The 107,507-nt window shown below is 38.0% G+C and overlaps 17 protein-coding genes across 34 annotated transcripts; 7 read left to right on the top strand and 10 right to left on the bottom strand.

Annotated features, from left to right (window-relative positions):
* Nucleotides 1-5,480: 5,480 nt before the first annotated feature.
* LOC117629559 (trihelix transcription factor GT-3b-like) lies at nucleotides 5,481-7,153 on the bottom strand. Its single transcript, XM_034362081.1, has 2 exons — nucleotides 6,464-7,153; nucleotides 5,481-6,231 (listed from the first exon to the last, which is right to left on the bottom strand). The coding sequence occupies exons 1-2, from the start codon at nucleotides 6,839-6,841 to the stop codon at nucleotides 5,683-5,685; spliced, it is 927 nt and encodes a 308-aa protein (XP_034217972.1). The 5' UTR covers nucleotides 6,842-7,153; the 3' UTR covers nucleotides 5,481-5,682.
* Nucleotides 7,154-12,587: 5,434 nt separating this feature from the next.
* LOC117630778 (calcium-dependent protein kinase 13) lies at nucleotides 12,588-18,232 on the top strand. 2 transcript variants are annotated; one of them, XM_034363554.1, is made up of 7 exons: nucleotides 12,588-13,835; nucleotides 15,272-15,415; nucleotides 15,526-15,678; nucleotides 16,099-16,214; nucleotides 16,306-16,473; nucleotides 17,308-17,538; nucleotides 17,623-18,232. In XM_034363554.1, exons 1-7 carry the CDS (start codon nucleotides 13,214-13,216, stop codon nucleotides 17,770-17,772), a joined length of 1,584 nt encoding a protein of 527 aa, XP_034219445.1. In that variant the 5' UTR covers nucleotides 12,588-13,213; the 3' UTR covers nucleotides 17,773-18,232. The 2 variants fall into 2 exon arrangements, with proteins under 2 accessions (XP_034219445.1, XP_034219446.1); XM_034363555.1 differs by lacking the exons at nucleotides 15,272-15,415; nucleotides 15,526-15,678 and having other exon boundaries at nucleotides 12,623-13,835.
* A 9,055-nt stretch (nucleotides 18,233-27,287) lies between these two features.
* Nucleotides 27,288-29,586, top strand: LOC117633239 (probable 2-oxoglutarate-dependent dioxygenase JRG21). Its single transcript, XM_034366958.1, has 2 exons — nucleotides 27,288-27,913; nucleotides 28,876-29,586. The coding sequence occupies exons 1-2, from the start codon at nucleotides 27,405-27,407 to the stop codon at nucleotides 29,456-29,458; spliced, it is 1,092 nt and encodes a 363-aa protein (XP_034222849.1). The 5' UTR covers nucleotides 27,288-27,404; the 3' UTR covers nucleotides 29,459-29,586.
* Nucleotides 29,587-34,449: 4,863 nt separating this feature from the next.
* LOC117632956 (myb family transcription factor PHL7-like) lies at nucleotides 34,450-35,835 on the bottom strand. The gene is made up of 6 exons (XM_034366604.1): nucleotides 35,727-35,835; nucleotides 35,533-35,609; nucleotides 35,376-35,415; nucleotides 35,208-35,265; nucleotides 35,012-35,084; nucleotides 34,450-34,912 (listed from the first exon to the last, which is right to left on the bottom strand). The coding sequence occupies exons 1-6, from the start codon at nucleotides 35,833-35,835 to the stop codon at nucleotides 34,499-34,501; spliced, it is 771 nt and encodes a 256-aa protein (XP_034222495.1). The 3' UTR covers nucleotides 34,450-34,498.
* Nucleotides 35,836-36,804: 969 nt separating this feature from the next.
* Nucleotides 36,805-39,362, bottom strand: LOC117631219 (PHD finger protein ALFIN-LIKE 1-like). The gene is made up of 5 exons (XM_034364248.1): nucleotides 39,005-39,362; nucleotides 38,869-38,901; nucleotides 38,308-38,530; nucleotides 37,519-37,639; nucleotides 36,805-37,335 (listed from the first exon to the last, which is right to left on the bottom strand). Exons 1-5 carry the CDS (start codon nucleotides 39,093-39,095, stop codon nucleotides 37,081-37,083), a joined length of 723 nt encoding a protein of 240 aa, XP_034220139.1. The 5' UTR covers nucleotides 39,096-39,362; the 3' UTR covers nucleotides 36,805-37,080.
* Nucleotides 39,363-40,278: 916 nt separating this feature from the next.
* On the bottom strand, nucleotides 40,279-44,981 carry LOC117631874 (dnaJ homolog subfamily B member 1-like). 2 transcript variants are annotated; one of them, XM_034365198.1, is made up of 3 exons: nucleotides 44,642-44,961; nucleotides 44,115-44,545; nucleotides 40,279-40,988 (listed from the first exon to the last, which is right to left on the bottom strand). In XM_034365198.1, exons 1-3 carry the CDS (start codon nucleotides 44,747-44,749, stop codon nucleotides 40,547-40,549), a joined length of 981 nt encoding a protein of 326 aa, XP_034221089.1. In that variant the 5' UTR covers nucleotides 44,750-44,961; the 3' UTR covers nucleotides 40,279-40,546. The 2 variants fall into 2 exon arrangements, with proteins under 2 accessions (XP_034221089.1, XP_034221088.1); XM_034365197.1 differs by lacking the exon at nucleotides 40,279-40,988 and adding an exon at nucleotides 43,247-43,955 and having other exon boundaries at nucleotides 44,642-44,981.
* A 709-nt stretch (nucleotides 44,982-45,690) lies between these two features.
* On the bottom strand, nucleotides 45,691-49,060 carry LOC117631872 (dnaJ homolog subfamily B member 13-like). The gene is made up of 3 exons (XM_034365196.1): nucleotides 48,744-49,060; nucleotides 48,218-48,654; nucleotides 45,691-46,435 (listed from the first exon to the last, which is right to left on the bottom strand). The coding sequence occupies exons 1-3, from the start codon at nucleotides 48,906-48,908 to the stop codon at nucleotides 45,994-45,996; spliced, it is 1,044 nt and encodes a 347-aa protein (XP_034221087.1). The 5' UTR covers nucleotides 48,909-49,060; the 3' UTR covers nucleotides 45,691-45,993.
* A 692-nt stretch (nucleotides 49,061-49,752) lies between these two features.
* LOC117633198 (carboxy-terminal domain RNA polymerase II polypeptide A small phosphatase 1-like) lies at nucleotides 49,753-52,404 on the top strand. Of its 3 annotated transcripts, none has more exons than XM_034366909.1 (7): nucleotides 49,753-50,160; nucleotides 50,638-50,766; nucleotides 50,862-50,982; nucleotides 51,074-51,155; nucleotides 51,320-51,473; nucleotides 51,577-51,627; nucleotides 52,054-52,404. In XM_034366909.1, exons 1-7 carry the CDS (start codon nucleotides 49,888-49,890, stop codon nucleotides 52,150-52,152), a joined length of 909 nt encoding a protein of 302 aa, XP_034222800.1. In that variant the 5' UTR covers nucleotides 49,753-49,887; the 3' UTR covers nucleotides 52,153-52,404. The 3 variants fall into 3 exon arrangements, 2 of the variants coding, with proteins under 2 accessions (XP_034222800.1, XP_034222801.1); XR_004586580.1 differs by having other exon boundaries at nucleotides 49,757-50,160; nucleotides 51,577-51,802; nucleotides 52,054-52,167; XM_034366910.1 differs by lacking the exon at nucleotides 52,054-52,404 and having other exon boundaries at nucleotides 49,757-50,160; nucleotides 51,577-51,869.
* Nucleotides 52,405-56,733: 4,329 nt separating this feature from the next.
* LOC117633199 lies at nucleotides 56,734-57,511 on the bottom strand. The gene has a single exon (XM_034366911.1). It carries the CDS (start codon nucleotides 57,240-57,242, stop codon nucleotides 56,817-56,819), a length of 426 nt encoding a protein of 141 aa, XP_034222802.1. The 5' UTR covers nucleotides 57,243-57,511; the 3' UTR covers nucleotides 56,734-56,816.
* A 278-nt stretch (nucleotides 57,512-57,789) lies between these two features.
* Nucleotides 57,790-69,310, bottom strand: LOC117631058. Of its 3 annotated transcripts, none has more exons than XM_034363988.1 (27): nucleotides 68,720-69,310; nucleotides 68,442-68,601; nucleotides 68,170-68,262; nucleotides 67,982-68,087; nucleotides 67,730-67,898; nucleotides 66,682-66,856; nucleotides 65,825-65,953; nucleotides 65,125-65,682; nucleotides 64,414-65,025; nucleotides 63,968-64,036; nucleotides 63,346-63,462; nucleotides 63,005-63,250; nucleotides 62,830-62,877; nucleotides 62,606-62,743; nucleotides 62,343-62,507; nucleotides 62,159-62,221; nucleotides 61,948-62,055; nucleotides 61,777-61,860; nucleotides 61,651-61,698; nucleotides 60,871-60,945; nucleotides 60,182-60,277; nucleotides 60,019-60,099; nucleotides 59,866-59,937; nucleotides 58,927-58,971; nucleotides 58,765-58,848; nucleotides 58,406-58,509; nucleotides 57,790-58,300 (listed from the first exon to the last, which is right to left on the bottom strand). In XM_034363988.1, the coding sequence occupies exons 1-27, from the start codon at nucleotides 68,938-68,940 to the stop codon at nucleotides 58,168-58,170; spliced, it is 3,999 nt and encodes a 1,332-aa protein (XP_034219879.1). In that variant the 5' UTR covers nucleotides 68,941-69,310; the 3' UTR covers nucleotides 57,790-58,167. The 3 variants fall into 3 exon arrangements, with proteins under 3 accessions (XP_034219879.1, XP_034219880.1, XP_034219881.1); XM_034363989.1 differs by having other exon boundaries at nucleotides 62,171-62,221; XM_034363990.1 differs by lacking the exon at nucleotides 61,651-61,698.
* Nucleotides 69,311-70,102: 792 nt separating this feature from the next.
* On the bottom strand, nucleotides 70,103-71,534 carry LOC117632058 (pyridoxal 5'-phosphate synthase subunit PDX1.3). The gene has a single exon (XM_034365431.1). It carries the CDS (start codon nucleotides 71,200-71,202, stop codon nucleotides 70,273-70,275), a length of 930 nt encoding a protein of 309 aa, XP_034221322.1. The 5' UTR covers nucleotides 71,203-71,534; the 3' UTR covers nucleotides 70,103-70,272.
* A 1,949-nt stretch (nucleotides 71,535-73,483) lies between these two features.
* On the bottom strand, nucleotides 73,484-77,340 carry LOC117632408 (E3 ubiquitin-protein ligase APD2). 4 transcript variants are annotated; one of them, XM_034365871.1, is made up of 11 exons: nucleotides 77,234-77,340; nucleotides 76,839-77,071; nucleotides 76,636-76,742; nucleotides 76,420-76,545; nucleotides 76,210-76,294; nucleotides 75,645-75,719; nucleotides 75,473-75,555; nucleotides 74,860-75,006; nucleotides 74,682-74,754; nucleotides 74,252-74,600; nucleotides 73,484-73,989 (listed from the first exon to the last, which is right to left on the bottom strand). In XM_034365871.1, the coding sequence occupies exons 3-11, from the start codon at nucleotides 76,735-76,737 to the stop codon at nucleotides 73,914-73,916; spliced, it is 1,116 nt and encodes a 371-aa protein (XP_034221762.1). In that variant the 5' UTR covers nucleotides 76,738-76,742; nucleotides 76,839-77,071; nucleotides 77,234-77,340; the 3' UTR covers nucleotides 73,484-73,913. The 4 variants fall into 4 exon arrangements, with proteins under 4 accessions (XP_034221762.1, XP_034221761.1, XP_034221760.1 ...); XM_034365870.1 differs by having other exon boundaries at nucleotides 76,839-77,074; nucleotides 77,234-77,339; XM_034365869.1 differs by having other exon boundaries at nucleotides 76,839-77,060; nucleotides 77,234-77,326.
* Nucleotides 77,341-81,926: 4,586 nt separating this feature from the next.
* LOC117630879 (LIMR family protein At5g01460) lies at nucleotides 81,927-86,410 on the top strand. The gene is made up of 14 exons (XM_034363717.1): nucleotides 81,927-82,693; nucleotides 82,815-82,900; nucleotides 83,071-83,183; nucleotides 83,282-83,392; nucleotides 83,657-83,755; nucleotides 83,845-83,967; nucleotides 84,272-84,334; nucleotides 84,423-84,487; nucleotides 84,997-85,106; nucleotides 85,196-85,310; nucleotides 85,421-85,486; nucleotides 85,613-85,723; nucleotides 85,809-85,875; nucleotides 85,972-86,410. The coding sequence occupies exons 1-14, from the start codon at nucleotides 82,344-82,346 to the stop codon at nucleotides 86,017-86,019; spliced, it is 1,527 nt and encodes a 508-aa protein (XP_034219608.1). The 5' UTR covers nucleotides 81,927-82,343; the 3' UTR covers nucleotides 86,020-86,410.
* A 67-nt stretch (nucleotides 86,411-86,477) lies between these two features.
* On the bottom strand, nucleotides 86,478-88,563 carry LOC117630880 (GDSL esterase/lipase CPRD49-like). The gene is made up of 6 exons (XM_034363718.1): nucleotides 88,361-88,563; nucleotides 87,773-87,850; nucleotides 87,515-87,655; nucleotides 87,269-87,345; nucleotides 87,002-87,151; nucleotides 86,478-86,871 (listed from the first exon to the last, which is right to left on the bottom strand). The coding sequence occupies exons 1-6, from the start codon at nucleotides 88,469-88,471 to the stop codon at nucleotides 86,646-86,648; spliced, it is 783 nt and encodes a 260-aa protein (XP_034219609.1). The 5' UTR covers nucleotides 88,472-88,563; the 3' UTR covers nucleotides 86,478-86,645.
* Nucleotides 88,564-88,971: 408 nt separating this feature from the next.
* Nucleotides 88,972-91,355, top strand: LOC117631622 (protein N-terminal and lysine N-methyltransferase EFM7). Of its 2 annotated transcripts, none has more exons than XM_034364881.1 (7): nucleotides 88,972-89,111; nucleotides 89,233-89,294; nucleotides 89,770-89,903; nucleotides 90,327-90,472; nucleotides 90,626-90,697; nucleotides 90,815-90,922; nucleotides 91,003-91,355. In XM_034364881.1, the coding sequence occupies exons 1-7, from the start codon at nucleotides 89,048-89,050 to the stop codon at nucleotides 91,191-91,193; spliced, it is 777 nt and encodes a 258-aa protein (XP_034220772.1). In that variant the 5' UTR covers nucleotides 88,972-89,047; the 3' UTR covers nucleotides 91,194-91,355. The 2 variants fall into 2 exon arrangements, with proteins under 2 accessions (XP_034220772.1, XP_034220773.1); XM_034364882.1 differs by having other exon boundaries at nucleotides 89,005-89,108.
* A 106-nt stretch (nucleotides 91,356-91,461) lies between these two features.
* On the top strand, nucleotides 91,462-96,439 carry LOC117631621 (vacuolar cation/proton exchanger 1-like). Of its 8 annotated transcripts, XM_034364875.1 has the most exons (14): nucleotides 91,462-91,606; nucleotides 91,692-92,053; nucleotides 92,245-92,647; nucleotides 92,766-92,833; nucleotides 92,911-92,939; nucleotides 93,037-93,233; nucleotides 93,356-93,565; nucleotides 93,922-94,056; nucleotides 94,138-94,254; nucleotides 94,375-94,428; nucleotides 94,549-94,665; nucleotides 94,785-94,875; nucleotides 94,977-95,039; nucleotides 96,284-96,439. In XM_034364875.1, exons 3-13 carry the CDS (start codon nucleotides 92,390-92,392, stop codon nucleotides 95,003-95,005), a joined length of 1,305 nt encoding a protein of 434 aa, XP_034220766.1. In that variant the 5' UTR covers nucleotides 91,462-91,606; nucleotides 91,692-92,053; nucleotides 92,245-92,389; the 3' UTR covers nucleotides 95,006-95,039; nucleotides 96,284-96,439. The 8 variants fall into 8 exon arrangements, with proteins under 8 accessions (XP_034220766.1, XP_034220768.1, XP_034220765.1 ...); XM_034364877.1 differs by lacking the exon at nucleotides 96,284-96,439 and having other exon boundaries at nucleotides 91,743-92,053; nucleotides 94,977-95,347; XM_034364874.1 differs by lacking the exon at nucleotides 96,284-96,439 and having other exon boundaries at nucleotides 92,266-92,647; nucleotides 94,977-95,347.
* A 3,780-nt stretch (nucleotides 96,440-100,219) lies between these two features.
* Nucleotides 100,220-103,712, top strand: LOC117631837 (vacuolar cation/proton exchanger 3-like). Its single transcript, XM_034365156.1, has 12 exons — nucleotides 100,220-100,602; nucleotides 100,877-100,944; nucleotides 101,294-101,322; nucleotides 101,415-101,611; nucleotides 101,740-101,955; nucleotides 102,156-102,284; nucleotides 102,372-102,488; nucleotides 102,582-102,635; nucleotides 102,727-102,843; nucleotides 102,960-103,050; nucleotides 103,135-103,204; nucleotides 103,315-103,712. Exons 1-11 carry the CDS (start codon nucleotides 100,333-100,335, stop codon nucleotides 103,194-103,196), a joined length of 1,350 nt encoding a protein of 449 aa, XP_034221047.1. The 5' UTR covers nucleotides 100,220-100,332; the 3' UTR covers nucleotides 103,197-103,204; nucleotides 103,315-103,712.
* Nucleotides 103,713-107,507: the final 3,795 nt, after the last annotated feature.

The raw sequence follows: 107,507 nt of genomic DNA, 5'->3' as shown, positions 1-107,507 counted from the left end.
ATGAATTCAAGACTGAAATGATGAGAAGGTATGAAATGACTGATCTAGGCCTTTTATATCATTTCCTTGGTATGGCAGTGATTCAAACTGAATCCTGCATTTTCATAAATCAAAAGAAGAATGCTCTGACTTTGCTGGACAAGTTTGGTTTGAAGCAATGTAAGCCAGTCAGTACTCCTCTGGTGGCAACTGAAAAATTGTGCAAAGATGATGGAAGTGATCCTGCAGATGAGAATGAGTACAGACAGATTGTGGGCAGTCTATTGTATTTGACAGCTACAAGACCAGACATAATGTTTGCAGCTAGCCTATTAGCTAGATTCATGCATTGTCCAACAAAGAAACACTATGGAACAGCCAAGAGAGTGCTGAGGTATATTCAAGGCACCATTGATTTTGGTATTGAATATCAGAAAGGAAAAGAAGCCATCCTAATTGGATATTGTGACAGTGATTGGGGAGGAAGCCAAGATGACATGAGAAGCACCTCTGGCTATGCTTTCTCTTTTGGCAGTGGAGTATTTTCTTGGGCATCAGTCAAGCAACATAGTGTTGCTCTCTTCACAGCTGAGGCTGAGTATGTCAGTGCAAGTGAAGCTACTACACAAGCAATATGGTTGAGGTTTGTTCTAGAGGATTTTGGAGAATTGAAAACTGATGCAACTCCATTAATGGTGGACAACACTTCTGCCATTGCAATGACAAGAAATCCTGTTTTCCATCAGAAAACCAAACACATCAACCGCATGTATCATTTCATCCGAGATGCTTTACAAGATGGAGTTGTGGACTTGAGATACTGCAGGTCTGAAGAACAAGTGGCTGACATTTTCACTAAAGCTCTGTCTAAAGATCGGTTTAACTATCTTAGAGGATTGCTTGGTGTTAAACCAGTTAACAATTTAGAAGGGAATGTTGAAATGTAAATTTAGTTACTGGTTTAAGTTTGTTAGTTGACAGGTGTAAGGCTTAAATTTGATTCTAGAGTATAGGTCTCATAGGTCCTAGCTCATGCCAAGTGTGCAGCTCATATTGCTGACACTAAATTGTATGGCTGAGATCATATTCTCTGTTGTACAAAAGGAATGTTCTGTTAGAAATGAAAAGTGTGTGCATGATTACATTCATGGCCTAACAGATTCTCTCCCTCTCCTTTTCTCTCTAAAACCTTTTCTCATATATTTTGTGTGCAAGAACATCTACTATTCTATAGAAACTTCAACATCTACTATTCTATAGAAACTTCAACAGAAACCTCTCCTCCAAAATCCCATGTGAATGGCCACAGGCATTAGCCTGTGGGCGAAACCCATTCTTGAACTCCAAGCAAGGGACACAACTGTACTTGTGCCTCAGCAAATCCCTTCTTCCCAATTCCCCATCATGCAGGAAAAGGCATGGCTCTTCTTTGGCAAGTTTTCACCTTATGTACATACATAAGGAATTGGGGTGTTCTGTTTAACCAACCATGGAGGTGGGTGAAAGAGAGGTCTGTATAATCATCTGATATTGGCACAGCTTCCTCTTTCAGGCTCTGCATTTTGTTCTAATTTTAATTATACAAATTCCCTTCAAGCAACAATGTATTTTTCCATCTAATAGCAGCAAAGCCAACAGATGAACCAGACACAGTTAGATGAAGTGCAAAAGTTCATCTTTTTCCAAGTTGCCCAGAGGTCAATGACAGTGAGGCAATGCCTAAAACAAGCTAATTCTGAGTATTGCCAACTAATCAATCTGGTTTGAGTAGTGAAAGGAGAAGTTCAAAAGTTGTTGATGCGAAAAAGTGGTTTGACACGTGGCTCGCCCAACTTAGTGATATTATGTCTTCGGAAGGGAATTTGCCTTCGGAAGATCAAGTTCCTGCAAAAGGACACGTTCGATGAGACCTTGGGATACCGGTGTGGTACCGGCCGAAGGCTCTCCGATGTTTAAGTAAGTATGGTTTTAGTAAATATTAGATTACAGATCAAGCGGTAGCGTACCGTTGGTTTTTTCTCTCCCTCCCTTTCGAGGATAGGGGTCTTCTTATATAGACATTGGGAGGCGTGCACTATACTCATATTTCCGATGTGGGACTGTAGAAGCGGATTGTGAGCATGACACGTGTCTTGGTGCAAAAATGTCAAGATGTTTGGCTTCGGTAGGACACATGCCGAAGGGTTATTGTGATAAATGTCGATTGTCCACGTGTTTGGCAGTCACAGGTCGTTTATTTCCGGTATAAACAGAAGTTATAGAAATCTACCATTTTCCTTGATCTGCATCCAATCAATCTTTTGAATGGTGCTAATTCTTTTTATTAATTTTTATGATTTTTGATTTGTTTTTAGAGTCTTGAAGCATACAATGGCTAGGCCATAAGGTTTCTATAAACTGAAGTGCTTTTGATCTATTTATAGGTCTTGATTGTCTCCTCAGAGTTTGAAAATTGTGTAAATATTATACAAACATATATATATATATATATAGAGAGAGAGAGAGAGAGAGAGAGAGAGAGAGAGAGAGAGAGACCCTTTCAATCTCCCATTGATATTACAATTGCCCAGAAAAAAAAAAAAAAACAATCTTTCAATTCAGAAGTTACATCTATATATATATCTTTCAATTCTTTAATATTTTCCCACTTATATTTTTTACCCCTAAGTCTATCTCGGAAGATATACAATATATATTTATTATTGGTAATTTCCTTCTCTGACTGAGTTCAAATGCACAAATCACAACACAATCTTGCTGTCTCATTGAATTCTGCAAGGAAGAGAGATTATAGGCCAAGAAACCTTTGCTGTCACTTTTTGTCTTTACTATTGACCTTAAAATCACCATCCTTTTTAGATTGGAGTGTTTTATTTTCACAAACTCAAAGTTGGTATTACATATCCCTTCAAGTTCTAGTGGAGAACATTGCACATTAACAATTCTCATACCTACCTCGTTAAATCAAAGTAACATGTACCAATCTTTCCATTGAGTTTCAAAGCAAATGAACAAATGGTACATTGTTTAATTACATAGTAGTTGAGATTGTTCTGTTGAATAAGAATATGAGAGTTTCTCATGGTCCTTTAATTTATTCAGCTCATAAAGTCAAAGAAATTGACGAATTTGAGTTTATTTGACACAAGCCAAGCCACAGTCTACACACGTGGCAGGTTGTGTGATTATTTATAACTAAACTGAGCCCATCAAGCAAAAGTCTCTGTTCCCATTATCCCTAGACCGAATGACATTGGCATCACCTATAAAATTAGTCAAGATTTGTAGAAAGTCCAATGGGTGATAGAATAATAGTGTTTTCTTTTGAAGGGAAAAAAAAATGATGGCAACCATGTGATTAGGGTCTTGAAAAGAGAGATTATTATAATCCAGCAGCAGAGGTTGTTCAACTGAATTTCTTTATATTGAGTCCGAATAGCAACTGGTCAAACTTGGAAGTTGCAGGCATAATTGCAGACATTCCTTCGCATTGAAACGGGCAAAACACCCGTAAAGACCATATGGGTTCTGGCAAGTTGACGCAATAAGATCAAATTTGATTTTCTAATTGGTAAATTAAGAAAATTCTTATAATTCGTTCATTTCAGTTCATTGTTTACACGTACGAATAAGATATTTATAAAAATATAAATGTGTAACTTAAGAAGTTGTATGTGTGCCATGGCGGAGCTAGATTGGTACATATGTGGGGGAGCCATGGCAACTTCAAGTCTGCACCCAACTCCGCCCCTGTATATGCATAAAAGTTCAAATTTTGTTTATATTTATGTCATTTCTTACGTTGTTTTGTTCACACAAGTTTAACACCTCATTGATTTTTTTCTTTTTAATAAAAAAATAGTTGTTCACACAAGTTTAATGTTACTATGAAATTGAGAAGAAACTTAGGCCCTTATCCGATCCATATTTAGACTGCAGATATCAGCAAGCGAATTATGGTTGGCGGAAAATAGTTTGAGTGTGGACCACCAAATTATTTTGGGACAAAATGCGTCGGTGAGAAATGCCCAAACTTGATTTCAAAATGCCAGCTAGAGACAGAGGCAAAAACACGGTAACGTACGCTTTAAAAATAGCTGGACCTCAACAATATCAATATGAAACTTGTAGACCAAGATTTATTTATTTAGCATTATTCCCTAAACCGTTCAAAAGTCTTCTGACTAACGCTTGCTGCTGCTGCAGCTACCAGATATGGAAGAAGAAGAAGAAGAACCCACAGCTCAGCTTATTATGACACGTCGCTCATGGCTTTTTTATGTTAGCTGTAAAATTTAATTAGTCAAGAATAATAGAGCATGATTTTCATGCGCTGTGTGTGTAAGACGTGAAACAAGCCCTTCTAATATCTGCCGCATTCTAAACAGCATATATTTGTAGCTTCAAAATCATGAAGATTATATATATGTATTTTAATAAACCGATCAATCCGTGCAAAAATGCTAGAATGTCAAAAGAGGAGCGAAGTTTGAGACTCTGAAAACACGGCCACTGTCCTTGGAATCTTGGAAATCACGTGTCCTGAAGAAAAACTAGCTACATATATATAGTTTTTGATAAGAGTAAAATCAACTTTCATCTCATATCACAGTATATACGAAATTATATACGACATCACAATATTTAACTCGCACAATATCACATGAGAGAATATAATAATAATCATTATTAAAACACTTTCAAAATTGAAAGTGGTGTTTGATATCTCTCCGTTTTGGATCGTACAAAATTAGTCCCACACATGAGAAATTTCTAATCTAGTATACTGCGCAAGAGATCATTTAGGTTATCAACAAATCAATACATATATACATAACATGTTAAACGGTCTAAAAATACAGTATTTTCACTTCCGTCTATCATTTCAAACCCTTTTTCAGTTCTCCGCTAAAGTAAAAGGAGCTTAAAAAAGCTATGTCATGTCCCATTACATATATATAGTGAAATCTTCGTAACTCATCCTCAGCAGCTTAGTTCAATACCCCACCTGCAGACATATATGCTACTTCTAGATATATGACAACAACTGGGATGAAGGAAACAAAATATATATATATATATATATATATCTCTCTCTCTCTCAACACAACTTAAAAATTCAAATGCAGTAAAAGTCAGATCTAATTAATGTTATGGGAAAATCCATATGGCGTTTTAGCTTCTTCAGCCACTTATGTACATGCATGTCATGATGTCACCACCTTAAGAACCGCATACCATGCATGTATTCAATCAACTTTTGCTAGCTAGAATACAAATGTCAATGAATTACCTGAATCAAATTTCAACTTGGCGTGCTTGGAGTCTCAAAGCCTGTATTCAGTGTTTCACAACTACTCGTCTTCGATCTTCTTGCATGTGTTTACATATCAAGACTTGTACATGGAAATTTAATAGAACAGTAACCTATTCTACTTAGCTGGCTAAACACGTTATTTAAGAGATTTTTCTTTCTAAATCAATGGAAATGAGATGAGAGATTAATGGAGATATGTAGCCCTTTTTTTCATCACTAAACTAGCAATAAATTAATTAAAAGCGTCTCAGTGGGCAAAACAAGAAAGGAAATGGATCAACATAATGTATAACATCCATTGAACGCCAAACCCATTTCCAAAGAACCAAGAGTGTTTCTAGGTAATTGAGAGCTAACAAACCTCTCAAGCCACCATTCATTGCTTGCTACATGTCTTCTCTTCTAAGCTTGTTTAGCAAAGCGGTGATAAGAGCATCCCTCTTCTCAGCCCTAGCCTCCTCTCTCATCCTCCTTTGCTCTTCTCTCTCTCTCCACCTCCTCTCCATCATTATCCTCTCGTTCTCTAGAGCTTCCATGGTCTGCCTCCACTCCATCTCCTTCAACCGCCTCTCGTTCTCCCTCGCTTGAAACTCCTCCCTCCATTGCATCTCCATTTGCATCTGTTGCTTCATGAACTCCTCCAATATCTCCCTCACATTATTTCCGCTTCCACTCCCACTTGTACTGCTGATGCCAATATTGCTCATCTTCACCTTCTTCTTCTTTTTCCTCACCGTGCTTGCCTTATTCTCGGCCTCGCTGTCCTCATTATCTTCCTCCTCATCCGAAGAAAGCGCTTTCTTCTTCGACCCGCTTGCAGCCCCGCTCTCTTCTGCCCACAGCATTCTCTGCATCCTCGCTGCGAAAATCGCTTGCAGCTCATTGTAAAATGGGAATTGCTGCCTCATAGCTTCCGGCTCCATCGTCTCACATCCCTAAATACATCAACAGAAAGCGAAACATAAAGACACGCACATATATATGTCAGACAGATAATAATGAAGGCAGCAAAATTTTTTTGAAGATTTTGGGTGAAAAGCAAAAGCAAACCCCTGAAAGGCAATCAGTATGTCGTATAAAGGGTGTGTTGATTAGATGGGAGATTAATTCATCAATAATTAAACTTAGGACTTATTTGGGTTTATACTTTACATAACATTTGTGTACCTTGTAACGGGTAACGAGGTTTTTCCACTTGCACTTGCACTGTTCGGCGCTGCGATGGTGGCCCTTTTCCTTCATCTTGGTGGCAATCACTTCCCACAAAAGCTTGTTTCTCTTCGTCTCCATGAAAGTCTGGTCGAGCTCGGCTCTGATCACCAGCAACTCTTTCGTCTCTTGAATGCTCCATTGAGGAAACCTATCGCTCGCGTCCACGTTGACGCTGATAGTACTAGGAAGCGGCTGCTGTAGCTGCTGCTGCTGAAGCTGCTGCTGCTGCTGTTGTTGTTGTTGTTGTTGAAGATGAAGCTGATGAGTTTGATGCTGAAGTGGTTGATGATGTTGCTGTTGTTGTTGGTGATGATGACGATGATGTCCCTCCATGACCAAAACCTCAATCTTAAAAAGGGGTGTTTTCGTGAAGATTAAGTTTGGGTTTCGAAAAGATTTAATATGAAAGAAGAAAAGAAAAGAGAGAGAAGAAGGATAAAGCTTAGATTCTATGAAGGGGGTGGTGTGAATGGCAGGTGTGAATCCTTAAGGAAGAAAAAAAGGGACAGATTTTGATGATCTCTTTCTTCCTCCTCTCTTTCTTTAACTGCTTATGTGTCGATATAAAAAACCAGCAGTTTAATAATTATTCGTTCAGATTTGATGAGAAGTTCCAGAAAATTAAAAACAAAGAGAAAAAGGAAAGAAAGAAAGAAAGAAATAAGGGAAAAGAAAAGCTTTTGTCTCCTGTTTAGCTTCTCATCAGTCTCATCTGTCTACGCGGAAACTCATTTCCCTTTCTCTCCCTCTGTCTTTTTCTTTTTTATTTTATATTTTATTTTATTTTATTTTATTTTGTTTTTGTGTACATACATGATCCCATTTGTTCCCACTGCGTTTGCGTGTCGTCATGCTTACGAGAAAAGTCTATGAGCTGCCTGCTCAGACGTTATTCTCTGCACCCGGTTTTTTTAAATCTTCTGCTCCAAGGGTTTTTATTTAATTGTTTCTTTTAAGTTTTTTTTTATAATAAAAAATTACAAAATTTATGTTTTGTAGGTTTTTTTTTTTACTAATTTTTTTTAATAAAAAATTTATAGTCCTTGCGTTTTGAAGCGTGTGAAAGGGACAACAAAGGCTTCCAGACTCTACGTGGGGCGCAAGGCGGTAAGTCCTCGATTTGCAAGCCTTTTTTTTTTTTTTGCATGAACTTTTAAGCTGTAATTTGTAAAAGATTTATATATATATATATATATATATAAAGATAATGAAAAATGGGAGTTTGTAGCTTAAGTGGTTTCGCGCTATTACTATTATACATGATGTTTTTTGTTTGATTTCCCTTTTCCCCACTATCGTTCGTATAAAAAAATAATAATAAAAAAATATATAATTTTAAAAAAAATCTAAATATAAAAAATTATACATAATTTTAAATTGAGTGACTACGTGAGTTAACTTGAGTTATCCCGTGATTTTGTCCCACGTTGTTTCTTCCGAAAAGATTTTAACAATGCCGTTGTTACTCTATATTGTTTCATGATTTTTTAATACAATATATTTTTTGTAAAAATAAAATAAATTGAGTGACTACTTGAGTTATCTTTCAATACATAACTCGATACATTACATCGAACATTTTCGAGTGTGAATATTGACATTTTGCAATTTTTATTTGATTAGTGTCACAAATCCAGTGTATGTACTATCGAATCAAATTATAATTGTTTGAAGGGGGCACGTTTTTACCAGTTTTTGAAGATATTTCTGCACTCCCGGGAGTCCTCCCTTTATGTGAATTTTATCATAAAATAGGTAAAAGATTTCATCTAGAAATTTCAAACTATATATAATAATTTATCATGAGAAAATGGTTTAAAATTGGGATTTTACTATCATTTGAAAAAGAAAATTTGCCATCTCTAGATACTCTCTCTCTGTGGGCCGTTATTATTTTAATCACCTACGCGTTATTCCGCAGTGTATCATGTGTGGATGCCTACCATATCTTTCCACGTGGCCTGCATGCAGACATGATAAATGGAAACAACATTGGACCCACCAGTCTCATGGTTCACACTGGTGGCTGGTGTGACCCATTCAAGTCCATACCCAAATTATTTGACCCGAGAATGTAAGCTCGTGTAAGATTACCAAAATGGATATGGATACTGGGACTGGGGGATTGGAGGGATGGACCGACTTATGTGGATTTTTGTGGAATTCCATCCATACTTTGAATTTGGGAGGTAAAAGTGGTAAAACGTCGTTTGCCCAACAAGACCGCGTTGTATTCTGCATTGCTATGGTGAGACCAGGCTGAAAGAAAGAAAGCCACCTGTTTTCCTTGGATTTGGAATGATAAAGGTGGCCACCTCACCGCCATGATCTTTCTTTTTTTCCTATAAATTAGGCTTGAACTCGAGGAAAAAAAAAAAAAAAACTCTTAATTATTTGAGCTACAAGTCGTTTGCGGTCGAGAGAGATTTTCATGCAACAGGAAATAACATTATTGTAAGGGTATACATTTACCGTTTGCATCCTATTTTTTATTTCTCCTTATCCCAATATTACTTGTAACAACTTACTCTTAATTTGTAAGTGTTAAAATATGTTTAGGATACCAATATTCTAGCCCTTTGATATTTCCTCATACTTTGGATACTCTCAAATGTAGATTTTGGTGAACACATTTCACCAACTGCAAAATGTATAGTCAAATTACCCAAAAAAATACATAACATATAGTAGGGGGAAAAGGAACGAAAGTGACAATGTATATATTTGTAGTTTTTCTTTTGCCGAACGTCAATATTTGTAGTTGGAAATTGAAATGACTTTGACTAACGCAAAGTGGAGAATAGGTATGAGTTTACTCCTTCAAATTCTTAGGGTTATTATAAAAATTCAACGACTTGGGTTGAAATCATATTCAAATTGATGAACAAGTCAATGGTGTGTGCAAGTACATGTCCATGAACCCCCGTGGTTGATAATCTGAAATGGGGACCTCTCGATCAGAATATTAGATTCGTGTCCTGATCAAAAGCGTTGGTCACGCAGGAAATTAACCTCGGATTATGCATTTGGATTACTGTTTTAACAAATTAAAGTCAAATCCAAAGATGATTGTCTTGACCCGTTTGGAGCTTCTAAATTTTTTTGGTTGGTATTCACACGAAAACCATGAGATCATACGTTTCTTTAAGCAAACCTAATGGTCGTATTAATGGATATTAATAAATTTGGAATACTCTAGGCTCATGATATCTAACACCAATACAACCTCACGTGTGGAATTACCACTTATACAATTATATGAGAATTTGCGTTATGCATCAATTGGCCTTTGCTTATTGAGTGTTGTCATTGATTAGCTTGTTTTAGTTTTATATGAGAATTATATGTGTCATAATATAAGTGATTTGATAACATTACGTGACGGGATGAGTGTCACACTAAAAAATTACTCACTAACACGTTAAGTTAGTTCGGATGTAGCGTTGCATTTACACATTTGTAATATGTGTCACGTGCAGAACATATGCAATAAATAAGAATATGTGAGAGAGAGAGAGAGAGATAGAGAGAGATGAGGAAATTTGACGTCAGCAATGGAGCCCAAGTATGTGATAAGAAATTGGCAAAAATATCTGTGTTGTATCGTTCTGAAAGGCTGAAACCATAGCTGAGCTGTATTAGATGTCTTGGGAGCAAAGCAAGTTAGTTAGCTTGTATTGTAGTACTTTGGCGATGTTGCATCAATTTGAAACAAGACACAAGAGATGACGAAGCAGCCTACGTATGTAAAATATTCCAGAGAAGTTTACATGAAGTTGTTCTTTTAATATCTGATTGCGATACTTTGATCTTAATCAATTCTACTCTTTGACTTTTGCTTCCTCAATGGCTGGTAGTAGGTCTCACATTTTCGGAAATTACGTGATCAACCTCATAAAGTCCACCAGGCTTTCAAGTCAAGCCAAGCCAAAGGAGCTGTAAAGACGCAACACACACACACACACAGAGCTTATTATTATTATCAACATAATCATTATTCTTCTGCAACTTCAATATAAGCAGGCATTCTATATGTACAGCCCGCAAGAGTGTGTTGGCTTTCACATATATATTCAAATCTTTATCCATATCATAAATAGTATATATCTCACTCACACTCTATTTGATTTTCACATTATAAGTCATTGAGTTTTGCTAGAAACAGTTGTTCATGTGTGATAATGCCGGTCTTGAAGCGTTGTGGGATCCACTTGCATCGACCGCATTACTCTCGCAAAGTGAAGTTGTAGAAAAAAAAGTCTTCTTTCTCCTTAAATTTTTTTGTGCCTTTTTCTATTTGGGAAATTTCATTATGTAAACGCGAAGGGTGATGGAGCATGGTGAACTAATCAACTAAAGCACATTACACACTTAAACAACATTGAATTGGGTAGAGAGTAGAGATATATTTGTTATCTCATGCATTTTTTTTCTTCCTTTTTAGTCATGTTTTTTGTGTGTAACTGATAGACAACAAATGAAGCAAGTATCTTGTATACAAGAAAAACTTTAAGTGAAAAGAGATATATAAAAAGTGGTGATATACAAACGAGTATACGTAACGTAGGGTTATACACTTTTTCGTATGAATTTTAGGTGCGTCTCCACTCCCCAACATTCTCTGAACTAATGTTGAGATTTTATATGGACTTTTCCCTCCGTATAAGAACATGTCAACGACATCATATTGTCTAGCTATATGTGTATATGTTTCATTGGAGAGGTTTTTTGGGGCTTGGTTTGCTTTTATAATTGAATGGTACGCATGTGTGACCTTCACTGCTGTTGTTACTAATGAATCAGAGAGAGTTGAAAGAGTTTTTTTTCCCACAAGTCTTGTCGTTTGGTTTTTCGGCTGCATTCTGTACTTGGAGACATTGCAGGTCGCCCTTGTTCCAACTTTACACAAGCAAATATGATGCCATAATTGCTTTTTCCTCGAGAAGTTCTGTTGGTCACAATTGCTTTCGAAATAATTAAGCAGCAACTTAATTGAGATCAAACTTGGAAAGGCAAACCTTGTGTTATACAACAAATTGGACCCAGCAATACATACAAAACCCCACACTAATTCAAAGTTCAAAACCAAGCCATTCATTATTTTCATTATTCATTTACGCCCCCACAAATCAAGTTCTTCATGAGGAAGCAAGCAAAGCAAAATGGAAGCAAAATAAAAAAAAGTTGAAAGCCGGTTGCTAAATGAGACCCACGTACTCAGTCCGAGAGAGAGAGAAAGAGAGAGAGAGAGAACAGACAACAAGGCCCCTCCCCCCACCTTTAATCTCTAATTCTGGGCTAAAAACAGACAACATGCAGCATCTTCTCCTTAATTCTCACCCTCTTTTCTTTTTGTGTTTGGCTTTTTCTCATCGTGCTCCAATTATTCACCTCAATCTTATTTAGGCACTTCAAACTTTGTTAATTCTAATTAAAACCCACCACACTCAATCTCTTTACATTAAAACCCTTGCTCAACATAATATGGATGTAGGTCAATGTTGTTTGTGTCTCTCCTTTGTTACAATCTCTCAATTTGTTTCCATTTTTTGCACGTTACCACTTTTGGCATATTTCCCTTAAAGTTTAATGGCATTGTTTTGGCATCCATAATTGATGATATTAATCAAAGAAATTTTATAGCATTTCATTAGCAAGGCTACCTTTCAAGTTGGTAAATCAGCTGGTTAATGTTTTCCCAATATTTTCAAATCAAAAAATGACTTTCAAATCTCACTTAATCTTTTACGTTATATGAAATTTTTGCGTACAACAAGTGTATATAACGTTTCTCTCGTGACGACTTATCACGTGATTCATATGTAAAACTCAACAAAAAATGTTATATACACATTGTTTGCAAATATCCTCCCTATACCAATCATGAATCAAAATTAGAAACCCAAAGATCACCCATTTTTTTCCTTCTTAAATTTATAATTGGTTAAATTTTTTTATGAAAAAACAGATTTAAGAACTGAGACAGAAATCTAAATTGCCAAATTACTTAAGGCAGAATAGTGAATTCCCGCAAGCTCAGGGGCAGCAAAATAAAGTTGATTATTTAATTAAGCCCTATCATTCTGTCTGTTGTCTAGCCTCTGGCCCCTGGGCCTGGCCTCTGCCTTCTAGCTCTAGGTGTTGGGTTAAATATATCACAAATTAATTAACCCGCAAACCTAAGGCCACCAACAATTTCATTATAAACAAACAAACAAACAAACAACCCCCAACGGCCAACGCCAACCCATCGTCCTCTCTGTTTTCCCCCAACTCACACCGTCCCGTTCCGACCGTTCAAACCCTCCTTCTCGATGACCCGACAAAATTCACAGAACCAAAGAAGAACATAAAATATTCTTCAAATTTTGTAATTTTTTTTCTTTATTTCAAATTAATAATTACGTAAAATAAAAATTAATATAAAAAAAATCTCCAAAACACCATCACTCTCACTCTCTTCTTCACTCTACAACTAAGGTACACCATACACCCTCACTATCTTTTGCAGACCATTTTCTCTCTTTTCCCCTCTTTCTCTCGCATTTGCTTTGATTTCACAGTTCAGACTACTCTGCTGCTGTTCTCTCTCTTTCTCTCTCACAAGGCTTGGGTTTCGGCATTATCATGTGAAACCCTAGCTCGCCTAGCGCTAGTTAGGGTTTTGGCGAGATCCGTGCAGAGCTACCAAGCGCGCGCTTCGCAATGGGCAATTGTTGCAGATCTCCGGCCGCCGTCGCCAGGGAGGACGTGAAATCGAACTTTTCCGGCCACGATCACGGCCGGAGGGACTCCAGCGCCGGGAAGAAGGCTCCGACGACAGTGTTGACCGGCGTGCCCAAGGAGAACATCGAGGAGAAGTACTTGGTGGATCGAGAGCTCGGCCGCGGCGAGTTCGGCGTCACGTACCTCTGTATCGACCGCCACAGTCGTGAGCTCTTGGCCTGCAAGAGCATTTCGAAGCGGAAGCTCAGGACTGCAGTGGACATCGAGGATGTGAGGCGCGAAGTGGCGATTATGAAGCATTTGCCGAAGAATTCGAGCATCGTGAGCTTGAAGGAGGCTTGTGAGGACGAAAATGCCGTGCATTTGGTGATGGAGTTGTGCGAGGGCGGTGAGCTCTTCGATCGGATTGTGGCGAGGGGGCATTATACGGAGCGAGCTGCCGCGGCGGTCACCAGGACCATTGTTGAGGTCGTGCAGCTCTGTCACAAGCATGGAGTGATTCATAGGGACTTGAAGCCCGAGAACTTCTTGTTTGCGAACAAGAAGGAGAATTCGCCTCTAAAGGCCATTGATTTCGGCCTGTCTATATTCTTCAAGCCAGGTATGAATTTGAATTTAGGGTTTCTGATTTTGCAATGCTAATTGAAACTATCTCTACTATATATAGTAACTTAGAAAGTTTTGATTGTGACTACCTTGAAGACATAATTGGCTTACTATATTTGGCTCAAGTATGGATATAATTTTTTTTTAATCTTCAATGAATTCTATATTTTGTTTACCTTAATTGCCTGTAGTTACCCTGTACAGTACTCGCATTTTTGTTGTTTATTCTATTGTCCAATGATGTGCACAAATGGATGCTGATGTGGCTCTTACAGTTAGAAACGCCATATTTCAAGATTGCCATTGTTAAGTTGCAATCAAAGAATTGGATGTGTACCGTAAGAATTCATTTGAGAGGAGGAGGGGGGGAAAGGTGGGGTGATGTATTGGTTGGTTTATGGGAGTAGGAGATGAAGGATGACTGCAGAATTCATGATTAAGAATGAACTTCTAATAATACATGTAATCTTGTTATCCAAGTTCCATATTAGAGAAGTTGCATTGTTGCAATCAATTCTCCCTCTTATATTTTGCACTTCTCTTTGACCGCTCCTACCTTGTAGATTCCCCTTTGTTCAAGTAATGAAAAAGCTTGAAAAAGTTCGTTAAATTAGAGCATCCACAATGATGCTCTCTATTTTTCTTAGCTAAAATTTGGCTAAGAATATAAGAAAGCTATTTTAGGAGCTCTCTAAAAAATTTCAACTCCAACCATACTCCCTAATTTGGAGAGTCATAAATGCTATAACTCTTTTTTGATTGGTCTATCTCTATTAAAAAATAAAATAAAAAATAGTTAGCATTAAATAAAGGTTTGAAATACTCATTAAATAAAGCAGCATTAAATTATAGGCAGCCACTAGGAGTCTTTCCTCTCTCCTCAGATTTGGGAGCTCCTAGAGGACTCCCTATTTTAGGAGGTGGATAGGGAGCGTGGTTGGAGTTGCATTTTTACGATTCCTCCCTAAAATTTGTCTAAGGAGGTGGTTTAGGGAGCCCATTGTGGATGCTCTTAGCTACCAGTGGAATAAAGTAACAGGCTAACAGCTTAACATACCACTAAATTGAGAAAAACATAATGTGATGATACTGATATGTTTTAAGAGATGGATACTCAAGCAACAGAACATGTAGAGTGGTTGAAGAGATAAGTTTTTCCTTTTTCTGATATAAAACAAAGAATTTACTACGTGGAAAGTCTATGAGTTACAACAATAATGTCCAACTATGAACAGGAAGTTGAAAAGAAATAGATTTTTCTTAATATCTATTTTGTGTGCTAAGTCTAGAAACTCTGAACTATTGTTACTGTTATTAAAAACTATAACATTGCAGGCATGAATTTTCAACTGTTTTTCCTAATTATGCTAATATGGGTATATATTCTTGTCATATGTATGTTATCAGATTATTAACTTTTCCACATTCTAGGTGAGAGATTCTCAGAAATTGTTGGAAGTCCATATTACATGGCTCCTGAGGTTCTCAAGCGGAATTATGGGCCAGAAATAGATATATGGAGTGCAGGAGTTATACTCTATATTTTATTGTGTGGGGTTCCCCCTTTTTGGGCGGGTAATTATATCTCCCACTTGCTCCTCCCCCCTTTCTTTCCTCCTCCCCCTGCAGGATGGGAGCTTTCTCTGTTAAGAGGTTTCCATTTACCTTTTTGTACTTCTATGCAGAGTCTGAACAAGGGGTTGCACAGGCAATTCTTCGTGGACTGATAGATTTCAAACGTGATCCATGGCCCAATATTTCGGAGAGTGCCAAGAGTTTAGTTAGGCAAATGTTGGAGCCAGACCCAAAGCTACGATTGACTGCAAAGCAAGTGCTTGGTAATTTGCATCTCTTTGTGATAATTAGATGTGATAGGGATCCATTGCACGTTGAAAATGTGGCAATTGAGCAAGCCCTTATTTATATTAAGAAGAGATTATGCTGAGGTTGCTATCTTGTATATATGATTTGAAATGTATGTCAAATATTGCGTTTCAACAAACTCTAGATAGGGATCTTGGTACATGATAAAGAAATTTTGACATGTTAATAAGGTATGATACACACGTGCAGAAACAATGCATTGGTGTGAGTATCTACATTTCTGATCTTAACGGACATCCTGTGTATGGAAAATCTGTCAGTCTCCAAATATAGGACCACTGCTATATACAGCTTTTGCCGTACGACCATAAAATGTTGTTATATCTTGCTTCATTTATGTTATACCTGATCTGTGGTAATTTCTCTTTTTCCAGAGCATCCTTGGCTCCAAAATGCTAAGAAAGCTCCAAACATTCCCCTTGGAGATGTTGTCAAGTCAAGGCTTAAGCAGTTTTCAATGATGAACAGATTCAAAAGAAAAGCCCTGAGGGTTGGTTGACTGCTCTTACAAACTTTCTTATGTGTTTGCTATTATGTAGTATGTTTCAAGCAAGGACTAATTTAAGTGGGACTTCAAACAGGTTATTGCGGATTTCTTTTCCATTGATGAAGTTGAAGACATTAAGGAGATGTTTAAGAAGATAGACACTGATAATGATGGCATTGTTTCAATTGAAGAGTTAAAATCTGGACTTCGAAATTTTGGATCCCAACTTGCCGAGTCTGAAGTTCAATTGCTTATTGAAGCTGTGAGTATTGCTTCATATTTTGCTTTCAACAGTGCCACTAGCGTGAGATCAACTATGACATAATCTATTACACATCAAACAGTTGAAATTGATATTGGTCTTTTCATGATCCATAATCTTTTGTTAGTTAGATATGGTTCTCGATTGTTTACTTTAATTAGATGCAGACGTGAGAGGGTGTTAAAGGGAATACGCATTGGTTAGATACCGTATTTGATATTTAAGTATCAAATGAGCCTCCTAACCTGATGACTTAAGTTTTATTGGCGTAGATATCGATTTATTACCTAGTTAACACATTCAACCTATACTGTAATACACTTGTAATTCTAAGGACAGTCCTAGGAAACAATTTTTTCTTGTAGTACCTTGGGTGGACTAGCAATACTGTACAGATGCATTCTTAGGAATATGACCAATTCGTCCATAGTTCTGGTGGATTAGAAAGTTATCCTTCATGGAGGTTGGTTCTAGATGCATTCCTAGGTTGTTCGATTGCAAGTAGCATAGGCACCTTTAGAAATGCACTGGTCTTCATGTGGACAACACCTTCTTAGGCACCTTTAACATCAAGACATTCCTTGCATGTACCTAGAATTCTAAACCCAAATTTTTTGACTTTGAACACAAATTTTGTGTTTTGATGGAAAAGGTAATGCAATTGTTGTATGGGTAAAGGTGATGATAAAGCATATCTTGTTGTTGTATTGTGTCTCTATTTCCTGTTTCAGTTGCCCTTGTTCCTGGGTCACTCTTGAAAACTACTGAATGAGATCATTTCCAGTGGTAAATCAGTCTCTTCTGGTTTTAATTTGGCGAGTTTGTTGGTAACAGGTTGATACTAATGGGAAGGGAACCCTGGACTACGGAGAATTTATTGCTGTTTCCCTCCACCTACAGAGAATGGCCAACGATGAACATCTTCACAAGGCATTTTCCTACTTTGACAAAAATAGCAACGGCTACATTGAGCCAGACGAGCTCCGCGATGCACTGATGGAAGATGGGGCAGATGATTGTACAGATGTAGCAAATGACATCTTTCAAGAAGTGGACACAGACAAGGTGAGGACCCAAGGAAGAGTTTCCTATGACCCTAGGCTATGATATTTGAGATGACTAACTGATGTTTTTGTTTTATGGATGTAGGATGGGCTTATCAGCTATGACGAATTTGTCGCCATGATGAAAACTGGGACAGACTGGAGAAAGGCTTCTCGACATTACTCAAGAGGGAGATTCAACAGTCTAAGCATAAAACTGATGAAGGATGGGTCCATAAATTTGGGGAATGAGTGAAACATAGACAAGTTCAGTCATTGGATTATTGATACAAAAGAAGTATCGGGTCATTTCCGGCACATCATCTGCCTGCTTTCTTTTGTGATTATTGTTAGGGTCCCTTGATTTAGGATGGGGCTCCTTTTTGCTTGGGTGCCTGCCATACAAGGATCCTGGAGGGGGCCCGGGAACACTTATTTTGTCACGGCGAGCATTTAATCGTGTAAAACACATGGTACCTCGTAGCTATGGCACAGCGTGTATGATTCTGTCCTATTCTTGTCCACTCCAACCTTCTTCTGTAGCTGTATTTTGCTTGATCATATTGGATTCAACTATGTCGTATTGTGTTATACTTTTCAAAGAAATATGGTCTTTAGTGTGCTTCGATTAAAATGAGTTGTTGTTGGGCTTCTAGGCTTCTAAGGCTTCTAGCCCCGCATTTTCCCCAATACAAAAGAAATGGGTATGTTTACAAGGTGATGGTATTATTCTATACGTATAGTTGTATTTGAATTTGTATACGAGGAAGAAACCCAAAAAAGAACACAAGTGTTCTTCTTGACAGCTCTGTTCCAATAACTCCATGAATTTATCGTCTTATCCGGCGCAGCCAACACTACAGTCAGTCTCTATCAAGATCATGGTGAAGCACAAGATGAAGATGCCAAATAGGCCCATCTCAATCAAATTATAATAATGCACTATTTTTAATCTCCCAAATGGGCCAAACTATGCACTTCAATAAGTTTATTTTCACCATTATCTTCCACAGATAACCCCCAATTTATGGTTGGTTGGCAGCTATTGCTTTGCTGCCTGGTGTGTCCACCTTTTCTCATAAACAATAAAAATAAAAAACAGTGCAACTTGGATAGATTTCCACATTGTGGAAGCTCCACAATCTCACTCCCATTGTCTTTGTTTATGTTTATATCCAGGTGAATTCATTTGAGCCACAATTGATTTTGAAGTTCTAGATGCTGTGCTGATTGATTTGGGCATCTTATAGTTTAAACTCTCTCTTTTTTCTTTTTTAATATTATAATTTATCTATAGAAAGTGTTAATCCCATGCTCATCAATTCATCAGAGGATCTCTCTGAAACCCCCAAAATTTATAAAATAGAACCAAACAACTAGAAGAATACATATCAGTTTAACTAGTTACGCTTCGATTCTTAGAGGCAGACGTAAGTTAGGTCAGATGGATGATGGTGCATTAGGCTTATCTATTAAATTGAAGTACTAGACAATTTGCTTAACAAAAAGAACTGATTATGACCTAGCTACTTTGATCAATTATTGATAAAAGAATGCATAAATATATTTTATTTTATTTTATTTTTTTTAAAAAGGGGCTTCATGAGCTTAATGTTTCTTTATCATAATCTAGGCAGCATGTCAAAAATACTATCACGTTTTAAAATCTTTTTATTATTATTTTTTTTGAGTTCACACCAATTTTTGTTGGAGTAGACAACTCAATCAAAATCTCTTAATTAATCTTGTAATTAAATTGATGCGACGAATAGTCCCTGAAGGGGACACATACACCTCAGTGATGCATCCCCAAACTCCACCACAGGCAGGAAATGGAGAGTTTGAGTCATGACTGTCCTCCTCTTTAAATAAAAAGAAAAGATAGCGATAAGAACAGCATCTTCAAGCATCTTCATGCCTTCTTCCTTCTTCCTTGTGTTTGCTGCAAACTTCAGAAAGATATATAAAACTTTTCTACTTTAATTTGGTCAAATCAATTCCACTGGTGAGCGAAAACTTAGCCAAGCAAAATGAATAAGTTTCTCATTTCCCATGCTTTGCTTTGCATCCTTGAATGGTCAAACTGGAAAAACACTAGTAATAACATGGCCGGGACAAAAGGAAAATGCTCCTTCTTCTTTTACTTTTTGTCTAGTCCACAAAGTGCAGCATCACGTACAGGTAAAATTAGTGGACATGCAACCCCACAATGGTTTTTTTATTTTATTTTTTAAAGTGGTGCATAAACCATGCATTGTCGTCATCATATGAACCATGCATAAGTTAACTTTGTCTATTTCACCTTCTTGTTTCTTGAAAAGATTATGTTAAAATCAATGCATGGAATTAATATATAATTATCATTAAAACAAATTAAGAGCAAATGGATTGATCGATGTTCTGTTTAGACTTTAGAGTGACTGTGGGAGCGATTTTATGTTCTACGAGAATATTCATCTAAGATTCCGTCTTCCTCTCCGCTTCTCTTTCTCTCTGCAAAATCAATTAAATCAAATAACTTCCAATTAGGCCAAATAATTCCCAAATTGATTAGCTTAATTATTTGACCTAGGATAAGTAGATATTTTGCTTCAACAGTGACAATTTTGTGAGTTTGATTTGATCTCTCACAGCATGACATGTGCACACAGGAAACAACTTTCTTTATGTAGTTAAGAAATGTATACTGATGTGATGTGGGATTGTAAAACCTAATAACTAATAAGGATCGGCATTCTGCTCTTGAGGATTGATTCACATTCTATGAGATCAAGTGCGGCACAAAAGATTTCAATCATTCAGTTTGATTCCCATATTCGGGCTAGACAGAAGAGTGGTGAAATATATTACCAAAAAAGAATCTGTATGTGTGGTGGAACTCTTTTTGTTAAACATGTTGCATTGTACTAAACGTCTCCATGTTCTTGTACATTATTTCTACAATTAGAACACATCAACTCGATGCCATCAATTGGCAGTAAAAATATTCACTTCGAAGAGAATTCGGTTTTGAAATCCTCGGATTAGGTTCAACTGAAACCTTTTTGAACCACATAATAAAAAGAGATTATTCGAACTTGGAACCGGGTTAAATCAAGTCGGTGAAAGTTGTCTACTCAAATCTGCATTTTGTCTGTTACTCTTGCATCATTGCAACGGTGATTGACATTTATTAATTGACTAATCACCTACATTTTCAAGGCTCCCAAAGGGGTTGTGGTTTAGGGTGAAACATACACACTGGGACCATTGGCGGATCCATTAAGAGTCCAATGAAGGCACTTGCCCTGTGAAGGTGCCAAATTGTTTTGAAAGTTTGTATTGAATGGGAGCATGTCAGGGCAAGTTGTTTGATCAACTTCCTCAAAGAAGACTAAGGCAGGGCAAAGAGGGTGGCTTGCTCTACTTCTCTCTTCTTCTTCTCTTTTGGGTCAAAGGTAGAAAGGGGAAGGGAAATTTACTTACATATATTGGTACCTAGGGATTTTGAACCTGAGATCACTAGTCTTAGGCCAAACATACTTTTTCACTATGGTATGACCCCATTGGCAGCCTGCTCTACTACTCTACTTATGTTATTCTTCTTTGTGTCGTGCAATAGAGGAACTAGGTAGAATGTGTAAAGTTTGTGTCACTAATTTGTGCATGTATATGTTTTTATGATTATTTTTATATACATCCAAGAGTTGATTGATCTGTTAAGATTTTAGAGGGACGGACCCTTGACCCACCACTAGCAACATCGATATTGTCCCCAACTTAACCACCTGTTTAGCAGGTGTGAGGTTTTATACAAAAGGTCTCGATGTTATAAGGAGTGGAATCATTTATTATATGGGACTTTCTATATTTTGTTAAGTTTCCGATGTGGGACTCGTGTATTCTTCAACACTCCTCCTTACGTGGGACTACTTTTTAGTGGGCCATATGTGCAACCAATTCCATATCGGTCACTTTTAAAAAAAAAAAAAAAAAAATTTTAAATTATTACATTTGGGGTTTGTTTGATTTTGATTCAATTTGGGGTTTTTGTTTGATTTGGTTTAATCGGGCCCAGTCAACCAACCCGCTCTGATACCATGTTAAGATTTCAAAGGGACGGACTCTTGACCCACCACTAGCAACATAAATGTTGAAGAATACCCGAGTCCCACATCGGAAACTTAACAAAATAAAAAGTCTCATATAAGAGCATTTCCAGCAGCTAAGGCTGGACTCGGGCTGGGGGGGGTTTGGGCAAAAAAGTGGTTTCCAGCAACAAAAGCAAGCCCGGGCAAATGGTGGGACCCAGTAGACTGGGCTGGCCCGAGAACTGGCCCGATGGCAAGGTTGATGTGAGCGTGCTGACGTCACGTCGACGTCAGCCCTGCATCCATTTTTTTTTTAAATCGTCCACGTGGTGAGCGCTAGGCTCTCCGATCATATTTTTTCCAGCAATCCAACAGTAGCCAATGTTTGTGCAATAAAAAAATGCCAAAAAAATTACTGATTTTTTTTTTCTCTATACCTTATTTCCATTTTCAACGTTTAAGTAAATGTCTTTGTCCTTTTACTTTCATTTATTTTTATATTACTCCATTTACTTAAGTTTACAATGTAAATAAGAAAGTACCCCCTATTTGGATTCAAATAAAAATACTAGAAAATCAAATTCCCGTCAAATCAAAATATGAAAAATCGATTTTAGTGCAAAATACGATTTAGGCTAAAAATGATGGCTCATTAAGTCAATATATACTTCATATTAAAATTTCATAAAATCAAGTTTTCTTATTTGATGTGTAAGGAATAAAAGCCGCCAAAAATTATCTTGAGAAAATAATTATTCCGAAAAATCATTTTTCATACTTAGTCAATATTGCACCCCTGTTACAAAAATTATGGGTTCGCTAGTGTCTATAAATACCAACCAATACTCTTCACTTTTAACACCAAATCCGCATACTTTTATTTCCCTATAAATACCAACCAATACAACAAATAAAATAAAATACAACAAATAAAATAAAATCTTATCCGAAAATATTATCTAATATGAATAGTATTGACACGTAAAAACCCAAAAATCTTATCCGAAAATATTATCCAAATTAATTGTTTAAGTAAAAAAAGTTGTGAAAAAAACAAAAAAATGAATAGTATTTGTCATGGCAAGCCTAAACCGCTAGAAACATACTTTGCTGAGGGGGGCTAGGGCAGCCACTATTCACGTAAATAGTAGCCGCCCTAGGACTCCTCTTGCCATGGCAAGGGACTAACTGGTGGAAATGCTGTAATAAATAGTTCCACTCCCAATAATATCAAGGTCTTTTATATAAAACTCCACACTTGCTAAACAAATGGTTAAGTTAAAAACAATATCAATATTGCTAATGGTGGGCAAAGAATCCGTACCACTGAAATCTTAACATGATCTTCACTAGTTAGTAACTTGGTAGTAGTGTTTTCTTGCCCCAAGAAAAGAAAATTCATGCATGCGCCAGAGACTGGGACCAGAGACATGAAGCACGAGCATATGGATGGGGCATGGGGCATGGGACTTCACGTGAGAGATTGCCTCCCACCACCATGTGATTGGATAGGATCATTGGAGGTTTGGCACGTGTCCCTTCCAATCCATCTGAATTCACCCCGATACCCTCCAGATATTGCATGCCAATGTATAACCGTTCATTACAAAGATAGATGTATATACGTTCGTCCGATAAAATACAAGAAAAGAAATGTGAAAAGCCAAAAAGGCAATGTTTATTTGGCGTAAAAAAAGCTCAATTTCAGGTGCTAAAAACAAATTGGATGCTGTTTTTAAGTCTAGCCTAGCTAGAAGCTGTGCTCTTTCCCCGACATGTCTTTGAAAAATCTCTTGTGCATGTGAAAATATCTTCCCATCCAACATTTTATATGTAATCTGAACCAAGAAAAAGAAGGCACATTCAAATTTTGACTTGATCAACAACATGTATACATTCTCGTTCATGAATCTTGTATATGTATTTCCGCTAAAATGGTAAGGGGCAAAGTTGTACTTTTAAGCATGTCGTTCTCAGTCAACAGAAGACTATCATCTAATGTATGTTGAAACCAGATGGATTAAGCAAATGACGAAAATTATAGGCATAGCATAATATTCAAAACCCACGACTTTTGATGGAAAGTGATTGACTCTGATATGCAGATTATGATGAATTTCATCACGTGCCCAAAGAAGAATCGCTTCATTATTGGTTTATATACCGCTGATTTATCTTATAATTATGTCTCTTTTTTTTTTTAATTTCAGTTATATATTTAAAACAAGAACCACATAACATGTGTTTGATTTTTTTTCCTTTTTTTTACATTTCTCATTCATAATACAGTTCAAGTTGACTTAAACCCAAATATTAATCAAGTTTAAGTTGTCTAATTTCATTATTATCAACATCTGTCATGATCTTTAACAGCACGTTACGGCAGATCCATGTCCTGCCTTAAGCTCTGCAAGATATATAAGATCAAAGTCACCCTGCTGTATGTGTTTTTTTGGGACCGACTCTTTCAACCTCCTTATAGAATAACCTATCAAAAAGGTTGGCAGCTCAGGGAAAAATATAGGGTTTTTTTATATTTTATTATTATTTTAAACCTACCTACATACCTACCCACCCCAGTTTGATGTCATCTTACAATTTTCCAGAAATGGCGAACCACCAAAACTATAGCTAGCTACGTGTTCATATACTTTGCACTTCAACTACTTAAATAATAAATTATAAAGGCTGAGGAAGATTACAATGGAAATCAACAACTTGAGCTTCAATCGATAGCTACATCAAAAGTCATTAGTAAATTCAAGGAGAACACATGTATGTATTGTCCACATATATATATATATATATAGTTCCTTTTTATTAAGAGATTTCTTACGATTTTTTTTTTCAACAATCCAAATTATTTATTTTTCACATCTTCATTCAAAGATCATTTTTGCAAAACTTCATGCACATTAAAAATTATTAAGGCATCTAATTGAGATCAATAAAATCAATGAATACAGTTCTTCAAGAAAGTACTCAAATTTCAATAATTTAATTGAGTGGTCAAATAATATCGGATTTGTGAAGATAATCTTTAAATGAATATCTACAAAATAGACGGTTTAGATTAGTGAAATACAACGCGTAGTAGACTCTACAAGAGTGTTATTTGAAAGATCATTCAATGGAAACTCTATATATATATATATATATATATATATATATATATATACTTAGAAAATATTAGAACCCCTTCACGTGATAACATAAAAAATTAAAAATGAAAAAAACCAAATTTATAATTTCACACTGCGTGTCCTTGCAAATAAATATAAAACTAGGTTAGGAGAGTAGGAGACTAGGAGTCCCACCACTTTTAAACTGCCAAATCTTTTAAATATGGTTTGGTGAAATAAAACCTACCCATAAACGAAGATTACGAGTTTTTTTAAAGATTATAAAAGCATTTTATGATGAAATTGTCAATGATAAACTTCCAATTATACTCCAACCACCACCCTTCTAGTTTTTTTATTTATTTATTATTTGTTTTTAGTGGCATCTCTATCACACCAAAAAAAAAAAAAAAAAAAAAAGGATCTTCGGGGACATCCGATTCTGGAAGGCCAAGGGGATATGGGCAGAGTGATCTCATCATCTCCATAATGTCACACATTTTCTTTTCGAATTTCCCACGTGATGCAAATGATGTCGGCGAAAACATTATCTTTGGAGACTTGTACTCCTCTCTACATATTCTAATATTAATGTACTGTAAAATTGCGGTCGATACTAGATTGACTTTGATATATTCTCAGAACCCTGGCTAACGTAACGTTGCTTGTGCTGCAGCCGGAATTGCTTTCCTCCACGGAAGCTTAAGGCAAACAAACCCAGTTGTGTAAATTATTCGTGACTCAATTAGCCACAAATGTGTTTTGAAAAAAGAAAACAAAAAAACAAAAAAGATATTCGACACTGACATTGATGATCACATTCACATGCATGACTAATGATTTATAGTGTTGATTTGATTCGTGGATGGATTTTTAATTATTTTGATCCCAATTAAGTTCCAATTTCATGAATAAGACAAAAGGAAAGAGGAAGGAAATGTTATTACTATTTTTTACTTTTTACTTTTCCAGAGCAATGAAGCTTCGATGACATTTCTCGTCTATTTTCTTTTGGTTGAATTGGTAAAGGTAAAAAAAAAATGTGTAAATGATTTGTAACTTACTATGAAATGCAAGTGGAAGACAGTCCACGTGGCCTGGCAAAAATAAGGTAGAGAAGATATAGTAGGGTTACATTGTACATACACTTCAAAAGTTTATACATAGTTTATTTTTGCTCACCATTTTAACTAAAAGTATATTTTTATCATTCTTCTCAACATTTGACACGTGTTCATAGGCATAACCTTAACTATTTACTTTGTATTTGTGGAACCATGGTTATATCCATGTACACATGTCAAATGTTAAAAAGGATTGCGATGATATATATTGAGTTAAAGTGATGAGAAAAATGCTCCCCTAACTAATTGAATGAACTTGGGTAGCTGATGGACTACGATTTGAAAGGCCGCTCAATTACTCGTTCTAATGTAAGATGATAAGAATTTGCTAGTTTTGGTAGGTTTTAAGAGAGGCAATGCACTGAGGTTCCTATTCCAACCATATATGGAGCTCTTAATAAGTGGAGACATTATAGCAACGTGAGAGCAAGCAAAAAGAAAATGGAATTTGGATGACTTGTCTTGTCTTGTCTACTTGTTTTATCGAAACAGTTGTGCAACTGGAGAATTGGTCCACAAATGAATAGCAGAGTGTGTGGAGGATATTCATTTGCTGTCAGCTATACGATCAGCCAGAAGAAAATCGATACAAAGTTGATTTCAAAAAAGAAACAACAAAAAGTAATTAAGAACAGCAATTTTGAAGAAAAATAATAATTTTTTATTTAAATTTGATGATAATTTAATGATATGACAGATAATGCGACGACGTTAGTGTAAGAGATAAATGACAAAAAAAAAATCTCGAGTGTTATGGTTACTTTCATTGTTTAGAAGAAGACTTAAACGACGGATAAGAAAGTATTATGCAAAAGTAATAATACCGATAAGTTTTTTGAGCAAGGAGGAATGAGCTTATGACAGACAACACCTCATGCTCTTATAATTTGGGAATATATATGAATTAAAATTATACGTAATTGTAAAATTTTTGAAAAGGACTGCTCAGCATAAATCAATAAAGTTGAGGGAAATATCACACTGAGAGGTACGAAGACAAAGATAGGTGGATTGATAGAAGCTCAGCCACAAGCCCCTTGTAGTTTTTTTTTTATGTGTATCTTTAATTAGCCATACGATGTACATGATGGACCTGCCGTCTTGCTACTTGTATTATATAATAATAATACAGTTCAACTCCAAATGTATGAAGCATGGACCCAAACTAATATTCATCTACATCAAAATTAAACATTAATAACCCAATTGCTCTGAAGACAGAGATATGTACACACCTCTCTCTATCTTTACGTAAATATTACCTAATCATATCATAATGGAGAAAATTCATAGCGCATCTGAATCTACTTATATTTTACAAGTACCAAATTATTTATGTATTTTTCTTTAAAATATGGTGATGAGAAAATCAAGTTGCTCACGGCGCCGAAACTAGATATAGCTAGCTAGCTCTCAGCCCCCACACCCACACCCCCCTCCACTTCTTTATATAAACCTCCAAACTCCTCCTCTCACTCTCGCATTGCAGCTATTGCACAGATATTGCAGCTACAAATATATCTCATCACTTTAACATATTATTATAAGTTATAACAAAGAAAAAAAAAAACAATGAATTGCTTGCAGTCTTGGCCTGAGCCTATCGTTCGAGTCCAGTCCTTGGCAGAAAGCGGCATAACCGCCATCCCGGACCTCTACATCAAACCCCCCGCCAAACGACCCTCACTTCTTCCCGCAAACTGCAACCAAGCTGAAGTGGAAGTCAACATCCCGGTCATTGACCTCCAGAACCTGCTCAACCAGGAGGAGAGCCTGCGCGAAACGACGCTGCGTTCGATCTCGAGCGCCTGCAGGGAGTGGGGTTTTTTTCAGGTGGTGAACCACGGGGTGAGCGAGGAGCTGATGAAACGGGCGAGGGACACATGGCGCGAGTTTTTCGGGCTGCCGCTGGATGTGAAGCAGGAGTATTCGAACAAGCCGAGTACGTACGAAGGGTACGGGAGTCGGCTGGGGGTTGAGAAGGGGGCTATTTTGGACTGGAGCGACTATTACTTTCTCCATTATATGCCCGCCTCCCTCAGAAACCATAGCAAGTGGCCTGCCCTCCCATCTTCATGCAGGTAAATTTTTATTTATTTATTTATAATTTATTATTATAATAATTTTAAAAGGGAGGCATGTTTTTCATTGAAAACGTGCTTTTATGACCTTTTCGTTGTGTATATTCAACCTTTCATGCGGTGGCTATATATGATTTCTTCATTGTGAAAGAAATGTTGTGTAGATACACATGCAAATGACTCAGTATGAATCTCATTAATTACAATCGAGCTTACTTGAATTAATAACTTACGAAGCTGTGATTTATTGGCTTACAAATTGTGTTTAGCTCTTCTTGCATATATGATACATACATTGCTTTTTGTCTAGACAATCGTCTATTTGTCTTTTGTTTGTCTTTTTGTTAGGGGGCGCAGGAAGACAATGATGAAACTTTGAGCTTGAAAATTGCACTTTAACATCTTGGTACAAAAAGATATGCAAATTGATGAAGTTTAGATACTTTTTTTTTTCTTAAAATAGTAAATCTCATAAGTATTGTTTTCATTTTTTAGAATATCCTCAATATATTCTAATAAAAAGCTTTTTATTTGTGAGTATCAAAGTTAAATAGAATTTAGGGATTTTATGTAAAGTATTCTTTTGTTCCAAACTTGAGATAACGAATGCCACAAAAAAGAAATCTCTTGTTATTTCCAAACCCCTTGACATGGATACTTTGTAGCTTAGTGCTCTGAGTCTTTTATAATGGATCTACCAAGTTAAGTTAATTGCATGCCTAAAAGCACGAAGTGGGCAATTTCCTAAAAAGCAGATCTAGGCCTCCCTTGGCCCTTTCATTTTGTCCTTCACCGGCAAGTCTATCGATGCCCAACACAAGGATTTAGAGCTACAGTAAGCACATGCAAATAGCACTTCAAAAGTGCTTCCAAAATTAGAAGAGTCCCCTTAAAGTAAATATCAACTTTTAATTTGCTGTCTGTTGATGTTTTAATAATATTTTTTGAATTAATTTTTGTAGGAAACTGATTGAAGAATACAGTGAGGCAACTGTAAGACTATGTGGAACACTGATGAAGCTCCTGTCACAAAACCTTGGGCTGGAGGAAGACCAGCTTCTCAACGCATTTGGAGGAGAAGAAAACATTGGGGCATGTTTGAGGGTCAACTTCTACCCAAAATGCCCCCAGCCAGACCTAACCCTTGGCCTCTCAGAACACTCTGACCCAGGTGGCTTGACCCTTCTTTTGCCTGATGAAAATGTGGCTGGGCTTCAAGTGCGCAAAGGGCAGAATTGGGTTACAGTGAAACCAGTTCCAAATGCCTTCATTGTGAACATTGGAGACCAAATGCAGGTGCTGAGCAATGCAATTTACAAGAGCGTGGAGCACAGAGTGATTGTAAATTCAGTCAAAGACAGGGTCTCTTTGGCCTTGTTTTATAACCCAAAGAGTGATTTGTTGATCCAACCTGTCAAGAAGCTTGTCACAAAGGACCGTCCTGCCCTTTATGCACCCATGACATATGATCAGTATCGACTTTTCATTAGGACGAAGGGGCCTTGTGGCAAGGCACAAGTTGAATCGTTAAAATCCTATGAATAATAATATTTAATTTCTCTGTCTTTTTATTAGAATATATATATAATATGATGGTTGTTGTTGCACCAAGAATGATCCTGTAATTTGTTGTAGACTTCCACAATAAAATATATCTACACTATATTATTGCATGCAACAAGTCGAATTTAGTAATTTTTTTTAATATAACTATGATATCGCAACGTGTTACTATTATGATACTCATATGTAATTTACGTGAATAGATTACATAGCGGTATTACAATTGTATATTGTGGAATTATCCCATTTGTTTGATGTCATGTTGGGGTTATTTCCAGTTGAAAATAAGTAAGGTAGTGGTGATCTGATATATGTTGTTGGAAAATTGAGAAGGAAAACAAACTTATGTACCTAACTTGCTCTGCTAGTGCTCTCTTTGCTTGACTTACCGACTCTCAAACACACAAGTGGACCAGCAAGCACCATATATATTCTCAATCAATGTATTCCTAGTGGTCCAATTGTTTAAGTAATAATGTTGTGGAATTACTTTTGGAGAAGAAAATGAGGACCAAAAAATAAGCATAAGTTTCATGTTGTTTCAATTCAGTCGGCCATTCTTCTCAGAAACCCTCAAAATTAAGTGGAGAACAATGGGCTGGAGGAATGTAATCATTTAGATAAGATTGAAATTAGTGTGGTTGTAAATGAATTATAAAAGCAAGCACAACACCTCTCTTTGACAAGGCAGCAAAAATCTTCTTCTCTAATTGTAAAGAAATGCAAAACGTAAGAGAGAGAGAGAGGGCAGAGTCGTCATATTATATATACGGACGCACGTTTGTTTAATGCTTTTAATTGGAAAGTTTGATTTGTACAACTTTTTTGACCTGGTCATCACTAAATAAATACCCCACTTTTTGGTGCACCATCTATCATCTAACGCATGCATGTGTTAGGCAACAAACTTTTACACAATGCCGAACACACTTGTTTGTCCCCATTAAAAACCAATAATTAGGATGTTGTTCTCCATACACTTGTCGATGTATAGAGTAATTTTTTGGTATAACCGTCATATTGTCACGTGATATTATTAATTTTTTTTTATAATATTTATTTTTATTAATATTATACTTTAGTTCCATGCAAAATCAATTCAAACATTTATTAATATTATAATACGTAGATTAATAAAACTATGTATGCCAGTTATATAAAAAATTTCGAACACAAACAACCATCTTTGGGTGGAGGTGGAGCCTTGACTCCCTCTCTACATTCTAGAGTAGGGGGTTTTAATTTTTTTGGGTGGTCAAATTTTAGAAATTTTTTAATCCCTTTTTCTTTCTTTTACAACATGTGTGGAGCCCAAATGGACCGAGGGGATGGGCCACCCTACGTTCAACCCAAAATTAAGCAGTTCAAAGATAGCTCAGCTATTTAGGGCCATAACACCGTAGCTCAAAGCTTGCCCATTTGCCCAAGAACTAGAAGCAATAGTCTTTATGCCTTCGTCCAACTACACATATTCACAATTTATGGACGAGTTGTATTCGTTTATAAATTCATATGGTAAAGTAAAATTATTGAGTCTACTATTGCCCAAGAACAAAAATGTACCAGGCAAATCAATAAGACTAAAGGCTCATTTAGAATCACAGTGATTCTTAATAGGTCAATTGACAGGACCCGACCCAATTTCCGCTTTGGAATCCGGGTCAAATCCTGTGCGTGTCCGACACCTGGCGAATGTCGGGCACGAATGACCTTTTTACCCTTCCCTTTTTCGATTCTTTTAAAATTTTCTTCCGACCTCTGCCGAAAATTCGGCGGAACCTCCCCTGTATTTTGACTATACCCCAAAGTCTTCCACCTGTCAAACAGTCTCAAATAACACACCAACAGCCAGACTAACTCAAACAACAGATCTCAACTTCAGTTCTTCATGTTCAACGAGATATCAGAGCGTTTCTATACAAATTTACAGAACTAAGAAAAGTTACAACGAGATCCTACGCTTCGGTGGTGGGGCGGGAGCTAAGATGATGGCCCGGGTGGTTTCCTTCCTTCTTCTACGGCCTGGGGGCGAAAAACAAGGTTAAAATGGTGAGTGGACAAAAATAATGTTCGTGAAAACAATTTAGAACATAATAACCCCCGTTTGGAAACATAAGGATATAAAAGCTGAGATTTGATCATAATCAAACTCAAGACAATAAGTTTAACATAAATAGGTATAATTATATAAATGCTCACACAACTGAACAAAGATATATGTCGGTATAACACCTGAATGAGTATCGAATGTACGGATATAAATGAATGAAATAATAACTGCATGAAACGCTTAAAAATTCTTTAAAACTGCCACCTAATTGTACCCCTGTAATAGCCGTCAATTCCCTGGCAGGTCTCGGGCGTCACACAGGCTACCCGAGCCGCAAACTGGCGAAATCAGGGGACTATGATCAGCCTGTCCCGCCGGCAGATTCCTCGATGACACCAAGTCAACTCGAGTCGCTCTGGCAGGATGCAGGGGACCGTAGTCAGCCTGATCCGCAATCCTGGCAGGTCTCGGGGACACAGAGTCAGCCGAGCCGCAATCCTGGCAGGTCTCGGGACACCAAGTCTGCCGAGCCGCAAATCCTGGCACTCACGGTCCGAGCGTCCCCGGAACTCGTGAGGCAAAGTCAAGTGCACTGACTAACTGAAATCGGACTGGATGTCCGTAGACATCGGTCAAACTCTAGGTAATCACCAATATATGGTGGGTACATGGTGGTCTAAAATAACTGTCTCTGATAAAATCTGATATCCTCTGTACTCTGGTAAATCTGAGCTAAATTACTATTTCTGGCTCAAAAACCTCAAATCTGTTGCTTGGCTAATTTTTATAAAAATAAATAAAGATATTTTCATAATAAAACTCATACCATAACACTTATTCAAGATCAAATAGAAAATACAATTATAGAATCTTTTTAAGAAAGAAAAGTCCACTCACAGCTGGTCCGAGCTAGCTGGACCCTTCGAAGGTCCCTCCTGTGGGTTAGCTGGACTCCTGGTGCCTGATTATCCAAAAATAATAAATTAATAAATTGCTGGATAAAAAGAATTGAAATTAAACACACTGCCCCGGGCTTCTAGAATTACGTGCTTCTCATCCCAAGTTACTCATATGCCCACATTAGCCCTTTCTGACACTTGGACCAGTTTGGAAGGTCCGACGCTCAACTAAGCGATAGACTGCCAGATCGGCCGACCTGGGACCCGTGGGGTCCACGATGTCCGATGGCCAATCTGAGCTTCTCTGAAGGTTTCTCACAAAGGAGGAACCATGTTCTGCGAATTTGGTCCGGAACGGACTGTCGGATTAGCCAAAATCGCGTTATTGCTTAAAATCCAAACCCTAGCCCCAGGGTTCGCGATTTCGGAGTATCCGGGACTCCGATTCGCAATCCGTCGAATCCTACACGATCCTGGAATCATGTAGTACGACATATCCAAAAATCAGCGCGATCCAACGATTGGACGACACTGCACCCAAGGATCGCGCGATATGGAAAATCCGTTCGGGGCTCAAACGGACTCCGAATCGAGATCCGCGAAATCCTACACGCTCGACACGAGGATCTCAAAACTGTCCAGAGTCGCTCCACCACCCTCTCCCACGCGCCGCCACACGAGCGGGCAGATTCGGGTGTTCAAAGCGATTATGGTTCTTCGAAAAATCTCGGAACCAGGACTCCAAACTCCTATCCTAGGTAAACCACCTCATTTGGAGTCACTTTTGTTCTTGGACATACCCCAAAAAGTGACCGGAAATGGCCGATCACGGCGGCAGAAGTTCGGCCGATTTTCAAATCGAAAATCGAGCAACCTAGAGGTGGAATCGATCAAAACCCACCCAACCATCAGTTAGAGCACGAAAAATAGCTAGAAATCGATACCTCACACGACTGATTTGGTGGCCGGATGAGGGAGAAACTGAGGTTGAAAAATCTGCCAAAACTGCTGCGTTTTCCAGCAGTTTCCGGCGGCTCCACACAGCAGCAGGGCGGCGGACGGGCTGGGGTTGATGGCGGGAGCTGGCCGGTGCTGCTGGGTCCGGTCCGGAGGGTCGGGGTGGCGCGAGGTGGCGTTGGGGTGGCTTGGAAGGTGGCTGCCCGACTGGTTTTCTCAAACTGTCGGGAGAGAGAGAGAGAGAGAGAGAGAGAGAGAGGGAGAAGAAAACAGGTTTTTAAAAAAAAACTGATCTCTCAAATTCCCATTTTGCCCTTGTGAGTAATTTGGCTGTAATTTTTTCGTTACAACTCCAATTCGGGTCTACTCCGTATCTACGGACTCGTTTCGCCGTGCTCTACGCAACGGCGCAAGCGGAATTCCCAAATTCTTTCTTGATTAAAAAGTCAACTTTTTCTCTATTAAATTATGTGAGGGCAAAATTGTCTTTTGTGTTGAATAAAGAAATCTTAATTTTTAGATATTTTGGTTTGGGTTCTTACATCAATAATCACTTTTATGATTTTAAGTGATTTTATGAAAAATCAAACGGGATGTGCTTTTTCCCAGAATCGTTTAAAATCACTTAAAGTGATTATATCGGGAAGTAATTCTTCATAAAAGTGAGTATTGATATGTCCATAATTACTCCCAAATGAACCCTATAATGTTGGCCAATTAGTAGGAAGGTAAACATATAAAAGAAGAACAGATTTTTAATCTCTTTAATATTACAATACCATGGTCAATCAAAACAAGAAGCCAAAAAAATACAATAGCATGTAGTTTTAGATTATTTCAGAAACAAACCCAGCATTATTTGCTCACTAAACCCCAAATGAAATCTTTATTTTACATGTTCTAATTCACCCATTGGCACTAGTGAAAGTGTTGCACAAGATCATTCTAATCATTTTATTAGGAAACATCTATACTAAAAATATGATATGGATATTTTTGATTGCTTCCACAAACTTCCAAGTAAAGCAGAAAAATAAATGGAAGCAGCAAAATCAAAATATCCCATTTGTTGCAGCAAACACACTATATCTATGCATTCATAGAAAGAAAAAGTACTTATAGAAAGCAGGTGGGCACCAAGGGAGATGAGCAGTCTGCAAGGTTCCAAGGAAAGTTGACAGGGTCCTCATGAGGGAGAAGCAAGCTGTGGCTTTGATTATACCACTCTGAATTGAGTGCTATCTCATAGACCTCGTCGTTTTGATGATGTAGCCTAAGCCTCTTCAGAGCTTGGAATTGTTCTGCAGAGGATTGTATTTCAGTCTTAGCAGCCTCTGAGTCAGAACAAAACTCCTTTGCATTTGATTCTGAGTCTTCGCAAAGTGAAGGCAGCGATGTCCGAGGCAACGGTACTTTGCTGGGTTTTGTGATTAAGATCGGACGGTTCTTCTTGTTGTTATGGCGTTCTGCTGAAAATATGTCAAGGAACCTTGCTTGGGCTTCAATTTTATGTTTCAGAATCTTTTGCACCTTAAAATTAATAACCCACACAAAAAAACATATTAGTAATTGAGTGAACCTGTTAATTTTTTGTATTTATATATTTATAGATGATACATATATATATACCTCATTTTGATCACTCAGTCTCCTCTGTACTTGTATCTGCATAACTTTTAAGGCTTCATTGAGCTGAGCACCACTGGAAGGTGTTGAAACAGCAGGGTGGAAATTAAATAGTTAAGCCTGTGATTAATTGGTATAACAAACAGCATATTATTGTTACTTGTAGTTCAAGCTAGTGAGTGGGGACATGATTACTTACGACGTTGCACCGAAATTAGGGAGCATTTCTGAAATGTTTTTCTTCTGAAGTTTGCCTTCTGTCGAAAACGAAACAATACCAGAGAACATTTAAGCAGTAATTAATGAGTATGGTAAAGAAAATGTACCAAAACTTTTAAGGGAAAAAAATAGTATCAAGTAAACTTACTACTGGTCGACTCTGGAATGAACTTTGATATCCTGTACTTCTGAAAATTTAAAAAAAATCAGCGACTTTTCCGAAATTAAGGCTCAAAATTAAAAAGTTTTAGTTTAACCTAGGCAGATTAAGAAGAACATATAAGAGAAAGAGAAGGAGAGAGAACCTGCAAATGGCTTTTGATATGGTAGATGGTCAGTCCAGAAACGCTCATAGCCTTCAAGATGCCCTTTGGTGTTGCCCCTATAAATTAAGCAAACAGATTATATAAACATAAGGCTCTATGACCTAATATGCATGCACATAACATATAATTAAATTGGACCAACTTCAGATTTAGACTTAATTATAGTGACTTACTATCAGGGCCACCAAGCTTAGTGACTGCCTCTACGAACCTATCATGTAGCTCTTGCGTCCAGCGCAGGCGCTCCCTACCCGCAGAGCCATCTGATCGACTCGGAGCCATTTCAAATTCGACCGGTATCAGAGCAGCCCCAAGCATTGCTCAAAGAGATGGAGGAAGATTATAGACAGAGGGAGCAGCACATAAAACAAATGTGGACAAAAACAAACCATAGTTGATCATCGATGTGAACTAAGTGATGTGCTACGTTTGGATGTAATATATGCCTTAGGCTGTCTCTAAATGTCGGATTAAACTAAGAACGAGCAGACTCCAAATCATTTCAAACTTAGTTTTCCCTTTTTTTCCTCAAACCTTTCTTAATTAGTCAAATAATTCAACTTGGTTTCTTGTTTGCAGTGTTGTGTCCGGAAGTAAACGTCTCTTGGTCAAAACTCAAAATATTCACCAGGAAAATAGAAGGCCAACTTGCCCGAAATTGTATCTGCCCTGTTGTCACATTTGTAATTCTTTCTCTTTTTTTTATAAATAAAAAAATACAAAATCAATGTAGCACGAAATGGTTTTATACACATAAGATGAAGTTGTGCAAATGATATGTATCGATGAAGATAAAATTAAGAATAAACATGTCAACATCCCAACAAAGTCAACCCACCAACTGAGAAATCAGATCTGGGAGGGCCGGGGAAGGGCCCATGCATGAGCAATGAATACATTTTTTCTGTTTTTTTTCTTTTTTTTGTGTTCCCAAGTATGAGTAATGGATGTAAACCTAGTAAAACAACACTCAGTTCGACAACGTAATTCATATTTTACGAAACTATGGTATACAAACACAAGTGAATTAATAAATTATGTAACGGTCAGACCGATACCAAAAAAAATAAATAAATAAAATAAAATTGTATCGTGGATGATGCACCAAAATTCCCACATACGCACGAGAAACTGAAAAGATTTTTTCGGATTTGCCAACCCTGGCGTAGACTTCTCTAGACTTGAAATCAATTCAGTATTAAACATACCACTTTGTTTATCAAGATAATTATAATTTTTCAATTTATAGTATACTTGACACGAAACATAACAATAACACTAACAAGAAGCAAATATTCTTCATACATTTGCCGTAAATTAATAACTGGAGGATAATATAAAAGCCGAAGCAACGTTCGACGGGGATGAAGGCAGGCTTCAACCCCTTTGAAAAAGCATCTATTATGAACAAACATCACAACAACAAATGCATTACATTAAATAGTGACATTCCTATACTACTTTTGTCAGCCACTGAGACGACGCGCTATCTGCCTTTGCTACCCCGGAAGGTTTGAGGTTGAGTGATCACTGCTGCCTGCCCCTTTTCAGGCTGCAAGATGGGCATTTGTATTGCTTGATGTTCTCAGCCTTAGCAGGTGTTATCTTCACGCATTTTCCATGGAACCATCTCTCACAGATGTCACAGCCGATCCAAAATTCATCTGCGTTGTAATTCCCGCCGCAGCTCCCACAGAGAGTTTCACTATGTTCATCATCCTCCTCCTCGAAACTCTCGTCTGGAAGCTTAGGATTGCTTTTCACAATTCCATCGCTGGATCTCTACAGAAAAGAGGAACCAGTTAGTGGACACAGAACAAGTTTGTATTCCGACGTCTGCAGTTTGTTTCAATATATATCTCCAAACAAGACGGGAAACAAAGCGCAAAGTTTCTGAACCAACTGAGAACCTTAAAGGGGAACATGAAATCTAAAGGGAAAAAACAAGAAATTGATCCATCTGACCTTTGTGCTGCCTCGAGATTTGCTTCCACTATCCACACTGGGCTTTTCTTTAACGGGTTTCCTTTCCGTCACAACTTCAAAGACAGTAGGCAGATCATTGATCAAACTAAAGAGGCGTTTCCTGTCATTATACAGAACAAGTCCTGATGAATAAAACCACTGAATCTCAAGCAAAGATATACTACAATGCAGTTCCCCTATGTCAAACAATGGTGTCTTGGTGCAAATTGCAGAAAAAGGGACCAAGTGCTCAAAATTCTTCAAAGACTGTAATGGGCATATTTAGGTTCATTTCTAGTTTGATAATAGTAAGCAGGACAATGAAGAATTGACATGTAAACTAATGGATTCCTATCACACGATCTATGATTTCAATCTTTCACTATCATCAAGGGAGATGGCTAGCACTTAAACCAAATTCTCCACTCATGTTGGTATTCTGCATCAGGCATTATATGAAACACAAAACCCAAATCCTGACGGAATACTCTTGCTGATCACGTGTCTCCTACAGTGTCTACTGATAAATCGTATGCTAGTTTGTTACTCTTATGTAATCAGACTGATTGTATAAAAGCATCTGAACAAAGGCTAATATTAGCAATGAATAGAAACAGAGAATTTCCTCGTTCCCAATTACTCTCTTAGTTCTCTCCGTATCTTCAACCTAATCTGAATTCGTTCAATTTCAGTTGAGTATCAGACATCTTAAACCAACAACAGAGAACTAGGGATACTACCACGCTATCTACATCACACATGCAGCAACAACAATAAAACATTGTGTACCTCTCATTGCGGTTAAGGCGTGCTCCAAAATAGAAAGCCACAGAAAGCAGCCAAGAATCACTGTGAACAGCAACCAGAGAAAGCCAGTCCTTGCGGTTCATACCATCTCTTGCAAAATTGATCCCAAGTGCTGGCTCAGGAAGCTCGGGTGGGACTTCTTCCGCCGGAAGTGTCACTTCCCAGGTTTCATTTGGATGCCCATACAGACATAAATTCTCCTTATCTATACCAATGGGAGTTAAAAACAAAAAACATAAGTGGTGCCTTCAAAGAAGTAGAGAAATTGTTTTGAACTTCCACTACAATGAAATTATTTACTACAGTTAAGGTCCAACGCAGTTTCAAACTTTCAATTGTAGCAAGCAATTCATTTGAAGTAAAATTAAGATTTAGCAGAATCAAACAACCGACGATGTATACCTATTTATTTTCCTATTTTCGCATATTCTCAGTGTTTGGGGAAGAGAAGACATATACATAAAATTAACAAAATAAATCAATTAAAAAATTTAGAAAGCAAGCAAAGAAGAAAAGTAAGTCTGATCTACAATTTGACATTACCTGGATCGCAGAGTCCGTAGAATTCATCGACATCTGTGAGAAAACAATTACACCAAAAAAAAAAGTCAGAGATTCTCAGAACCGAAAAGGGGAGAGAGAGAGAGAGAGAGAGAGAGAGAGAGAGAGATTCAAGTACCGTAAGTTAAAGCACGGACAACAGCAGTTCTCCGAGCACTGTAATCTTTGAAGATCTCCTCCACGTTTCGCGGACTCGAGGCCATTTCCATGGGATCTAAAACGACGCGTTTCGGAGGGAATCGGGAATTTAGTGTTAGGGATTGAGTCTGCGGAGCGAGTTCGAATTACAGAAAGCGAAGGGACAGAGCATGAAGACAGATCGAAAGAAGAAGATGCATGTAAACGTGGGAGAAGAGAAAGAGAGAGAAGAAGAAAGACAAACAAGAGAGGAGAGAAGAGAGGGTGTTTAGGTCGTGGATACTTGATAAAGCCACTCCTCCAGTCCCCCAACAACGGTGAGAGAGAATCTAAAATATTACTTCTATTCCAATTTACCGACGGGTCTTATATATATAGAAATTGCCATTCGCACGAAAATATTATATCAATTTCAATTAGATGCCTCTAACTTATTGTTATTTTAGTATTGGCCCCATATTCCTCTGTTTTTTTTTTCTTTTTGTTTGGTTTAAGGTCAATGTTGGAACACTCACAAGTCATTTAGACTCATTTTGTAATTTTTATACAAATTGAAGATCTATGTCCACTTTCTTATCAACATGAGACAATCTTACCGTATAAAAAATAAAAAATAAAAAATAAAAACATGAGACAATCTTATAGTGAACTTCGAATTCAGTACGTTTAAATTCAAAACTAATCTCGTGATTTTGTAACTAAGTCATATTGCAAATTTTTATGATCGTGTTGAATACTAATCAATCTTAAGGCTTCAAGTCAAAATTAGAACTTCATTTTTGGTTTAAGCTCAAAGTTGGAGCACTTGCAATTTAGGCTCATTTTATACAAATTGAAGTGCCACTTTGTCACTAATACAAGTCCTTAAGCTGTACTTCAAATATTGAAAGCTATTTTGCCTTTGGTTGAGCGTTGACTATGTGAAAGATCAAGTCCAATTTTTAATTTGACTATTTGAGACCCTTTTTTTTTGGTCAATTGAATTTCATAGAAACCTCAGAAACAGAGGCAACGAAAAACAAAGGGAAAGTAAACACCATAAACGAAACCGGGGTGAAAACAGGGCCACAGAGAACACAATAAGAACTATCCCTCCTTGGAATGGGATTACAGAATTAGCTGCATATACGCAGAAAACCTTTGCAGCTGATGCCTACATATACAAACATATCAATTTAATTTAATTAGGTTTTTTTTATAACTGGTAACTGAGTTTCATTTTACCATTGGAGGAATCACAATCAACAAGGCCACTGTAACAGTAACTACTTCTAAATAGATTAATCACAACAAAGCATACATAAATAGGATATTTTACAATAATAATTGCTCCCATTCATCACAATTTAATTGGTGGAGAGCAATCTACTAGTACATAAATAACACAACAACACAACACAATACAGCCAAACACTAGCTTGGTGCATGATGAAGGGAATCCTAGAAAGCTAGTGTTTGGCTGCAGAGAAAATGACTGAGAAAAAGAAAAGCAGACAGAAAGGGGAGAACTACCACCAAGCGTTTATGAAGATGTTAATAGCTGTCTGATGCCAGCTTTCTGCTCTGAGGTAAGCTTGGGGATCTTGATGTTAAACTTGAGAATCAAGTTACCCTTTCTGCCTCGTCCCTTCTGGGTAGGCATCCCTTCCCCTTTAACCACTTCTTCATGGGTGATACTGATAACTGAATCGATAGAGACCCTCAGATTTCTCCCATCAAGGGTTGCCAGCTGCGCCGTGTGTCCCGTCAGAGCTTCCGCAAGGGATATGTTCAGAGTGACAGTGAGATCGTCCCCACGCCTCTTGAAAAAATCATGAGGCTTCTCTTCAATGGTAAATATGATGTCGGCTGGTATAACACCTCGCTCCACATCATGACCTTTCTCTAGGAAAGTGATTTTGGTGCCCTGTTTCCAACCAGGCTTGATCTCAATTGTTAGAACTTCCTCCACTGTGCTTTTTCTTCTGCAGTATCAAACAAAAACAAAAAGAAAGTTGTGTAAAATCACTTTTATAATTTTCTAGTCACTTTTAATTTCCACACCAGCCCAGCTGGAAGATAAAGCATATAGCATTTCTAATGATAAGATCATCAAGCTAAGGCCATGTTTGGTATTAAATTATGCTTCCCTGAGGCCAAAAGACAGTTTCAACACCCCAGATGCCTAAATTAAACAAAAATATTCATAAGAAAAAGAAAAGGGCTTACCCACTAGCACCAACAACATCCCTAGAAATCTTCATCTTTTTGGTGGTGCCATTGTACAAGTCCTCCAGAGTGCAGGGCAATGTCTTCTCTATGGCCACAGCTTTCCTAGGCCTATCTCCTCCCCTCTGCACAAAAGTCTTGTCGCCGAAGCCGAACACGCTGTCATAGTCTTGGCTCCGAGACCCGCCAGCCCGTGACGCCCCTACGTTGGAATTCCGTCCGAAAAACGACGAGAATAGATCTTCATGGCTGCGTGATCCGAAAACCCCTGATCCCTCCATGCCTCACTCTCTCTCTCTCTCTCTCTCTCTGTTTTTATCTCTGTTTCTATCTCTCTGTGTGCTTCTAAAGCTCTCCTAAACTCTAAGCTCTGGCAAAACCTTTCTTCAAGTAGCACCTGATTTATAGGGTGAGCTCAATTATTGATGGCACAAAAGCAACAGAGCTCGATCACAATCATAGATGGAATATGCAGGACCACCAAAGGTTCAAAGGGTAATTTTGCAAGACTTCCTAGACAAGGCACACTCGTCTTGCGAGGAAATTAGCTCAAGAGACTGTAGCAGCATTGTGGGTTAGCTTTTGTGAAAAGTTGAAGACTTTTGAGTCAATAATTCTATGAGGGGTTTGTTTGTGTGGTCAATATTTCTATAAGGGCTTAGTCGGTATTTTAGATAGGAGGGTACAAAGCTATCTATCTTTGCGTCCTTTTGGTTCCCTTTGGTGATCAGAAAATAAAGTTTACAACACAAGTTTTTATTAACTCTTCTGAATCTAAACCCCACAAATAACTAGTCAACTACTTACAAAGTGCTCATGATCATCCACATGAAAAAAAGTCTCAATATTGAATTTTTTTTTCTCATAAGGGTAATAATTTTGACACTCTCATTTGTTCGTTTGGGCTTATACCCCCCTTATTTTCAAAGTACAAAAATAATATGGAGAAGTTAAAAGTATAATCACTATCTTTCTCGAATAAACAGGTCGCCTAGGCCCATGCCAATAAGAGATGTTGGAGCGGAAAATTTCGGGTCCAAATCAAAGAACCAAGAAATATGCATATAACATGAGAATGCAAACTTGTACAAGAATATAATAGAGATTAAATTAGAGAATGTAAACTTATACAAAAAACTGGTGATGGGAGAAAAATGACTCATGTGCCAACTATAGGCAAGGCTGATTAGTTCATCAGGTAAACCATCTTACAGCAAGGCTATCATTGCTCGACAAGAAACATCTACATATAAATTCACGCTTGAATTTTGGTTTAAGCTCAATGTCGGAACACTTGCAAATCCTTAGACTCATTTTATGATCTTTTGTTTGAGTTCAGCGTTTACTACTTCAAACATTGAGTCCAATTTTTAATTTGATATCTGTGGAAGTCTAGCAATAAGATGAGCTGCTTTTTTTTTTTTTTTGTTGCTACTGCATCATACTGAGAAAAACTTTGCAGCCTAGACAACTAACTCAAGAACACACAGGAAAGCTTACACAAGCTTGGCAGATGGTGAAGGGAAACCTAGAAAGTTAGTGATTGAGTGCAGAGAAAATGAAAAGCAGAGAGTAAAGTTTGGTGATATGGTAGGGAGAGCTACCACCATACCAGCATTTACGAAAATGTTAACAATTGTTTGATGCTCTGTTTCTCTCCTCTGTTTCTATCTCTTTGCGTGTATAAACTCTCCTAAACTCCGTGCTCAATCAAGGCCTAAACACTTGGAACTAGTCACTTTGACGCATTTTATGATCTTTTGATTCATTATACAAATTCAAGCTCCATTTCCACTTCCTTATTAATACAAGACATTAACGTAAACTTCAAGCCAGAAACATGAAGAATATTGAATCCTACGCTGCCTATTTAGCCTTTGATTCGGCGTTTACTATTTCACAGATCAAGTCCAGTTTTTGATTTGATATCTGGGACCGTTTCTTAATTAGCTAGAGCTTCTTTCTTTTATGTTAACTGAGTTTCCTTTTACCATTTGAGGAATCACAATCAACAAGGCCACTGTAACAGGAAGTGCTCCTAAATAGAGTTAATTACAGAGCATAGATTACACGATATATTACAATAATAATTGCTCCCGTTCATCACAATAATGTGGTGGAGAGAGCAATCTACTTGTACACAGCTAACACAACACACACACAAACCTACACAGTACAATCAGGAAAGCATGGTAGATGGCGAAGGGAAACCTAGAAAGTTATTGCTTGGGTGCAGAGAAAATGAAAAGCAGAAGAAAAACTTCGATGGTACAATCAACATTTACAAAGATGTTAACAATTGTTTGATGCTAGTTTTCTGCTCTGAGGTAAGCTTGGGGATCCTGATGTTAAACTTGAGAATCAAGTTACCCTTTTTGCCTTGTTCCTTCTGGATAGGCATTCCTTCCCCTTTAACCACTTCTTCGTGGGTGGGACCGATGATCGAATCAATGGAGACCCGCAGATTTCTCCCGTCAAGCGTTGTCATCAGCGCTGTGTGTCCTGTCAGAGCGTCCGCAAGAGAAATGTTCTGAGTGACAACGAGATCATCCTCATCCCTCTTGAAAAAACTATGAGGCTTCTCATCAATGATAAAGATGATGTCGGCTGGTATAACACCTCGCTCTACATCATGCCCTTTCTCTGGGAAAGTGATTTTGGTGCCCTTTTTCCAACCAGGCTTGATCTCAATGTTTAGAACTTCCTCCACTGTGCTTCTTCTTCTGTAGGACCAAACAAAACAAAACAAGTCCGAATTCTTTAAAATCCTTTTCAATTTTTCAGTCAATTAGAAGGATACAAAAGGTTAAGTAGATCAATGACAAGATAAACCAAATAGAGGCACATGATCTTGTCTTGTGAGGTATTTGTTCATTTCTTACCCACTAGCACCAACAACATCCTTAGAAATCTTTATCTTTCTGGTGTTGCCCATGTACAACTCCTCCAAGCTGCAAGGCAACGTCCTCTTTATCGCCGCTGCTTTCCTCTGCCGACCATTGCCCTCCGCTGCGGCTATAAGCGACTCGAATATATTTTCGCCATTCATACTCCTGATTTCGGGGCTCCGAGACCGAGAACCACCGACCCGTGACTCGCCCATGTTAACCCTCTGTCCAAAAAAGTCCGAGAACACATCGTCCGGGTCCCGAAACCCGTCATCCCGTGACTGGCCCATGCCGCCGCCTCTCCCTCCAAAAAACTCCGCGAATATATCTTCTGGGCTCCGAGACCCGCCGGGCCTTGACCCTCCACTCAAACCCTCCTCGCCGTACTGATCGTACACTGCTCGCTTTCGAGGATCGCTCAAAACCTGCCCAATATTTGATTAGCAATAAATTTCAGGTGGGAATTTTGAGAAATTTTTGTTCCGAAGTAAAATTAAAAAGATGACATTACAATAACATACGTCGTAGGCTTGGCAGAGTTGGTTGAATTTGGCCTCGGCAGCTTCCTTCAAGTCAACTTCACTGGCGTTTCGTGGTACTTGAAGAATCTTATAGTAATCGGCGCCCATGACTCTCTATCTCCCTGGTAAGAAAAGCCTTGGATTTTCTGTCCCTGTAAACTCCGGTTAGTGGCTGAAGCTTGTTCAAGTAGCCACCATATTTATATGGCGAGCTCAATCATTGATGGGTGGCAGCCAAAAGAAACAGAGCTCTCTCTCAATCACAATCATGGATGGAATATGCAAAGCCAAGGGGTCCAAAAGGGTAATTTTGCAAGACTTCCTAGACAAGGCAGAACAGAAAGCAAAGCACCATTGACCACCACAAGAATTGCTAGCTACATAAAGTAGGTCAAGCGACTGTAGCAGCAAAACTGTTTTGTTCACCAGCTTACACGTGGCTTACCACTTCAGGAAAGTTCGAAACTTTTTGCTGTGAACTTCCTCGAGGGTTTTCCGACCGAACCCAAAAAAATAAATAAATAAAGAAGACTTCCTCGAGGGTTCCGTTTTTATGATGTGAATGATCATGTGAGAGAAAAAGCTATGTCCCTCTCGTTTAATTTTCGTGTTATTAGATTCATGCTAAACTAATAGAGTAGGTAGCATTTTTCTCTTTGATAGTGGCCAAGACTTTCGAAGAAGATAAGTGGAAGACTTTAGTAGTTGGTTCATTCCAATTTTCTTTACCAAATACAAGGAAAAGAGAAGTCAGGCTTCATTTCAGTTTGTTCCTCAGTTGCATTCCTTATACAAATGGGCTGCCTATGCTTGTAGGACTATAACGATAAACGACTCGTCCCGGTTGCTTCTTCTTTTTCTGTTTGGATTAGAATGGAAGGAAAATAAAACCCTAAACTAGCCTAATCCTAACCCATTTCCTCACCTACCCAGCCCAACTTTGACAATGTTACTAGTACAGAAGTAACACAATACAAATATCTACACAGTAGACTCGGAGAGAGTGGTAGATGCAGAAGCAAAGAGGGGAGAAGCAAAGAGGGGAGAAGGAGGGGAAGAGGGGAATTTTAAGGGGGAAATACCCTAAAGAGGTTAACAAATAGTTTACAAATTTCAAGTGTCAATTTCTTGTCTATCCAGCATTTCTACATAAGTTAAGAAAAGATTGGAAAAGAAGAGAAATGGAATGTGGAAATTAACAACCTCCTAGTCAAATGCTGTGATCAAATCCTCAAATTCAACGAGGCGTGAATTTCCAATCCAGAAAACAAAAAGAACAAAAATACTAGCAAACCAAACAAATGCAAGCTTTCACAAGTTTGGTAGATGGTAGGGAGAGCTACCACCAGCCTCTATGAAGATGTTAATAACCGTTTGATGCCAGTTTTCTGCTCTGAGGTAAGCTTGGTAGGGAACTTGATGTTAAACTTGATTCTCAAGTTTCCCTTTTTGGAAGGTTCCTTCGGGATAGGCATCCCCTCCCCTTTGACCACTTCTTCATATGTGGGACTGATAATAGAATTGATGGGAACTGTCAGACTTCTCCCGTCAAGTGTTGTCAGCTGTGCAGTGTGACCTGTCAGAGCTTCCGCAAGAGATATCTTCTGAGTGACAATAAGATCATTCCCATCCCTCTTGAAAAGATTATGAGGCTTCTCATCAATGATAAAGACAAGGTCTGCTGGTATAATTCCTCTCTGTTCATTCCCTTTCTCTGGAAAAGTGATTTTTGTGCCTTTCTTCCAACCTGGCTTGATCTCAATTGTTAGAATTTCCTCCACTGTGGTAGTTCTCCTGTACTCAAAAAAATAAAAATAAAAAGAACAATAAATAGCATATGGATCCAACACAGACATGTCAATTAAATGGATCCAAAAGGTGACAAATCCACCCCTGGAAGATAAACAATAACATTACTAATGACAAGATCATCAAGCTAAAGCTTGAAGAGTTTCTCTCCAACATCAACATGTATTATAGAATGCTAACATACATCCTGCCAACTGGCAAATGAATCTAACCACAACCATATTCTACACATCCATATCCGCCATGGATGGTATCAAGTTACGATACCTCTAAACCCAAAGACATTTCTGCCACCCTAGTGCAACAATTTCATGATTTACCTCAACACTGTCCACAAACCATATGTACATGTGGCCCTCCCAGGCTCTGAACTTTAGATAATCATAATAACTGTAGCACTCCATAGTACAATAATCATTCTGGTATGCCTGGTACTAGAGACAGATAGACTATATAATCGTAGTATAAATACAGGCAACACTTGAATATATAAGCAGTCACAAGAAACATGACTAATAAGTAATAATAAGGATGCACAGAACATGACAACATTTTCATCAATAATAAAGTGGTGGGTTTCAAGAAAGACTTCCAAGTGATAGGTGAAGTATGAGATTATCATCGAGGATATAATGGAGATTAGAGAACATAAATTTCCAAAAAGCTATAAGGGAGAAAAAATGACTCGTGTGCCAAACACACATAGTAAGGATTAAGGCTTAGTTCAGTCAGTTCATCTAAGTTTATTTCTTCATCAGCGCTGGTTATCAGGTAAAACCATCTTACATGGCTATCATTGCTCAACAAGAAAAACCCAACATAAATCTCCCATTTAACTAGCGGAACCTAACACCAATTACCGCAATCTTAACTAGTTATCCTAATGTTTGGGATGAAACCAAGAATCACCTAACTGCACTACTAATAATTTAATTACATTCAGGATGACCGCCAAAGTCTGTGGAAAGACTTAATGTTGGTGGTACTGGAAAGAACCATAATCTAAGATTTAGTGCATTTTGTTACACCATAACTAATACAAGTTAATCAGATAAATCAGAAAAGATGCACAAATTGTGATGTATTCATCTCTTGCAACTGCTAATATATACTGATATTTTACTCAATTTTCAACAAGAACTTTCCTATCCACACAATGATATTTTTCTATCAAATGAGAACTCATGTGGGGAAATAGAAATGGCACTGTAAGTTTAAAACTTAAAACAACTTGAACATCAAAACAACATTAACCAGAGAAGTACTAGCATCAGTAGTCAGAACATCATTCACTTGCGTTTGAAAAGAAAAGAAAAAAAATTGCTTCTATGCACTTCTCTTCTATCTCCTGTCTTGAACAGTATCATGTATAGGCCCTTAAGGGGATTCAGATGCAATACCAAAACAGTAAAGAACAACACAAACTAACAGAGATCCAAAGTCAGGAATTCTAAATACACCTGAACAAAAAAAATGCACTTGAATGATGTGAGAAGATAAAGCTAATTGCACAAACTAACGGAGATCTAAACTCTAGAATTCTAAATACACCTGAGCTGAAAATGCCACCTGAATGATGTTGAGAAGATATAGCTACCAGCTATCATTCAAATTAATAAGAACAGTAGAACTCACACACAATGTTATTGCTAAGACTCGCACATTCAAACCAGGAAAGGAGATAACTTACTAAAAACCTCATTGTGCAACCTCAGCCATGCAATCAACTCACCCAAGAACAAACACACAGAGAGAGTAAAGGCTTACCCACTAGCATCAGGAACATCCCTAGAAATCTTCATCTTTTTGGTGGTGCCCTTGTATAAGTCCTCCAAAGTACAAGGTAATGTCCTCTCTATCGGTGCAGCTTTCCTGGGCACATTCCCTGAGGCCTCTGGTCCACCTCTAAAGTGCGCGAATATGTCTTCCCCAAACATACTCCTCGGGAATGGGTTCCCACCAGCCCGAGACCCGCCTGCCCGTGACCCACCCATATCGGGCATTACCCCGAAACCCGAACACCCGAAAAATTCAGAGAAAATATCATCGGGGCTCCTGGTGTTGAACCGGAACATCGTCGGACCGCCATCTTGGCCTTGGCCTTGCCCGCCCGACCAGGACGAATCAGGAGGCGGCACCCCTCCCTTCAAACCCTCCTCACCATATTGATCGTACACCGCTCGCTTTTGGGGATCACTCAAAACCTATCCAATTTGATTGATTGAAAAAAAAAATTGACAATAAATCTCAGTTGGGAATTTTAACAACAACGAGAATTTAAGAGATTACGTACGTCGTAGGCTTCAGAGATTTGCTTGAATTTGGCCTCGGCGGCTTTCTTGTTGTTAGGGTTTTTGTCAGGGTGCCACTTCATGGCGAGCTTTCGGTACGCTTTCTTCAAGTCATCGTCTTTGGCATTTCGTTCTACCTGAAGAACCTTGTAGTAATCGACGCCCATGCCTCTGTTTCTCTCTGTATCTCTCTTTCTGTGTCTCTCTCTCTCTCTTTCTCTTTCTCTGGTACAAAAAAGCTTAGGATTTCTGTATGTGCGTCCCGAAACGCTGCGTTTTAGCTAAACCTGGGACTTCTTGTTCTGGTCGGAGTGTGGTGGTGACGTGACGTGAGTGACTAGTCATCACAAGCATACAACCGCCGTTTATATAAGTGGGCTGACTAGGCCCGTCCCAATCGCAACCTCTATCTTATTGGACTATATTTTATAATGATAAATCATACGGCCCAAATTTGAGGACCAAATTTTTTTACTTGGATTGGAAGATAAGAATAAAATTGAAATTTGGTCATCATCAAAAGTGTTCAACCACTTGACCTTTTTTTAATAGAAGATAGGTTGCTTGATGAAAATCCAATAATTAATAATAAGAATTGTTAATAATATGATTAACGAATCGTCACGGCACAGTTGTCATAATCAATATTTAAAAATCATCTTTGCATAAATCAATCAAATTGAAGATCTTTTATTTAGTAATATGTTTCAAATATATATACGGTTCATCATAAGAATTTTAATTGTTACTAAAATTTTCAATTTATATGTATAACTAATTGATCTTCAATTTAATAAATTTTTTACATAAATGATCTATAAGCGAACGGTTTCAATTATGAAATGTGTATGACGAAAATTCATTAATTGGAACTGGTTAGAGAAGAATGATTTACTTAAGTATAATGGATAAAGAAATAAAGATAAACGCAGCTGTGCTGTTGTTGTCGAGGTAACAATGAACCAAAAGGCCCACAACCACCACCGTAATTCCACGATATTTACAATTGTTCTGTTTTTTTTCTTTTAAAGAAAACAGTGACAACTTACAGATGCAGAAAAGCACCATTGTTTCTCTAAGCTCGTATCGCATTCATTGACAGAGTTCAGTGACAGAGGCCGTGGTAGTGGATTGGTGTGGGCTGCCATGGCGCCGATTGGCCAGGCTGCCGAAGTGTACGTGCCGAGGAGCATTCAACTATGGCGAGCTTTCATCAACTGGATGGGCTTCTATTTCCAGATCCTTCTTCAGATCCTGAGAGACACGCCTTGCGTTCCTCACCTGCTGTCGTTCATAGGCCCCTCTTCACCTTCTTTCAGACCCTTGCCTGTCGTCGAACTCCCTCTCAACCACTTGTCGTCCCCTGCCCAAGTTGAAAACGGTGTCATAAATGGTCCCCGCCACATTGAAAAGCTCACAGTGAGTATCTTCATCTGTTAGTTTTGTTGGTGTAGTTGCTAATTGTTACTGTTTGAAGTTAGTTTCGTTGCGTTTTTCTTTCTGGGTTAATTCAGCTGAATTGATGGTCGGATGCAGTTAATTATCTGAAATAATAATCTGGGTTATCTGCAAAAATTGGAATTTTCATTTCTTCAAGTGAAGTTGATCATCATGGTTTTGTTAATTTGCGCCTTTAGAAATTAGATTTTAGCGCACGGACATTTATTGCATAATTGATATACCATGAAACTTAGTGACTCCCTTTTTGAGTTAATTGAGCTAAAAATGAAGGAGCTTTTAGCAGTGTCAGTATTTTGTCAACTGGGTATTTGAGCTTTTAAATTTGTTAGCTTTTAGCAGTGTTATTGAAGCTTAATTCCACTTGGTTCAGTAACCTGAGCAGGCTAGTGTTTTTGAGTGATTCGTTTTAAACTTGTTATGGATTTTGTAATGTAGGTAGTTCTTGACTTGGATGAGACTCTAGTATGTGCTTATGAAACATGTACCTTGCCTGCAATTGTTCGAACTCAAGCGACGGAAGCTGGGCTCAAGTGGTTTGAGATAGAATGTGTATCTTCTGACAAGGTATGTAGACCTTTGATTCTCTTTCTCTGCAACTTTATACTCAATTTGATTGTCAAATGATAGTGTGTCTAATATGTTATTTTTTGGGGTTGAAGGAGCCAGATGGGAAACCAAAAGTCAATCATGTGACAGTGTTTGAACGTCCTGGTTTGCGAGAGTTCTTGAAACAGGTTTATGAATTTGCTGATCTTGTACTATTCACTGCTGGTGTTGAAGGTTTGTTGCTTTCCCAGTTCCACAATCTCTTTTTGTTCAATTTCTTTATCTGATTTGCTATTTTCTTTTATTTACTCTGGCCACCATACAGACTATGCTAGACCACTTGTTGACAGAATTGATGTGGAGAATCTATTTAAGCTTCGTCTTTATCGGCCTTCTACTGTTAGCACGTAAGTCAGTGAGCATGCTGGTGCAATTTGATAATAAGTGCCGACATATTGTGGGATATATCAACACACACACTCATACACTTGCACACTGAAGAATTTCTGCCTTTGATTATCAAAGCTCAAGTTGGAACTTGGAATGATCTTTGAAGTTGTGTAAACCACAGGGAATGCCGGGAACATGTGAAAGATCTATCTTGTTTGTCAAAAGATCTCTGTCGAACTGTGATTGTTGACAACAACCCATTCAGTTTTTTGCTGCAACCGCTGAATGGAATTCCATGTGTTCCATTTTCTGCTGGACAACCAAACGATGATCAGGTTATTCATTTATTTACGTTTCAAATAAAGAGTTAATAATGAACTGAAGCATGTTCTAACTGATTCTATCCTCCTTTGCTTTTCATTCATGTGGATTGTGTAGCTTTTGGAGGTCCTGCTTCCTCACCTCAAGCAGCTCTCCCTGCAAAAAGATGTGAGGCCTGTGCTTTATGAGAGATTCCACATGCCTGAATGGTTTCAAATGCATGGATTTCCTGTTTCCGTTTTGACAGCATGATGTTAACTAAGGTCACTTTAGGGATAGGCAGCAATTTGCCTTGGGGCAGCATCTAACCAGATACACGTTTGGTGGAAGCATTTCTCTCGATGTAGGATTAACTCCGATTCTTTTGTAATTAAACTATAGGGTTGAATGAATTTGGAACATTCAGAGAATTTATGTTTTTTATTATGGCAATTCCCAAAGTATACATCAAATAAGAAGAAAGAATATATATGCAAAAGACTTCTTTTCCTCCTCAAGTCTGTTCAACCATTTCACTTCCAGTCAATAGTTGCTTCTCTTCCTCCTCAAGTTTTTCCAACCATTTGAGTCCTAACTCACATAGTCCTTTTGCAGCAATCTGGAACCGTTCTCTCGCCATCTCTACAGGATCTGTTACAAGGCTTTCTCCATTCTTTCTTGCCGTCCTGGCCAAAGAACCCCTCTTTGAAGTGAGCTTGGTCACAGATTCTGGGATTTCAACACCTCTAAGAACAAGAGACCCAAATGCTATAGCTGCACCGGCATGCCCCTTGTCTGATGCCCTATGTAAACACCACAATGCAGAGGCAATATCTTTCTTCACACACTCCCCCGTGAGATACACGGCACCAAGAAGGTAAAGAGTGTTGGCGTGACTTGTGGATATTGACTTACTTTCTTTACACGCCAAGAATTCCTATTATAATTGTAATTAATTTACTTTAATTCCTGATTTCCTACTGTAAATAGATTTAGGAATTTATTATTTACTTGCCCATTCAGGTTTCGTTGTATTATAAAATATAACTTCCTACAAGGAGAAGAAGATACAGAAAATTCCCACAAACAAATATTCTCTCATAGTTTTCATATTTTAGCATGGTATCAGAGCGGCGATCTTGGAATTGCTGACTCTAGTTTCAAACCCCCGCCGCTGCTATGGGGGTTGATGATTTTTTCAACCCTCATGGAGGTAGCACCACCGACTCCTTCTCTCATTCTCCACCAACCATCGTTGAGTTGAGTGCCCAGATGGCTCCGCTCCTACAGATGCAGACTTTGACCCCGAACCCGATCCAGAATCAGGATCCTCTTTTGACGACCCCGACCCCGACCCCGACCCCGACTATGACGACGACGACCCCGACCCCGACTCCGAAGACGACCCCGACCCCCACTCCGATGATGACCCCAACCCCGAATTTGTCTCTGATTCAGACCCTGATCCCGATTTCGACTCCGACTCCGGCCCCGACTCAGGCTCAGATTCCGATCCCAATTCCTACTCAACCTGTATCCTATGCATCTTCCGCTGCACAGATTATGACTTCTAGACTAACGACCCCGACACATGGACCAGATTGTGCATATTGTGGTGATCCGAGACACACTTGTGAGACTTGTTTTAAATCGCATGGCTACCCCAATTGGTGGGCTACTCTTACAGATCGAGGACAATGCAATATGACCAGTAATGGTACTGGTTATGGATTCCATACTTCCGATAAGATTGATTCCAAGAGCTGGATAATTGATTCCGGTGCAACTGATCATATGACGTTTGATCCTGATGATTTTCTGAATACTACACAACCTCGACGAACCTGTATTGCAAATGCCAATGGTGTTACTTATCCTGTGACAGGGGCTGGCACTGTTGCACTCTCATCCTCTCTCACACTGTCTAATACTTTACTTGTTCCATCTTTATCCACTAAATTGTTGTCAGTTAGTCAGCTTACTGAACAATTGAATTGTTGTGTACTCATTTACCCGAGTTTTTGTTTGCTTCAGGATATTCACACTAAGGAGATTCTTGGTCGTGGTACTAAGAGAGGGGGGCTATATTATGTCGATGACTTCAGTCCCGGCATGGCTAACAGCGTGACACATCCCTTTGATAGCAAACAAAAGCAAATCTGGTTGTGGCACCGTCGATTGGGACATCCGTCTTTTAGTTATATGAAGCATCTTATACCAGATTTATTCTCAGGTTTCAAGGACTCCGACTTCACATGTGATACTTGTATTTTGGCCAAGAGTCACCGTGTGCCCTACCCGTTGAGTACGAACAAGTGTACTACTCCATTTACGTTAATTCACTCTGATGTCTGGGGACCTTCTCCTATCACTGCTCCTTCTGGTGTTCGATGGTTTGTCACATTCATCGATGATTGTACACGGATGACATGGCTTTATTTGCTGAAGAATAAAAACGAAGTGTTTTCCTGTTTTCAGTCCTTCCACAAACAGATGAAAACTCAGTTTAATGCTCAAATCCAGATTCTTCGCTCAGACAATGGTGGAGAATTTGTCAATCATGACTTTCAGACTTACTTCCAACAACATGGAATTATCCATGAGACGACTTGTCCTCAGACACCACAACAAAATGGTGTTGCTGAACGAAAGAATCGACATCTTCTTGAAACCGCCCGAGCACTTCTGATTGGCGCTCATGTTCCTCGCCATCACTGGGATGATGCTATTGTCACCGCAGTTCATCTGATCAACCGCATGCCTTCTGGTGTACTGACCTTTAAAACTCCCTTACAGGTGCTTGCACAACACAGACCTCTGCCTTCTGTTTTGGTACTCACACCCCGAATCTTTGGATGTGTGGCTTTCGTTCATCTCCACAAAAATCAACGTAGCAAACTTGATCCATGTGCGCTTCGTTGTGTTTTTGTGGGTTATGCCACTCATCAGAAAGGCTACCGCTGTTATCACCCTCCTACCCAACGAACCTATGTCACTTTGGATGTGACCTTTCTGGAATCTGAGCTGTTCTTCCATGACCCATCATCCAATTCTACACTTCAGGGGAGATACGAAGTGAAGAGCAGAATTGGAGCAACTTGGAAAATAAAGAAATTCTCCTTTGTACAGAAATGATTGATCATTCCGAGTCTGGAGCACGAGATTACTCTCTGTCGAAAAGCGACCAATCGCCCATTCATAGCGATCAATTGCCTGACCCACCTGATCCATGCGAAGATATTTCTGATCCGAGTCTCACACCTACAGACAATACAGAACAACAAGATGAAGACCCCCCTCTAACTCAACAGTACCAACAGACCAATCTCCTGAGAATATCCTTGAGGTAACTACTCCTACTAGACTTGTGCATTTAGATGATAAAACTATTGGATATCAATTACCTTTCAGGCAAAATCGTGGGAAGCCACCAAACCGTTATTCACCTGATATTGGCAAGACATCCAAGTATCCAATTGCAAATCATGTATCCACTGAGAAGCTGTCTGAACCACTCAAGGCTTTTGTGCATCAGTTGTCTGCTATCCATATTCCAACCAAGGTCTCTGAAGCATTGAAAGATCCTAAGTGGGTCCAAGCTATAAAAGAGGAGATGAAAGCCCTTGAGAAAAATCAGACTTGGACATTGGAGACTATACCCCGAGGAAAAAAGACTATCGGATGTAGATGGGTGTTTACTATAAAACACAATGCAGATGGATCTATCGAGCGATACAAGGCAAGACTTGTGGCAAAAGGGTACACACAGACCTATGGTATAGACTATGAAGAAACCTTTGCTCCAGTTGCAAAGTTAAACACCGTCAGAGTCTTATTGTCCCTTGCAGCTAATTTGGATTGGCCACTACACCAGTTTGATGTAAAGAATGCTTTTCTACATGGCGAACTCACGGAGGAGGTGTACATGGACATTCCTCCTGGATATAATACTACTCAGACTGGAACAGTTTGCAGGTTACGAAAAGCATTGTATGGATTGAAACAATCACCACGTGCATGGTTTGGACGGTTCACCATGGCAATGAAGAACAATGGTTTCAAACAATGCAACTCAGATCATACTCTGTTCTTGAAACATCGAAAAGGGAAGGTAACAGCATTAATAATCTATGTTGATGATATGATTATTACTGGGAATGATAAACAGGAAATATCACAGCTACAAGACTATCTGGCTACGGAGTTTGAGATGAAGGATCTAGGTGGACTCAAGTATTTCTTGGGAATTGAGGTGGCTCGATCGCAGCAAGGCATATTTCTCTCTCAAAGGAAATATGTCTTAGACTTGTTGACAGACACAGGAATGCTAGATTGTAAACCTGCGGACACTCCTATTGTTCAGAATCATCATCTTGGAGAATATCCGGATCAAGTTCCAACTAACAAAGAAAGATACCAAAGGTTAGTGGGAAGATTGATCTATTTGTCACATACTCGACCAGACATTGCTTATGCGGTGAGCGTTGTCAGTCAATTTATGCACTCTCCAAGTGAAGACCATATGAATGCAGTTCTTCGGATACTTAGATATTTGAAGTCTGCACCTGGAAAAGGACTTATGTTCTCAAAGCATGGTCATCTAAATATTGATGGTTATTCATATGCAGATTGGGCAGGTAATGTAACAGATAGAAAATCCACATCGGGTTACTTCACATTCGTGGGAGGTAATTTGGTGACATGGAGAAGCAAGAAACAGAATGTAGTAGCTTTATCCAGTGCAGAAGCCGAGTTCAGAGGCATGACTAAAGGGATTTGTGAACTTCTTTGGTTAAGAAAGTTGCTTACTGAACTTGGGTATAAACCTACATCCACAATGAATCTCTTTTGTGACAACAAGGCTGCTATAGCCATTGCACAGAATCCGGTTCAGCATGATCGTACTAAACATGTTGAGGTGGATCGACACTTCATCAAACAAAAGCTTGAGGTTAAAGTGTTTCAGTTTCCTTTTGTGAAATCCGAGGATCAATTGGCGGATATTTTGACAAAGGCGATTTCCAGTAAAGCATTCCACAATTCACTAGATCAGTTGGGCATTGGCGACATCTATGCACCAACGTGAGGGGGAGTGTTGGCGTGACTTGTGGATATTAACTTACTTTCCTTACACACCAAGAATTCCTATTATAATTGTAATTGATTTATTTTAATTCCTGATTTCCTACTGTAAATAGATTTAGGAATTTATTATTTACTTGTCCATTCAAGTTTCGTTGTATTATAAAATATGAACTCCTACAAATAGAAAATGATACAAAAAATTCCCACAAACAAATATTCTCTCATAGTTTCATATTTTAGCAAAGAGCACCTGAGTGCAGCTGGTCCACAGCCTTCTCCAGATAATGGAAAGCTTATTGATCCGATTGGACGTATTCATTTTCGACTCGAAGCTTACAACCTAGTTCATACTGCGCATCCGGATCACCCATATTCGCGGCTTCAATTAACAGAGCAGCTCCTGTGGCTCTGCAAGCCCCCGGGACATGGTATTTCAAATGCAGTTTGGACAACCAAAACCTGGCATGGGTGTTTGAATTGTCAGCGTCCAGAGCCAGCTCAAAGTTTTCCTTTGCTGCCCTTAACAGAGGGATGAGGCGGTGGTCATTAAGCTCGCAGTAATCGACAACTCTGTCCACTTCTTTTAAAGCACTCCACCCTTTGGCTATCAACTCCATGGCCTTCTTGTTCCTGCTGTGCATCTCTCTCCGTTGATTGAATTGAGTGACGCCATTGGGAGGTCTGAAACTGAGCTTCTTCAAGAGCTGCCTCTGCATCATCTCTGTGTGGGCGTGAGAGAGAGCGAGCAGTTAGGGCAAGCATCAAATCAACAAGCGGGGTCTATTCAAGAACAGCCAGATCATAGGATCAAAGTTCACGACTTGCCACAAGAAACCCAGACGAGAATTGGGGATAAAAAATGTTTCCTTGAATAAAAATAAAAATAAAAAACCCAAATTGAAGTTGGAATGTTTGAGAGGAGTGACAGAGGCAGAAACCCTAATTTTTCTAGTTGAGAGAAGACTCCTGATCCAAGTCCCACCCACGATTCTCGAATATGTTGTTGAGAAATAGCTGGGCTTATTCTCTGACGTTCAATAATTTTATTTTCACTTCTCTCAAAAAACAAAAAATTTACTTCCATTTTAATTTTTATTAAGATAAACACTGCAACATAAGCTGCATGGTAGGATCTCCATTTTTGATATTTTTAATTGGAATGAGGTTCAACACAGCTTTGGTTTAAAAGTGATTAAAAGCGTATTGAGAGTTCACATAATTATTAAAACATTAGTCTGCCAAAGATTCAACAAAAAATACATCGAGTGCTGAAACATAATGCATTGAGAGTTCACATAATTATTAAAACATTAGTCTGCCAAAGATTCAACAAAAAATACATCGAGTGCTGAAACATAATTTATTTCAATTACAAAACTTTGATCATATTGTACACAATCGAACCGTTGCCTACTGAATCTCTCTTATTGCTCACTATTCTAAGAACGCGGTAATTCTATTATACATGGCCATCTGCTCAGTTTTACCATTTGATAAGATACATAACACAACCATGACTGCCTTGATGTCGTTCGCGTCAGGGCGAATAGATTTGTAGCACGGTAGTCCGTGTACTTTCGGCTTCCGGTCTGTTCTCTGATGTCAAACATAAAGCAGAAAACAATTCGGAATTGAATTGGAATTTCAACAAGCACTGGATGACTCCTTTGATTTCTCTGCGACTGCCTCCTTATCAGAGTTGCTTGCATCTCCCGCCTGAGACTGACTGGTTTGTGCCTGAGAATCTGAAACAATTCCTAGAACTACCAATATGGACCTGGAAGAAGGAAAAAAAAAAAAAAAAAACCAAGCCCAGCTCTAATATCAGCTGCTGATTCCTCCTCAATTTTAGAGATCTTTACAAGTGAGGGTTTTCATTTACCTTGGAAGTGAAGATCGGATGTCCGGTTGGCTAGCGTGAGCAACCAACGGTGCTTTCAGAGCTGCAGTTCTCTTCAGTGCATTTTCTAGCTGTGCTGGAGGTAGCTGAGTCAACAATACACATATCATCAGAACTCATAAAGAAGTGAACAACAGTTGTTTCAAAGTCCAAATGTACATTCTAAGATAAACAAATACATCACTTATTAAATTAAGAATTTCCTACCTCAAGTAAATGAAATAAACCGGAACACAACATACTCTACTTAGGAATTCCTTTTTATTTTCTCAGTTTAAAAAGAGGTAGAAGGTCAAGGATTTGGTCCAACTTTTATAGGAAAGCAAGGAGTAAATATGCACCTGAAGCAGGACGCCAAATGACTGAGGCTTTGTCAAGAACGCGCACTTCAAGAATCCCACCCACAACTTTGGGTATTTCCATATCTGCAACATGTCATCAATCACATAAATATATTATAAATAATAGATGGCAAGAAAAAAGCTTAGGATACTGGAAGTTACCTGCTTGCTCACAAGTCGAGAGAGGATCTCCATTATAAAATCCACCTATGATATTTATTGATAAAGCAAATTCAACAAGTCAGCGACATGCTAGCCAAAGTTTGAACATGAAAAGTAGGCCGAATTTTTCATTAAATTTTAAGGGTAAGAAATTGAAGATATCAATCACAAGTGGCAACTAAATTGAACAAATGAGGAAATCTAGCAGATTTGCAAGCGGGTTCAACAATCATGGGGCATGTTCAGCCTACAAGCATTGTAGATTTAACAAATCCCTTAATGCAGCTAGTGTCCAGAAATGTCAAAGATATAATCGAAGGTATATTAGTATTTACATGAATGCCATAGACACATCTGCACATGGTCATAATACTCAAACTGAGCCTGATTTGAACAATATAAGTTGACCACGAAAAATTGGTTGTATGTTTGGATCTACTTTGGCTCCTTAACTTTGACAGACTTGGGAGTTGTTACGCTGTGTGATAGAACTACAGAAGTTTAAGTTTGTTAATCCAGAAAGCAAAATAAGCATTATTACTCAAACTTTTTCTTTATTCCTTAAAAAATATTGAGAAGATACTTTTTTTCTGCAAGTTATAATGAGGACCTCACTGTCAGACCAATTAGATTTTATGAGGGGGAGATTAATGAATTCAAAGAACTTTTCAGCAATATATCCTTCACTCTAGGATTGTTTTGTCATGCAGTCTTGCTGTAGGTGTCACGCCTAGGGTTTCTGCAAGTATGATTTCTAGAATCTTACTAGCGCGATGCTAGTAGTTTCTATCAGTGTAATTTTTTCAAGTTGTTCCTTGAGTTTTCCTATGTTTCATTAATTCTCAACAATTTACAGCATACAGCTCATACTAAAAAAAGAGCAAAATCCCACATATTTCCCTTGTCCTGAATCAGTTTAAAGAGTTCTTTGGATCTTACCAGTGCAGGAAAAGCACCTATGGCTTGTAATACTGTACGCATAAACAGTAAAGGAAGGGGAATCTGCTCAACCTGCAAGTATGAAGCTTGTCTTTTAAGTTGTGCTTGAAAGAAGTGGTAACAAAAAGTTAATAAAGTTCCAATGGTACAGACCAATTGATTCAAAACTTTGGCAAGAACTTGTTGGGTGAATATCTGCCTCTGCTCAAAGCAGGCGTTGCATGCATCTGTGACCTGTTCAACAAAAAACATATCCAGCCATTCATTATTGCCACTCAGAGAGGTATCCAATCAATATAAACAAAAGATGACATGCCTTCTTTAGTGGAATTCCATCTCTGTCGGGATCAATTCCATGGATAGCAATCAAGATTTCAGCTGGAGCAAGAAGAGGACCAGAATTGGATGATCCCTGTCCAAGCAATATTTAGGATCAAGCAGAGAATAAGAGATGTACTTTACAAGCATATTAATAGTGAACTACACCAATGAAATCATCTAAAAAGTTATAGAGCTTGACTAAATAAAAGGCATAACATGTGTATTTTATCTAAGATAGGGTGGGCAGTTCTCATGTCCGTAGAGAAACATAGCCGAAAAATATGAAAAAAGGAAGAGAAGAAAAGGCTGTGAACACAGCAAAGAATGATGAATAAAATTTGTAAAATATATGATAGCAATCACATTTATGCAAGAAGGAATTATTAAATGATAAGAAACATACAATACCAAAGGAATTATTAACTGAGAGAAGGGTCTTACAAATAATTTATTGCATCGACAAATAAGCAAATTTACAGACATAGAATGCCTGATTCTAGCAATTTAGAAAGCAAAGCAAGAAGTGGGGCATGGGAAGCAATTGTAAAAGAGATTCAATAATTTCCAGGTCACACTTGTATCAGAAAATGACACAAATAATTGAAAGGCAATGGCAGTATCTTCTCATATTTTCTGTAATGACCATATGAAATAATCCAAGAACTAACAAGGAAACAAAAATACCTGTAGTGTGCGAGTTAGTGCTGCTTGGAACTTATCCAGTTGAAGATTCACAAGTTGGGGAAATATAAGCATAACCTAACAAATACAGGATTATAAAATAATTAGCACCAAAACAAAAACAAAAAGAGCACCAACTGATAATTAACATCAATATAAAGCATTCAAAAGAAAAAAGAATCAAACATAAGTCATTAAGAGCTGGAAAAAGTTCACCCCGAATATACCAAGTACAAGATAGCAAATTGCATTTGAAGTACAAGATTTAATAGTATAGCAGTTATTTGGATTGTGGATGGAAAGAAATAGCATAATCTTCAGTGATGGGGAAGTGGAGTTGCAAAAGGAGAGGATCATATTGTTGGCATCTTTTCAGGCATCAAGGTCAAAGCATTTCAAAGTTATGAATTAATCTGTAACAGTTTTCTTGTAAATTCAGCATTACTTTTGTCATAGATGGACACCTTGTCCATCTCTTCCAGTACATCATTTATCCTTTCCACCAAATTTATATGTTTCTAAGCCTTATCAATGACCCAAGAACAAAAGCAGGATACATGCTAGACTATTTCAGAAGAGCACATATAGTAATGTTGTTGATGGAATAGTTTAAGCAACCCCCAGTCCATCAATATTGAGTACCCAAACATACCTATAGCTCAGTCACACTCAAGTTTTATAGAACAAAGATATGTAACAAGTAACAAAAGGCATGCATGCATGCACGCACACAAACATCACACAGTAGATGCAGTTATGATAAGAAGGTGAAAAGAAAGGAACCTCTTCTTTCGGTAAAAAGGGCAATATTGGAATAAGAATCTCTACATCCTGTAATCATTCATAACCAACCATATATTAGCAAATAGTTTCAATTCTTTGCAACTGTCAGAAAAATGTTAAATGTACCTTCAGTTTTGAATCATATAGCTTCCTAACAGTAAAAACCAGTTCCCGAGAAGGAACTATCCCATCTGTCAGTGTATGCAAAACCTGATGCCATTAAACAAAGGGGGAGATTAAAGATGTTATTTACTATGGGATGGTGTTGACAAAACTGTAATGTTGATAACTGAAAACCTGCATCAGGAGGTTCTCGCTTCCACTTGGAGGATCAGAAATAATTTCAAGAAGATCAGGTGACGATCCCATAGTACGTACTAGTATTGGAATGTGACGATGAACTGCCTGCACTGCATCATACAACTGATAAGAAGAAAAACCTCATGGGGCAGGAATTACAAGTACAACGCTAATTTATACATCAATGCCCAATTCAGAATAACTAAACCTGCTTAACGGCCTTTGATGCACTTCCATAAACAGCAAATATTTGGCGAAAAAGGGAATGCTTCTGCCAATGAGATTTCACAAATCATGTTAATTTCAACAAATAAATAAAAATTACTGAACACAAAGAATAATTATTGAATGGACCTAAGAAGTAATTCAGTTTTTGATAATAAGTTAACGACCTTTGTACATAGAGCAAAATATAATGACAAACACCGCTGGGCCTCAGCAATTGAAAGGGATGGCACACTTTGAGAATTGCATGATTGATGAGTATCGGAGGAGATATCTTTACTGTTACCACTCACAGATGGAGGTTCATTTGAATGCTTTTCCAAATCAGAATCCTGATGGAAAAGCAGTTAGATATTAACTCTCCAATTCAAGTCAATAATACAAAATATATTTGAGTGAAACCCCACATCAGCAATGCAAAGATTATAACCTTCTGTGATTCTGTTTTTGATCCTTCAGCATCTGTTCTTTCCGTTGCATCACCACATTTTACAGAAAGCAACATTTCAATTGCGAAATCTTCTATTCGTTGAGCAATGGATGACAAAGGATAAAGCTTGTTTGCAACCTGTTAGACAAAGCAATCCAAAATGGAAACAAAGTCAGAACCAAACATCTAATTCTTAGCTCTAATAGCACGTTGCGAATAAGTACCAGACGTATAGCCTTCATACGCACTTCCTCCAGATGATAAACTGCACTCTTCCAGAGGAAAAGGAGAACAAAAAAGTCAGATGAATTAAAGATAAAAAGATAAGTTCTTTACAGAGACACAAAATTGTAAGGAATTTCAGAAACAGAGGTGTAATGTAGAATAAAAAGAAGGAACCTGTAAAGCAATTTTTAAGCAGGGATCGCGGAAAGGAGGCCTCAGCAAAATCAGGCTCCACACAGTGCTGAGACCTTGAGTCACTCGATCCCCACCTTGTGTTTCCTTCTCAGTTGTGTCGCTGCTTCCAGGTGAGCACATGCACTCCAATAATTTCAGAACTGAATTTGGTAAATAAGGAACCTCGCCAAGTAATCTGCTTAATGATTTGTCAGATGCTGGAAAAGAATCTCTAAGTGTTTCTGCCTGCAATGATATGAAAGATAATATATATTATTCTTAAGTTCAACATTTGTATTGCAAAAGGAGGAGGGTTAATAATATAGAGATAAAAAGCACACCGCATTCAAAAGGAACGTTTCATATACAGAAGTAGCAGTTGTTGAAGAAAAGAAATCGTGTTCCTCTTCTGCCTCTCCAAACAACCTGTATAGGACACGCAATGTCAACTCATGTCCCTGAGAGATTCCACAATCACTGTCAGCTAGTATTTTATGCTAGAGAATCACAAGAGTACATAATTAAGAGCTATGATCCTTATTATTAACTACTAATGTATGTTAAAAAGTATTTGGATAAATATGTGCGCCGGCAATGAATTGGCTCTCATCCAAGCACATGATACTTTTTGCACCCACATCTTGTAAAATTACCAGGTATGTAGTTCCTAAAATTCTTATCACCCAAACACAAGAAAAACAAAAGAAGGAATAAAGAGACTTATTAACTCCATTACTTAATCAATCGAAAAAATTTCAATCCTGACTAAAACAGATCATCGCAAACCACTGTATTTAATACTCATAGATCACCCATCCATTTTGTTCAAAAGACCAAAACTGAGTTATCATTTTTAATTAACCAAGAGCGCAATCTTGTAGACATCAAATTAACCTAATACAGATTCATTTATAAAAAAAACAATGGAACTGTATCATACAATCATCAAAACCCATCACATACCTCATTATTCGTATAATCTGCCAAGATATGCTTCTGCAGCAGTTTCCATGGGTCTAACTCCAAAGGGAACTACCAAAAAAAAAAAATCAAATCAAATCAAATTTTGGGTTCCATAAGAAACACACTATTAAAAAACATAAATTAAAAAATCAGACACCATACAGTTAGCCTTAAGAAAATAATCAAATTTTGGGTTCCATAAGAAAACACACTATTAAGAAAATTTTCACTAAAAAACACGACACCATACCGTTAGCCTTAAGAAAGGCTTAATTTCAGCCCCTACTCCTAACCCAAAAAGAAGAAAGAAAAAACTAAAAAGGCTTAGGAATTAAAAATTAAATAAATATCTGAGAAGCAATAACAAAGTAAAACTGAAACAAGGAACTGAACCATCACAGCTGACAAAAATTATAATAATTGTATCTAAGAAGCTAGAAAAATACCTCAACTCCTAAATTTATAAGGAGAGAGCATCGTAATTGTGAACCTCCAGCAATAGCTATTTGCTTATATGCCTCGATGATGCGCGTAAAAGCCAATTTCTGCAACTGATCCTTTTCTTCATCAGCAAGGATGACTACCGGTGCCGACATCTTGGGCAAGACAAGATGAGAGGACAACCCAACTGAAGTTGCTGTTGAAGAAACCAGGCTATTGACATCTGCAACGGCAGCTCTTGGGCTAAGCTCCTCAGACTTATCCGCTGACAGTGATGGAAGTACATTAAGTTGTGTCCCTTGACCCGAACTGGTAACTTGCTCTTGACTTGCATCTTCTACATCCATTAAAGCTGATGAGGATGCAACGAAGGGTTCTGATAATCCACTATTACAAGCAGAAGAATCCAGCCCAGGTATTTCACTCTCAAGATATTCCATATCATGAACATCAGATGGCACAGGTTGACAACCCTTCCCCATTTCGGATGAAAATGCTTCAGATGAAGATGGTAAACCAGTCGGCAACGTAGAATTTTCAGCTTCATAATCCATGCCAGTACTTGCAACAGCGCTATCAACTACAGATGCTACCTGTTCTTCCTCCACTTCGAGTTTCTGCAATTACCATAACATTGCAGTTCAAGACACATAAGGAAAAAAGGGGTGAAAACCAAGATAAGAATAGAAAACCAAGATAAGAATAGAAAACCATACCACTATATCATTGGACACTGACAGATGAGTATCTAGGAGTGCAGCTATTGGAGGGAAAGTACTTGTAAGTGAGAGAACATCAGCAATAAATGATGGTGGATATTTAACTCGAGAATCACCACCAACTATACCCATGTTCACCAGAGATTCATCTCCTTCAGCTCCAGGAAGATTGGGAGGAAGGTTGTACATATTAGCCATCACAACCTCTGCTAGCAAGTCAGCAGAGATACTTGAGATAAGAATTTCTAAAGAACCAACCGCTTTTTCACCTTGAGCTACCAATGCACCAAACATAGCAACAAGTTGCTGCACAGGTCCACTATCACTATCTCCTCTAGAAGTGGTAGTTCCACTTGAAGAAATGTCATCTTGAGACACAGAAATATTCCTATCGCACTCTTTCACTGATTCCTCAGAGACACTAGATGTTGATTTGGCACGCTTTCCAGAAACATCTTCGTCCTCTGCAAGGTCACTACTATCCAGTGCTCCTAACCGTTTCCTCCCAGAATTAATTTGCACAGCATTAGATGTTTTAATTGTGGGTTTCTCCTCCTGCAAAACATCAAGTTCATGCCCAAGAAGCTCCGAGATACAATTATGTCAATGGCCCAACGTGTACTTTTGCAAGAGCATCTATTTTATATGTACCTACAGAACTAATATAATAAAATGGGAAGCAAAGGTGAAGGAATACCTTAGTAATTGGAGAATCATCTAGTCCGTCCTCCACACTTCCATTAATCTTGGAAGCTTGAGGAATGGCTTGCTCTACCAACCCTCCAGCTTTCAACTTTCTCAAGGCCCCAACTAAACGATCCCGCCACTGCGAAAGCAAATCCATCATTTAGCAATTCTGTAAAACAAAGTAAATGCACAAAGTAGAAACTAGATGACATCAACTAAAGAAAGCCAGCCACCTGGTCTTTCCATAGATAATGAGAACAATGAAACTATTTCAGCAAAAGATTGCAATGTTATCAATGTTGGAACCATGCAAGAAATTTACGAGCAATGAGACAAGCATTAAGGCGCAAGCCTTTTGGGACTAGAATTTAGAAATTCCTACAAGTGGACTTCTAGGCCTTTTGGGACTAGAATTTAGAAATTCCTACAAGTGGACTTCTAGTTATATTCTTTCAAGTCGAAACAATTGCATTCCTACAAGAAATATCCTTAACATAAATACAGATGCATGTGGTGTTTCTATGAACCAGAGTAGGACAACATGCGGTCAATGGCATTCCAACTAAATAACAATATTACTCATGACAATCACACTTTCACTTTTTGCAGAAGGTTCTTTAATTTTAACAACATGCTTACTTACTGAAAGAGATGCACCTAATAATTGTCAAAACTTCAAAACAGTTACTGCTTTATACACCGAAACCTAATGTCTTTCAGAGCCACATATTATCAAGCCTTTTAGAGCAGTTATTTCATCAACTTTCACTCCCTCACTCATTAGAAATTGATACCAAAGTATAACATGAACATTTTAAGCAGGACAAATATAAGGTATTTAGAATAGTCTGGTATTAAACAAAATACCGGTGCAGCACCCTTGTGTGTACATTTTAAGCAGGTGAGGAAGGCATTTTTCAAGGCATGGTGCGCCCCAGAGACATGTACCCCATTAATGACAGCGCTTGAGGGATCAAATCCAAGTAATACAGGCAAAATGCGACCATAGAATGCAGGCCTCTTCTTCGCAATTGCTGAAAGACTGGCAAGAAATATCATATAGAATAAAGAAAAAAGAAACAGTAACAACTGTTAGCAAAAACATATACAAGCTGTAATAAATATGCCACAAAAAATATAAGGAAGCTCTTGACACACACTTGACTCGGGATACATGCTATTTATATTTCTATTCTTGTACACAAAATATACGTCATCCCCAGAGAACTAATGATACACCATAAAGTAAACGAGTACAAATGTATCAGAATATTGAAATCCCTAGGCCTCTACTTGTAAATGGCAACACGTTACTACTGTTGTCATCACCCTAAATATGATCCTAAAATACAGTCCTCAAAAACTACAATCGTCTCTAACATTGCTTTTACTTTTACTCCATCGAGTATAAACTTGTACATAACAATTAACTTCACATCAATAAATTAGAAACTAATTATATACATACTTATTGTATATTTATATTCTCTTATACAACATATAAGTTGTTACCGCTCCCAAAGAACAATCTCTTAAGAATCCAAACATCATCATACAGGTGTGACCGGTATGACATCAGGAGACAATAATATATCACTCAGCACCCAAGACCTAAATTCCCATATATGGTATGTCCAAACTTATTTCTTGGCAAACTCTGGTGACTAAGGAAGGGAAATGAATAGAAAATTCCCTTATAACATGCACTTCCTCCAATTATTAAGAGGCGGAGTTGGTAAAGTGAGCAATTTCTACAAATTTTTATCTTTGTTCTGGAGAACACCCTCACTGGAGCTGGTCATCTATCCCTTTTCAGCATTTAAATTTAGGATAGAATAGCTGTATGGAGTAACTCATAACTTAAAAAATTGTAGAAAATAAAAAGAATCATATGACACAAAGAAAGCCAAAATACCTATTAATAAGCACAACGATCACTAAGTTACCAAGCGATTTCACGGTTGGGAACCTGAGTTGATCAAGCAATAAACCCAAACTTTTACTAGCCTCAATTGACAAATCTCCAACATTGAGTAGGGGATGGCCACCACGAAGCCAAGATATATTAAATTCCACCAAGTCCCCTACAAAGCAGACGAGAATCCTTCATAAACAAAAACAAGTCATTTGAGTTCTGCGCCCAATGGATAGTGTCAAATTGTATTACCTTCATGAGCAGGGGGCTCTGGGGAGCCATTAGGATCAGGAGTGTAAAGAAGAATGACTGATTCAACAAATTTCAGTGCTAGCAACCTTATCCCCCCGCTTCCTGGCTGGTAANGCATGATACAGTGCATTAGACCACAATGAAAACACGTTCATATGTCATCCATCAACAAAAGAACGATTTCTTACCCGAAAAGCTATCGAGTATATTTCCTCCTTCAACTTTAACACCCATGCCCAAGATGACTCAAGCAAACTGTCCAATTCACTAGAATGTAAACCCTGAAACATTACCCATGACTCAGAATGTCAATCATTATAAATCAACTTTAAATCGAAAAATTGTTACTAAAATTACTTGGATTTATACATTCAATATTTGATCATAAAAAAGTAACCTGAGCAGTAGAATCAAAGACACCATTAGTAAGCATTAAATAACGTTCGACATATAGAATTACCTGAATTGAAACCTTTTCGAGAACACAACGAAATAAATGAATCCCACTAGTGATGGCTTGTCGAGCAACAGCCGGTGTTCCATCACTCAAAACATTAATTAACGAAGGTACAATTTCTGGTAATAATTCTACGTGCATCAGTCCAATTTCGCCAAGCATTCTACATTGTAGAAAAAAGCCACAGACAAAGCCTTCAATAAATAGATTATAAAACTACTATAAAGAGAAAGAAGAATTGAACTGGCGAATAGTACAACTAGGGTTTGGAGAAAACGCACTCAGTGGCAAATTTTCGAACCGGACTGAACCGGTCGGACTGAAGCTCGAAGAGGCGAGGAAGGAGCCCAGAGAGCAACGCAGGGTCTTGTTGGACCACCAAATCTTGCTTTGATTGGCGTAGCCGGTCGAGCTTCGACGGTATGTCAGAGGCCAAGATGGCTGAGTCCATGAGACTCGCGAGTCTTTCGTTGGAGTTCGCGACCATCATCATGCCCACCATTGCAGAACGAAAACCCTAATTTTTCTTACAGAAGAAACTGAAAGATCGTGAAATTTACTCGTGCTTTGAACATAAGGTTTCGGTTGGGAGGGGCGAAGAGAGATTTTAAAATGTCAAAGTGGAAGGAGAGGAAAAAGGGTGGGAAGTATTTCGTGACTTCTAAACGAGCAAAGAGTACGTTGTGTTTCCGGTTTAATGCCAGATGAGCAGTTTAAGCAACTTCCTTTTAAATGTTCTTTTTATTCTTAATACCTTTTCGTTAAGAGAAAAATAATAAAGATTTCCCTATCTTGTCTACCTTGCGTCTCTCCAAGTTGAACTAGGATTCTGTACTTGATATTTTTCCGAAATTTAGGTTAATTGGCTAAAGCAGTGCTCGTTTCTCTCCGAGTTCTTCTCGTAACATTGAAATTTCCTCTATATCTATCCTCTTTTGCTTTTTGACTAACGAAAGGTGAGGGAAAGAATTACTCTTGTTGTGGATGTCCATATTGGCCTCTCTTCTATTTTTCTAATGCTTAAAAAACCAAAAACAAAAACAAAAATGTTATCGAACAAGCCATTCATTTTCAACTAACAATTTCGATAATTTTTCAATATGCTAAGAGTAGAGAGTTCTAGAGGATCTCATGAATCAAATTTTATATATGATCTGTACAAACTTTTGATTTTGACATTCATGATCCCATGATGAAAAATGGCATGTAAAATTTGACCCGCTCCTCAAAACCTCTGTTTGTGGTCGCACTTGTTAGTTACTTGCACCGAGTTCGAATCCTTTGCACGTAGTGGAAGTAGAGTTATGGCTTAGTTGGGTCACTGTATCCTGGACTTTCAACCTAGACCCGAACTAAAACTCAAACTTGGGTCACTGGCCCAAACCTAAACTTGAAGCCAAGAATTGCCGTATATATGATCTAATGGCCAAACAAAGAAAAAAATCCCAAACTTTGGAAAGAATGAAGCCCAAACGGCCGAAACACTCATCCCTGATGTTAGTGGTGAGCAAAGGAAGCAGACACCAGTCAAAACCCAGGCAACTTGGAATGAAAACCAGTTGAATGATTAGCATAATGCACGTATAATGACATAAACATTACAAGATTAGCATGCTGATAATCAGTAATTAGACAAAGATTGTTTTATGAGCTGCTACAAAGCAGAAACATAAACTTCATTCCTTATTAAATTGAGCAATACTAAACCCAACAAACAAACAAACAACGACCCAAAAACATAATCTTTAAATTAATTTTTTACACGTAAAAAAACTAAAACCCACCCACCCAAACACCGCCTTCCTTCTCCTCCCAAACAACAAAGATTGTTTCATCACTCAGACCGATTAGCAAACCTCTCCACCTTCTCGTCCTTCAAATTCAACCCAACCATGGCCTCGCCCAACCCGCAACTCACCTCAGCCAGCACATCCGGGTCCCTGTAATGGGTCACAGCCTGCACAATCGCCCTCCCACGCTTCACCGGGTCACCGCTCTTGAACACGCCGGACCCGACAAACACCCCGTCGCAACCCAGCTGCATCATCAGCGCCGCATCCGCCGGCGTCGCCACCCCTCCCGCCGCGAAGTGCACTACAGGCAGCCTCCCCAGCTGCTTCGTCTGCATCACCAGATCGTACGGCGCCGCGATCTTCTTCGCGAAAGTGAACACCTCGTCGTCATCCATGTTCCGCAAAACCCTAATGTCCCCCATCACGGACCGCACGTGCCTCACCGCTTCGATGATGTTCCCCGTGCCGGCCTCACCCTTGGTCCGGATCATAGCCGCTCCTTCTCGGACTCGGCGGAGCGCCTCGCCGAGATTCCGGCACCCGCAGACGAACGGCACCCGGAAATTGTGCTTGTTGATGTGGTGCTCTTCATCGGCGAGGGTCAGGACCTCGCTCTCGTCGACGTAATCGACGCCGATGGCTTCCAGGATTTGGGCCTCGACGAAGTGGCCGATTCGGGCCTTGGCCATGACGGGTATGGTCACGGCCTGCTTGATTTCTTTAATGAGTTGCGGGTCGGACATTCGGGCCACCCCACCCTGGGCTCGGATATCTGCGGGCACCCGCTCCAGGGCCATGACGGCGCACGCGCCTGCCTCCTCTGCAATTCGAGCCTGCTCGGCGTTGACGACGTCCATTATGACGCCGCCGCGGAGCATTTGGGCCAGGCCCACTTTGACGGAGAACGGCGATTGCTTGCTCTCGGTGATTGCTCCATTTCCGTACACAGCCACCACGCCGGAACCCGCCATTTCTAGAGGGAGATAGAGAGAGAGTGAAGGTTCTAGAGCAAGAGGCGAGGGTGGCGAGGGTGGCGAGGGTTTTGGGAGGGGAATGGATTGGAGGGGTTTATATAAGGTGGCGTTTGAATGGTTCTAAGAAAGAGGGGATGGGTGCCACGCGATGTCAAGACGCGTGGGCTTAGAAGGTGGGGTTGGGCAGTGTGTTTAATGAGGACCGTTTGATTTTCTTTTTATACAGCATTCTTGATTGATGGTGTGAAGTATGGGTATCGGACGGTGGAGAGACTGGGAATCGAGAATTGGTAGTGTGAAGATACCCACTTGGTTGGTAGTTTGTTAGACTCCAGGCCACGCATTTTAATGTGCCGAATCGTTTTGCTACGTGGGAACTGAAATTTCCAGTCGTTGGTGATAAAAACGTAAGACTCTGACTATTAGGAATTATAATTATATTTTTCTACAGAATTTTATATACAAATATATTTATTAATTACAGAAAGAAATGCAAGTTTTCAATCTCAACGGTCCAAACTCCAAACCCTCAATTGATTTCCTCACAACCGTTGCATCTAACGGGTCTCTTTCACCCACTTTATATATGAGGTGGAAATTAAACTTTACATTAAAGTGTAAAGGGCATTTCTATATAAGGATTTGTATTTGACAATAAAAATACATATATATATAAAGTAAAAGGTAGAAAATGGTGAAACATTCAAAATATCAAAAAATGTCTTTGGTTAATTTAAACATTAAGAAATTGAAATTATTAATTAAATGAGGATAATATAGTAAATTCACAATTTTCAAATTTAAAAAATTAAAATTAAAAACAAAATTAGATAATAGGTCATATTTTTATGGAATATAACTATCAATGTTATTTTTCTTAATTCTAAAAATAAAATTAAAAAAGAAAACTAATTGGCACATGCGTGATTTAGATTCAATGTCTAGCTAGATGTAATATATTTGGAAAGAATTTCAATTGACTCATTTTATATAGCCATTTCAGTTTGATTTGTTTTCTTCATTTTGTTGTTATTCACATTTTGACATACAATAATCTAAACTATTGCATTACAATCTTATAATGTCATCTAAGTCCTTAGATTCATAATAATTTCGTGTAAAAAACATGAATATAAAATGAAAGACTTCTGGTATATAATTAAATATCTCTTATACGAAATATGAATGTGAGAAAACTAAGTCTTCAACGAAAATCTCAATGCTTATATTAAAATGGACACATGGATTTATAAGGATTTTCTTCAATTATGATTTAGAAAATCTGAGAATTTGATAATTTGATAATTTGAGAGAGAGAGAGAGAGAGAGAGAGAGAGAGAGAGAGAGAGAGAGAGAGAGATAGAATTGAGGGACTAAGGTTAAGGAGGCAGTTATGTGCTGCAGAGTTGTAGAGCATCTTTTGACCACATTTTCTGCTCTCAATACGAAGAACTCGAGGTGGGGGAGGAGGCAGCGGCGATTAGCATTGGCCAAAAGAAGAGGCGTCTTCAACTTGCCCTGTCCTCTCTATTTTTTCCATTATTTAACGTTATCTTTTTCTGCTGGATTTGTTGGGAGGGGCATTTAAGACGACTTCGTTCATCGGACCGTCTCTTTCACAAGGACGAAGACTGACAAAAACGAAATCTTTGTTCCACTTCACTTTTATTGTTCATTTATGCAGCCTACTTTATTCATTTATCTTGGATACTTGTAACCCTTATGCTAAACTGCAATTTTTCTACGACTTCAATTTTGATACTGTGGTTATATTTTTTTACTTTTTTTCTTGGGTCAAAATTAGGAAGGGAATGAGTAATTCACACACACACACAAGTGTCATGAGAGCTTAAACTCAAAATTATTTGAGAGCATATCAAAGACATGAGCCAATTCAACTAACACTTTGTTGATATTTTTTTACAAGCAATTTTCGTCATTACAATAGTTCACAAGATAAGATTCCAAATTTTCAATTTAAGGGAGACTCATAAGATTTCTAAAAATTAAGAAATTGAATCTCAAAGAATTTGTAGTTTTTGTTTTTAACTCCAAGTTTGGGATTTATACGTCTCATTTGAAAATCAAACAAGGCTACAAACATGATTTTCAACGATCTTGAGTGAAAATCGCGAGTTTAAACAAGTTTTTAGTTGAGATCTGAAGCTCATTTGAGAAAATTTTCAAAATTGTCCTTATAATTGCTAATAAAACTATACCCAATGACCAAATTGACAAACAAAGTTCTTTAAATTATCCTTAGATTCACGAAACCAGGTTTTACAATCAGTTATTTTTCCTTTAAATCAACAAGGTCTCGTGACAAATTGAGTTCAATTTCAGTCACAGAATAAGATACATAAATTTGTTGACGCACTCAGAAAAAGTGGTTAACCAAACAATATAGTAATATACATCAACAACATTATTACCATTGAAGATTGACATAGAAACCCAAAAAACTGAACCCAGCCAACAACGTGGGGGCAAAGAATACACTTTTGAATTACTTATCCTATTCTGGCGTATTGAGGCTTTCTATAGCCGGAAATCATATTACATACCGGAAAGCCACTGAAAAACCACAAGGCATGGCCAATCCACACTCAGAAACTACCCCGCTAACCAGATAAAATTAGCTTCACCAGTTCTATTGACAAGCAGTAAAGTGATGGCGCAAACCAGTGTTACATGGAGCTGTGTATTACTTAAACTGTAAAAATCTTCCTCACCTTCTTTATGCTTCTACGACAAATTGGACAAGTAGCAGCAGCCTCCGCTATCCTGAGAGAATTGAAACAAGTAATCAATCATTAAATTGGATTCAAATAACAAAATTATGAACAGGCCAATTGTGATGCCTGAATCACTGGTTACTAGTATTTTAAAAAGCTCATTGGATGAGGCTCTTCCGAAATCAGAACTTTGTATGGCCTAATCAACAACTGGTCTTGTCAACTGTTACGACTAGTTTAGACTTCTTGCTGGCCGAAGAATAGAGTAACTTCACAATTACATATGACATAGAAACAGTAAAGAATAATACCTTGTTGCGCAATCGAAACAAGCCACACAGTGCCCACAGGGAAGGAAAAAGCAGTCCCTAGGAGCATCAAAACAAATTGCACAAAGACGACGAGTATTATTACTTTCACCATCTCTTACTGACTTCCCTTCAAGAGAACCTGCTGCCAGAAAGTCTTCAAGACCCCCCTCATCATTCGAGGCAGAGTCATACGATGATCCCCAACTTGATTGATCCTCATCTTTGTATGAAAGCAATGGACCTCTCTCAGATCTGAAATCCTCCTGTTGTACTCTTATTCCATCTTCATTGGTACATCGGAACTTGTTCAAGAAGTTGAAGGCCACTAACATGAGTACAGTCATCCCACCTAAATGCTAGAAAATTAAATATTGTACAAGATTGATACATAAAGGTTCCATTATGAGAAGAAATGGGAGAATGAGTCTACCTATACCAACAATATAAGTGGCCCATCTCGGTCCATAAGACAGTTTGACATACTGGTTTGCATTAGGTATATCCTGGGGCAACCAAAAGAAATGTTAGAGTAAAGGGTAAGAACCAAATGAACACAAGTTTCCCAGGGTGACATCTTCTTCTGATAATCCACTAGATTACAGCCTTACCTGCTCGGGACCAGGAGAGGTTAATACAGCTGCATTTCCATTGGGAAACAAAATTTTCAAACTACATGATGCATCCTTGAAAGAACACTTGTAATAAGCTGCACTTGTATTGTACAATAAAGCATTCACTGTGAAGTTCAATTGCACCTGTTCAATGCAAAGATAAACCAAAGTCAATGGTATAAATGTGTGGGAAGATAACACCAAACAGCCACAATATTCTTGAATGTAAGATAATAGCATTAGGAAAAGGGGAAAATAGAGACCCTTATGAGGGATACTCTCAAGCCCTCATGTCATTGTGAAACTCTTTCATCCCTAAATCAGGAATATACATGTCTTATGAAAAACAATGTTTTGCATTTTTACTCTCACTCAAACTGTAATTCACTCACTTTAGCTGTATGCTGGGGTTATGGTCAATAACCACTATAACAGACCCAACGTTACAGTTACAAGGATTGCATCAATTATTTTATTCCAAATAACAATGAATCCCATAAGTACTATTTCCCAATATAGCTTTTTAAGTGGATGAGAACACACCATAATAAAATAAGAGGAAAAAAGTGTACACTGGATTCAAATTCCAAGGTCATAGTTCGACAATTACCTCCACATCCTCTGTGTTCAAGTTACCCACAGAAACATAGTAACTGGAAGACTTTGATATGTCCTGCTCAATCATACCACTTCCTGTGAAGAAGCAATAATTGACATTAGTGTAGCACTTATTTGAAAGGAAAAAAAAAATTGAAGATCATATTCCTGAATTCAAGTCTCACCATGAATGAGGTTCCATGATAAAGTAGTATTAGGATATGTCGGTTCTTCAAGCCATTGAGCGAGGCCTTCTTTACCTGCAATGCGCTAGCTTCAGAATGCTATGAAGGTCGAATGCATTTTTCAATCAGTTAAAAAAAAAAGCATGAAAAACTGCAGAGAAGAAAAGTTTCAAATAATTCCTACTGTTTAAAGTAAAAGAAGTGGTGCAGCAAGAATAATAGGTCCCTTATGTGGCTAATTATGACTTCAGCTAGGAAAATTGCTCTGCAATATTGGTTCACTTATGTGGCATGCTATTTATAGAATCGCTTTTCTAGGCATCAGTTTGAGTGGAGAGGCAATGACTGCATACACCAAATTAAGCAATTTGTATTCCAATTGCCTCAATAGCTCGCTAAACTATTCAAAATATACTCAAACTAATGTGAAAAGGACGAATGAAGATATTAAATTTTTATTGCTGTAATAATATTTAAGAAGTGTAACTAGCATGGACACTTCTAAAATGAAGAGCAAGCTATAAGTTTTGATGGGAAAAGAAACGAAATGCAGGTAGGTACATACCTTGAGCGATAATAAGAAAAACAGAGGAGTACACGCTGTATGATATACTTATTTGAGACCCCCCATTTAGGAAATATATCCACTCCTGAAGAAGAAGCAGAGCAAATTATCAACCAAATCAACAACAACTAGAGGATAAAAAAAGACTACAAACTATGAGAAAACGAAAAGAACACTCCATAAAAAGCATTTTAATTTAAGCAAACTTGCCTGATGAGAATCAGCTGGAACGGAGACAGTATGCGTTTCTGACCAAGTTGTCTCAGTATCAAGAGGAGGAGTATTATAGAAACCATATAGTACAGGACCAGGACTTGATATATTCAGCTCTTCTACCTAATAAATGCCCACCATAAAACCCACCTAGATTACCACACAGAATCATATAGGTAAAATGGAAAATGGTAGAGCTAGTGCCAAAAATACCTTTACAGACTGCACAAATATGGGGCTAGGTTGCAGAAGAATTGAACTATTAGGGCCTAGCTCTAAACTTGAAGACCCATACACTCCCAAAATCAAAGTCATGGAAACTGCAACATCCAATTAGCAGCTTAATTACGAATAATAATCGAACAGAAAATAACAATATGTTAAAAACATTTTGAAAATTAGATATAGATACAAACCAAAGAACCAGAAGGTGAGGAGGACGATGATGCAGGACCACGTGTCGTCCCTAATGATTGTTGACACCTCATCGAATGGCGATAGGTTTGCTCCATAAGAAGTGCCGATTTCGTGGGTTTCAACCTCCGGATGCCGAAAATCGGTGTGCTGCTGATACTGATTGTGATCGTCCTCCTCCTCGCGGACCTGCGAAGCGCTAGAAGACGACGTGGCAGCAGCACCTGAAGTGTCCCTACTGATGAAAGCACCGTGAGAAGAAGATGAGGAGGAGGAAGAAGAAGATGGTTCTTCCATTGTAGAGAAACCAGAAAAGCGCGGGACGCAAAGAGAGGGAGAAATTGGAGAAAGTAATTTCAGAAACCCTAACCCTAAACCAGGGTGAAGGGTAACGCACCTGAGAGGGTCTGAGGAAGAAGGTCCATGGGGAGGCGGGTGAGTAACCGATCCACTCACCAATCAGTCTTTGTTCTCCGTAGGAATGGTAGTTGCCAAAGAGTGACGGTTTTTGAAAACGCTTATGTTTAGCTGTAGCTCCAGCCAATAAGATGGCGCCAATGGGGCTTCACTTGCTATTATTATTATTTTTTTTTTTGGTCAATGAGTAAAAATAAGAAAATGTGTTTAGGACATTATGCTATTTCATCGATTTTTTTGGGCAAAATAGAGCAAATTGCATTGAGGACCAATTTGACGTGCTGTGAAAATAAGTGCTGTCAAATTTGCTGTGAGAGAAAGCAGTTTTGCGTTTGGTAAATTTTTTGTTAAACCTAGCACCTCTTCGAAACTGATTCTTGCATAACCAAAAAATAAAAACACATCATTAGCTGCTTTTCCTTATAGCTTTCTATCACAACAATTTTTAGCAATAAGTGATTTTTCCATAGTTTATCAAACGGGCTAGGCTTTTCAAAAATTTTAAAAAATCACTTATCACCCCAAATAAGCAATACCAAACGAGCACTAAATAACATTGTCAATTACAGAGAATTGGAACATCTAAAGTCCTCTTAACAAGGAGGGTTATCTAGTATTACATTACAAGCACAAAGGCCAGAAACAATGAGCCAAATAAAATACATTGAACTTATCTCATTAGAAGCTAATCATAAAAACAAGGAGAGTAGAATTCTCATGTAAAATCAGTGCCAAATCAGTTTGTTCAACTTTCTGGTTTTGTTTTATTTTATATACAAGCAATATTGGAGGAGGGGAAATCGAACATAGGATCTCGAATACATGGATAAATATTTTTAACCACTCGAGCTATAAGTCCTTTACAATTTACAATTTTTCTGGTTGAATCATGGCAAAAAATATATATTATGATTAAACATGTGAAAAATACTATTATATAAAGAGCTAGTTAATAACTTGTTTTAATTGTCAGTTTCTTCTCTATTAGAACAAAAAATACCAATTGATCTAATCTTTATTTCTCACTGCGTGCATAAGAGTAAGTATTTTACGACTGAAGCTAAGTGTGTCGAGTAATTCCACAAACCCGAAAGAAGCCACTGTCAAAATACTTTGACTTGGAAAAGGGGTAAAGTTAATTGTCCATTGGTGGTAAAATAAAGATACCCTTACGAACCAATGAAACATGTTAAGCAATTTCAAGTAACAGAACGCACTTAAAATAAGACCGCCTCGAAGCCACCTAACCAAACAGGGAAAATGGCTGGAACCTTCTATAGTTTGATAATACTAAAGAGCAAACCAGTGAACGAGCTTCCACCAAAACTGAACCTCCTAATTTTATTGGTGGTGATTGCAACGTTAACATTTGAATTAAAAATAGCCACAAGCATATTCCACCATTCACATATATAGCCATAAGCAAAGTGCATTAATTTGACTAAACAGAGCTACAAAGACGCCATTTAAATTCGAGGCCTGCAATTTTTTCTTTGTATGGGACAGCTGCGTAGACAAATGATGGAAACGAGCAAAGATCTTCGATCTTTCTTCGAACAACACGGATGGAAGGTCGTCGGCGTTTGCAAGAAGGGGTGGTACAGAATCCGGACCAACCTCAAAATATAAGGTCTAGTCTGGTGATTGCTTATCTATTTCTTCTCTATCGGTGATTTGGGAAAACGAGGTCATGGATCGATGCCATATTTCTTTTCATTTCGCTCATTTCATAACAGTTCGGATTTTTAAGGGGTCCAGTGATTGTCTAACATTAAATTAGGGATTTAGTTGTAGGAGTCACAGGAACATAATGAGACCTCTGATATCCAATTCTTGATCGATCCCTAGTTGTTTATCAATTTGTAAAGAGTAAGATTATGGCCTGTATATTTTCCTCTCACTTGAGGGGCTTTAGTTTCTGGTGTCTAATGTGTACTGTTGTTTATAACAATACGGTGGATGTTTTTTGAATGATAGACAAGGTAATGATTTCAGAATGTTGTAGTATTGTCCTCTGCAAAACGCAAGCAGTTGTTCTATTGATGTACACCTATAACGCAACAATGAGCCTACGTTAATTAATTTGATTTGTTTAGCAATGTTTAGAAGGAGCAGAACAATAAAATAATGCAGACAATCCATGCCAAAACGTTCTGTGTTGCACATGGAACACTTGTCTTTATGCATTATTGATCTTCTTTTTTTCTTTACATTAAAAATGTATACTTAAAAGGACTATGCAAAGGATCCACTTGTGTAATGGTTTGAAACACTTGTTCCTCCAAGAAGGTTCTGTTGAGGAATACACATAGTCTCACATCGAAAACTTAACAAAATAGAAAGTCTTATATAATGAATGACTCCACTCCTAATAACATCGAGGCATTTTGTATAAAACCTCATACCTGCTAAATATGCGGTTAAGTTGAGGACAATATCAATGTTACTAGTGATGGGTCAAGGGTTCGTCTCTCTGAAATCTTAGCATGGTATTAGTGTGGGTCGGTTGATTGGGTACAATTAAACCCAAATCAAACAAAAACCTCCAAATTGAATCAAAATCAAACAAACCCCAAATTGAAAAATATTAATAATAATAATAAGGTGACCAATATGGAATTGGTTGCACATGTGGCCCAGTAAAAAGTGGTCCCACGTGAAGAGGATTGTTGAAGAATACACACAGTCCCACATCAGAAACTTAACAAAATAGAAAATCTCATATAATGAATAGCTCCACTCCTAATAACATTGAGGCCTTTTGTATTAGTGTAGTGTGTGAGTTTAGTATACTATAGCCCTCTCTCAATAGGAATGGTCCTAAAAAAAAAAGATTCTATAATTTGGTGCAATGAATTTGTAGTTCAAGTGATTAAGAGCATTTAACTTTGCTTTTAAGGTCCTAGAATCGATTTTCTCCTCCCCCAATATCAGTGGTATAAGAATAAAAAAAAAAACCTAAACAACCAAAACTAATTACTATATTCCAATCTTAATTTTGACCCCAACTTCAAAGCCTAAAACTGAAAAAGAAGATAGCAAACATCCTTTGGTTATAAAACCACATTTTAATTTTTTTTAGTTTTGAAAAAAAGAAACGGCATATGGATTCAAAGCGTGAAAAAGTATCCAACTTCGAATTCAAAGCCTAGATGAAAGAGAGCAACAACAGCATTTGGTTATTATGAAAACACATTGTAATTTCTTTTGGAGTTGTTATGGCATGCGTTAACTAGAGCTATGCAGATCACACTAACCTATTGATCAACCAACAAAAGAAACAGCACCCTCTCTCCAGAATGTCACTAATTCTTCCATGTCAACTACTTTTAGCTAAGCTCGGTTTGGTAAGTTTAGAATAGGTTAAGGTGGTATAAGTAGCTAGATTCTCAAGACCATATGCGAAAACATCGTATGAAAAAGAAACGAGTACTCGAAGAAGGTATGCAGTGCTCTCCTCCCATGTAATTCAAATATTTTCGAATCAAACGGGAGAGCTGCGCAGGAGCAGGCTAAGTAGAAGATGAAGAAAATGAAAATGGTGAAGGTTGTCTCCATGTGCAAGAAAGGATGGTACACAATTCGAACCCGTCTCAAAATATAAGAAGCCAAGCTGCATATATGGGCTTAGTCAAGTCGACTAGAGTTTGAATCCCCACTCGTAATTTAACTTAAATTAAAATAGAATATCGCTTGTATAAAAATAAAAATAAAAATAAAAAGCTAAGCCATACACCAACCTTCTTAGAATCCGGATTTCACATATTTTTATACTGATTGGTTGATTTATTTTGTCCATTTGGTGAAGCAAAAAGTCATCCCATGCTGTTTTGAAAATGCACAAGAGAAATGTCATAATGTATTGTATAGCATTCAAATAACACTATACACATTGGAACTGTTAATTGGGATAAGCATTTTGTCGCTTTTGCAAAATAGAGAGTTCTTGAGGAGAAGTCCCAATAATAAAACTGAAACAAAGCATAAATTATATCAGTAATTGAAGGTTTTGGCGCTGTAATCTTTCTCTAATGAAAAATTATATTGTACCTATACATCACAGAAATATTGAATTTTATGATAAATAATCATATTGAAAATTTAAACAAATATAAACACAATCATATTTTGTAGCATATTTATTCAAATGAAAAATATGTGTATTATTATTTTTAATGAAACTTTTATATAATCTTGATACTCCATATATATATAGCAAAAGGTAGAGAATGGTGAAACATGAAAAATACGAGAAAATGTCATTGGTTAGTGCAAATATTAAGAATTGAAATTATTAATTAAATGATAATAATACGGTAAATCACACTTTTTATATTAAAAAATAATTAAAATTAAAAACAAAATCAAATAATTAGTCTTATTTTTATGAAACACAACTATTTATTATCTTTTTAAGTTCTAAAATAAAATTAAAAAATCAATTTATATACGTGTCAGCATGTGGGAAAGGGTTAGTAAGATAATTACGCTCAATCTTATGTTTGATTGTCAAAATTTTCTTATAATGTGGCTACTACAATTAATTTTAATATTTGAAATATTGAGATCCTAAGGATTGTTTTTGTAATTTATCTTTTTTTCATTTTAAAAAAATGAGAAGAGATTAAAAATAAATTAAAGATGGTCCCACTTAGGGAAGTCACAAGCTTTCTTCGCCGCGGAGCTTACGAGCGATTCTTACATGTCTCGAACCGGCCTCGCCTCAAGTTTGACAGCCTGTTTGATGTTTGTCACAGACAAGCTCATCATTTTACATTTAAACCCCCAAACCCTCCTCCCTTGTGCCATTATTCAAGGCGTAAATAACGAACTTCAAAAGGACAGAAATGTAATTTCAAACTCAAATATCAAAACGGACCTACTCTCCTTTCCCAACAAACCACCTCACCGGAACCAAACCTTCCCTTTCCTCTTTCTCGCCCTCAACGGCTCAACTCTCCTGCTTTTTTTCGAAAACAGCACAGATCTACTGCCGTACGCGAACGCGCGTTCAAATCGCAAACCCTAATTTCTGAGACCCTTTTGATCTCTCCGATTCGATTTGATTCGAATCGAGAGCTGAGGACGCGATGGGCGATTTTAACCTCGCGCTCGTCATAGTCGCCATTATCCTCTGCGTCATCGTCTTCGTCTTCAATGTCTACCTGCTCGTCAATTACCAGCACCCCGACGACAAGAACCAGGCATACTTCCCCAAATTCGTCGTCGTTTTGGGGCTCTCCGTCGCCGCGATTTCCATACTGATGTTGCCGGCCGACGTGGCGAACCGTCAGGCCTGTCGCCACGCGATATACAATGGAGCGTGTAATCTCACTCTGCCAATGAAGGATATGTGGCTCGCGATCTATATCCTTGACGCCGTGCTTGTGTTCTTCATCATCCCCTTCGCTATGTTCTACTACGAAGGAGACCAGGACAAGTAGGTACTTCTAGGGTTTTTGATTGAATCAGTTTTGGCTTAAAATGCACATAAGATGTTTGTGTTTATTCAGCTTGCCATTTTTTGTTTGTAAAAATTGGGTGTGCGTTTTTGTGTTCAGGAGTGTTGGAAAACGGATTAGAAGCGCGCTGTTGTGGGTGGTGGTGACGGCCATTGTCTGCGCGCTCGTGCTTGGCATCTTATACGGTTAGTTGTCTTCACTTGTCATTTTCACAGGAACCACTTTGATTGCACTGAAATAATTTTTCTGTTTATGACTTATGAGTGTTTGGTTATTTTTTGTTTCTGTGTGGAACATGTTTTGTTAGAACACTATGGATTGTGTATCATTGGTTTTCTCTTTGATTGTATATCAGGGCTAGTTGGGAAGGTGGACTTTACTGTTAGGCATCTCTCTTCTTCCACAACTTCCTTTCCTAGTTCATGGAGCTTTTCTAGCAGTCAAGAATGTATAAGTGGCTCACATCAGGTTTGACCTTGTTCATTGGAATTTTCTCATACTAAAAGTATCTATCCTCTTGCTCATTTTGGTGCTTTCTTTGTCTCTGGCTTCTATTGTCCCGACAGTGCTCTGCATATTCTGCCAGTGATTCGTCAGAGAAAACATGGACAATGCGTACTACCTTTCCAGAATATGTCGTTGCTCTTGCTACCATTGTTGGTTCTGTGCTTTTTACTGTAAGTTCATTCTTGGAAATCTTGACATATTTATATTGTTATTGAATCTGCATGTGATAATGGGGGGTCCCTAGTCAATTTCGAGAAAATGCTTCTCAGGAGTTGATTAGACTGCCTTTTTTGTGTGTGGCAAGATTATGTATGTACATACATCTATGTATGTATGTGTGTCTGTGTATAGTAAATGTATATATATATATATATTGTATTTCAGCATCTTATTTTTCTATAGTTAAAAAATTACCCTCGTCCTGTATCATCCAGATATTTGGTGGTGTTGGCATTGCTTGTCTCCCTCTGGGACTCATATTTTCATTCGTCCGGCGTCCAAAGGCTGTTATTACCCGATCACAGTATATCAAGGTACTACTTTTTTGTCTATCATGTGTGTAAAGTTTAAATGATGAATATTGTTGTGATTTCTTATGTGTGGTTTCTCTTGTACACTTCAGGAAGCCACTGAACTGGGTAAGAAAGCAAAAGAATTGAAAAAAGCAGCCGATGCACTCCATCAAGAAGAAAGAAGTGGTTCCAAGGGTAGAAAATGGCGTAAAAATGTGAAGGCAGTAGAGAAGGTATATCTAACACTCCAAGTGTAAAGTTTGGTCACATTTAGGCACCAGCTTTTATGTTTGCTTTGGTGCGTGCATCATTAACCTAATTGGAAAGGGAGTGCCTGTACCTTGTTGTATCCTTTGTGCTCCAAGCATTAGCTATGAAGCTTCCATGGATGTCAGAAATTTCCTTTGGAAAAATTGAATTTATTTTCTGAAATATGATGTTTGCCTTTGTATGTGCTGTTATCGAAAGTTATTTAACTTTTGCTAATGGCTTAACTGTCTTATTACAAAAAAGTTGATGCTTGCTTAAACCTTGCAGGAGTTGCTTCAATTAGAAGAAGATGTAAAACTTCTAGAAGAGGTGTATCCTCAAGGAGAGAAGGTAAAGGGCATTACACGTGTGACTTCTTCACTTTCCATATATCAAACTATTTCTCCCATTTATTTCTAATCTTCTTGCCTCACTTCAGGCTGAGACTACTTGGGCTATGACTGTTCTTGGGTACTTGGCGAAGCTTGTGTTGGGAATTTTAGGGTGAGTGCTGTTGTTCCATTTAATGCTGCTTTAAATAGTTTTGGCTTCTTGACTTGAGAGTTGAGCTGGGATGGATATTTGGAAGAGTAAAGTTTTAGATAAGGAAGAAGGCAAATATGAAGTAAATATGAAGCCAATAGCAATATCAAAATCTTGCAGCCAATAGGAAATCAATAGAATTCAGTTCAAGAGCCATGGTGCATGTGAAAATATCTGATTGTGTCTAGGTAAATATAAGTAATTGCCCTTCTGGTGTATGCGTTTCAGTATGGTCTATTTTTGTTGGTGCTTACTGTAGGTAGCGATGTAAATAGATAGCTAATGTTGTAACAGTTCTATAGCTTGGGATCAAGAATGCATTTTTTTTAAAAAGATATGATGTTCTATCATTCATGGTGATGTAGTAGTATGTGGATTGCCATGGTTTTCCTTTTTCTTGTGTGTCATCATTTTCTAAGGATCTTGACAAGATTTATTGACATAAAAAGCCTTTTGCCTGTGTTTTTCAGATTGATTGTCTCAGTGGCTTGGATTGCTCATATCGTCATCTATCTATTGATTAGCCCACCGCTTTCTCCTTTCTTGAATGAGGTTTTCATCAAGCTGGATGATATATGGGGTACCTTCAGAATATATTTCTCTTGCCTCTATGTTGTTATTATTCTTCTTAACGGATACGATTTTGATATGCTTATTATTCTCCACCAGGTCTTTTGGGCACTGTTGCATTTGCGTTCTTCTGCTTCTACCTCCTCCTTGCAGTCATTGCTGGGGCAATGATGCTTGGGATGAAATTAGTTTTCATTACCATTCATCCAATGAAGTAATGATTTTTCCATGTTAGCCTTATTTATTCAATAATGCTTGTATAGACCTTTAAATTTTTGTCACCAAGAGGCTTGGTTGCTCATAAATGTAATTTACTTGTTTCAGGTGGGGAGCGACTCTTATGAATTCATTTTTATTTAACGTGGGACTTATTCTCCTTTGCTCCATCAGGTTAGTATCTTTTATCCTTTGTGCTTCTTATTACATGCTAGATGAAGTCTGTGCATGGTCATGGTTACCTTTCTGAAGATTTTTTGAGATTGCAACTGTAACTAATGTTGAATTCCTTTGTTTCAGTGTGATTCAGTTCTGCTCCACAGCATTTGCATACTATGCTCAAGCAACTGCAGCCCAAGAAATATTTGGTCACACATTGCAATCTCTTCGTGGAATAAGATATTTGTACAAGTGAGTTCTTTTCTTTGCACTGATTCATTCTGATTAGACATGTACGTTTACTGATTGGCCTATACATTTTGGTGTTGCATTACAGGTACAATGTGTTTCAAATTGCATTTATTGTCCTGGCGGGTTTGACCTTCGTGTATTATGCTGCCTTTGTACGTCTACAAACCATTTATTCCTGTTCGGTTTATTTGTCTTCTTCTACGTGCTTCTTAAAGTAATGTGGTTTTTGTTTGTCTTTAAAATTTCAGGGATGGAGAAGAAAAAAACCAAGTGGCAGGTTCCAACTTTCCTCGTAATTCCTGTTTTGTCTAGAACAGCATGCACCCACCCTGGAGCTTTTGGGGTTCTCAGTTTTATCATATCTTTTCGGAATAGTTTTCTCGGATGTGCATGGCCTAGTTTTTGATCTATATTGAAAGGTTTCGGTTGAGTAGGCAGAGATATCATCCGAGTTTGCATTGGGTTTTAGTGCAGGAGTGGTGGCACCGCTGTTTGTTTGTCTGCTTGTATTCCCCCCCTTTGTATGTATTAATTCCTTCATTTGACCTTTTGTGTTATAAAATTGGTTTGGGCTTGTAATCGTTTTAATCCTTTGCACACTGGGAAACTGAATGTCTAGAACTACCCTTGATGTAACATAACCATTCGGATCAAATTATTTTATGAGCAGCCATATTTAGTTTCACATTTGTGGACATGTACCTACTGCTACATCATGTTCTCCAGAAGTAAACTAGGGCTTCGAAGATAATTATTTGCCAAAACTTCTCGGGGGATTTAGAATGGCATTTGTAATTCTGACAAGAGTCTTTCAGTACAAAGGAAATGCGAGGGCTTGGAAGAGCGAGAGTTGAACTATTTTCTCTGAGGAGAGAGGTTATTAAATGGGTTATGGCCATTAACTAACATGCATGATTTTATCTTAATTGTCGCTAAGTCCCCAATGGATTAGTGCTTGAGCAACGCTGTAATCAGCAAGGTTCAAAGTTGTTCCATCACCACAGGGAGGGTTATAAGGCGAATTCTCTGCAAATTCTGTTGGCAGTGACTTCCAGTGAAGGCTGGGTTCCCAGTCTGCTTCCCTAAGGACCTTCAGTATCTCCTCCGCCACGATCTTGCTGGCCGCAGCTGAAAAATGGATTCCATCCCTGGATGATGGTCGATCCGATCGACCAGACCAAATGGTTAAGAGAAGGATTAATCTTTAATCAAGCTGAGTTTATAGAAAATAGATGTAATTAAGTGGAAGCGTAAACTACAATATGAAACTGCACGTACGTAAAGCAAGCAGTTGACCAGTCTTTTCTCTTCTGAATTGAAGTCCACAGATCAACAGCCTTGACATCTAACTCTCGGCAGACCTCTAAACAAGCATCTGAGTAGATTTTGCAGGACTCGTTTGTTCGATTCCGCTCGGGAATTATGTCTCTGATTTTGGTTTTAAAAAAAAACAAAACAAAACAAAACAAAAGAAAAGAGAAAAGCTCCTGAGAACTCACAAAAAGGAAATGAATAAAAAATCACAAAACATCACCATATAAGCACCTTAAATTTTCAAGAATTTGTTTCTCATTGACAGGAGGAGCGGTGAGAAAGATAATGCGAATATTTTCTGAAAGGCTCTGGCAACCAAATGTATCTGTCACCGTTAGAATAATATGCATTGCACACAAAACAAGTCGTTTGTATAAATTTCATCCATCTGCGCGCGCACACACACACACATATATATATATATATACACACTTTAAAAAAAACTGTTATGATGAGATGATGAGAGATTATTTTTACCTTTAAATATTTACCAATCTTCCTCATGTTTTCTACATATTCAGGAAGTGGTACATGAGGGCCTAAGCCTGATGAATGAGGCAGCATTGAATCATTGCCACCGAAATAAACTATTACCAAAGATGGCTGAATTGCTGCATCCTATACATGTCAAATATAATTACACAACATCAGCATCAAACTGTGGTCATGTTTGGTGCCTAGGATTTCAGTTAATGCACAATGTCCGAGTCTGAATTCACTATAAATGTACACTACCTTGGGAAAAACTTGCTCTAGAACCTGAAGAGCACGCCTCGAGTTCCAGCCGGCATATCCTCGCAGCAGTACGTCCGCCTATCCCCGAAATTTTATAAGATCAGTAATACCATTAACAAGGAACTTAATATATAGTTTGACATGATGAAAGTTTAGCAGATAAACACATGTAAGGCTTTCAAGTTAGGTAAAAGAGAAGGGGGTGTGTTAGGCAAGGAAAGCACCCTTGAAAGTGAGTTGAGTCATTAATTTAACTGTTTGAATATGCAGTGAAAAACTTTTATCTGATCATTGGTTTAAATCAATGAAAAAAGTTGATGTGTATTTTTCAAAGAAAGAGACAATTTGACTGTGGCTCATCAGAAGGAAACCCAGGAAATTAAAAAACCTCACAGATAACGCCATGACTTTTGATCATCATGGAATCTTTTCTTTGTTTATTACTTAGTAGCAGTTAAAGCAGAAAACAAAAGTATATGATTTCTTCATTATCAGAATTGCCCAACTCGTGGACCTGGTGCTCCAATATCATACACTTTTGTTGAAAACCAGGTTTAGGAAATTAATTAGATTAAGTGAAGTAAGTACCTTACGAGAATACACGTCAGCAAGAATGGCACCCCAGCCTCCATTGCTGCAACTGAACTGGACGATGGACGAACCAAACAGCACAAACTGAGGTCTTAATGGCCCCACCATCTCTCTCTCTGGAAAACACAGTTTGGAGGATAAGCTTAGGTATTTGTCTCTCACTTGGATTCTTTGTTTATTTGATGCAATCCCTAACCACGACGAGCACAAACTTATATATAGACCACGTCATGGTCGACGAGGAAAGTGGGGTTCTAATGAATTTACAAAGAAAACCAAAAAGCATATCATACACTCTTTTGCCACTTTGGTCAACCCGGTAATTTCACTGTAATTTTCTTGTAACTTCATTGCTAATGATAAGAATCATTTTGATATCAGGTCATTTTTCATTGTTTTATTTAACTCTGTTAGGTTTGTTTGATGTCAAAAACGAAGAGAAAAGATTCCAATTCAAACACGGTTGGGTCATTGGAATAATTTTTTAAAACTAGTGGGGACTTACGAATGCTTTCCTGAAATTACAAGTAGAAAAGGAAAATATTCAAAATACTGGGGTTGGTTCTGATATTGTACTATTTTTGTGGGGCAGAAGTTTAATTTTCAATACTTTTTTTTTTCTCCCCCGATCTCCCGAGTAGGTTTGCCTCCTCCTAGCTTCTGTTTCTGAGCAAGAAGAAGAGGATGGACATAGCTCTCTTTTCCCCATCATCACTTTTCCATGACGACGAGGATGACACTTCCAGTGGTTTTATCTCTTTCTCTCTCTCTCTCTCTCTCTCTCTCTCTCTCTCTCTCTCTCTTCAAGGAGCTCCCAATTTTAGCTGATATGGCGAAAATATACTGAGTTGGCTTGGCCTTATTTGCAGGTGAGGAAGACACAGAGAGCCAGCAAAGCTACGTCGAGAGGAGTCACAAGTTTCCGGGGATGGTAAATCTATTCCTTTATTTGGTCAATACCCAGAAACGTAAATTTGTCTTTCACTGGTTATTACTGTTAATCTCTTGTTAATTTGTTAATGTGGCCCCTTTTATATATTTATTCACATTTGCTCTTTCCAGTTTGAAATCAATTTTTTTTTTTTTTTCTGTTTTTGAGCTTGAATGTTTGAATTTCTAAGTTTTCATATTAAAGTTCTGTGGATGGTGATGAGCAAATGGTTTTATAGCATATGTCAATGGATAAATCAAAAGCATATATTGGTTCAATTCCGTACAATCGGATACTTAGGTTCAGTCACTTCAGAGAGTAGTAGCTGCTTTTTACTAGAGTTGTTTTGACCTTTCATTGAACATCCCAAGAGGTTGTTTTGGTTTTCTACTTTTAGTATATTGGTCTGGTTCTTGATTGCTTCTTTATAGTTTCGAGTTCTATAAACCAATTTATGTAGCTTGGTTTGTTTCAGGAGTTGGTCATCCGAGAATTTTCGTTTCATCAGCTGAATGCCAATTTACTCTGGCCTGGGACGTTTGCATTTGCAGAATGGTTAGTTGAACACAGGCCATCAATTGAAGGACGGCATTGTCTTGAACTGGGCAGGTATTTTTCAACTGTGCCACATACATCTCTGCATCACAAGAATACTGGAATGCTTTTCCTTTTTCGTGCTTGTCCCACTTTTAGTGATTTTGGGGATCCTGAGTTGTGATTGCATCACATGGATACTTTTTTTTTCACATGGGGCAAAACCTTGCTTATGTTGTTCTTAAGCTGAACATCATTCTACTATCTAGAAGTTTGTTTATCTCCAGGAGTTGGTAAGATGCAAACGCCCGGCATCTGTCCTGTGTAGTTAGAATAACTTCTCAGGAAAACATTTGTGGAATTGGAGTTAATTTTTAGTTTATTCTTTTCTAGTATCCTTCATTTCATCTTATACCAGACGTATGTTTGATATAAATTTTGAGTCTGATTGATATTGATAGTGGCCCTGATGATGTTGATTTGTCTACTGATTGGCAGTGGCACTGGTGCTTTGGCCATTTTTCTACGAAGATTGCTTAATCTTGACATCACTACCTCAGACTATAATGACCAGGAAATTGAAGAAAATATAGCTCATAACTGCAGGGTAAATGGAATTACACCTGTCCTTCCTCATATAAAGCGTATGTCATCTTTCATTTCATGTTATACCATACATATGTTTGAACTTTGATTTACTGTGCCAAAGAAGTTAATTTAGTAGACTTCTAATTGATTTAGGTTTAAAGGATTAGCTGGGATTTTGTTAAATCATGCCATGGATGCTAATTTTTCAGATACCTGGGGTGACACTTTCCCTACTGCTGATCCAGACTGGGACCTGATTATTGCTAGTGATATTTTGTTGTGTAAGTTTCTCACCAACGTTATTCAAATACACTTCTTCTAAACGTTGTCCTTGGAGCTGCACATAAAAACAGTATGCTAAGTTGCTAACTATCCTTTTTTCTCTTGAGTGCGTGCAGATGTGAAGCAGTATGCAAATTTGATAAAAACCCTTTTGTTTCTCCTCAAATCTTACAAGCCGAAGGATAATAATGCCCGGCCTCAAGCAAAGGACGAGCAGAGTGGCGGTAATATGCTGGCAAATTTGTCTGAATTTATGTAATAGATGTTAAAACTGTGCTCATTTGTATTAACCTCTTACTCACAGGACAATCAGTCAGTTTGCCCCGGCCTGCATTTCTAATGAGTTGGAGACGCAGAATTGGAAAAGAGGATGAATCACTCTTCTTCTCTGGTTGCGAAGATGCTGGTCTTGAAGTAAAGCATCTGGGATCTCGTGTATATTGCATCAAACCAAGAGAAACAACTACCAATGGCGACCAAATAGAGATTATTTAGAAGCTACATTTGGTTGAGAAGTAGCCATTCAAGAATTGATTTATCTGCAGTTGTATCTTTCTTTCTTTTTCTTTTTTTTTTTGTAAGTCAAGGTTGTTTAAAAATGGTTTTTGTTCATCTGAATGAATGAGCGGGGAGGGAGCATGAAGGGTTTTCCAAGAATATCCATCAATTACTAAATTACTAATAGATGGATGGATGGATAATAATCTCCATGAAACGATATTCTAGCAAAAGCACCCAAAATTAGTTAATCTTAATCCACCAAGTTATCACCAACAAATCAAGTAATCAACCCAAAAGCATTTAGATTATGGTGGAGGCCATTACCAAGTTAGAATGGGAATCTGAAACAACTATCAAAATTGCCTAAAACACAAGGGAGACGGCGGTGGCGGTGGCGGCGGCAGAAGGTCAGTGGATTAACATGTGTTTTTAGTTTAATTTGTTTCTTCTAATTGATTTAAAAAAATAATAATAATACTTTTCTTTGTTTAGGAATATTTAAGAAATTTACGTGTTTCTTTACATGATATGTCACACACAAAGGGAACAATTTCAATCAGATGCATGGCACAAGAAACACCTCCACATTAAACCACTGGTGTTGGTTGGTACTTGGTAGCTTGTTCTGTCGGTTGTTCTTGTAGCCTTTCCTTGTCAGTTTCAACTTCAAGTTGTTCTTTGATTCTCTGACATGGAAATATGGACTTTTTCTCTCTGTGCCTGCCTGGTAAATCATGTCCACATCTGGCTACCATGCATGGCAATACGTGCCCTGCTTTCATTGCTCAGATGAATTGTAATTCAACAGGACACTACCTGTTTGGCATTTCCTCATCAAACCCAGTTTGAGCTTGGTGGGTGGCAAGATTTCTACTTAATATATATACTTTAGTTAATTTGACCCTTAATTGATTGTGGATACCAGGAAATTAGCTTGATTAATTTAAATTGATTGCAATTAGCTTAATTGGTTCATGCTTCATTGGGTATATTTGCCAAATTATAGTAACTCTTTGCGTTTTGGTTTTATCATCTTACCAAGCAGAGATTTTACCAAATCCCACAGAGATAAATTCCATATATACAAATTACAATCAATGAAAAGTTAATGCCAAGGGCCAAAGCTGTTTCTGTGAACAAAAGTAACTGAACAAAAAAAGTCAGCATTTTTTTTCGCTGTGACACCGACTATGGCTTCCAACCAAGAATGCCTCTTGGAAAATGGCACAAGCAGTGAGGAGGAAGTGCACCTTGGCAGGACCGCTAGACAATTGTCGGCGTCTGCATTGCGCAAGAAGTCGGATCCTACACTGCCAAACAGTGTTCAAAATGGACATCTCAGGGAGTTGCTTGTTAATCTTCAGGTTGTTCTTCTGGGGACCAAGCTTGCGGTTCTCCTTCCCACCATTCCTCTGTCCATTTTTGCTGTGTATTATGGCTTTGGAAAGGTGAGTGTTTGCTTTCATATTTTAATAAGAAATATTGTATACAATAGAAAATAATATTAAAAATCAGAATTTAGATGACTGATCCTTGTAACCCTTTTCTTTATTTTTCTTTTGACAGCCCTGGATTTTCACTCTAAGCTTACTTGCATTAACCTTACTTGCTGAGCGCATCAGTTTTCTCACAGAGTAAGGCACACAAAAACACATCAATTAGCCTTTCTTCAAATGCTGCTTAAATTAATCATTTGTACTTAAAATTGCAGACAAATATCATACTACACTGGTCCAACAGGTAAATTGTTTTCATTTTACTTGTTAGAATATTTTCAATTACTTAAAGGTTGCTTCAGAATGGGACTGAAGGCTCACTTTTTATCTGGTTTGTGCAGTGGGAGGGCTCCTAAATGCAACATTTGGTAATGCCACAGAGCTGATTATAGCAATATCTGCTCTAAGTCATGGAAAAGTAGCCTTGCTCAAGTATTCTCTCTTGGGTTCAGTTCTTTCTAACCTTCTTTTGGTCCTTGGAACCTCCCTTTTCTGTGGTGGTCTTGCTAACCTCAGAAGGGAGCAAAAATTTGAAAGAGTAAGGCCCTAATCTTAACCCGAGCTCAATTTGCATTATATAATTTCATATGTTAACTTCCCTTTTAATCATCTAAACTATGTTTCTTCATATCTTAATTTATACGGCCATTGTTTCATCAGAGACAGGCCAATGTGAACTCTCTCCTTCTACTTCTAGCAACATTCTGCCACACGCTCCCAATGCTGCTTCAATATGCTGGGGACTCTGCTGCAACAAAAGACCAAACACTCCAATTCTCAAGGGCCATTAGTATCCTAATGCTACTTTCTTATATTGCATTCATGTTCTTCCAGTTGTGGACTCACCACGGATTTTTCGAATTGCAGCAAGTAATTATCCTAAGGTTTTGGCTGCAATGTTAATTTCATTTTCATGCTTCCAAACTTTCTTTCAGTAGTGCATTGGGAACAATGTTCTGCAATACAAGTAGGTCATACAAGAAAAGCATTCATCTAGTTATATATGCAGCAAGAGAAGTAAGAAAACAAATATGCAGACATGTGCTCAACTATCATGCAAGTCTTCATTTCTAACCTGTCGAAGCACCCCAAAAATAAACAGAGTTTATTTAAAGCAATTGATTGATATATGCATTAAGCTTGACTTTTCTGTGCTTCCATTCCCAAAAAACAAGCAAATAAATACTAGAGCTCAGCTAAGGAACTATAATAATGCAACTGGTCAGGTATCAGAAGTTGATGGTGATGAAGATGTTGAAGAAGAAGTGGCTGAGATAGGTTTCTGGAGTGGATTTGCTTGGCTGTTTGCTGTCACTGCCATCACAGCCTTGTTGTCTGAGTATGTTGTGGGCACAATTGAGGTAATTAGTACACTATGTTCTTGAGTGGATTGTTAATTTTCTAAACAGAAAGCAATTCACTGAAATTCCTAATTGTATTAGGATGCATCAAAATCTTGGGGTTTGTCTTTCAGCTTCCTCAGCCTCATCTTGGTACCAATTCTTGGAAATGCAGCTGAGCATGCAGGATCAATCATTTTTGCTTTCAAGAACAAGTTGGTGAGAAATGATAAATAGTGGCCTTTTCTCATTCAAAACTAATGGCAAATTGGAAAATCCAGTTCCTTTCATTTGGGAACTTATAACCAACTTTATATTTTCTGTTTTGCACAAATGCAGGACATATCATTAGGAGTCTCTTTGGGGTCTGCAACTCAGGTCGCCATGTTCGTGGTTCGTATCGATTATCAAAGCTGAATTACTGCAGGCCTTGCAGTTCTCTTTCCAAATTGAATTATAATGAAAAATCCATGCATTAACATGAACATTTTTTCTAATTGTGTGACGACTCAGGTCCCGTGCTGCGTCGTTGTTGCTTGGATAATGGGCATCAACATGGATCTTAACTTCAATCTCATTGAAACAGTATCTCTTGCTCTAGCAGTGATCACCACAGCCTTTGCTTTACAGGTAACATTCACATCAATCATACAGAACATAACTTCCTATTAGAAACTTGCTAGCTGTCCTGTTTTTTCTTGATCATTGAGTTATATTATTTCAAGTCTTGTAATGTTTGATTTTTATAGGATGGCACTTCCCATTATGTGAAAGGGTTGGTTCTTATTTTCTGCTACATTGTTATTGGAATCTGCTTCTTTGTATTCGAAACGCCGGTTGGTGAGTACTCAGAAACGCTGCAAACACCACCAAACCCTTGTCAGTTTCTATAGTTCTCCACATACATACATGTATATTAAGTCATAATTTCTTTCTCACAGACCAACTTGAGGCTAAAATCACCAACTAGGAAAGCAGTGTTCAGAGCTTAAAATAGTGGGCAGGTAATAAGTTATCTCTTCTGTGCTATATGATTTGTGTGGTCCTGTGGATATAGCCAGAGGTTTATGGTAGTTACCTTTGCATTGCGATTGGGATTAGACAGTTATAGCCTGAGGTTTATGGTAGTTACCTTTGCATTGCGATTGGGCTTGGACAGTTATAGCCAGAGGCTTGTGGTAGTTAACCAACATAACAACAGCCATCTTCAGCTGCGCTTCGACGCGAGCGCGCCTTATGATATATTCTCCTTTTTGTTCCGGCCACGGCGTCGTTTTGCATGTTTATTATTTGCAACCACATTTCCTTTTTCTTTTTCTTTGTTTTTGTTTTTGTTTTTGTTTTTGTTTTTGTTTTTTTGCCAAGCTTTTTCTTTTTCTTTGTTTGAAATATTAGAAAATGTTGAGGAAAATATTAATACCAAGAGAAAAATGCATTGGAGAATATTAACGAAAGAGAGAAATATCCAATATATTATTAGAAATCATAAATTTTAAACAAAAAAATTTAAATTAAATTAAATCTCATGAAATCACATATATAAGGAAGGGCTCAAGTCAGGCATCTATCCAGAGCCCACGTATAAAGGTCACAAGTGGCCCACAAAGCAATTTACCTTGTACAATACTTCCCTCCTTACCTTCTATTGTGGCTCACCTACAAAGTGACATGTGTCCTCTCTTTTTTAGTTATCAAAACAACATCTTTTTTTTTTTTTTTTCCACTTTTACTCAACCCCTAACTTTCCACCAAAATAGAAAGAAAAAAAAATTCCAATTGTTTTTTTTTTTTCATTTTGATTTTTCTCAATCATTTTTAAAAATAATAATTTTCCTTCTTCAGTCAAAATTTTTAAGTCTACAATCCTTTCCAACTCTAACTTTGATAATCCATTTACAACCAAAGTTCCACTAACAACATTTGTAGACATAGTTTCTTCATGGATGTTTTTTCCATATAGGATCATGTTACAAAGTGAAAAAACAATGAGAATTTTAATTTATATTTTTTGGTTAAAAGCTAGGGGTTGAGTAAAAGTGAAAAAAGAAGAAGTTTGACAATTAAAAAAGAGAGGACATATGTCACTTTGTGGTTGAGCCACAATAAAAAATAAGGAGGGAAGTATTGTCCATATCAATTTATTAACGCCTAATGCTTAGGCAGCCCAAAAAAGCTCCTAAGCAGCCGCCTAGGCCGATTTTTCAAACCTTTGACAATAATTGCAGCTACTTATGTCTTTGTCCTGCAGAGTATACCTCCAATCCAAAACAACCAAGTGAATCAAAGGTTATTCATATACAAATCTTACTCGAGAAAACTGAAGAAACACACACAAATATCCAAGGCATCAAATTAAGTGGGAAAATCTCCGACGAGAGAGCAAAGCGATATGACTCGAAGAGAGTGGCGATCCTATCGACAAATCAATGCACTATTTTTTTTTCTTTTCCCAAAAACTGACTGTGGGGCCCACTCTTGCCCAAGTCAACACTTGCGCTAAACCAGTCCCTTATCTTGCCTTAAGCTAAACTAGATTGGGCAAACACATGCATTAAAAAGTGTTATTTATTTATTTATTTGAGGTTAGATCTAGACCTAGCCTAGGCCAGATAAGTCCCATTATACATGCTATAATGGTAGAGATGTATTCGGGTCCAACCTGTTAGTGGAATAAAATGTATGTTCTATTTTGTGTTGTAATAATATTCTAGTTTTTTGTCTGATGCTTCCATATTCTATAAAAATTCATTTGTTTGTTAACCAAACTAAGTTAGACAGAGCCTTTGGCAGGAGGGGAGGGCATACTTGTTAAAGAATATAAGTCACACATCAAAAAATTAACTAAATAAAATACAAAATATAATGAATGGTTCTACTATACTAATATTAACGAGGTCTTTTATGATAAAACTTCATACCTACTAGGCTTATCGGTGGTTAAATTATAGACAATATCGATGTTGTTAATAATAAGCCGCTGATCCATATCTCTGAATTTAACAATACTTAATTATGGTTAATTATGGGTATCGTATAGTTTGGAAAAAAGAAAAAGAAAAAGAAGTATCTTTTCTTCTATTAAATACGGTGGGTCTCATAAAATACAATTAACTTTAACAGTCTCCTTTTAGAATATAATAAAACTTTTTTTCTCTTTCTCATCTTGTACTCCCAATCTTGCCGACTATTTTATTTGATAGAGATAGAGATAGAAATGTACCTGCATGAAACTCTCCACTCACTAGCTATATACAAACCAAATCTTCCACAATATTTTATAGGTTTGGATGAATGGTGCTGTCAAGCCTTGGCTGGTGTGACTTGTACTGACATTGGTTCACCATACATACACTTAAGGCCTTTAAATATATATGATGTATAATTAGCACACAGTCCAAATGCGAAACGACTTCTTCTCTGGACCATCCGTCCGTATTATAAGAACTTTCTACTCTCAGCAATCTTCTTCATATCAGTCTTCTTTCGAAGAAGAAATAGTCTTTCAGAAAGACCTGGTTGTCTTTTCATGGTAGAAATCTAATCCTACGTTTCTCTCTTAACTTCTTCTCTACGAAATCAAATCCAATCAGGATTCACGAGTCTCATTGAAGACTAAAGATACCGAATATATTACCGTACGGACGTCTCATATAAAAAACACTAGTGGTTTACGGACGTCTCATATATATATACCAACAAAATAAATTAACTGAGACGTCCCTATATATATATATATTGGAAATTTCGCGGAAATTGCAGCTCCAGCAAGATGTCCCTACACATGCACACCACATTACTGCCCACAACCAAAATTCCATCCTCAATCCAAAAATATAGTATAAAACTCACATGCTTATGTCACAGAGGATCTACAAAAATCATGCATACCAGATAGAGAACTATGATGATGTGGGGAAGATATTTACGTACGTGTCCATATATATACCAAATAATATTCGCTTAATTCAATTGATGGAGGAGGAAGGAAGCTTCGCGGAAGCTGTCTAGGGTTCCACAGACAAGCATCATCATGTGTGGAAGGCAGATATTTGGGAATGTAAAAAAGAGCTAGGGTTCTTCCTTGATAATGTGATGATAAGAGCTATATATATCAATCTCAGATTCTCAGTTAAAGTAAGTATTATGTAGATGATGATACATTATATTATCCATATATAACATGTAAGTATGAAGTTTTCAGAGAAGATATGCAAGATTTACTTAGGCAAGCCGCAAGCGAAATGACGTTATAATAAGCAAGTACGTAGTGTGAAAGCAACTTATACCAGAGATTGAAAGTTTGAAATTAAGAGTAGGGTGTCGTGGACATACACAGTTCAGTAACAACAGGCAGAATAATGGACCATAAAATCTAAACTAAGTAAGCCGACTTGCTAGCTAGAAGATCTTCACCCACTAAAACCCTTTGCACAATTGACAGTCTTGACACTTGAGTCCGCAAATATATATAGGCACTTAGAAATCTCTGCCTTAAATAGTAAAGAACGAAACTTCTCTCTACCTTCCTCTAATTTGGAAGTTTTTGCAGCTTAATTAGTGAAGTCAGGGTCCATTTTTGTTAATAATAAACGTAGCCACTCAGAGAGTTCAAGCTACGTATACATATACATATGTATACATACAAAGAAGACAATTTTGTATGTGTATGCGTATATGCATAGCTTGAACTTCATTGTATGTATCTTGTTTCACTTGGGATAATTTTAGGACTGTAATTTGTTGTACGGATTTATATGCATGTGTGGTCTGTGGATGTAGAGAACAAAATCGACAAAAAAACAAAAATGCTGGTCTGCAACTCCATGTGAGCCTGTCATTCTTTCATGAAAAGGTCGAGAGATCAAATGCAGAGAGAGGGGTAAGCAAGCATAGTCGTCTCAAGTTGTACTGCTTGAGATATTAAGAGTGAGATACATTGGTATGAAACCGATCAAGTAGCTTCTGCGAAGGTTCCTCTGTATATTTTCAGTAGGTTGGGCTAAGTGTATACCTACTTCTCCTCACATATTATTGTGTTTTATTTCATTTTATATATATATATATATATAATATACGGCGTGGCGTGTTTGCCTTGGGTGCACACAATGAGAATTGTCTTCATCATCCTCATCAATCTTCTTTCTCATTCCTTTGTTTTCATGCTCATAATTGCTATTTGTATACGTGGTTTAAAAACAATGTGGAATTCCGTGATTATTAATTATTAAAAAAACAAAACGTCATGGTTTTTACTGTTCCAAGTGGGTTTCTGATGTAACTTTCGTTTGACTCTGCTTGGTTTTGACTGTTCTTTCCAAGACAGCACAACAAGTACAAGCGTCAGTCAAATATACAGTTTCTTTCTTCCTCACGTACGGAACACGCATAAATAATGTATATGTAGCTACAAATGCCGCCAGCCAAAAAAAAAAACAGTAAAAAAAAAAAAAACGAATTTCATACTACGCAGAACCACCTGGAGAATATCTGTTACAATCTTTGAATAAGTCACCGATGGTCAAAGAAATGTATATAATAACTTTACAGTAAACAACTACGTACCTATATACCATTTAGATTTTGGTTCTTCCTTATACCAAATACCTAACTAATTATGGTGTTATTAAAATCGCATTTGGTATAGAAAGGAACACGGCACCAAATCATTAGTTGGTTTCTGATCATATCTGTTTTGTGTTTTTTTTTTTAAAGATGAATAATTTTTGTCCAAGTTACGTAGAAGATGGATTACTTATAAAGGAAACTTATTTAATTCAATTCTTCAAAATAGTAAGATATCAAAGGCTTATAACTTAGCACTTCTAATTCCGAAAATGAAAAATCATTCACTTCTATCTTCATTTTCTATTTCAACATACATTGAATCTAATGAGTTATCCAATTCAATCTAGACACCGAACTAGTCTTATAATTTACTAACTTGTGTAGTTGGAAAAGAAAAATATAAAAAAAAGAAAGTTGGTATTGTTGTAACTTGTATATACATATGTATAATATATTTATATTTCTTAATACTTATTTTGGAAAAATTGCGTACGTGTCTTGTAAAATCTGATCTGATGGCTAAAAACAAAAGAACGAAACTTCGAGGAAGCTAGCATCTCCCAGGCTATTTATACTGTATATGAATTGTCAGTCCACTTCATCTCTCAATAGATAATAATATCGAGCTTGTCATCCTGTTACATTGGCAAGCAACTTTGTTCTACAAAATCTTCTCTCTTCTTTTGTTTGGGTCGCTAGGTTTTTGTGCTTTGTGCAATTACATCATCGGTCATGGCTTCAAACCAAGACCAGCCATGGCTATTAGAAAATGGCAACCTCAAGGGCTTAACTAAGGAGAACCGGACCGGTCGGACCGCACACAACATGTCATCCTCTTCCCTGCGGAAGAAGTCTGACCTCACCCTTGTCTCCAAAGTTCGATGCTCTCTCCTTAGACAGTTTTTGGCGAATTTGCAGGAGGTTACATTGGGGACAAAACTCTCCGTTTTGTTCCCAGCCATACCACTGGCCATTTTGGCTCAGTGTTTTGGTTTTGCAAGTGTGAGTACCAACTCCTTGCTATGTTTTTTTTTCAATATAACAGTGGAAAAAAACATTTAAAAAAATTTATTTACAATTATTAATACTTACCATGTCTACATATATAAGTTGAAAAAATTATAATATAATACTGAAATACGACAACGTGGTATAATTATGCAACTGAAAATCAAGCCCGAAGTAAAATGTCTTGTAAAGAAAATTGCTTTAGAAAGGAAAATTGTATAATAGAAATCCTTTGATCGTAACCGTTGTGATTATTTCTCTTAAACAGCCTTGGGTGTTTGCGCTGAGCTTAATTGGGCTTATGCCACTAGCAGAACGGGTCAGCTTTCTGACAGAGTAAGTCCAATTTTTTTTTTCCTCTTTATTATATATCAGTACGAATAATATTAGTCTTACCACATTTTTTATACCATAATTTTATATTATATAATGTGACAGCTGATGTATACATACCACATTATGTAAAATACTAGTTTCTGTTTTTCTAATTTTATTTATTAAAATACACTTCATTTATTTAATTGATGTGGTATATGATATGGATATATATGCCACATCATGTGGTATAGAAATATAGGATAATAATGTGGTAAGTATAGCATTACTCATATTAGTACTTATAGTTAGTATAATTTCCATTTGAGCGCACACTAAATTTTGGTTTTTTTTCCCCCCAAAATTGCAGGCAAATTTCTTTTTACACCGGTCCAACAGGTAATTCAATTATTTCTTATTTATTCATTTAAATTTTTGTCACATACGTGACATAATTTATTGATTTATTTCTTATACATTTGTTTTTTCAGTGGGAGGGCTTCTAAATGCGACATGTGGAAATGCCACGGAGCTAATTATTGCAATCTTTGCCCTAGCTCAACATAAGGTAGCAGTTGTGAAGTACTCTCTGCTGGGGTCCATTCTCTCAAACCTTCTCTTAGTCCTCGGCACTTCTCTCTTTTGCGGTGGCATTGCCAACATCAGAAAAGAACAAAAATATGACAGAGTAAGTTCATGGCTCTGGACAAACAAATATCCCTGCCCGTTATGAAGTTATCCTTATCCTGGATACTGTTGGTTTCATTTCATGCCTATCTAATATGTTGTTTGTTTGTTTTGGTGTTGTCCAAACAGAGACAAGCGGATGTGAACTCCCTCATGCTGCTGCTGGCACTTTTGTGTCACTTGCTGCCAATGCTGTTCACGTTTGCTGCAGGAGCCTCTGCTAGTGTGACATCAGACCCTTCCCTCCATTTGTCCAGAGCCAGCTGCATTGTTATGCTCATAGCTTATACTGCATACATTGTCTTCCAGTTGTGGACGCACCGTGAATTATTTGAAGCTCAGGAGGTAATTAATGGAGATTCTTTTATGAATATAAGTGGTTTGATTCGCTGTGTCGCAGCATAAGTATGACAAGAGAACATTATTCTAAAAAATGGTTCCCGTCTTAATGCAACGCTTGGAAGAGAAATCTTTGGGAATTTTATGGCAGCATTGATCTGTGGTGATTGCTAACTTAGTCAATTTAATGTGGTGGTATTGATCAGGAATCGGACGATGATGGTGTTGTTTCGGATGAAGCACCTGTGATTGGATTCTGGAGTGGGATTGTGTGGCTGATTGGAATGACTGCAGTGATTGCCTTGTTGTCTGAGTATGTTGTGGGAACAATTGAGGTAAATATATAATCTGGCCACCTTGATTGAAACATAACCCCATTTTGTTTATTGTGGTAGTCATATAAATCACTACTTTTTCATCAGGAAGCATCAGATTCTTGGGGCTTGTCTGTGAGCTTCATCAGCATAATCTTGCTACCTATTGTTGGCAATGCAGCAGAACATGCAGGAGCAATCATATTCGCTTTCAAGAACAAGTTGGTGAGTGGTTAATTAACGATCACATTAGCTTCTAATCGCATTTCTAAACACAAGGTCTTTCCATTTAAAAATATATATATGTATTTTATGCAGGATATAACGTTGGGTGTAGCTTTGGGATCCGCAACTCAAATTGCCGTGTTTGTGGTAAGCACGACAACTACAGTTTATAAGAACATATATAATTAATGTTGGAAGATCTGCAACTCTAATGCCATTGAAATGAATGAATCTGCAGGTTCCATTGTGCGTGATTATTGCTTGGATAATGGGGATTAACATGGATCTCAATTTCAGTGTCATTGAGACTGGCTCTTTAGCTATATCAATTCTTGCTGTAGCCTTCACTTTACAGGTAATTAATTAAGATTGCTAATCTTACCTCATCAAAAACATCATCATCCTTCAGTCTCAATTAAGATTGCTAATCATACCCTAATTAATCTCACTTTTTCTTGATTTAATTTATAGGATGGTACTTCCCACTACCTCAAGGGATTGGTTCTTCTGCTGTGCTACATTATTATTGGAGCCTGCTTTTTTGTAACCGAATCTCCCCTTCGTAAGTACTAAACTAAAAACCTTGTTTGCTGGTTCATGTAACAATTTATAAAAAATCTAAAACATAAACTTTTTTCGCCCCTAGATCACTCGAACATCGTCAACCCGGGACTTAAATCGTCAAACACAGCAGTTTTTGGAGCTTAATTAAAAATGTAAGTTCGTTTGTGCAGCACTTTTGAATGCATATGTATTTACATTTCAGCTAGCAACTTTAATTGAGTCAAGACATGAATTATTACTTGACTGATTGATTTTGATGCAGGTGTTTGGCCTTTCAAGGGCCACCTCCTGAGTATTATTACAGCAATGCTGTTGTTAGCTGCATGCCTTTGTTATTCATCAATTTTGATTGGTGCCATAGCCGGTCCGAAAGCTAACATTTTTCATTGGTCTGCTTGTCCTGCATGGGATACTTGATGAAAAGAGTTGGGTCTTGTTGAAGCTTGATGAGGACAGGCTACAGAATCAGTCATATGTGTGTATAGCTAGTACTATATATGAATCAGATTTGTTTTTCCATCTGATTTTTGATTTCTTCTTATAAATGCCAGTAGAGCTTGTGGCATGCATGGCATAAGGGCTTGATTTCTTTGCTTTTTTTTTTTGTTATGGAATAATAAAGAATTAATAATGGAAAATTTGTCGGTTTGGGTTTTGCAACTTCCATTCTCGCTCTCTCCCCTCTTATCTTCTCTCTCAATTTCATCTTCACGTTCATTCTTACTCTCATTTTCCCCTGTACTTTAGCACAAAAAATAAAAAATAAAATAGTTATCATACGAGCGAAAATTTACATGTCTAAAACTCTCTTGTGAAAAGGACCAAAACCATGCAAAAAGTAAAATCAGCACAAAGGAAAATAAAGTGAAACATGGGGCCAATGCTTACCTTTTAGCAGACAGTCAAAGTCAATGGAATTTTTACAAAGGTTTCCATAGGAACCTGGAACCTAAACCCTAGTGGCAAATCAACAAAATGGAAGCATTGTATAGTCTACTTCATGTCAAGAAAACATGCTCAGATTTCCCACAAAAAAAAAAAAAAAAACAAAGAAAGAATATGCTTGGGATTATTAGCCTGGCAACCCATTGGGCCATGGTTCGGTTCAACCCAGAATATTGATGAACTTGGGCCGTTGCTTTCACTCATTTTTCAACTGAGTAATTGAAGTTGGGCTTGGGCCTTGGGCTTCCCTATTGGTTGGGTCACATTTTCAGCTAGCTTAACCCATTTGGGTCTGTTTTTATTATTCGATTTTTAATTCTCTCAAATATTCTTCTATTCCATCCTCTCTCGGATTATTGTTATGAGGCAACACTTGTCAGTTCTAGTTACTTATCTACATATATAGCAAAAGGTACAAAACGGTGAAACATTCAAAATATCAGAAAATATTTTTAGTTAATACAAATATCTAAAATTAAAATTATTAATTAAATGAGGATAAATATGATAAATTTATATTTTTTCATATTAAAATTTTTAAATTTTTTAAATAAAATAAAATAATATGTTCAAAAAAAAATGAAATCCGGGCTAGTTTAATTTAAGAAAAAGCTTGGCTCCTTCAGATTGAAGAGAAGCTTCTCGTTATAACCAATGTGGTTTTGACATGTGTTAAATTATTTTAAATTTTTTTTTAAACTTTGTCAATGTTGCTAAAATTTGACAAATGTCAAAAACCCAGTGGTTGTAAGGAGGAGCTCCTCCTCAATTTTAAGAAGCCAACTCATGCTTATATTTTGATTCGATATTAAAGTTAAAAAGCTATAACTAATAGAACTTTCCTTGTCAACCCCAAAATAAAATAAATGGTTAATGACAGTTTAGTACCCTGCCTTTTTGACATGTTAATCCATACCTTCTCAATTTTTACAATAACATACCTCCAATCTTTTAAATTTGTTACAATGTGATTCTGCTGTTAGAGCATTTCCACCGGGAGGCCCTAGCTCGGGCAAGAGGCCCCTCAGGCCAAGAAATACAACTCCAGCGGTACAAAATAGCCCAGGCAAGGCTGAGGCTCCACCAAGCCCTGACAGGCCTTAAGGCAAGAACAACAAAAATTGTTGCCTGAGGGCCGTGATGATGTCAGCAACGAAAAAATTTTAAAAACCCAAAAAAAAAAAAACTAATTTTATTCCCATTTTAAATTTGAGTCTCCTAACAATAAATAATAAATATATATATTTTTAAAAAAGTATATAAGTTAAAAAACAGCGAACACATGTCCCTATTTAATTAAAAAAAGTGGGGCCTAAGCCCTTGTGAGAAAGGAGAATACTACCAACCTTCTCTCTAACCTTCTTCTTTGGACCTTCTCCATTTTTTGCTTGACATGTGTCATTCTTCTTACACTTAAAACAATGTCATTAATATATTATACAAGTTAACTTTTGCTTTCCAAGTTTACCCTTATTAAATGTGTTGATGCGAAAAAGTGGTTCGACACGTGGTTCGCCCAACTTAGTGATATTGCGTCTTCGGAAGGTAGTTAGTCTTCGGAAGATCAAGTTCCTGCAAAAAGGGGAACGTTCGGTAAGACCTTGGGGTACCGGTGCGGTACCGGCCGAAGGCTCTCCGATGCTTAAGTAAGTACGGATTTAGTAAAGATTAGACTATAGATCAAGCGGTAGCGTACCGTTGGTTTTTCTGTCCCCTCTTTTGGGAATAGGGGTCTCCTTATATAGGCCTTGGGAGGCGTGCTTATGTTGGAATTTTCGATGTGGGACTGTAGAAGCTGGTCGAGAGCACGACACGTGTCCCAGGTCAAAAGTATCAAGATGTTTAGGATTCGGTAGGCTTATTGCCGAAGGGCCTGCAGTGTTAAACGTTGACTTCGTCCACGTGTCAGGTGGTCATTGGTCGTTAATATACGGTATAAACAGTAGTCCCCCAAGTTCTCTTCCGAAGGTTCTTCGGAAGGGAATTTGGTTCATATCCCGAGGGTTCATAGATGCCCTGCCGTTCGGAAAGTTTGTTTGTGGAAGGCTCCCCTGAGATCTGAAGGATCGCCGATGCTGAGAGGTGTGAAGGCAGGACGCTTCGTTTCCCGCGCCTGGCGCGTGGAGACGCTTCGCCTTCCGCGCCCGGCGTGCAGAGACGCTTCGTCTTCTGTACCACGCGTGCAGCAGACATCACCATCCATCGGGCGACACGTGGCCAGCGAAGTGACGTCTGACGGCTGCAATTATGAGCCGTTTGGTTTCCCGAGGCGTACCGTTGCAGCCATCTCCCTATAAATAGAGATGGCTCCAGGCGTAGAGCTCACTTTGGGTTTGAGAGTTGAAGCGAGAGCTCTGCGCAGGCGATTTCTGAAGTGCGTTAACGGCAACGAAGGCGATTTTCTCGTGAGTTATCGGCAATCAAGGCGATTAACGAAGCGTTCGAACGGCAATCAAGGCGATTCTCAAGCAGTTTTATCGGCAATCAGGCTCCCAACAACACCCAAGGTAAGATACCGTTCGGTACTCCCAACTCTTTTTATTTGATTGTACCTCCTTATGGCGTAGGCTTGCCGATCGCAACATAGGATTTCTTTTCGGTAGTCTAGTGGGCTATAGGTAGTGGCTTAGACATCGGTAGGGTAGTTCATTACAGAACCTTAGCAACCCTTTTTCCTTTTTTTTTTTTTGTAGATGTCTTCTAGCGAGTCTTCCTTCGGCAGTGAGCCCAACGCTTTCGATGGGGAGTTGTCATCGGGCTGGGACACGTCTAGTTTGGCCGTGAGCTTTGATGCCGAGGGGCAAGAGGACACCGATGTTCGGATTATCGGTGAGGAGGTGAACTCCGTTCCTGCTCATGGCGTCGACAAGGGGTTGATGACGGGGCAGCCGTTTCCGTTAGCTGCAGTCTTCAAAGACGGTACCCGGTTCGGTACCCCCGATCCCCTGCCGAAGGCATCTACCTCTGGTCGTGATGAGGTCACTGCTGGTCCCTCTCGGCCGAGGCTGACAATCGTCCACCGGGAGCGGGATAGGATATCGATGGGCGTGCCGAAGAAGGCTCTGTTTGGGGTCGACTATTTAGAGCCGAATAAGATCACCGAACGGGAGCTCCAAAAGATTAGGGCCGAATACCTCATCCCAGATTCGGTGAAGATGAGGATTCCGAGCCCTACGGAATGCCTTAGTGAACCTGGGGACGGTGAAGTCGTCTTCTTCACCGACATGCTTCTGCAAGGGGTCAGGTTGCCGTTGCAGCCTGCCGTGCAGAGGATACTGGCCCAGATCGGGTATTCCCCGGGCCAGTACAACCCCAATTTCTGGGTCGTGCTGATGGGGGTGATAGCCGCCTTCGGGATCGGTGGGGAGGGGGAGCCTTCCTACGAGCAATTCTCGTACCTCTACAGCATCACGAAGTCGAAGAGCGCCGATCATGGTGGCTGGGTTCAGGCGAACTGCCTGAAGGCTTCCGAGCGGGGTCATTTCATCAGCTCGGTGCCGACTTCCCAGA

This window comes from Prunus dulcis, chromosome 6, assembly GCF_902201215.1.
Source record: "Prunus dulcis chromosome 6, ALMONDv2, whole genome shotgun sequence".
NCBI lineage: Eukaryota > Viridiplantae > Streptophyta > Magnoliopsida > Rosales > Rosaceae > Prunus > Prunus dulcis.
This window is presented reverse-complemented; position numbering and strand designations above follow the sequence as displayed.

Coding starts and splice junctions, on each gene's coding strand:
- LOC117629559 (XM_034362081.1), bottom strand. CDS start 6,841: ATGGAGGGACATCATCGTCATCATCACCAACAACAACAGCAACATCAT. Junction 6,232..6,463: donor ACCTCGTTACCCGTTACAAG/GTACACAAATGT, acceptor TGATGTATTTAG/GGATGTGAGACGATGGAGCC.
- LOC117630778 (XM_034363554.1), top strand. CDS start 13,214: ATGGGCAATTGTTGCAGATCTCCGGCCGCCGTCGCCAGGGAGGACGTG. Junction 16,215..16,305: donor TCAAAAGAAAAGCCCTGAGG/GTTGGTTGACTG, acceptor GACTTCAAACAG/GTTATTGCGGATTTCTTTTC. Junction 16,474..17,307: donor TTCAATTGCTTATTGAAGCT/GTGAGTATTGCT, acceptor TGTTGGTAACAG/GTTGATACTAATGGGAAGGG.
- LOC117633239 (XM_034366958.1), top strand. CDS start 27,405: ATGAATTGCTTGCAGTCTTGGCCTGAGCCTATCGTTCGAGTCCAGTCC. Junction 27,914..28,875: donor GCCCTCCCATCTTCATGCAG/GTAAATTTTTAT, acceptor TAATTTTTGTAG/GAAACTGATTGAAGAATACA.
- LOC117632956 (XM_034366604.1), bottom strand. CDS start 35,835: ATGGCTCCGAGTCGATCAGATGGCTCTGCGGGTAGGGAGCGCCTGCGC. Junction 35,416..35,532: donor ATATCAAAAGCCATTTGCAG/GTTCTCTCTCCT, acceptor TTAAATTTTCAG/AAGTACAGGATATCAAAGTT. Junction 35,266..35,375: donor CATTCCAGAGTCGACCAGTA/GTAAGTTTACTT, acceptor CGTTTTCGACAG/AAGGCAAACTTCAGAAGAAA.
- LOC117631219 (XM_034364248.1), bottom strand. CDS start 39,095: ATGGAAATGGCCTCGAGTCCGCGAAACGTGGAGGAGATCTTCAAAGAT. Junction 38,531..38,868: donor CTACGGACTCTGCGATCCAG/GTAATGTCAAAT, acceptor CCATTGGTATAG/ATAAGGAGAATTTATGTCTG. Junction 37,640..38,307: donor CGCCTTAACCGCAATGAGAG/GTACACAATGTT, acceptor GTATAATGACAG/GAAACGCCTCTTTAGTTTGA.
- LOC117631874 (XM_034365197.1), bottom strand. CDS start 44,749: ATGGGCGCCGATTACTATAAGATTCTTCAAGTACCACGAAACGCCAGT. Junction 44,546..44,641: donor AACTCTGCCAAGCCTACGAC/GTATGTTATTGT, acceptor AATATTGGGCAG/GTTTTGAGCGATCCTCGAAA. Junction 43,956..44,114: donor GATGTTGTTGGTGCTAGTGG/GTAAGAAATGAA, acceptor TTGGTCCTACAG/AAGAAGAAGCACAGTGGAGG.
- LOC117631872 (XM_034365196.1), bottom strand. CDS start 48,908: ATGGGCGTCGATTACTACAAGGTTCTTCAGGTAGAACGAAATGCCAAA. Junction 48,655..48,743: donor AAATCTCTGAAGCCTACGAC/GTACGTAATCTC, acceptor CAAATTGGATAG/GTTTTGAGTGATCCCCAAAA. Junction 46,436..48,217: donor GATGTTCCTGATGCTAGTGG/GTAAGCCTTTAC, acceptor TTTTGAGTACAG/GAGAACTACCACAGTGGAGG.
- LOC117633198 (XM_034366909.1), top strand. CDS start 49,888: ATGGCGCCGATTGGCCAGGCTGCCGAAGTGTACGTGCCGAGGAGCATT. Junction 50,983..51,073: donor ATTCACTGCTGGTGTTGAAG/GTTTGTTGCTTT, acceptor GCCACCATACAG/ACTATGCTAGACCACTTGTT. Junction 51,156..51,319: donor CGGCCTTCTACTGTTAGCAC/GTAAGTCAGTGA, acceptor TGTAAACCACAG/GGAATGCCGGGAACATGTGA.
- LOC117633199 (XM_034366911.1), bottom strand. CDS start 57,242: ATGATGCAGAGGCAGCTCTTGAAGAAGCTCAGTTTCAGACCTCCCAAT.
- LOC117631058 (XM_034363988.1), bottom strand. CDS start 68,940: ATGGTGGGCATGATGATGGTCGCGAACTCCAACGAAAGACTCGCGAGT. Junction 63,251..63,345: donor AAACGTTCCTTTTGAATGCG/GTGTGCTTTTTA, acceptor ATATCATTGCAG/GCAGAAACACTTAGAGATTC. Junction 62,744..62,829: donor GTATGAAGGCTATACGTCTG/GTACTTATTCGC, acceptor TTTGTCTAACAG/GTTGCAAACAAGCTTTATCC.
- LOC117632058 (XM_034365431.1), bottom strand. CDS start 71,202: ATGGCGGGTTCCGGCGTGGTGGCTGTGTACGGAAATGGAGCAATCACC.
- LOC117632408 (XM_034365867.1), bottom strand. CDS start 77,133: ATGGAAGAACCATCTTCTTCTTCCTCCTCCTCATCTTCTTCTCACGGT. Junction 76,743..76,838: donor CCTCACCTTCTGGTTCTTTG/GTTTGTATCTAT, acceptor TGGATGTTGCAG/TTTCCATGACTTTGATTTTG. Junction 75,556..75,644: donor ATCATGGAACCTCATTCATG/GTGAGACTTGAA, acceptor GCTTCTTCACAG/GAAGTGGTATGATTGAGCAG.
- LOC117630879 (XM_034363717.1), top strand. CDS start 82,344: ATGGGCGATTTTAACCTCGCGCTCGTCATAGTCGCCATTATCCTCTGC. Junction 84,335..84,422: donor TGTATCCTCAAGGAGAGAAG/GTAAAGGGCATT, acceptor GCCTCACTTCAG/GCTGAGACTACTTGGGCTAT. Junction 85,107..85,195: donor CAAGCTGGATGATATATGGG/GTACCTTCAGAA, acceptor ATTCTCCACCAG/GTCTTTTGGGCACTGTTGCA.
- LOC117630880 (XM_034363718.1), bottom strand. CDS start 88,471: ATGGTGGGGCCATTAAGACCTCAGTTTGTGCTGTTTGGTTCGTCCATC. Junction 87,656..87,772: donor TAGAGCAAGTTTTTCCCAAG/GTAGTGTACATT, acceptor TGACATGTATAG/GATGCAGCAATTCAGCCATC. Junction 87,346..87,514: donor AGATTGGTAAATATTTAAAG/GTAAAAATAATC, acceptor TTTGGTTGCCAG/AGCCTTTCAGAAAATATTCG.
- LOC117631622 (XM_034364881.1), top strand. CDS start 89,048: ATGGACATAGCTCTCTTTTCCCCATCATCACTTTTCCATGACGACGAG. Junction 89,112..89,232: donor CGAGGATGACACTTCCAGTG/GTTTTATCTCTT, acceptor CCTTATTTGCAG/GTGAGGAAGACACAGAGAGC. Junction 89,904..90,326: donor CATTGTCTTGAACTGGGCAG/GTATTTTTCAAC, acceptor ACTGATTGGCAG/TGGCACTGGTGCTTTGGCCA.
- LOC117631621 (XM_034364875.1), top strand. CDS start 92,390: ATGGCTTCCAACCAAGAATGCCTCTTGGAAAATGGCACAAGCAGTGAG. Junction 94,255..94,374: donor TTGCTTTCAAGAACAAGTTG/GTGAGAAATGAT, acceptor GCACAAATGCAG/GACATATCATTAGGAGTCTC. Junction 94,666..94,784: donor CCACAGCCTTTGCTTTACAG/GTAACATTCACA, acceptor TGATTTTTATAG/GATGGCACTTCCCATTATGT.
- LOC117631837 (XM_034365156.1), top strand. CDS start 100,333: ATGGCTTCAAACCAAGACCAGCCATGGCTATTAGAAAATGGCAACCTC. Junction 101,323..101,414: donor TTTTTACACCGGTCCAACAG/GTAATTCAATTA, acceptor TTGTTTTTTCAG/TGGGAGGGCTTCTAAATGCG. Junction 102,285..102,371: donor ATGTTGTGGGAACAATTGAG/GTAAATATATAA, acceptor CTTTTTCATCAG/GAAGCATCAGATTCTTGGGG.